At 47.3% G+C, this 121,896-nt stretch overlaps 3 protein-coding genes across 7 annotated transcripts in view; 1 reads left to right on the forward strand and 2 right to left on the reverse strand.

Moving 5' to 3' along the window:
• Window positions 1–48,205, reverse strand: part of PPP1R16B (protein phosphatase 1 regulatory subunit 16B) — a 48,859-nt gene extending 654 nt beyond the window's left edge. Inside the window, exons 1-12 of one of the 2 annotated variants that reach the window (XM_042834527.1) lie at window positions 48,154–48,203; window positions 36,785–36,843; window positions 33,054–33,454; window positions 13,632–13,702; window positions 11,336–11,481; window positions 10,255–10,358; window positions 9,837–9,961; window positions 8,179–8,304; window positions 7,765–7,840; window positions 6,579–6,708; window positions 5,868–6,036; window positions 1–4,927 (exon numbers count right to left, since the gene is read on the reverse strand). The exon at window positions 1–4,927 is cut by the window's left edge and continues 654 nt beyond it. In XM_042834527.1, the coding sequence (XP_042690461.1) occupies window positions 4,406–4,927; window positions 5,868–6,036; window positions 6,579–6,708; window positions 7,765–7,840; window positions 8,179–8,304; window positions 9,837–9,961; window positions 10,255–10,358; window positions 11,336–11,481; window positions 13,632–13,702; window positions 33,054–33,300 (1,716 nt within the window). In that variant the 5' untranslated portion in view covers window positions 33,301–33,454; window positions 36,785–36,843; window positions 48,154–48,203 and the 3' untranslated portion in view covers window positions 1–4,405. Of the gene's footprint in view, window positions 4,928–5,867; window positions 6,037–6,578; window positions 6,709–7,764; window positions 7,841–8,178; window positions 8,305–9,836; window positions 9,962–10,254; window positions 10,359–11,335; window positions 11,482–13,631; window positions 13,703–33,053; window positions 33,455–36,784; window positions 36,844–48,153 lie in introns of both variants that reach the window. The other variant, XM_042834528.1, reaches the window with a different exon arrangement.
• Window positions 48,206–58,632: 10,427 nt separating this feature from the next.
• ACTR5 (actin related protein 5) lies at window positions 58,633–76,516 on the reverse strand. Its single transcript, XM_042834523.1, has 9 exons — window positions 76,136–76,516; window positions 75,292–75,521; window positions 74,292–74,461; window positions 73,237–73,454; window positions 72,723–72,905; window positions 70,136–70,258; window positions 69,482–69,621; window positions 67,995–68,127; window positions 58,633–66,973 (listed from the first exon to the last, which is right to left on the reverse strand). The coding sequence occupies exons 1-9, from the start codon at window positions 76,514–76,516 to the stop codon at window positions 66,716–66,718; spliced, it is 1,836 nt and encodes a 611-aa protein (XP_042690457.1). The 3' UTR covers window positions 58,633–66,715.
• Window positions 76,517–81,960: 5,444 nt separating this feature from the next.
• Window positions 81,961–121,054, forward strand: ARHGAP40 (Rho GTPase activating protein 40). Of its 4 annotated transcripts, none has more exons than XM_042834547.1 (15): window positions 81,961–82,007; window positions 104,543–104,736; window positions 108,502–108,719; window positions 110,024–110,099; window positions 110,756–110,907; window positions 111,366–111,531; window positions 111,882–111,973; window positions 112,103–112,180; window positions 112,419–112,578; window positions 113,305–113,387; window positions 114,557–114,763; window positions 115,032–115,172; window positions 116,580–116,740; window positions 117,702–117,757; window positions 118,542–121,054. In XM_042834547.1, exons 2-15 carry the CDS (start codon window positions 104,565–104,567, stop codon window positions 118,646–118,648), a joined length of 1,869 nt encoding a protein of 622 aa, XP_042690481.1. In that variant the 5' UTR covers window positions 81,961–82,007; window positions 104,543–104,564; the 3' UTR covers window positions 118,649–121,054. The 4 variants fall into 4 exon arrangements, with proteins under 4 accessions (XP_042690481.1, XP_042690479.1, XP_042690482.1 ...); XM_042834545.1 differs by lacking the exon at window positions 81,961–82,007 and adding an exon at window positions 82,248–82,320; XM_042834548.1 differs by lacking the exon at window positions 81,961–82,007 and adding an exon at window positions 91,173–91,253.
• The last annotated feature ends 842 nt before the right edge of the window (window positions 121,055–121,896 follow it).

Below are 121,896 nucleotides of genomic sequence, written 5' to 3' on the forward strand. Positions count from 1 at the left end.
GCCTCGGGAGAGCTGCTATACCAAAAGAGGTCAAAAAGATTTGTTAAATTATCCTGATCATTTTCATTCTGGGTAACATGAAGGGAAACAGTGATCGTGGGAGAAACAAACAAAAGCTTCGATGTCTGGCTCTGAACTGCTTTCCCTTGCAATAGCAAACAGCACTGCACAGCACTGCAAGCACTCCAGAGACCAACAACAGAGTAATTTTAGCAAATATAAGGCACAGAAGTACCCAGACACAGGGAGGACACCTTCCAGCAGATGCACAACAGTTAGTCCACGGCTCACCACAGACCAGTACTGTTGCTTTCTCAGTTAAGTTATTCTTATTTCAGGATACTGCCAGCTGTATTTCAGTGTGCAAGATTTGGGTGACCAGAGGTCCAAGATTAAACCAAAAGCACACCGAATAAAACTTGTAAAGCCAGCTGGGAGATCATAAGTGCTTTCATCTGCAACCCCATGAAATAAGACCTTGCTGAGTGCACCAGAGAATTCAGTGCCTCTGCCATGGACTGCACCGATTCCTTATTGCCACTGCCCTGCCATGCTCTGCTCCTTCCCTACCAGGAGTTCCTCAGTCTCTGGTGCCCAACCACACCTGCTACAGCATCCCGCCAGCTGGAGTCCTTCCTTGGCTGAACAGAGGGTTGTAGGATTCCAGAGCATCACAGAAGTGACACTGAGCTAAAATCACATCACTGGGTATGCCAAGCACAGATCCAGGCCTGAAGTCACACAGATCCCAGCAATAGTGCTCGAGCCCTTATCTGACGTTTCATTGCTGGGACTTCCTCTGTTGAGCTTAGTAAAACAGAGATGCTATTTTGAGAGACACTTCTTTTTGCAGTTAAGTCAAGTCTTTTGACGTAGAAAGCAAGGAAGATTCTGCAAGCAGGGAGGTCATTCCCACATGCAGCTCCACCTACAGCAGGCCAGCACTGCACTCCCCACGTCTTTGCATAGCCTTCATGAACCACCACAACCTTAGGCTACTGCTGATGCAAGTGTGACCCTGATCTGACCTTGAATCTGTATTTAGAGTATTATTGAACCTAGAGTCACTGGTTATAGTGTAAAACCCCTATATCTTTCTCTCATAAGCCAAGTGCTTGACATGCCAATCAACACAATTCACAGCGTCCACGGCTGTTTAGCAAAACGAAGATCAAGTGAATTAGCCAAAGCACCTCCTGCTTTGTACTTCAGACCACTCCACTAGGATAGCCTTTACTCAAACACAGATACAGAAAGCACTACTGTTACAACACTGCTAAGTTTTACAATTAAGAGCCCTGCTCCTAGAGATGAGCTCCTACAATGCACATATAAGAATTTCTGCACGTTTTTTAATCCCCCCCAAAGTCAGCCTCTCCAAAACACGCCGCCAGAAGCAGGCTGAACACCCGTTTTACACAATCACTCATCCCAGACCTACAACCAGCAGCTCTGCAGGCAGAACTGTCAGCCTTCCCTGAGCTTATTTGGCAGTGCTCCGCAGGCACTGACCATTACATCCAGAATGTCAGTGACACAAAGGTGCTTATCTACCTTAGGTCACTGTTCCACAGTCCTCCCAAATCCTACCCTGATGCAACTTCTGCCCAAAGCCAGAGGAAAATAAAGACTTGGCTAAGAAACAAATCCTGGAGCTTTTCTCGATTACTGACTGTGCCATCCAAAAGAGAATTGATTCCATCCAACCAGACAGCACCAGACTGCAGTGAGCATGTTACCTTGCAGTGGTAATGCTGGAAGAGTCTATTATGGCCAATTTTACAATTGCAACACAAAGACCAATTAAGTGGATGATGAATAATCTAGAACCTATAGCATCTTTCTCCTGACAGTAAATCAATTGCTGGTTTGCTCTAGATCACAGTTAGATTTAAGAACTCCCGCAGTTTCACAGATAAAACAGAGTGAAATAGCAATTAACTAAAATCCATTGGTCTAAAATGGACTGGCTTCCTACAGCTTTAATCTATCAGCAGCTCTCAGAGAAAGCAAACCTCAAACTACTTTGCACTGTTGCATTCAAGCGCCTCGTTTTCATTTGCATGGAGTTACGGAGGATTCAATACACTCGATGGTACCAAACTGCTCTGAGGAGACTGGCCCAACAACGAAGGAAGGCATCAGCTGGGCTGAATTTGCACCATGTATTTTGCACCTAGTGAGTAGCAGCACCAAAAATTTGTACACTGAGTCCAGAATTCTCAGAGGGATGGATGTGAGGAGACGACCCCCAGCACCATGCGAGAGCAGAGGCACCTGAAGGATCATCTTCCCCCACACAGTGACACGCAGCTACACTTGATACCATCTCAGATGGATTTTCTCTAGCTGATCAGAGACCCACCTTTAACGAAACACAGATGCTGAAAAGTCTGCCCAGTTACCAAATTACCCTCTTTCTACCAGAGAGCGGCTTTTAATTTCCCTTGAAGATAAGCACAAGAAGTATTTTCTGGTCTTATATTGATGTGTTCCAGTCACAGAGGAGCTCAGCAGTGCAAGCTGACTGGTGCTGTGTTAGGAAAAGCCCAACTTCTCTGTTTCAAACATACAAAGAACCCCTTTGCCTTTAACTGAATGGAAGTTCAAAAAAAAAAAAAAAGAAAAGAAAGAAAAAGAAAAAAAGATGTCAGACCAACTGCTGCAATTTTCCAGTTTGCTCCTAAAGCTGTGGAGGGGAGGAACGTTACACTGATGTCTAACAACTGCAGCTAAAAGGCTGATGGGTGGAAGCCGCATTTTCTGTTGCTTGGCTGAAGCACAACAGCATCTCTGCAAGCAGGATTCAGTCCACTGCTGGCTTACAGAGACCCAGACAGGCTGTGCTCAACCTGGGATTTCAGCTGCCCAAGGCAACTCATACTCAGGCAGGCAAACACTGATGTGTGCAATAGCTCCTCTGTGCAGAAAGAGGGTTGAACGTTTACAAACAACTGCTCCTGCGGATGGAACTCATTAGCTCAACTGTGGCCATTTTTCCTTCACCCCCACAAGATATGCCGAAACTTCCACTTGCTGGAAAAGCCAATACCAAAACTGCACATTATACCACACAGGAGTTTCTCATGTGTGTCTGAATTAACATGAACTGCATGTTGGTGTGCCCACCTGCCTGCAGCAGAGGCTTCGCTCAGTGCTGCACGCTGACTCCCTGACACGCAGAGGCACTCAAGCCTTGTTCTGATGGATGCTGATGACTTCAGCATGGAAGCTAGAAATAAAGGCAAAAAAGTTTCCTGTCCCACTGCAATGTTCAACTACCAAAGCAATGATTTAAGTTACTCATCAGCCAAAGACTTCAGGTTAACGCAAGGTAACACCTACAGAGATTAGAAATGCTTTCAGGCTTTTCTGGACTAGTGTAGGCAAGCCCTTCCTCTTCGGCCCTCCCAAGCCCTGTGGTTCTGGAAATCCAGAAAAGTCAGAACATAAAGCACACCGCCCCAAGTATCTGTGCTGAGCATAGAGAGTAAACAAACAATCAATAGGAAAGTGAGATCAGCAAAAGTCCTTTCAGTTTTAAACAAATTGAAGTCTAAATAGTACAAATAAGTGTTTTAAATTACTTATCCCAATATAGACCTTTGTCAGTATTTTATTGCAGTAAAATTCTATTGCCAGGGCCCCTTATTGCAACGTCAGTTGTAAAGCCTGCTGAGTGGCGCCTGCTCCAGGAAGAGTTCTGCTTTAAACCTGATGCAGTCTGCAGCGTGAGTTTCGATGAGCAGAACAGGACCCAGCCAGCGCGTAGTTTCTGATGGTGAGCTGTCACTGCAAGGAGACACCTTGCAAACTTCCTACAGCAAGTATAGTATCTACATGTAGTATCTACACTTGCTTGTTGCTCAGCCCCTGTAGACGCAGGATCCAGATGCACGGAAATCAGCTCTGTCCACTTGCAAACCTCCCGTAGGGCTGACCTCCCCCCTGCAGGAAACGTGCATCACTTAAGAGTGAAAATTCAGGTCTGAACTGTTACCCTCAGGAAGCTCGGTTGCTTGCAGCAGCAAGAGGCTCAGATGCAAAGATTTTAATTCAGATCGCTTCTTCTTTCCAAGCCATCCCATGACTTCCAAGGATGGGGAGACAGTGCACCACACCTTCTTACCCAGGGAGAAAGACGTAGGCATCTTTATTTTTTGTTTTTGTATCATACTGATGCGTATCCCTTTCTCTCCTGAGAGCCTTGCTCCACCTGCATTACTCATTTGACTTCAATGGAAGTAACTAGCAGGGTAAAGTACAATTCAAGATGAAGGAGACTGCTTCAGTCAGGATGTCCATAACCAGAGTCTCCCCTTGGAATGCAAACAACCTGGCCGTGGCGATAGATCCTACCAGCCCACTCCCTTCTCGTTTCCTCCGAGGCGAGTAACAGGTGGAACTAGGAAATCCTGCAGCACCCATGCACCTTCTCTTCCATTTCCTCCATGGGAGCTTTGAATTTCAAGAGGGGCGGCTCCCCACTGGACACTGTGTAATACACTGAGGTCCCATTGGAGCTGTAGGGAGAAGTCCTGGATGCAATTAGGTGCGACTTGGCCTCGCCCCCGTTCTCGGCGACTCCCCCCGCAGCACTGCCAAAGTGAGTGCTGAGGAAGGGGTGGTTGAGGAGCTTGGCTGCAGCCCGCTGCCGCTTCAGTTCAGAGAGCGTCTGGTGGCCCTGCTCCTTGTAGGCACCCCAAAACTGCTGCGCGTCGGGGAGCGCGGGGCTGCCGTAGGGCAGCACGTGGCCTGGGTTACCATCAGGGTCGGCGTGCATGCCCCACACATCCCCGTTGGAGAAGGTGTATGGGTAAGTGCTGGCAGAGGCCATGAGTCCATTCTGGAGGGGGATTTCAGAGTCACACTGGGTGCTTTTGTTTGCTAACTCCGGAAAGAGGGAAGAGCTCTCCAGCAGTGAATTCTGCAACAAGAACACATCAAAAAAGAACATCTGTCCCCTGTTCTCCATCATACAGGTCATCCCTGTGACAACTTCCTAAGCCAGCTCACACTCACTCTTTCATCCAGAGGTAGTGCAGCAAAACCACTGAATTCACCCACCAACTCTAAACTGCCAGGAGCCCCAGGCAGGAACACGGAAATGAAAAGGCAGCTCTGGAGAGACCTGATCCTGGCTTTTCAGTATCTAAGTGGGGCTGTAAGAAAGGGGACAGACTCATTAGCAGGGTCTGCTATGATAGGATAAGGAAAAGTGCTTTCAAATTTAAAGAAGGGAGATCTAGACAGGTCGTAAGGAAAAGTTTCTTACAACGAGGGCAGTGAGCACAGGTTGCCCAGAGAGATGGTGGGTTCCCTGTCCCTGGAGACACCCAAGGCCAAGGGATGTGGCTGTGAGCACTGATGGAGATGTGGGTATTCCTGTTCACTGCAGGGAGCTGGACTGGATGGCCTTTAAATGTGCCTTCCAACTGAAACAATTCTATGATTCTAATTCTATGTCTGCATGGAAGGACTCCAAAAAAAAAATATGGGCTGAGAGATACACATGTTAATATAACACAATAAAAACTGAACTAAAACCAAATAACTGCAAAGCAAGATAGCGGTTTTTCTGTGATTACCAGTTTGTTAGCTCTAAGGAGAAATGCGTGTGTCACAATAGACTTCTGTTTCTTCTGGACACTGTGGTTCACTGGGGCCATATTTCAAACTTCTCTATGCCACTGTAAATCCAGAGCAGCCTTCCCACTGGAGTGGGATATCCCACTTTAAACTAAAATTTGGTCTTTTGCTCAAATCTGACACATGAGGCTTAGGATTTCTTTTCAGCCTCCTCCCATCCCAGGAGCAGCGTTACCCGCCCTCTGCTGTGACTCCGTAAGACAGAAGAGATTCCTTACGGGGTCTGTGTTCTCCTGGTCAGACCGAGTCTCCCCAATTTCGCCAATGAGACCCGAGTTCCTTCCTTCTTCTGCTGCCCCCAGCTGCTGCCACACGATGGCCTCTTTCTCGCACTCCTTCCTGTAGAGGTTTGTCCGGTCGGAGAGGCTGGCCCTCCTCACCACCTTCCTGTTGGGCAGGGGAAGGAGCACAGAGCTGTGAGCAGGGCATGCAAGATCTCCTCACCCTGTAGCTCTTCTCAGCCTCTCCTCGTGCTTCCTAGCATCTCCCACTGGAATGTAACGTGAATTTAGTTTCCTGGTACCCACACAAAGCAGACAAAGGCACTTGTGTGGATATTAACGGTGGGAGGAATTTTAAAGAGTTTTAAAGTCACACTGCAAAGGTGGGTGATTTTCAAGAAAAGAAAAAGCGAGAGGTTTTCAAGAACCACAGAGATGTGGCACTGAGGAACATGGTTAGTGTGCATGGCGGGATGGGTTGGGGTTGCACTTGGTGATCCCAGTGGTCTTCTCCAACGTTAATGATTCTGTGATCTCACACAGCTCATCTAATGGATCTGCTCCACAACCAGTGGAGTAAATACAGAGGGCAAAGGCCCAGGGTCTGTTTAGAGAGCTCTGTGGTCAGCAGGACTGCTTTGATGTCTAGAGAACACCTTATAAAGACATTTGCAAGCAGTGTCTGAAGATAACATCTTGGCCACTCACCCCCGGCTGCCAGTGCTGGAGGTTCTTCGGCTCAGGGAGGATTTATGCCTCATCTGAGATTTCATTATCACATCGTGCTTGTGTTTCAACTCCAGAAGTAATACTTTGAACTCCTCTTCCTCACACAGATCTAAGGGACACGTAAACCAAGGCACTAGTTAGAGCATTCAAATGCGGTGCCGTTAACAACATGTTAAAGATTATGCCTTCCTAGTAAATAAAACTCCAAATGCTCAGAGGAAGGAGGGAAATTTAAGCAAAATATGCTTAGGCACATTTGTCTCCAAACAAACGGTGGTAGGGACGACTAAGTGGAATCAGAAAGCAAGAGCTCTGTGGCTCAGCTTTGCAACAGTCCAGCTATTCAGCCAGGCTTCATCGTAACTCCGGTAGCAGGCTGTGCCTTCTCCTGTGAATGGGTGAAAGAGATATCAAGCAGTGTCTCAAAGCTTCAAGTGGAAGGAAAATACATTTCCCTAACTATCAGCCCGTACCTCCCCTGAGTGCAGCTTTTTTTAATTTCTCCAAAATTAAGGAGAATAGACGAAAGCAGAGCAGTCGTGGTAGGAGACAAGAACTTCTATCCTTCAAAATGAGAACACGTGGATTTTTCAGTTAAGACTCAGAAAACCTTTTGGCAAAAGAAAACACGGCATAAGATTGTAATACTCTTGGCCAGGTGCTAGCACTTTGGCACTTCTACTTCCACTCTGTTCCAGGAACTGTGTGTGTTTTTCTTCTCCAGCCCCAACAGGTTCCCACACTTCATTGCATCAAGGCAGAGCTGGAGACATCTAAGTCTTAGGGCTGCACTCAACAGTTTCAGAAGTGGTACTGCAAACCCTGCTGCTTGGGGCACATCCAAGACCACAATGAAGGAGCGGGTAGACTCCAAAGCACAGGAATTGTGGGATGACATGAGCGCAAAAAAGATAAAAACTCAGAGCTCAAGAAATGAATTTTTCTTTTTTTTTCTTTTTTTAAATGAGTAGGAGGAACTATTTTTAGAAATAATGAATCAGGCTCTTTAAAACTTCAGTCCCCCAGCTTTGATTCTAGACATCTGAAAAATGAAAAGCTAATGCTTCTGAAAGCTCCATCTGAAGACCCAGTAACCTTAAAGCAAAGAGCTTCTGAACGCCTTTCTTAGTAACTTTGATCTGCTTTTTAATGTTAGTAAGCTCACCTATTGGCATCTCATCCAAAGATGTCCTGGCACTCAGGCTAGCCCCATGGGACACGAGTAACTCAGCCATCTGCATCTAAAGGAAGGGAAAGAAAGCCAATTGACAGAAGTATTTGAGGCAAACCTTTTCTGCCTCAAAACTGAGAAGAGGCAATGGCATGCATACTCAACTCGCCTCAAATTATTCTGGTATGTACACAATGTTAAACACAGTTCCCACCATTCACCACACAGACATACTCTCCCAACCTTTCTCAGCAAAAGGTTCTTTCTGGAGCTCCAGGGCTATCATCTGCCACCGTGCAGCAAGCTCAGTCCTAGCACAGATTGCTCCCATTGGCAGAGTGCTCCACGGTCTGTCCAGGCAGAAAGCAATGTCACCCTCGCAGCTGACATTTGCATCAAAATCCTCACCTGTCCCCAGAAAGCTGCAGCATGAAGAGGTTCCCAGCCGTCCCAGTCCTTCACATCCAGGCTTGCCCCCTGATCAAGAAGGACTTCAGCTGCGTGCAGATACCCATTGGCTGCGGCTATGTGCAGCTAGGAGACAAGGAAGAGAGCATGAGCCACCTGCAAGGATCATGAATGGGCATTTTTTACAGCAAATTTCAGTGGAATTTTTGTATAGCATCTGAGTCTAAATTTACACGGGCAGCACATTCCAAATTTTGCAGATACATTTCAGGTCAAAAGCATCTTGTTTCCATGACTGAAACTTAGTGCAACCTGCATGTAATTCTGTTTGGAAAGGCAAGTGCTTAAGATCACTTATGTACATGGGTTAAAAGCATACTGTTTTCTATTTTAAATCAAGGTCTCCTAAGTACTTCCCAGTCTGTAAGCAAATAGCACCATCAAAGTGCAAACCTGCAATGGGGAACATCTCCTGCCGTGAACTCTGCACTCTCCATGCCAGCAAACATCTCTTCTTCCCCACCAAGGGCTGGAGATGTGATTTGCTGACCAACTGCCCAGCCTGCTTTAGTCAGCGCTCCCTTTGTGTGAGCACACTTCCAATCTCTTCTGATTGCTTTCACCATTTGAAAATCAGAAACATTTACATCTGTGGCTACTTTAAGTTAAAGGAATCTGACTTTTTCAGATCCCAGCCTCCAGCTACACCCGTCGCTCTGAAGACATCAATAATAGACTCCCATTCTCCACCACATTTTGTGCCTCTGAAGGTTTTCACAACTGCTGCCTGCTGCTGCCTTTCTGAGCACAGCACTGACCTGGGCACTGTTCTGAAGGCACCAACTCCACTCAGAGCTCATTCTTTTTCAGCTGTGCTGACAAGAAGCACAAAAGCTTCTTTTCAAGGTTTTCCCACATGGATTCCACCACAGGAAGCTATACACTCATCTGGAAAAAAATTCTAATGCTTTCTGACCGTGAACGGTTGATTTTTACATGAATTTTATGGCGCTGGGTCCTACTCTCTAGAGGTCACGTGGCTTAACAAGGAGTCAGTTACCACTCAGAAGCAGTCAGACAAGCAAATGGGGGCTTGAATCATAGAATCATAGAATGGGCTGGGTTGAAAAGGACCACAATGCTCATCCAGTTCCAACCCCCTGCTATTGGTGATTGGTGTTGCCAACCAGCAGCCCAGGCTGCCCAGAGCCACATCCAGCCTGGCCTTGAATGCCTCCAGGGATGGGGCATCCACAACCTCTTTGGGCAACCTGTTCCAGTGCATCACCACCCTCCGAATGAAAAACTTCCTCCTAATATCCAACCTAAACCTCCCTTGTCTCAGTTTAAAACCATTCCCCCTTGTCCCATCAGTATCCACCCTCATAAACAGCCATTCTCTCTCCTGTTTATAGCTAATGATAGATAACTTGTTCCAAAAAGGGCAGGGATAGGCAGTAAGCTGTGCTGGCTTTGCTCATGAGCTGTACTCATTTATCCTACATGTCAAGACCAAAACAGAGAGAACAATCCAAACAGCTTCCTTGCTCTTCTCAGCAACCTGTCTGTGTTGCTGCTGTACCACTGCCTGCCACAGGGCAGGTTTCATCGCCCGCAGGCTGCAGGAAGGTGAGATGAAGCCATGCAGTTTCACTCACCAGCGTGGCACCTTGGGCATCAGTCCTGTTCAGGTCCTGGCCAGTCGCAAGTATGTCATGAATGTCGCAGATCATGACCTGCTCCGGGGCAGCCCGCATCTCATTGATTTTTTCCTGTGTAATTCCTGTTAAAATTCCAGTTAAAGAGTTGGGAAGGGTCTTTGTCTCCAGTGGTTGAGTAAAACTGTATTCATGACTCCTGGCTGGTTGGTACGGCCTCAACGTCCTTTTCAGAGGTGAAGGGACTTCACCATCATCATTGTTTAGGAATCAGAGAAACTAAACAGAGGCAAGTGCCAGAAATCTATGGCAGGCACAGCTCTCTGCTTTTCTTGAGGGGCCAAACAAGAGCTGAGAAGGTAATTTTTAGTGCTACATGGACCCGCTTCTGTCTTTTGCACGTTCTCAATCTCCTTACCCTGATAGGCCATGCACGTCTCAATGACATCCAGGGTTGGCTCATCCTCACAGAGGTCGTAGGGCATGTTGCCATCCGCGTTCACCGCCAGCAGGTCTGCTCCGCTGCGAGGGGAAAGAGGCGTTAACAGAAACGACCCGGGACATCCGAGAGCTGGCAGTCCAACACTGAGATAAACACTTACTAAACCCTGGCTGGTTTTTGCTAGCTGCACAAATGGCCCCAGCCTTTATGTCAGTGAAGAAAGATTTAAAACAGCCAAAGAGCTACAGATGGGGAAGACAAATTCCAAACGTGGATGAAAGGCAGCACCTCCTTCATGGGCTGGGGGTGCGTGAGGCACTGAGCTGCTCCTGGTCCTCACTCTCCTCCTGGCACCAAACACTCCATCAGCTTCTCAGTGACAGAAATCATTCATTTGCTGAGTTTCTGCATAAGCATGCCAAGCAATTACCAGGTGCTCGTTACCTGGGCATCTGGCAGTCCTTGAAAGAAAAGTTCACAAGGAACAGAGAAGCTGTAAAAGACAAGGGCTGAATGGCAGAGGGAGCCTTCTGTCTAACCAAAGGACCATTGGCAAAAACAAAAAAAATATAGAAAAATCACCCAGTGCCAGGTTTATTTTTCTGGTTTTCCAAAAGCAATTCTCTAAGCCTCCATATCAACTCTACCCCACAGGGTAGAAAACTTCCAGCACCCTCTGAACCACATCATTTTAATTATCTATTAAGTGGTCCTTAGTTGACCTCTGCTATTTGGACAGTTACCAGCACTGGAAGGACAGTATCCACCTGCATTTACATTCCAGGTCCTTTTTCTTTTTTACCCCAAATTTGGCCAATTTCAGTTCAGTCCCAAAAGCTTCATAAAACTGAGTCAAGCCTACTGGGGTTTTACCACGTTTCCTCGGCCCTCCTGCTCTTCCTCCTCCTCTTCCCCAATGCAGGAAGGGTTCTTATCAACAGCCTGGGAGCAGGCAATTACCATCTCCAAGAGGTCCCAAACAGTCCCAGATTCCACCAACAGAAGCTGTGGGTGAAATCAGACTTGCCAAAAGGGACAGACATAACAAGCCACCTACTGCTGGATGAGGATCTTCACCAGGTTGATGTGACCACACGTGGCTGCTGCATGCAGGGGAGTCCACAGCTCGTTGTCCTTGGCATTGACATTGGCCCCATGGCTGAGGAGGAGCTTAACAATCTCTTCATAGTTGTCTATGCAGCACTGTTGAGGGAGAGATGGAAACAGATTGGTTTGGTTTTTTTACTTTGGGAAGAAGAGGGCTCATATCTGCTCAGTTGCACCTGGACACAAGGACCTACTCTATGCTGCAGTGCTTGGCAACAAGCATCTCCAACATCACATTCAGCACACCCAGGTCAGAAAGACACTGTGCAGAACACCTATGATGGATGGACTGAAGGTCACTGATGTTCTACAGGACCTTGTTTGGGGCTGAAGCAGTGGGGGAACAACAGCACATATATATATAGCTGCTCCTCAGGGTCTTCTTCAAGAGCAAACACAGCAGAAATTCAAGGTAACCAGTATGGCCACATACCAAGGGATGAGCTGACAAGCCAACATTCCCTCTTCTTAGGGAAAATCCCCCACAGTGGCATATGATGAGCAGCTCATAAGCAGCTCATGCTTCCCACCAATGTCATCTGAAGAGACACAAGCTGGATTCCCAGAACTATGAAGGACTCCATGGGACATCTTTCCTGGAAGACTTGATGCATTCACACCATAGCCCAGAGGCAACCTGCAAGGGCCCTGGCCATCTTCCTCTGGGAAAGGTGGAATTTGCTTTGATCCACCTCATGCTCACTCTGTGACTTGAATGCACCCATGAGACACCAGAACAAGATTTGTCCTTGTGCAGAAAGCCTGCTCGTTGGCTGTGTGTTGCTGCAGACCCACGCACTGCAGCACAAGGCTGCCAGGGGCTGATCTACTCCCACAGCAAGCATCTCGGCAGCGACAAGCACCCTGTGTGTATTTCTATTTCTGTTCACTATTTATATGGGAAAGTGAGACTAAAATCATGCCTGTCAAGCAGCCAAGTTATCACAGAAGCATACACTGCATCCTTTCCTGGAAGCCACTGGTAATGGGCATTTGTGATCATTTGGCAGCTTCTCCCTGCTCAGGGATTCAATTAATTCTTGTGAAGGCAAAGCTCCACCTTGATCACCAAATGAACCTTTACCAAAACTGATCCTTTAGTAGACAAAGCACTTCAGGGCTTCAGCAGCCAGCGGTGGGACACCTCTGGGTGCCCTCCAGGAGCCAGCTAGCCTTTTCAGGCCAACATCCATCCAGCTCTGAGAACAAAAGCAACGTGCAGAAAAGATGAAAATCCCAAGTGAGTAGGATTGTCTAAATGGAGAAAAGTCACATTCCAGAGCTACACCATTGCTTTGAGAGGAGGTGGTGGCTTCCAGGCACAGCCTGGGGACTGTCCCAATGATGGCTCCAGAGCTAATTAACATTTTTGTCTGGCTGAGGTATTCTGCTCAAGGTTGCAGCTCTGCTTTAAGTTCCAGATGTCCCGCTTACTTAGAAAAAAAACAATCTTCCTGAGATGGAATGATTCTCTTCAAAGATCCAAGATTGCCATGAATAGGAAACAAGGACAGACATCCTTGAAATGAGGCACAAGTCCAAAACAGCAACAAACCAGAAGGGACTGGGTGTCCTTGTACCCAAACATGGATAAAGTGAGGAGTGGGACACCTCCCCAAACAACCAAAGACCCCCACATAAGTGCAGAACGCTCAAATATGTTATGTACCCTTGCATTTACATAATGCTATGAATATGCAGTAGGTAGGTGTGACTTAGGTAGGTGTGCACTGAAAACCTTTTGGACTAGAAATAGAAGCCAGTGCAGAAATTCTGCACATCTGATTTGTGCACCCTACGCAGAACAAATCAATGTCTCCTCTCTAAAGACTTGGCTTTTTGAACGTGTTTGGAGAGATTTAAAATTGATGACACTGAGGCTCTGGTTCTGTGCCCCACGATTCACAGAATGGGGATGGGGCTATAGGAAGAATAACAAACCCTCATGGCAGGAAGGCTGCGAGGAAGGATGCAGACTTGCAGCAGGATGACAGCCCTGTGCTTTAATGCCATCAGCTGTGGCCCTCACACAAACCAGCCCATGTCCTTGAGCCAACAGAGAGCTGTGGGGGCTCCTCTGACCCCTTCTCCATCATTTATTTAAACCCATTCCAAAGCAACAGTCAGTAGTCTACCAATGTGAGTTAACATGCTGGATCTCAGCCCACAGACCAGAGCAGCGTGGCAAAGTGACCCAGCTCTGAGCAAGCAACAACGCCTGGGAACACTCCATCCTGCAGCCTCACCTGGTGCAGTGCGGTCAGTCCGTCCTCGTTGCACAGGTCAGGACTGATGTTGCTCTTCAGCAGGTAGCACACTGCAAAGAGGAAGAGGAGAGCAAGGTCAGAGCAGGCACCCACTCCCTCAGCAGCCCTGGGCATCCTGCTGGCTCCATCCAGCAGAGAGCAGCAGCACACAGCTTTCTGCCCAGCCTCCATCCAAAGGAGGCTTTATGACAGCTCCCATTTCCATGTGGGTGTGCAGAACAATTCACGTTTTCATCTTTTGCTTTGTGACCTCTGCGTGCTGCAAGGGCTCTGAGGTGGTCAGAGAGCCCAAGGGTCTGGGTTTCAACCATGAGAGAGAATTCACTGTGGGAGGATGAGGTATTGCCTCCAGAAGCCATCAGCCTGGTTAGTACAAGGCACCCAATGCACTCAGGGGCCCTGGCACATTAAAACACACCAGGGTTGCTCTGGACCCCTAGCATGAGTGGTTGGGTATTTGAGGAAAGCATGCCAGAGGCTTAACTTTTTGATTGCTGCTTTGGGGGGTAAGGATAAGATTTATTCCATTAAAATGCAAATTTTGGAAGCACATAAAAAGCCATTAGCCCTTAGGTAAAAGACAAAGTTTGCTTTGAGGTGCAGCTCCTCCATGGGGGTAATAGCAATAAGGCAGAGGAAGCAATCTGACAGCAACAGCAGGAACTCTTCAAATTCAACTCCACTGACAGGTCGGGATGATCCACACCCATCTTCTGTTTGCTTTCTCACTCCTTGCTTTTTCTCCAGAGATTTCACTACCTAGTGCTTTTCCCACCCCAGATGTCAGTGCCAGCACAGGCAGAGCAAGAGCTCGTAGCTGCTCCCCTCGGGACCAACACAGCAGCAGATGCTGCAACCCCACCTGATCTGCTGGCAAGGAGACTGAGCAAAACCAGAGCTGCAAAGTAAGGAGCAGTAAAAGGGCAGTGAACTTCAGTGCTGGCAATGATAACCAAGAGCAAAGGCAGTGAGCTCTGCAGCCCCACGCAGCTCTGTGCTGCAGCCACGAGCAGTAGTGATGAACAAAGCTCTGTTCAGCTGAAGGCACACTTACAAGACAGTCAAATCGAAACCCAAGTGAAATTCTGTGTGGATGCCACCAGTCTGAGGCATGTTTCCACTTGCTGGAAACAATACGAAGGCATTCAGATGTGCAAGAGAAAACCAATACCAAATAAAAGAGAAGACAGCAAAGAACAAAACTCACCCCATGCAACTGCAAAGCCCGAATCCTGGCTGTTTTTTCCAGCTCGGAGGCAGTGCAGGAAGCCCACATCCATACCCACGCACCCAGCTGCAATAAAAGCCCTGACCCCACACATCCATGCAGTGAGGGCTGACGATGGGCAGCTTCCCCACAGCTCTGCTCAGCTGTTACTTACTGTGGATGCTCTGCCATTCAGGCTTTAACTCAATCTGAGCCATTGTGGAGGCCCTGCGTACTAATGACACACAGCCCCATAATCACGTTTCCTGATTACGGAGATTTGGACAAGTAGATGCTGGCAGATCAACCTGCAAGTGCTGCCCCTCCATGGGGAGGATGTGGTGGCATAAATCCCAGTTGGCTATGGAGTAGCTTTGTGTGACTCAGTCCCTTCCCTCCCAGCTCCCGGCCCATGCCAGGCCACACAGGCAGGAAACCCACATTCCAGCTACAGGGACATGGATAACCTGACAGCAGCTGCCGGCTGCTGGGTGGGGAAAACCTCAGCACACTGCAGGTGTGAACTCCTCAACCTCAACACTTCCGATTAACTTCTTGCAGGGAGCTCTGTGCTGAAATGCTGAGCTCCTTCAAACCTGTCCTTCGTGTGGGTGGGGAGAAGGGGCCGCGTGCGGGGATTTGCTTCAGTACAGGTTGTGGGAAGAGCTTTCAAAAGCACAGCAAATGAAGGCCTGAAAATGATCACAATGAGAGTGGGATGAACAAATTGTTGTGAATAATTCATTGCAAATTACACTACCCGAACCATCACTCAAATGCATTTTCCATTATTCTGCCTGCTCTGCCTCTAATTGAGCCTCTCAACACCAAGGTGGAGTGCATCAATCTTCAATTTATATTTGATCATTCACATCTGTGCTGAGCTGCATGGAAACCGCTCCCACAGCAGCCGTGAAAATACACCCGGAGTGGATCAGGCTGTAAGCTCCTTTGTCACACGTCCTGGGACAGCCTGGGCAGCCCCCTGCACACAGCCAACTGCTTCTCACAGCCTCACTTCATGCCACAAGCCCATCCACCAGAGGGAAAGCAAAAAGCCACTGCAAAGCCCCCCCCCAGGGCAACGGGCTCTCACCTTCCGAGCTATCACAGCACCATCGCTGGTCATTCTGTGAATTCCTGCAGAAATAGCTGTTCCAGAAAAGTTCCTCAAGTAGACAGAGGCTTTCCCATGGAGAAAAATGCCTCCGTGAGCACAGATTCCCCTACACGAGTGAGCTGCACCACCCAGCTCTGGGTGCGCTCCCTTCTGTACCTGTTGCCTGCATACCTCAGGTATTACTGGCTCATAAAATAAAAAGGCAACTGCTGCTGTGGAGGGAGGGAAACAAACAATCACACAACACCAAAATACACATCTTTTGATGAGATTCCTCTCAAAAATGCACAGTGGCAAACCATCCAGCTTAGGACCAACCTGTGTGCTCCATGCACGCAGCTCTCCACTCTTACAGATCCAGGCTTACATTGGTCCTTTGCACTCAGTGACTTCTTTGTGAAAGTGATGCTGAAACTCCTCTATTTCACCTTCCCCGCTCCTAAAGGTCACTGTTAGAAACTGCTGCGCTGAGATTTCGAAGGCAGTGGAGAGATTCTCAGACGTTCATGCCTGCTTTTACAGAGTAAATGCTGAGCTGTTTCACCTGCATTGCTGCGAGCTTCTACACTCCCACCCAAACACGGCTCCAACCACTAACACTGCTCAGAACTGCTCCCTACACCGTGTGGGCAAAGGTCCCAACCCTGAGCCTGGCTGAGATGTTTGCTGTGCAGGGGAACCTTTGCCAGAAAGACAGCACTGAGGCAGTGAGCGCTGTGCCAACAAAGCACCCAGCTTCTAACACAGCACGCTGTGACACTCCTGTTTATGAGCACTGCTAAATGCAGAGCAGCTACTGGATGAGCTACAGGAGCATCACCCTCCTCTCCTGTAACACACACTGGGAGCCCACCCCAGGTCGGGGACAAACCCCGCAGCTCCCTGAGGCTTTCTGAACCATCAAATGACAGTTTGCACACCTAAAAATAAACACGGCCCATTTTGTCTGCTGAGCTGAGACATCCATTGCAGCTCAGCCTTTTCAGGAAGGTTCCCAGCCTGCACAGACACCTCCCACCTGGTTTACAGCCGGGCACACGCATTCCTTCCAACACCCCCACAGAAGCAGGGAGGTTTGGGAGGAGGCCAGCAGAGCCCTGCATGCCTCGTGCCACATTCACAGAGCAGTGAGGCAGCCACCTCCTGTGCAAATGCACCACGGTCTCTTCCCAGCCAGCCTTCATTCACACCAAGCGAGAGCTGCTGACAACTTACACGTTTGTTTAATGCATGCAGTCCAATACTTTCTCCCCCTCGTAGTGTCTACTTCAACCATTTCTGCACCACGTTTGGACTCCTATCCATCATCACAGTACCGTGCACCGAGGATAACACAGTGCAGGGACTACTGCCCAAAGAGATAAAGCACTGTGACCATTGGGCCACTGGCCAGGCCCTGCTGCAGACCACATTTCTCTTGTTCTGTGTCTTCAAGACTTCAGGCTCACAAAATCCATTCAGCGCTAGTGATGCTGAAGCATCTTTCTTTTATGGCTGCCATCCACCTGGGATTATTCAGATGAGTAACGCTATGCAAGCTACCCATCTGCAGCCAGCACTGCACTGAGGATACAGCAGAAACAAAGCCAAATTCATTCCAATAGAGAAAATAAAAATTACAGGATGCTGCTGCCTGACAAGCCCTCCTAAGGATGCGGCATCACATGAAAAAGCATCCCCTCCTCCCATTCTGCTCACCCTAACCGTGACATTGGTCCATGCTGGACATACTAAACACATAAAGGGAAGCTGAATTTATTTGCCTGGTTCCCATTCCTCATCTGTTATCGGAAGAATAAATAAATCATTTTGGTATGGTTTTTAAACAGATGATGAGCTTGAAGGGATGAGTGTTTTATATAACCCTCAGGCTCAGCTGCCTTCAGCAGGATTGCTGCGGGCAGGCAGCCAGGAAAGCAGATTCCCCAATATCATTGTGACAGTGACACCTGGGCTGCCCACGAGCCTCTTCTCTCTCTAAGAGGCATTTTGGAGTATTTTCTAAGAACTGCAACTACCTGAAGAGACCTTAATAAAAACCTTTAAGTCAGATTTATAGAGCTACGGGTCAAGGAGACCAAGGTGAAGTTCCCCATTAGTAACTCAGAAGCTGCAGCGATGAGCTGAGCAGTGCAGGGCTTTGGGGTGCTGCGATGCTCAGCGCGAGGCACTGCACAGTGTGCAGGTGGGACTGGCCCTCTTCAGGTTGGATATTAGGATAAATGTCTTCTCAGAAAGAGAAGATGCAGTGGCACAGCTGCCCAGGAGTGGTGGGGTCACTGTCACTGGAGGTGTTTAAGAACCGTGGAGATGTGGCACAGAGGGATGCAGTCAGTGGGCATGGTGAGATGGACTGAGGTTGGACTGGGTGATCCTGATGTTCTTTTTCAACCTATGATTCTCTTTGGAGGGTCTTTGGAGCCAAGTGAGACAGCAGTGTCCATATGGAGCTCCACAGGAAGCTGCAACCCACCTGCAGCTGGCTCCTTATACATTGGGTTCAGTGTGCAGACCCCTCTGCTTCAGGCAGAATTAGCTGAAAGACCTACAGAAGCAATAAATGCTTCACCAGAACTTTCTCCTCTCCCACTGCTCTGGGCTCTTCCAGCTTTCTTCCCCCCCAAAGCCATGATGCCAGCACAAATCCATCCAGACAACACAACATTAAAGACTTTCATCTGAACAGAGGATCCCACTTAAATACCTGTTCAAAGGCTACTTCTGATGTAAGGGACCAAAACCTATCTACTGAGATTGCAGCAGGCATTGCCTGTGAAGTCCATACCAAGCTTATTAGAAAATAAATCTTCCAGGGCACAAACAAAAGGCGGTAAAAAAATTAATTGGCTTTAATAGCAATTACAGCTTAGGAAGTGTTTCAATAAAAGGGAGCAGAGGTGTCAGGAGGTACATTTCTGCAGCTGTCCCAGAACACGAGGAGCTCTCCATTCCATTATCACAATAGGCAACAGGCAACAGGGCCAAGGGCAGAACTGCACAACCACCCCATGCTCTGCACACAAGCAGCCTGCAGGACTTGCAACAGGATACTGCAACCTGCTCTGTACAGCAGGAAATAGTTCCTATTGCTGTTTTACAGCGTTATTAGGTTCCAGAGTCAACAGCCCATTCCCCAGCTCGTGTTTCAGGCATTTATGGGCTCAGCTCAGCAGCTGTACGCTGACCTGAGCAACAGGAATGCCTTCAAGAGGCTCAATTATAAAACAGGAAACATTCTATTTGGAGTAACAGAAAAGAGGTTGTGCTGGAGGGGAAGCATCCCTGTGCTTTTCAAGCTGTTCTGCATTAGCACAGAGCAATTCCCCACAGGGAAAGCTGCTCCCCAAGCACAGAGTATGTCCTGCCTTCCTCTGCCTCTGGCTTTTTTTGCACCTTCTTCACCCTTCCCAGCACCCGCAATAACCTTGATTAGCACTTCTGGGTTTTTTTCTTCCTTCAAAGTTGCCTCCACGTACTACAGGATACCCGGAATGAAGATCTTGAAGACACTCAAGATCAAACCCCACACTCATAACACAGTCGCTGCAGTGCCTGCCCTGTGCAGTGTGCTGGGATGTGCAGTGCCACAGAGCCCTCTGACCCAGCCCTGTGCCATGCAGCCACAGCAGGAGCTGCAGCAGCCCCGTCCCCCTGCCCCAGTGCCACCCACTGCCGCCTGCACAGGGACTGGGGACACAGCAGGAGTTACAACCTGCTGCATCATCACCCCACCTGACAGCATGGCTTCTTACTGGAAACGCTACACTGCCGGAAAGGAAACGGCTCAGTAGAAAGTCCTTTCTTAAAAAAAAATAAGAAAAAAGATTGTAGTTTCCTTTTAAGAAGCAAGCACTACAGAAAGAACACTTTCACACGAGTTAAGCAGTGCCCTGAACCGCACCAGGGAAATACCGGCTGCTCCTCTGCAGCCCTCCTGGAGCAGCCTGCAATTATTCAGCAGCGGATTTAAGTGACGCATAGATTTGAATTTCAGCAGAACTCTCATCCAGAGAGCCAGCAGCAAGGAGCTCCAGGCCCTCTCCTGGGATTTTACCACCAATGTTTGCCTTGTTTCACAGATGTGACACCTCAGCCTATGTTAGAGCAAAGGCTCCAGAGGTTCGGCTTTCTCTACCAAGGTCACAGTGACAGCCCGTGGCACGGCTGTGACAGCACCATGAGCCCCAGCTCCAAGCATGGCAGTGCTCCTGCTGTCCTCTGCTGTCCTCTCCATCAGTCAGCCCTGAGAACCGAGTGAAGGAACTGAATTTGTTGTGCTCACAGCAACACAGCAGCCTCACTCTAGCACAGGCAGCTGCCCCAGCCACCAAGCAGCTGCAAAGCCCCAGCCACCCGAGCAGGACCTGGCCTGCAGGCACAGCATAGCTTTGTACCGCTGTGCACCCAGCAAGCCTAACTCCAGGAAATATCTGCACAGCCTGCCTCTTCATGCTGCAGGCTTGTTTTCAGTGCAACCAAACCCACTACTAACTCAGCACATCAGCACGCCACTGTTGGAGGCTATGGAAAAAGGAAACAGTGGGAGAGCTACAGGGCCTCCTCTCTGAGCCTTTGGCAACCACAAACCACTGTCAGAGCAGTCAGAGATTATCCCTGAAGAACATCGACAGAGGTAATCAGTGCTGCATGGAAACTGGTTCACATGTTTAAGAGTTGAATCAGAAATTAATACCCACGCTTGGCAGAAACGCAGCCCTTCTGCAGCCATTGGAGGATTTGCAGTGAATGAGACAGACCTGGCAGAAGGCTCACAGAGAAACCTGGCTGCTGCACACAGGGGACACAGGTAACCCAAGTGCAGGGCTGAAGCTGGAGACCACTCGCCTTATGGACCCCAAACCTGACCCTGCTGAGGATGCTCTGCTCAATGAAGACCACAGTGTGAACCTGCTGCAGGTTGCTAGCCCTGCAATCCACCTCTAAGCTCCGTTATTTTGAGTATCAATAGGAGAAAAACTTCATTTCCTTAGCATTTCCTAATTTCTTTGCAGAAGGTTTGAACTCCCCTTACATGAGCCCTCAGAAACAAAGACAACAAATCTTCAGGTTGTCCCAAAACCAGCAGGCCACCAGCTGGGCTGGTCTCTAATTGACACACAGAGCTCTGCATCCAGACCAGCTCACCTCATCTTTGTGCCACCTGCGCACAGAACTGAGGACCCTCTTGAACTCCTCCTCTCACAAGTTTTACCTGAGTTCTGCTCCCTACAAAGTTAATAAGCATAACATGAGTGCTCCCAGCAGGGCTGACACATTACAGCTCCGTGGCCTCCAGGAAGTGAGGCCATGGGGAAGCAGCCTCAAGTCAACTGCCTTCTATTCCCTCTTCAGCAAAGAGTAAGCTCAGAGGAATGATCATTTTCCTTTCTGCAACAGTGGAGGAAAGCTTCAGTTAGCCAAAGTATGCTGTGTTTCCCAAGAAGACACAATTTTCAAAATAATTAAGTCATTAAAATTCCCCATCAGCTTTTGCCATTAGCAACAGCAAGACCATTCTCCTCTTCACACTGGTGGAAGAACTTTACTAACTGCTCTATTAAAACCAGCTTTGTTAATGAACCATTTTATTCTGCTCCTGTTTGCGTATAAGAAAGTTCCTTCACCAACGGATTCCCCACGTCAGGGAGTTCTTCATTACGTGTTTAATGCTGCAATAACCCAGGAGCAACAGCCCCAGCTGTGTGCCTTTCAGCTGTGGCAATACAAGAATGTGACAACAAACAGCAGAAGGCCCTGTGCGCTCCCTGCACCTCTCACACCTGTCTGGAACAAACGCTTCTGAGATGCTTCCCATGTTCTACAAAGACTGAAGGAAGTCCCACTCTATGCCTCCATTCCCATCCCAGCCGGTGCTGCAGTACAGAAGTCTGTTTCCTCCTGTGCACCTCATCACAAAGCGCTGCTCCAGGGAAAAGCAGCCAACCAGACCAGGGCACCCAGCAAGGCTGCTTGTCACGCCAGCAGCTGAAAGCCGTACAGTTGTGTAACGGAAACCTGATCTACAAATTCTAGTTATTCCCCTCTGAAAAGAGGATGCATGCAGCTGGAGCTGCCCCACACGCTTCTGCTGCTGCTGGTCATCGGAGCTGCAAACACTGCACAGCTCCAAGCCCCACCAGCACATCACCTCTCTTCTAAAAGCGCAGGGGACACTTGAGAAGAAGCAGATTGCCAGCAAAGAGTGAGCGAAACTGGGCCCTGACTGCACAAGGGAAATGCATGCAAGCTACTGGCAGTGGATGGAGCACCTTGTGCTGGCAGGATAGGCACACATTGCCGTGTTCTTTTGGTAAGGGCACAAGGAGAGCAGGCAGCTGCAGTGCTCCCTTCCATAGTTTGGATTAGGGAGCACTGGAGCAAGGGCTGATGTCCCAGCAAAAAGCGCACGGTCCTCATTGACAGGCTCTGGGACAGAACAACTGCAGGGCTAAAAGCAGCGAGATGACAATCAGGCTTGGCATGAGCCACATGGTTGGGACAGCCCACGTTAACCTCTCTACTGCTGGAGACTCGCAACCCCACAGAGCTGCTCTTCATGAGGGACATTTCTTGAAGCTGACCCCAAGAAATCCAACTGGCTGAGCTGCAGCAGTCACTGTGGGGAAGACAAGGGACAGGGCGAGAGACAGGGCCACCTCCTTTGCCAGCACCAGGCTGCTCCTCCACCAGCTGCACCTTGCTGCTTTGTGCCAACAGCAGCAGGAGGAGGGTCTCGATGGAACTGCAGAAGATGCAGAAGCCTTGATAAATCACAGAATCATAGAATGGCTTGGGGCAGGTGGAAACTTAAAAGATCATCCTGTTCCAACCCCTGCCATGGGCTGCCAGCCCCTCATCAGATCAGGCTGCTCAGGCCCCATCCACAGCCTTGGGCACCTGCAGGGATGGAGCATCCATTTCTCACTGGACATCAGGAGGCGTCTGGTGCTGCTGAAGCACATCCCCAGAATGAAGAGCAGGGAGGAGGGCAGGCCCATTGTGCAGAGCCACCAACTGCTCCCACCCACTGCTGCACCACACAGAGCAATGAATGCACCAACACTTCCCCTCTGTGAGTTTGATAAAAACTGCTGACTGCTGCTCACAAGAGCAAAACAAAACGACCAGGCAGCAGGAAGCGGCTGTTTGAGGCTCTCTGGAAGATGCCCTCTCTGCCATCTGTGTCACAAACACCAGGAGCACAGCGAGATGGGTTCGAGATACCACACGTGGCTGCAGCCAAGGATAGCTCATCAGAAACCTGATTTATTTAACAAATACATGAGCAGCTTTTCTAAGCCCAGGGACACACAGGGAAGTGGTGCTGCTCTGAGTGACGGGAAGCGCGGTTTGTAGCCGAGCCCCATGGGAGGCACCGCAGCTGCATTTCCCCCAACTGCTCTTATCTTGTCTCACAGGAACAGGAGGCTTGTTCTGAAACTCAGCCCTGTGCAAAGCAAACAAACAGCCCACCGCATTCACCAAACCCTGCTGCGTTCAGGAAAGCACAGCAAATCAGTGCACATCGGCACTGACTTCACAGCGCATCAGCACAGACGCTTTGGTGCTCCTAAAGCCAGGTGATTTAAATTCTGGGCTGTCACATGTTTTAACCCCGAGCTGGGTTTTTTTTCTCTTTTAAGCACAAAGATAAGTCCCCATCATCAAGAGAGCAGAACTCATAGGAATCAGACTTCCCAAAGACAGAGGATGAGAAAACTGTTTTCTATGGTAAATCAGTTCAAGAGAGGCTCAGTAAAACATGATGGATAATTAGTGTTTTCCTTCTGACAGCTAGGAACAATTGTCATCTCTTTAAATCTAGTGCACCTCACCAACATAAAACTAAACTGTCTGAAAATGAAACAAAACACCCAGCAAAAAAATAATCCCAGTGAATACTAGCTAAGATGTACAAAGTCATACAGCAGACTGTCACCTGCGTGAGACAGCTCAGCAGTACTGCAGGTAAAGCCAAGATGGAAAGAGCCATCAGCTGAATGAGCGTGGATGGAAATAGAGCCCCACCAGGCTGGGTTTCTCCTAATAGAGTAGAGCAAAAGAAAACTAACCTGATTAGGAAGGGGAGGGAGACTGATCCAGATTCATCTGGCAAAGCACTCAGCTATAAAGTGACATTTATTTGTCCAGGAGCATAATATACGTGCAGCAGCAGCACTGTGTCTGCCCTCAGCAGGGAGGCAGATCCCAGCACCAGCACTGAGAGCCACTGCCTCCTCCAGCCAACCTGCACAGCCCCAGGTGAGCTCCCCACTACTCACAGCCAACACTTTTTCCCAGGGGCTGATTTGGGTTAAGTGTAACCTCAGTAAGTTGCTGGGAGTCTGGAGTCCTGCTCCACTGCCCCATCATTAACACTAATCACAGAACAGCTGTGGTGCTGCCCATTAACACAAGAAGGATTAATGTGAGAAGCACCAAGGTTGAACAGTCCCTGCCCCCAAACCAACAGCTCCCTCCCCACTGTCAGTCAGACAGTGGTCTCAGAGGATGCTGCTCTGCCCATGTCACACTCATCCCTGCCTGTTCTGCTGCTTTCTGTAGCCATGCCCATTCCACAGGATGCACAAGTGTCCATGGCACTAGGTTTGCAACTTAGAACTGGGGAATGGCACAAGAAACCCACAGCTGGAAAGCTGCACCGAGGAAAAGGAACTGCAGTGATGGTCCAAACCCTGAATCCATGCCGCAGCTCCAATACTGACCAGTGCTGGAGTGAGAGCTCTCTTCATTCCGAGGAGCAATGGAAGACTGTCACAGATGAGTATAATTTGTGGCAGAAGGGAGAGCAGCAGCTTATCCATGACATTTCACAGTAATGTGATTGAAGTTACTGGAGATTGGATTTGCCATGAAAGCACACAGGGAATCCCTTCCAGTTGCCCTTTTACATAAAGCTCTACAAGCACTGGCCCATCTCACAGGAGCAGGATGGACTGTGAGCACCTGCAGCCCGCCCTTCCTAAAGGCTGCTATTTCAGGCTACCAAGCCAAGATTTGAACAAAATGAAGAGTCCCATTTAGTTTCTGAGGAGTCCTGCTCTGCCCTGATAGCTTGCTAATTAAAGATGCTCTATCTGAAATGAAAGAAAATAAACCAGGTCAGAAAAGTTCGAAAGCTACAGAAAGCAAAGTAGGTTGAAGCCAGCTGTGTGCAGAAGGCCGTGTGCCTGGCCTCACCCGGTCCCTGCACAGCTCACAGCCCCAGGGCTCGGCTGCAGCCCCCAGTTGGATCTCTCCTCTCCCCATTGACAGTGGAGACGCCTTGGCACAGGAAAACTGCTGTATGAATGTTTTCATTCAAGAATATTTTCTTGGTACAATTTTGCTCTTTTGAAACAGACAGTTTTGACAGTGAAGCTGTGGGTGCCCCATCCCTGGGGGTGTTCAAGGCCAGGCTGGATGGGGCCCTGGGCAACCTGGACTGGTGCAACTGGACCAGTTGCAATTAGCAACTGGCTGTCCAAGCCAGCCCACAGTCAGGGTTGGAAGTGGATGATCTCTGAGGGCTCTTCCAACTCAACCATTCTATGGAAAGCTGGGCAGCCAAGGCCCACCATTAAACAGGGAGCCGAGGTCAAAGCTTGAAAAATGTGGCTGCAAGGATGGATGCTGGTACAAAGCGCACATTGAGCATAAGAAACACTGACTTTAGCCCGTTTCCTACATGAATAACACTTACAGCCACTCTGCCTCATACCATCTAGGGGTGCAGAGGCCAAACTCAGCAATAAGCAGTTGCAAATTGCAGTGGCCTCAGTGGAAACTGCATCTGCTTGCTAGGAGCTGCACATGGGCTCTTGTTCCCCGAATTAAAAGGAGTGCAGGGTGCTTGATTGCATCTCAGCTCTTGATTACAAAGGCATCAGCAGACAGAATTAAACAGCATCTTCCTGGCCTATTTAGCATCCTTTGGGCGATGGGTTTGAGAGCAGCAATGCTTAGGATATTTTTAATGGTTGTGCCAGAATCTGATTTCCTTTCGTTTTGTCAAGGCATTTGCAGTGGGTGATAAGGTTTCCCAAAAATCTGGCCAGGCTCCAGAGGAAGAACCAAGCAGTGGGAGTGTATGCAAAAGCCGTTCTGCACTGGGTCGTAAGGCACTGCCTGCACCAGCTGCCATAGCAACTGCTGAGAGAGAAAGAATTAGAGCATTCTTCACGGAAGTAGGAAAACTCACAGTCAATACACATAAGGATGGGATGCAAAGCAAAATAAAGAGGATAAATAAGAGCAAGTGAGGAGAATACACAGAGCTGAGCGAGAAGCAACAGTGCATGCACAGGTATATGCACTCTGGTGTTGTGCAGGTACCTATAAATACACTAAGATACCTAACCCCAGCCTCATTAGCAAGCATTTTAGATACAGTTGATCCTGCCTAGGGGCACGAGGTGGATTACATGACCTCCCAGGGCCCGCTCAACCTCTATTTTCCATGATTCTAGGAGGAAGAAACCTACACCAGCTGAGCAGCGCTGGCCTCAATCCAGCAAGCCAGGAATTTAAATCTGGAAAAAAAATAGATTTAATCCACTTTTAAAGTTCTCCTTGACCAGGAGAGGAGGCAGAAAGCAGAGCCTGCAGCCACGCATAGCCACAGCTTGTAGCAAAGGCCCTCCTGCCCATGCATGTTATCCACATACCATGTTCTCAAGTGCAGCAGGATAAAGCAAGCATCAATAGTGAATGGCTTGGTCCTGCAAGAGGGCTTCACCTCCAAAAATATTCATTTCCCCACCAACATTCATTTGCAAAAAAGAGCTGGCCATGGAACTGTGCCTTAGCCCAGACCCACTGACAAACACAGTGATGCTGCAAAACTCCAGGTACCAGCGAGGGATCGCGCTGACGCCTCGCATGCTTCCGACAGAATTGGATTAGATATCAGCACAGCTCTGCAGAGCCTTGGCTGGGGAGGTCACAGCCAACGTGGGCAGAGAGCCGGCATTTCAATCCAGGTTGCTGCTGCTTATTACACAGAAAATAGCAGAGGTCTCTGACTGAGCTGTTATCCACGCTCTCTTATTTCTTGTTACTGGAGGGGGACAAAACACACAGTTATCTGAGCATAGGAAACGGCACACACCTGGAAGGCAGCCAGGCAGGTGATAAATGCATCAACTGCAAGATACCCCACGTCACAGCACCGGAGAGCTGGGAGCTGAAGCAGCAGCCCCTCAGCCTCACCCTGTGGAAGTCAGACGTGCTGTGTGGCACGACCCATTCCAGCAGCCATACCCTCAGCAAGTCAGCAGGCAGCAATTCTTCCAGGGAAATCACAAGGACAAACAGGCTGGGAAGTCACCGTCTCAGAACAAGAGCAATAGATCAGCAAATATTAATGGGCTCAGATACAGAAGTTCAGGCTTTGACATTTGGCAGTCCACAGATAACAGCCACAGCGCAGCCACCCAAGGCTGCCCTGCCACAATCAGAAGCAGAGCAGCCAGGAGAGAGAACAGAAAGGTTAAACACAGGAGAATTGGAGCTCTGCTGTGTGCACGAGCACCCCGAGCCCCGCACAGGCAGCCCCAATTTGGCTTAGCAAGGCTGGAGGGCAGATTGCGATCCAACATGGCAGACCTGCTGCACCATGCATGTGCCAAGAGCCCCAGCTGCTCCCCACCACCCGGACCTCCTTCAGAGCACTCCCTCCTTGCAGGTGCACGAAGAAGCAATACCAGCAATAGCATCAGCAGCACCAAAGAGCTGTGCCAGATTTAAACACCTGGCCTATGCAGCCTGGTCTGGCTAAGAGCCATTCACTGCCAGGAAACTGCCTTTTTTAGCGTGTTTTCGTAAATAAGAGGGGCCTACAAGCAGACAGCCTATAAGTGAAACCAAAGAGATGGTTCTGACTTTCACCTCCAGATCACACCACAGCCAAATTTTAGAAGCGGATTAAATGATTTAAACTACGTTCAGGAAGAAACAATTCATCAGCCAATCCCACCTGGATTCAAAACACCTTGAATCCAAACAGAACCCTAGAGAGACAAGTAGTTCTGATCCAATGCTGGGTGTTCATCTTGTAAGATCGTTGCAGGATATATAAAAGAAAGACTTCCAGTGGCATCAGAAATGGTAGAAATGCTGAAGTGTAAAAGCCAGGAACTGAAGCAACATGTAAAAATCACCCATTTCCCTGTGCTGACACAGCGTGAAGGGGCAGATGCACCCCAGGAGGTGAGAGGGCAGGCAGCACGCACACATCTGGGGGTTTCATTTTGGACAAAAATAAAAATAATAACAAAAATCCCAGCGAGGCTTCCTATATCACTGTACCCTAGCATCTCCTAGCAAGGACAGCCAGGATGCGTTATTACAGAGTACTTTTGCAGTTGTGTTTTCACCAGGAAATACCACGTGCTACTGATACTCTACAACTATAGAGCAAAAACCAACAACAGATAACGCGTGCATTTCTGCTCATGTCTTAAACCTTCTGGATGAAAGGGATTTCAAACAAAACATTTCTGTTGACTCTGAAGTTGGGGAGGCGGAACCACCCCAGGAAACCCAGAGATGGGCTTTTAAGCACCAGAAAAAAACCTTTGGAATTCCTAGCTCTTATGGAAATACTTCTCCTGCTTTGTTGAAATTCCAGAAAGTCATGAGGAAAAAAATAAATAAATATAGAGCAGCCATTTGTTGTGACAACAGAGAAAGGCACATACTCAATATTGCCTGTGCCCCCGGATGCCATCTCGTCGGCTGCCATATGTGAGCCGCCCCGCCTTGGCATCAGGTTGGGAGTGTGTGAAAAAAGCCCAGTTAAATGCGGCCAACTATGTGAATCTGCTTTTGGAAGACACAGCAGCCGCCATTAACAGAATTAACAAAATCCCTGACTGCCAGGAGCTCCCACGCAGAGCTCCTCGAAAGAAAGGGGTTTCATTTCCACACCAATGGAGTTTAAAGACTCAAGAAACACTCTGTTATTGTGCAGAAGCTCTACATTTCTGACTCTAATCATTCCCCAAGCACACAGGTATACACTCAGACTGCTGGCAATAAAAGGCACTTTCTTTCAATGCTCTTCAAAGGGCACAAAACCCAGGAGAAAAATCTTCCAAGACAGATAAATGCACTTGCTCATACACTTGGACACAGGAACTCCATGTAAAAAGCTTCAGGAGACTAATAATGTGGGTGGAAAATTAAGGCACCTCATAAAAGGTTTTTAGTAACAAGGGAACAGATCGCATCAGCTAGGAAAGGTTAACGAAAGCAATTTATAGACACTAATTAGGGCCTCTCTTTAAAGTGCCTTTGCAATGACAAGGTTGGTTTTATTCCAAAAAGGTGGAAAGGAGCTGCCTGGGGAGGGCTGTGCTTCTCGCACACAGGGCTTGTCACCCTCGGTATTACTGAGCACTGAGGAGATTTAAGGGTCATTATGAAGGGAAACATGGGGGATGTGCCTGCACAAATAAGCTGTGCAATACTTATACCCTCCCAGGGAAAATCTTCTCAATGAGATGAAAGCCAACCTCAGCCTGCCCTGCACAGCTCCAAACTGCCAAGCAGTGGGGTGAGGGAGGACCCAGCAAACCACAAACTGCAAATGGAAACCACTCTGCTGGACGCCAGGACCAACACTGAGCTTCTGGGGCATCAATCATGAGCATCTGCAGGATTAAATTCCTCCAGAAGCGCTGTTTGACATAACTCTGCCCCGACTGAGTACTGCTTGCAGGAGGTGGGAGCTGAAGGACTCTGATGCTGCCCGAGCTGTGCCCATGGGAACAAGGGCCCATGTTGATGGTGGCAGGAGAAACCAGGGCACTTTCAGCACTGCAGGAAGGTGAGGCTGTCCTCTGGGTGCTTTATTTTTCAGTTGATTCCCTGAAAGGAGCACAGCCTGCCCTCAGCTAGGGCGAACCTTCCAGTCTCCGCCGTTGGGGTAGAAGCTCCCTCTGCATACGGGCTGTGTGTGGAAAAGCACTTCTAGGCAGCAAATGCCACACATTCCCCTAGGCAGCCTCTGGGAGCTCCATCTTCCATTTACAGATCACCAGCCCCTCTCCTGCTCCCCAGGACCACTCCTGCAGCAGTTCAGTGATGCAGAAAGCCTGACACGACAGCCTGGCAGCAGCCACCAACTACCATGGGACTAGCCTCCATCCGTCACCTTGCAGACTTCAGAAGCCCTTGCGATTTCTTGGCAATTAGAACAGTGGCTTGCAAAGCTTTATTGCATTATAAAGCATTTCTCCATCCTAACTATTATAACAGAAGCTAAGCACAACACTGCTGCAACACATCTAGCCTGTGCTCCTTTCCCCCAGGCTAGCTTTGTCCGTCCCCAGCCATCTCATGTCCCACAGCAGACAGAGATCCTTCCGGATCTCCCATGACCCCCTCACCCATCCAACCCATCTACGTCATCATCCTGCAGACACATCAGGCTGTGCCTCGGGCTGGGCTTGGGGCTTCAGTGTACTGTCAGTTAGAATGGCTATGGACCGTGCTGCTCCTCAGAGAATGGTCTTCCCAGCTCCTCTGTAGGGGAACATGGAGCGGGTCCAGAGATCCCCATTCTCCCCTCAGAGCTGTCCGTAGGTCCTTCAGCTTCAAGCCAAAGGCCCCAGCCGAGGCAGGTAGCAGCCCAGGCCTGGTTCTGTCAACAGATCCCAGCGAGTTGTTCACAGCAGCTTGTTTGCTAAACCAGGGACTTCTTGACAGATCTGTCGCAGGAGATGCTCACGGCTCCTGCCCACACTCCTTGTCAGTGTCACCTCCTTTAGCCCTGTTTCACCACCCTGCTGTTCCAAAATGGGAAGCATGGTGAATTGGTCCTTATCCAAACAGAGCAGAGATGAGGTAGATGACTGCAGGCAAACAGGAACCCACTGCAGTGCCTGCTGTGGGGCTCCCCAAACCCTGTTCCACACAGACCTGCAGGGCTCCTTCTCCAAGAACTGCCCCACACAGCCATGCTGCAGGGGCTATTCCAAAGGGCACGGTTGGGTTTTTCCTTCCCAGTCACCACCCCACAGAGCTCAGTCCTCCAGCAGGAGGCCGTGTCACAGCACAGCGTGCTTTCCTGACAGAACCCTAACTGGCTCCTCAGCTCCACTCATCCCAAATTCACTGCACAGTGCCCATGTCACCACTTTTCCACCTCTAGAGTGAGAAAGTTGGAAAGTTATAAATAGAGAATATGAATAAAGGATGGAAATTGCACGCCCGCTTGGAGGTCGCTCAAGAGATGACGAGCTCTAACGGCACCCCCAGCTCTAAACTTTCCTCACACGAGCTTCTCAACTCTTTAAATCATTTATATTTCTCCTCCCCCTCCTCTTCCCACGTGGAAACAGAAGATGATTCATATGCTGAAATCATCCCCAAGGACCTCCAGAAGGCTAGGAATTCACTCACTTGGCCTCCAGCATTCGGTAAGAAAATATTCCCAGTTTGACATCTAGGTTTGCTGCCATCTCTTCCTTCCCTTTATACCAGCGCTGCAGCACGGAGGGATAGAACCTGCCTGCAGGCTGTTTGGAGTTTAATAAACTCGAGGCATCTGAGAAATCCAGCTGGGCAGGGGAATCACCCATGGTTATGGCCTACAGCCACCACCTGGGCCAGCTGAGGGACTGGCCCTCCGTTTCCAAGCAGCGCTGGGATATAAGGGCAGGTGGTGGTGTGTGAAAGGCCATCTCAGAAACAAGGATGTAACTCTGGGGAGATTCCTCACAAGGCCCAGTTCTTGCTGTCCTTCTGTATATTCTGCTTCTTGCAGAAGATGGCAGAATCCAGAGCAACGTTCCCTAGCAAAGACACAACACAACTGTAGGTTCCCAAGGCATCACCCTTTGTCTCTGCAACACCAGTGGATCTAGAAGATCACATCAATTTCAGTACCTGGCAGCAATCCCAAAGACTGCTCCAGGACTTCCCTGAGAAATATTTTTACCTCACTGTGGAGCATTTGCCCTCAGTTCCCAGTAGGAAGCCCACTGTTTTGACGTGGACTTTATGACACACGGTACACAGTGACTTGGCTGTTAGGAAAGCAGGCAAGGACAGTGCTAATACCCAAGATACAGAGGAAGAGGTGAGGCAGACAAATCCCTCTCTTAAAGGTACCTTTACCTTTAGCAAAGCAGGTGGTTGGCCACTGTGTGTAACCAGTGACTCAAGCTCTCCTCCCAGGGAAGATTCCTTGTTAAAATAGTTACTGTGTTGGAAGTATTTTGGAAGTTGAAAGTTCTCTATTCCATTTATTAAAATCACAGGAGAATTGCAGTGGCCACTATAGGAACAAAGACCCAATTCTCTCATTTGGGAGAGTAAGAGGCCTCTTTTGCTGTCCCTCCAAACCCAGCAGTACTGCTGGTGGCATCAGCAGAGCTCAGCTCAGCTGCTCCACTTCCAGACAACTGCCAGAGCCCTGGTTTCCCAGAGCTCACAGGTTTTCCCCCATGCAGTGCTGAGGTTAACTGGAATTGGCTTTTAGGCATCTTTTTCTTCCCTTCATTTTAAACAAAAACAAAACAGAAACAGTGCCACTAAACCAATTCCTGAAAAATTTGGAACTTTCTCTTCCACGGGAAGCGTTAAGCAAAGAAATGATTTTCATTATGTTAAATAGGGAAAAAATCTATACACCCATGTAGCTCTCAATCAATCTCCCAAGCAGGGAAGCTGAAAAGATTTACACTGACATGTAAATCCCCGTGACAGACTTCTGAAAAGCCTCTAAAATAGACACATCCAGAAGGCAAAGAAGCGTTTCTCACCTTCTGTACAAGGAAAGCGTGAAAAGGAAAGAGATGAAAGCCGCCTTCCTTTTCCCAGATCTCGGTCATAACTCCTGCCCCATCCTGTCACTTTGCGCCCACTCTTGGTGTCATTCTAGGTAACACTGGTATCTCACATTGCTTTCAATGCCCCAGCCCATAGCTATGCCAGAGATAGCAACACTCTAGAGACCAGTCCATGCCAAGGGCAGTCCGTGGATGTCAACACAGATTCACACTGAGGAGCTACATGGATGTCACAGGTAGCCAAACAAATGAACTGCCAGATGTAAGCTCCCTACCTTCCTCCAAGTCATTCCTCAGAGAAGCCTCCAGCAGAGCAACACTGGCTTCGAAAGACACTTTCTTCCGGTTAACAGCGTTTCTCTTCTTTTCATGCTTCCGCTTCTTGTGCTGCATCTCCTTCTCGTACTGTGCCCATTTTTTCAGCTGCTGAGCCCTCCGCTTCTGGGCCGCCCGCAGCCTCTCCAGCGTGGGCACCTTGTCCAGCAGCTGCAGCTCTGTCAGGAGGTCCACGTGGGCATCCATCGCTTCTGCTGGCAAAGAGGGGCCAGAGGACGTCCCAGCTGGAAATGGTGTCCTACCACAGGTCCTCGGGATCGTGGCTGCCTGGTGCTATACCAGCATCCTGGGGCCAAGCTGGGAAGGGCCCATCGCAGTCTAATGAGAAGTTGGTGGAAGCCTGAAATGAGAGGTAAGTATGAGGGATCAATTCTCACTGCCCCACACAGACAAATGATTATGATCAGGCCACTGGAAAACTCAACAGGCAACACCTACCATCTCAAAAGAAGGTTCATTTAATTGCACTTTCAGCACTCGCTTCTTCTCTCTGACCTTTGTGATTCCACCTCCTACCCACTTCAAATACCCAAGCAAAACCCTCTTGACTAAGTAGCAATTCTAACATGCAATACACTCACGACTGAAGTTCAAGGTAGCCCTCCTTTATGAGCAGAACAAAGCTTAAGTAAACTAACAAGAAGTTCTTCCATAGCGTTTCACAGACATCACTCCCTAGACAACTCTGGAGAGACACGTCCCCAGGCAGGTTTCTATCTGCCACAAGCATTGCTTGTACCCCATTGGCCCTTCTTACTCCAGTCTTAGCCAAGGGCAGACAGATAGGATGTGGCTCCCACGTAGGCATTACCAACACTTTAACCATCTCAGCTACTTAAAAACACAGGGTTTGGTGTGCATTTTTTTCCCAGACATTTTCTCCATGACGCTGTAGACCATTGTAGTTCTGTTGTACAGCCTCCATGCTCACAGCAGTAAGTACAGTGATAGTGCAGACCCAGACTCGTGGTGCAACCACAACACCAGACATCACTGAGCAGCAGCACCACAGAGCTGCGAGCTGGGAGGCCCACAGACAGCCACCATCATCTGCTGCAAAGCAGAAGGAAGCGTGCCCCAGATTTATGGGTCAACCCAACAGGGAAAGATGCACAGGAAATAAAGTCAGTGCCACAAGTGAACTGAACAAGTCCATTCCAAATAGACCCACTGAACGTGTACCACGCCAAATCGAAGCAAGCTACAAATAGTCACATACAATATCAGAGCTCCAAGGAGCTGCTGGGAGATGTCCAAACCGTGCAGTACATCCGCTGCATCTCAGTGAATTGCACAAGGCACAGACATCCAGTCCTTTCAAATACTGCCACACTTTCCACCGGGGTCTGACCTCACCTATAAATACCTCGGTTCTGACAGCGAGGCACGCCACTTCCTCCATGAGATAATTGGTTTGAAAACTGAAAACAAACAAACTCAGCCAGAGAACACAGGCAGCTTGCTTCATCCAGCCAAGAAGGCCAAGGGCAGCTTCAGTAGCCCCCACAAACCTTATTTTGAGAATTTTAGAATAGACGTGAACAAAAATAAAACTGTTTACGTCCTACGAGAACTCAAGATTGCAAAACTAAATTAATAATAATAATAGTAATAATAATGTTTCAGTTCCACGCAGGTACAAACCCAAAACCTTGCTAAGTTTTTCCTTAGAGATCCCACCAAGCAATCCAAGGACTTGCCCAAAACGCCCTCCAGAAGCAGCTCCACAGAGTGGGCATCAACGCAGCCCTCTTCCCAAAACGCCTTTATTTGGAGACCCAACACCCTTCCCAAGCACAGCATTTTGCTGGGAAGCTCTTCCCACCTCCCGTGAGCCCAGCTCTGGCCCACGCAGGCGTTCCTGCAGGTATCTTTTCTGGCGATCTGCACTGCAGTAACACGGGCTGCAGATCTGAAGCCCGCTGACAATACTTCGAGTGGCAGAGATAAGGGCAGGAAATGCCTCTCAGCGTAGCGCATCGGCACTCCCACCCAGCTCCTTTCCCAGCCCGCTTCCACCATTGTTTGCTGAAAGATGAATAAATACACCCCAAGAGACACCTGAAGTAGAAATGATGGCCTAATTCTGGAGGTTTTTGGAAGCATGTAAACTATGCCTGCGTTTCTCTGACTGCCTAAGACAAGTTGGAAGCTTTCCTTGTGGACCAAATGTGAGAGATGCAGCAGGTCACCAAGTTACAAGGCAAGGAGAAGCGTGCCTTGCTCTGCTTACCCATGTTTCAGCTTTCCTGCTTTCACAACAGGAAAAACGGGGAGAGATGAGCTGCCCCACAGAGGGGAATGAACGAAATGGCAAAAGGGGGATGAACACCAGGAGGTATCTGCTGCTCCCATCAAGGCCACTTCAGCACCAAGAACCAGCCGGTCCTCCAACCACCCAGCCAACCTCTAAAGGAGCAGAGAGCTCCCCAGGGAGGGATATACAGCTTGGCTCCCAGACTTCGGCACAGGGCATTGAGCATCTTCCTCAGACAGAATCACAGAATCGTTAGAGTTGGAAGGAATTTTAAAGCTCATTGGGTCTAACTCTCCTGCACTGAACAGGGACATCCGCAGCTAGGAAGGTTGCTCAGAGCCTGGTCCATCCTGGTCTTGGGTGTCTGCAGGGATGGGGTATCCACCACCTGCCAGGCAACCTGTGCCAGTGCCTCACTACCTTCACCATAGAAGACATTTTCCTTATATCCCTAAACCTAAACCTCCCCCCTTTAAATTTGAAAGATCCCCAAAAAGCCCCACAAACACCTCAGCCCCATCACTGGTTTCCATTGACCTGGTTCCCTTGCTGTACCAAAAAAGTGGTGTGCTGACATCTCGTCACACATGCAACACAGTCCAATTACAGCAAACTTACAGGCCAAGCATTTGTTTACCTGCAAAGAGACACAGAAGCTGGCTGTGTGGGTGGCTGCGGTTGTCGAGGCAGTGCATTTTGGTTTCTGTTTTATTTAAAGAAAAGGGGGAAAAAAGAAAAAAAAAAAAAAAAAGACAGCACTTTGTTGCATGCTGTTTCCGTGAGCTCAGCAGCTCGGAGCCGAGCACATCCTGTGAGATGTGGGGCAGCAAGAGTGGCCGTGCCAGGGCCAGGAGCAGGGTGAGACACACACTGTTATATTGCAGCCACAGGAAGGACCTGCTCCAGCAGTGTCAGGCAGTGGTGCCTGCAATAGCATGCAAACACAGGCAAACACAGCCTATAAAAAAAAGTTTGTGCTTCCTGTATAGTGTGGCTCACTTGCATCCAAGATGCATCTCACTAAGTTCAGGAGGATTATTTTAGGCATTGGTCTCACTTGCACTACAGAAGACGCTGATTCTCCCTTGAAGAGAGCTTGTAAGGAGGAAGGGGACTGGTGTTTTACATGGACAGACTGTGGAAGGACAAGGGGAATGGCTTTAACCCAGAAGTGGGGAGATTTGGGTTAGACATTAGGAAGAAATTCTTCACTCAGAGGGTGGTGAGGCCTCAGCACTGCTGCCCAGAGCTGCAGGTGCCCCATCCCTGGAGGTGCCCAAGGCCATGGCTGGGCAAACCAGCAACCACAGGGAGTGGGACTGGATGACTTAAGGTCCCTTCTAGCCCAACCATTCTATGATTTTATCACTCTGACTTCAGCTGCCAACCCTGTGCACTGCACCCCCAACTTACCTTCACCTCCTGCATACAAACATTTTCCCACATCAGATACAGTGGCTGCTGTTCACACCCTGGAAAGAGATAAACAGAGCACACTTGCTTTCCTGTTCCAGGGCCGTCCCCAGTCCATCCTACCAAGCATTCAATGCGCAGACATGTGGCTGCAGTGCTGCTGAGGATGAGGCTGGGTCCATGAAAGCAGTCTGTCACCAGCAGCGGGGCAAGGCAGAGCTAAGACCTACAAATCCCCTGCCACATCTCCTCAAGGAGCTGCTTAAAGCACAGCATGACACCAGCAGAGTGCACACACTTGCAAGAGCCCTTCATGTAAATGTCATCAAGCAATTTAATTTTTATTCCACTTTATTTTTTTTATTTTTATTTTTTTAAGAAAAAGATAAATATAAACACACAAACTCTGGCAGAGCAAACAGACCACAAGGCAGTAGTTTGACAGCCAAAGAATTCCTTTAAGTTGAGCACCTTTCAAGCGAAGGCAGAATGTACAAGAGCAGCCTCTGCTGATGTGGAAATGATCGTTCCCATTCACTGGACTATTTGAGGGAAGACACCTGCAGGACTGGGCCCAGGACTGGATGAAACATCTGCATTCACAGCATAAAGACAAGTCAGAGGCGTGAAAAGCAACAGAAATAGCCCTCTTCTCCCCACCTCAAGTTAATCTTCTCTCAGCTGGAATTGGAAACCAAGCACGAAAGCCTATAGCAGGGACCAGAGCACATAAGCAGCCTGCAGCAGAGGCAGCAACCCAATTATTTACTCTGTGTGCATCAACTCTTGCAAGGAGCAGAATTCCCCCTTCACCTTCCCAGCAGGACTTAGGCTCAGCTGTGCTGTTATAGTGACCAGCCCATCACAACCTCCAGCATCCAGCAATGAGCACCAGTGAAGAACTCACAGGCTCCTTTTCCATGCATCACCCCCAGCACTGTCCCTGCTCATCAATACAAGGTGTATTCTGCATCACAGCTTAGGTGACCAGTGAGGTTGTCCACACAGCTGGAGAAAGCAGAGCTGTTCTTCATCACTAGCAAACAGCATGCAGAGACAACCAGAGAGATGCCAGAAAGCCACCAAGAGCGCAGGGTGATGGACTGAAGGACCAAGGATCAAAAGTTTTTGTTTGCTGTTTTTTTTAAATAAGCACAGAATACATCAAGACAAGAGGGTTTCGTTAGGATGACCAGAGCCCAGAACTGAGGGTTTCTTGCTTTCTTAGAGCACTGCATGCCTCACCACCCATGTTTGGGGCAAATGGTTCATCAGAGCATTGCCAATAAGGATCCGTGCCAAGAAATACTGCCCAAACCACTGCAATCTCACATACCTGTACAGCGAACTCAGCTGCTGGGTCTGCCTGATGACAGAGGACAGACGACCTGACATCAGAAGCCAGGCACTGGACTGCGAGTTCAAATCGCCCACAGCTAGCACAGAGATGCAAGGCACCTCCAAGGAATCCCAGCCCCAAATGCTTTCTTCCCCGTGCAATGCCACAAGAAAGTCATATTTCCTACAAACCACAGGGGAGAAGGATGCCAGAAAGCCTGTGGTGAAAGGCTGCAATGCAGCTTCCAAGCCTCACAAGGGTTTGCTATTTGCAACTGAAATGTGCAATTCTCTAACAGCACACCTCGCCGGGCAGGCTGCACCCTGACCCTGGCTGGATCTGCACGCAGTGACTCAGGTGGAAAGGCAGTGGCAGAGAAGTTTTGGATGCTGCATCCCTGGAGGTGCTCAAGGCCAGGCAGATCAGGGCTTTGATCAACTCAATCTGGTTATGGCTTCTGATGGCTAGCTCTTCTCACAAGCACCACGCAACTCCTGCGAGCCCCACAGCACCTGCAGGGTAATCTACATGGAAGCACTGCTACATGACTTCATTTCTCTGCTACCTCAGAAGCAAACTGCTCCCTTCCTCACTCAGCATCTACAGCGTTTTAAGCAGCACATATCTAGCGTGAGCAAACGAAAGGAAAATCAAAGCAGTGAGAAATGCTATTTGAGAAACATAAAAAGATTCCACCAAGAGTCCTCAGGGGACACAGCTCCTCCAGGCTGCTCCAAAGCCCCAGCAAGGAACAGAGGGAACACGTTCTTTGGCGAGAGATCTGATCAGAAATCGGGAGTTTCAGGAGAGATCCTTGGCTTTCCCACAAGCTCCTTGTATGCAAAGTGAGTAACTTAATCTGTGCCCCAATTACCTTCTTGAAGCTCAGAGACTATTCTACCTGTTTGCAACAAGGGAAGTTTGGCAGTGAAGGTGAATCAATGTAAGCTGTAATTCCTCACTGAACAGGAAGCTCGAAACGTAAAACTCAATTCTTCCTTGGAGAATTAAAAATGTTTGGCTTTGGGCGCTTTATTGCTGGTTCCAGATAATCTCTCCCTCCTCAGCACGTTCCTTGCGAGCAGAGGGAATGAAATCCGAGTAAGGAGGAAAACAGAGAAACAGCAAGTCCAAAGATCTCCTTTGGAGCTGATGCTGGTAACTGAAAAATGTAAGCACCTCATTCTCTTCTCCTCCCAACTGTTCCACCCTTAATAACGCTGGCGCTTGTTTGAGGAAAGTCCCCTCAATATTTTCACCACATAATTCCCTTGAACACCCAACCCAGCATAATATACATTCTTTTTTCCCAGCAGTATTTCCATGCGGGCTTATTTTCTGTGCTTCCTTCAGAAAGGCCCCCTGTGCCGAGCAGCGCTCCCATGCCCGAGGCTGCATGGGGACACACTGCTCCTCAGCAGCAAGTGAAACAAGCTGCCCCGGTCCCCAAACGTACACGTGGTGGCCACTGAGCTCCTACAGGAAGCCAGAGCTGCTCTGCAGAGCTTCTCCCTCTGCTCCATGCAGTGCTCCCAAGGCTGCAGCTGGAGCAGCCCCCGCTGGCCCTGCAGTTTGAAATGCCAGTTGTGCCTTTTGCTCTCAGGTCACTCCAGGCTTCAGCCACCAGCTTGGAGCAGGGTCGGGGACACATCAACCAGCTGGAACATGGAGAATTGAGCCAGGAGTTGGAAACCAGCTCAAATGAGAACTAAGTCCAAGGGCTTGGTTTCAAAGCACACACTGAACAAGCCTTGTGTAATAGAGAAAACTGTTCAATAGCCTGCAAATCTTCAGGGACCACGCACTAATTGCATCGATTTGTCTTCTCCGATTAGAGCTGCGTGCTCTGAGCCACGAGCAAAGCCCCTCTGCCTGCAGCCGAGCCAGGGCAGCAGTCACAGCCCCAGAGGACACAACGCTCAGAGACAACTAAATTGTATTCCTTCAGGAATTCATTACACACACCGCTCCCCTTTGCTCTCCCAAAGAAGAGTATCTGCTAACAAAATTTATCTCCAGCATCAGAGGAGCAGCGGGATCCCTGCCCCCAGGCACAGAAAAGAAGATCAGAGCGGGACTTCTGTGTGCGAGCACAAACCCAATCCCAGCTGCCCTCGCACCAGGCAGACCCAGCCCTGAGCCAGGCAGCTGGCAGGGAAGGAAAAGCACGCAGCAGCACTGATCACATGGAACAGGAATTAATTGGGGGCATAAGTCTCCCATTCGGCTCTCCATTTATTTTTCCACAGCTCATGATATGCATGCGGGTGGAAATGTGGGGAGCAGCCCGGCCCACCTGTGGCAGCGGTATCACTGCCTCCCATTTGTCTTCCTGGGAAAGCTTCCGCTCCGTACCAGCCCTGCAACTGGAGGATGCACGCAGACCTGCACATCCAGATCCTCCTTGCTGACATCACATGCTACCAACTTGGATTACTTCGAGCCTGAAAGCAGCAAGTGCCCACAAATCAGGCTTCAGAGTAAAATCTGGATTAAAAAAAAAAATAAGGCTAATTTCCATCAGGACCTCAAAAGCGCCACTGCAGAATCCCACACCCTTCCTGTAAGATACGGAGTGCTGTTTGCCTGCATGCTGCACTTTTTGACCAAAGTCCTTTTATTGTTTAAAGCCACTTGCACACATTTTTGCACATGGGGAAAAAAAAAACACACAAAACAAAACAAAAAAAAAAAAAAAACAGAGGGAACTGCCCTTCTGGGGCATAGCACTGGGTCAGATAAGGGAATGGATTTTCCATTTGCGGCTCCTCTCTGCCCGCAGCCACACGGCCCTGGGAGCTTTCAGAAAGAGGCAAATGTTCCCTGCACATCAGCATCCCCAGCTGCAGCATGGATGGCACCCCGTGCACAGGCAGTGACAGCAGCACCCCGTGGGATCAAAGCAGTGCTGGGGTGACGCAGTGCTTGCAGCTGCTCTGTGACTAGCATGGATGTGACTGCTGGGAACTGAAGGTGCCTGTTACACACCTGCCAGGAGGACTATCGATTCTGTGGGAGATGTAGGAGAAGATGCTCTTCCCCACAATCTGATTCGTTCCTTTTAAAGAGCAGTAGCATTTAATTACTATTAACCAAATGCCTTCAGCTCTAATGCTGACTGACATTATTGAGCTCATCTATAACCGTTACGATGACCCTCAAGAGATCTCAACCACACAACACCGAGGAGCCCATCCATCTCCTGTTTGTTGGGGCAGGGGGGTTGCCCATCCACCTGGAGCCCGCAGGCTCTGCCAGGAAAGAGATTTGGGGAAAAACAACCTATTCACACTACAGTGCACAAAGTGTTGCTCCATACAGTTCACGCATCTGAGTTGGTGGCCTACGGCACTGCCCTTATGCCCTAGTGAACTCCACGACCTATTTGTTCCATTACTAAGCCACGTGCCCACTGTTCCTCCATGCCAAAAATTTCAGGCCCTTGTCCACCTCTACAACCCAACACCCACAGCACAGTCAGGTTTCACTGCAGTAATGTGCAGCAGCTACAGGTATCAACCCGTGCACAACAATGGCAGTGAGGATCAGTACCAGCTGATACTGTCACCACTGGGCAACTGTCCTCTTGAAGCCCACAGGAGTATTTCAGTGCATCTCTCAGAAAGCTGCCCCATAACACTTCCAGGGGACGAGGGCTCCTTGGCATGCAGACCAGCATCAGCCCTGCACGAGAAGCAGGACGCTGCTGGCCTTGGCCAAGGGAAAGCATCTCCACCAACAACCCCACCACTGCTTCCCACCTCAGCTCATGCCCAGCTCGTTTTGTCTCATCTCAGATGCAAACCATCAGATTTAAACAACACACAGCCTTCTGCAGCGCCAGCATCACCAGCTTCAGTCCTCAATCAAACACCCGCCTTGCTTGCCACTGCCTTGCTTGCGAGGCAGATTTTATGTTTCTAAAGTACCTTATTTTTAGGCGCAGTTATCAACCCGTACGTCACCATACATGCCCTACTTTTCATGTTTCTGCATCTACTCATAGCCACAATCAGAGATGGTACATTGGCTTGACCTGTTGCACTCACAATATGGTTGTTCTTACACAAATTTTCATCAAATGTTTATCATTTATTACTCTGCAAACATGACTTGGGATATTTTTCATGCACTGAGTTGACTGCCATCACTGTACCAGAACTGCCTCATCCTCGATGGTGTTGCTGTTACTTTGCTTCTGCCACTTCTGTTGTTACAAATATTAGGGCTCCCTGCTCACAGGTCCCTCTCCTCGTCCATCCATGAGCACAAGGCTCAATCACTAAATATTCCAAGTTGAAAGGGACCCAGAAGGATCATCGAGTCCAACTGCTGGCTCCACAGAGGGCCACCCAAAACCTCAGGCTACACGTCTAAGAGTGTTGTCCAGATGCTTCCTGAACTCCAGCAAGCTCAGTGCCATGACTGTGTTCCTGGAGAGCCTTCTCACGTGCTCAATACATGGCTATGCCCTTATGTGCAAACAGACTTCGTAAGGAGAGGAAGACTTCCCCAGAATATTGAGATGGAAGGGCCAGAACCTCTGCTGGGAAGGACTGCTGCTCAAGGGAGATTTTCTGCAGTTTCCCAGATACCCACCCTGCCATTTCATCCCTACCTCAGCTGAACGCTTTGCTCTTTGAAGCTGTTTTATTTGGATGGCAGAAAAATCCAATAGGGGAAGCCAAATTCAGGCACAGGATTGTTCTAAAGACTGCAATCTGATCCTGCAGATGGTGGACATGGTCCTTCTGTATCCCACAGACATCTACAGCACGGCTCCCACCAGCAGCCTCAGTGAATTGGAAAAGTCAACTAGCAAAGCCCATGGGGTACAAAGCCCCTCTTATTTCCATGTACCAGACGAACATTTGCTCAAGACCTCAGTAACAAAAAGCCAAGCCCTGTACAAATCTTAGCTTAGTAGTAGATAGAGAAAACAGTGGTGGCTTTTCAGGCACTATGGGGCACACATCGTCCTTCGTGCTTCTCCTCTGACAGTTATTTGACCTCTGAACTACTCAGCCAGGACTTCACACCTGTGTGATGCTGCCAGCATCCCCTATTGCTATGTGGAACTGCTGCAAAGCAATGCCTCATCCTGGGGGTTTCCCCATACAGACCATTAGAGCTGCCATCACTACACCACAGTGTCATACATGCCATCTGTGACAAAGGGAAGGCAGCTAGCATGGATGAGCAGAGCTGTGCACCTCCAGCCTCCCGTCCTGGCTGACCTCTCTCTCCTCTCCAGAAAGGATGGACTTTCCAGCTCAAGGGCAAAGTGATGCTGAGCAGCCCCTCACCTGCAGCACGGCGCTGAGAGCTAACGAGCGAACTCTCAAGGGAGATCTCTTGGCAACACAGGGTGAGAGAAAAGGAGGGGAAAATTGCTGCCAGCTTGTTTGTGTGCACTTAGGGTGGCATTTCCAACCCTATAATTGTTGCATAATGAATTTAGCAATGGAGTTCAAGAGCTATGATTCATCCAGGCCAAAAAAACATGAGTCAGCCCCCAAAGAATCATGAGATGTTAAAATTATATACATTTAACTTGAGCTTGACAAATCCAAAGGAGCAGCGTAACAGCAGAGCGTCTCAGCGCAACTCAAAACACCATGCAAAGATCTCCACTCCTCCCAGCCAACACGAGCTGAGCACAGCAAGCAGGTCTGGCATTGCTAATAATTTACACCCAGCCCCAGCGTGCAGCTCAGGTTATCAGCTGGATATGGGCACCTGATGCTGCGTGAGCTGTGCTGCAGAGAAGGAGCGCAGATCTCTGCAGGGGGCAGCAAGAAAGAGGGCAGATTTACTAGGGAAAAGGATGCCTATGTTAGAGAGCAAGCAGCCAGGAGGCAATGAAGGGAAGACCTCAAGAACAATAAGATATTTTCCACTGGTTGCTTAAAGCATGCCCTCTATTATGTGCTTACAGAGCCTTCATATTTATGGAAAGAAAAGTCTTTCTGAAATGAGAAAGGGTGCAAAGTCAAAGCAGAACAACTATTCTGGGTTACCTCCCCAGGTGACTCCTTACTCTAGAGTGACACTGCCTTTTTCTAGTTTAACTCACTTTAAAAATAGATTAGGCCAATGGTTCCGATCTGCAAGGCCATGGTAGCCAGCCCACCGCTTTTAGAGCATCCTTAATTAGAGCCTGGATATGGGGACAAGCAGGTGTCCGGGTGCAGATCTGATGACCCAAATTTGGGAACATTAACCTAGAGCAGAAAAGAAAGCAGGAGGGTCTGCCCAGAGACAGGAGCTGCTGTACAACGGCCGCCCCTATAGCGGCCATACGGACATCCTTCAGCTTCTCCTCCCGCTGTACAACAGAACAGCCCATGCTACACGCTGCCAGCTCCCAGCCAAACAGCGCTGCAAGAAACCCACAATCTGTGCTTTGCATGCAGCAAAGCCACCTTATAAAGCCATTTCTGTTTCAGGTTCATTGGAGTTTACCACTTATCAAAGTTCTGTTTAGCCTCATTAATCAAAGCCTATCAAGCTCTTTCAAATGCAAACAGAAAAGAGTACCCAACAAGCACACTTCGTGTTTCAGCCCTCTTCCACTGAATTACAGAAAGGCATGGAGCTGGAATGCCCACCCGCCCGCCTCCTGCTTTGCAACCCCTTCCCAGGAGATTCCATCAGCTGACTATTCTGGAAAAAAAACACATTATCTCTTCCTCTCCAGCTAGCAATATTCCAAGGCAGCACCAGCATGCTGTGTGGGAGGAAGGGCAAGGAAAGGCAGGGGCACCACTGCTGGCTGCAGGATTCAGGGCAGCCTCTGTGAGCAGGGGTGGCCACAGAACCTTTGTCAAAGGCCGTGAACTTGTTACCCAGGCCTCTAGAGCAATCAACCCTGCAGCTCACCTAATCGCATCAACTGATATATGTGTTTGCTTTGTATGGGTATCGAGGCTCAGCGTTCCTGGAGCTATTCGTTCTTCTAGGCGCCTACGTGGCTCTGCCAGCCACTGTATTTACACATTGCTGTGAGATTTGCAAGACAGGAAGGGTGCAGGAAGAAATGCATCACCCCAAGAAGCAGGACATGCCCCAGCAAGGAGGGCTGCCAAGGGCTCCCGATGAGCTCAGGCTGACACTATACCTGACACTGAGCAGCCAAGCAAGACCCAACACAGGAGCAGACATTAGGCTGCTCACCTTCACCCCAGCGATAAAAGCCCCAGCATCGCCTTAAAAATAATACAAAATTGTATCTACAGTTATTTGTATGTACTTATTATCAGGCTTTATTTGTATTTATTTTTATATTTGCTATACCAGTTATATGTCTGCATAGATACATAGATTATATCTACATAGATAGGTATAGAGATAGATACCCAAGTAGATACAGATCTCCCTCTCTATACACACACACACACACACACACATACAGACACACATACAGCAAACACTACGTTGGAGAGCAAGCAGCAGCAGCGTGCAAAGCAGCAAACCCCAAGCAGCAGCAGGGCAGCGAACCAGCATGGATGTGTAGCAGCCGGCAGAAGGGCGCTGTCGAGATGAATGAGATAGGAGCACGTGGAGAGGAGATGAGGAGACCATAGATTAACAGAAGAAGACAGATTTCTAGTAAGATTGCAGTAAGCCTCTTTAAACATCCCTGAAGGAAGAGCCAGCTGGCAGGGCTGCCCACAGAGGTGCTGTAACTCAAGCAGCAGCACACAGCGAGCAGCTGACCCCGCTCGCACATCCCTGCTCACACCTGCAGCTCTTGGGGCAACGCAGCGCTCCTGAACCCTGCCATGCTCAGCACAGGGTCACATCCTCCCACTGCACAACATCACCCGGAGGAGGAGGAGAGGCAGAGGAAGGCACTGGGATTGTAGCACTTCCAGCTCGTACCCTCAGCTACAGCTCACCAGAAGAGCTGACTGTGCTCCATTTTCAGTGCCACAAAAAAAATCAGGGGAATTGAAAGCAGCAAGAGCAGCTGGGCCAGGAGAAGGCTTCTACATGAAGAATGCAGGGAACTGGTTTGATAGCAGGCAAGATCTGCTCCTTAGGGCAATGAGCCGGGATATGACTGCCCACTGCATCGCCTCTGAGCAGTTCCAAGGGAGACTGCCAGCCTTCCCCTCCTGCAGTGGGCCACCCCAAGCACACTGCTGACAGCACAGGATCTGCCACGTGGGAGAGGGCAATTCACTGCCCACAGAAAGGCTGACCTCTCTCCAGCCAAGGAAACGAACCCCATGCAGATGTAGGCCCTCCATCTCCTATCTTCATTTATAACCACTGAACACATGACAGCTTCCAAACTTGAGCCACGGGCAGATAAAAGCAAAGGAGACTCACACCCAGCATCAGGTTAAGGAAGGTCACAGCTAAACTCCCCTTCGCCTCAAGAGGAGAGGAGACATTTTTAAAGATGGGGATAAGAAGGGAAGGACATCTCAGAAACCTTTCAGACAAATTCTGCTCTTTCACTCATTTACATAAGATAAAAACGGGACATCCCTCCATCCACAAAGGCTCCATTATTTGTCAGCCTCAGACTCTGCAACCAGTATTCCACTAAGCACTGATCCACGTTTTTCTTCTTACTGGATGAAATGTGCCTGGAGGCAACAGGCATTTATAAATTATTAAACCCAAGGAAAACGAGGTCCCAACAAAGTAGCTGCAGAAGCGATACGGGGGCACAGGGAGCCGGTACCATTGGTACCAGCACACTCACACAGGGCTGCTTTCCAGCTCAGAGACCCAACAAGACGACATTGTTAGCAGTGGGCAGGCCGGGCACGCGCCCCTGATGTCAGAAAGCAGCAGCAGTATCTCAGGGTTTCATCGCATCCAGCACAGATATCTAAAGTTCAACACTTCAAACCTCGGTTCGGTTATGAAATAATCATATGCGTCTTCCAGGCAGAAGGAATACAGGCTTTTCAACCCCACCAGAGATCTCAGAACACAAAGCAAAACCCATAAAAATAACTGAGGAAAAGGATTTACAGCCTCACACACAGTTTGGGTTCCAACTCTTAGCACAGAGATAAAGCAGGGGCAGCACAAATGCAAAGAAGCTCCTCACACTCAGGTCCAGCACGATGAAAGGGGCATGAGCCCCTTCAGACAGCTCAGTTCGGAGCGAGGGCCCCGTTCTGCTCTGCCTGCAAGGAGCACAGGGCAATGCAGGTCAAGGTGAGCGTGAGGGCAGCTCACCAAGCTGCTGCTCACCGTGCTGCTCTCAGGGAGCACAGGAGGCCCCAACGCAGACTGCTGGTTCCCAGCTTTGTGCTCCCCTCAGCCACACTGTACCTAGAAACATCTTTGTCCTCAAGCAGAATCGCCCTGGTGCAAAAGAGATCTTTCCACAATCACCAAGCAGAGAGCTGAGCGAGAACTCGTTCTCTTGTCAGTCAGAGTCACCCCAAGCACATCACACACGGTGCGGAGGGGCCGACGCTCACAGCTGCCGGAGCCCCGCAGCACTCACACCGACAGCCACAGCCAGCGCCCCGGTGCCGTTCCAGCAATTACGGCTGTTTACAATGCCTCAAGAACATTGCATCCACACCTGAATTATGCCAAAGGGGAGCAAAACCCAATAGCAAACCAAGGCAAGGCGTACCTCCTCAGCCCCTCGGGTTCCGCAAGACGACCCCCCGGTACGAAGGCACATTGAACGGCGAAGCAGGTCCCCCTTGGGAGCAAACTGCCTTAAAGAGGTAACTGCGCCTTCATCATCAGCCGCGTCCAAGATAAGGTCGGACAAATTCACCGAGGAATTACCCAGAGCCCCCGGGGCGAGCGGCACCGCGCCGTTCCGGCGCCCGCTCGGCCAGCCGACTTCCCCCCAACTCCGCGCCGTGATTGCGGCCACCGCTCGCGGAGCCCCGGAGCCGGTGGGACCCCTCGGCCCTGCCCCGCCCGCACCGCCCCGAACGCGCTCCGCAGGGCCAGCCCCTCTCCAGGCGGGGGTGCGAGGGGCACCCGGCACAGAGCGCTCCCAGCACCGCTCCCCAGGATCGCCCCGCTCCGCACTCACCCGCGGCGGCTCCCGAGGCCCAGCGCCGCGCTCCGAGCTCTCCGCTGCTCCGCCGCTCCGGCTCCGCCCCGAGGTGGGGCCGCGCCGCGGGGGCGGGGCGGGGATGGGGGGAGCCGGGGGGAACCGGGGGGAGCGGGGCGAGCAGCGCTGCCCGCCCCTGGGCCGGACCTTCCCGGCAGGTGCGGGGCTGTACCGCTCTTCTTCGCTCCGCCCCGCAGCGTTCCGGAGAGATGCGGTGCGTGGGGCCGGTGGGGGATACATCGCAGTTGCCTTTAAGGGTCTTCGGGTTTTGCTAGGAGAACGCAGCCGTCCCTCCGTCTTCCTGAGGCTGCCGAAAGTGGCTGGAGATAAGGGGAAACCCCGGCTGCTGAAGTTTGAAGGGCCGCGGAGGATATCCGGGTTAGCAGCCGCTTCGCCCCTTTTTGGTCAGCAGAAGCAGCCGAGCGTGGCAGCGGTTCCTGTTTGTCACAGCGATGCAGGAGACAGCGGTATTTTTAAGGAGAAACTCCAGTGCAGCGTTCACGTCGAGCTTGTAAGCACTGAAACTGACTGATGCCGAGCACAAACACCCCTCCTTTCCCAGACAAAGTGAGGCAGGTCAGAGCCTTTGCTGGTGCCCTGGGAGCGCAGCAAGCAAGCACCGTGCTGCCCAGTTCAGCTGCAGGGCTGATGTTTCATGCTTGTGTCAGATCCGGCCCCGGTGCCTTCTGCAGGGCAAAATGGGTTTCGGTAGGCTTGGAGGATTAATCACCATCAGCCCCATTTCCTTCTGGGAAGCAGCCTCTGCACAGCTGCAGGTGACAGAGAGGCAGGAGATGGCTCTGATCGGCGAGCTGTGGGTGCGTTACAAGGCCTAGTGCAACAAACAGCCTCGGATTGGGATTCACTCCTTTGAACTGGACAACGAGGGCTGAGTGCTTACGGGTAGTGAATTGGTGTCTCTGCAGCTATACTGGGGTCTGGAGGAGCATCCAGAGCATGGAAGTGCTTCAAGGTGGGAGTCCCATCTGATGGCATCTCACAACTCCCGTACTACAGCCCAGCAGAGCTGCATTTCACCAGTCACAGAATCATTAGGACTGGAAGGACCCTATGATCCCCAACTCCAACCCCAGCCACCCTGCCATGCCCACTGCCCACATCCCTCAGTGCCACATCTCCATGTTCTTGGACACCTCCAGGGGTGGTGACTCCCACCTCCCTGAGCAGCTGTTCCACTGCATCACTGCTCTTTGGGTGAACACATTTTTCCTAATATCCAACCTGAACTTCCGCTGGTGCAACTTAAAGCCATCACCTCTTGTGTGAGTCACCAGTGACACATGGAGAGGTGCCTTAATCATACAAACTCATCTGATGGATGCATTTATAAATGCAAACATCTGGAAAACAAAGCTAACGAGAAGGAATTACAACTATGTCCTCCTCCTAAGCATCCACAATGGTGCTGCAATGTTCAGGCAGGGTGAAGGTGAGTAGTGGCTCTGGGAGCACCCTGAGATCCCCACCTGCCCCAAGGTTCAGGACTGTGGGATGTTCCAATGCCAGCAGCTGAGCCCCGGGCTTCAGGAGAGCTAGGAGGCTCAGGATCACGCTCTGAAGCCCATAATTCATTTTGTTTATTGAAAATGTGTTGTAAGCACAGCTGCTTTCTGAGGCACGTATGGTAATGATGGGAGAGTCATTATAAATAAACTGGCTCCGGGCCAGCGCAGTGAGTCAGTGAGGAGAGATGAAACACATCTGAACAGTTGACAGGACTGAAAACACAAAGATTCATTTTCTGTTCTGCAGTGGGGTCTGAGCACTGCTATCAGGAGGAGAAGGGCAGCACTGTGTCTGCAGGGCCTCGCAGTGCCCAGAGCTGAGAAGGTGGAGCAGCTGCATGGCTGAGGGAGGATGCTGCTCTGCCCCTACTGCTCGCTGCAGATCAAAGCTCTCTGCTCATTTGCCAACGTGAAGATTTGGAGATAGAATAGAAATGCAGCTGTTTATTTTTTAATGCCATCCAAATTCCCTGGGTCGTGTAATCTAATGTTTGCAACCAAACAAAAAGAAGAAAATTGCAAAGATTTTGGTTCTGCCTTGAGCCCTTGAGTTTCTTTGCTTGGGTAAGTTCATTCTTTGCTGGAAAGGTCTGAGAAGAGGGCTTTCCTCTCGTGCTTTTATGACATGCAGGCTGCTCAGGGAGCAGACCAGGCGCCAGCATCCAACTGAGTCTTTGGGAGAAAAAAAGCTCGGCAGAAAGCTGCAGCGCTGCGGCAGCGGGTGGAGGGCAGCAAGCAGAGCCTGCAGCACACACAGCAGGAGCTGCCAGCCCTGTGCTGAGGTCAGAAGTGTAGAAGTGAGGGCATGGTAAAACCCAGCCCAAGCTCCATGTGCGTGCAGAGCTGGCATGTTTGTTGTCACTGCATCGCTGTATACTCGCACAGGAACAGCTCGTCACAGCAGGGAGCAGCCCCACACCCCGGAACCCACAGTGCACCATCCAAAGGCATTGCCCTGCGTTCCCTCTCCCCTTTATTTTATGTTTCCACGACTACAGGTTTAATTTCCTAGCCAAGTTTTCTTTTCACGACCTTAGGTCTCTTGATGTGTTATTCCAGGTTGTGGGCGCTGTCACCACAACTTGAGGCTGATGCTGAGAGGTCCTGAAAAGGCCTCCAAAGCCCCACGCAGTTGCTGTCTATTCTGAAGCCCACTCCAGCTGAGCACAAACCTCTGCAATGCTATGGGAAGGATCTTGGTGTCTTACACAGAGAGATGTGGAACAGCCAGGGCTTGACTGCAAAAGGAGAATTGGAGGAAGGAAATCAGTAGGAGACAGGAGGCAGGAGAGCACTGAGGAAAACCTGAAAATGACAGCAGAAATACAGACTAAGGCAGAGAGGGGCAGGTTGTCTGCCTGCATCCATCTCTCCTTGTTTCTGCGGGCACAAAGATCAGCTCTCTGTAAGTAAAACACTTTGTACCAGCCCAAGGCAACACTTCTAACATCCAGCATTTCCCCAGAGGAAGGGCTACTGCGGGCACAAAAGCCAGGAAAGGGCCAAGAGTAAACTTCTCCAAAGCAGAGAGCCAGGGCCAGGCTGACCTGTGCATGTGCTGGAAGATTTCACGCCCTGGCAGGAATGAAATAGCAAAGGCCCACAGCCTGCAGGGTCTGAGGAGCAGAGCTGTGTGGGGCAAGCACTGACCTGAGCAGTTCTGGGGAAAGACCAGCTGGACAACACCACCATGATCTCTCTGTTTCCAGCATGGTTCAAGGACTAAAAAGCTTTTGCATTATAACAGCTTTGCATCTTGTTCCTCTCCTCCAATCCTCGGGCTGCAGTTAATGCCTATTACTTACCTTCTGCACAGCAGGGTGGGAAGATTAATTAGGAAGATTGTCTCAAGGTGCAAACTTTGCATCTGGCTGGAAATTTTGAAGGTCAGAAGGAAGCTTGTTTAACCCGGTGTCTGTGTGCCTGGGAGAAAGGCTTTAAGGGTTACATCCAACTTAAAGTCAAGACAAAGGCACGGAACGCTTCTGGTGCTGCACAGCCTCGTGGCACTAAGGTTAGAGGCTGTTAGCAGGGAATTTAAGATGACAGCTCCAAAGTAGCCTCCTGTTGCAAAGGGGCTTTGAATTGGGAGGAGCCTCTGGGCAGCCCAAGGGTCAATGTGTTTTTAGGGAAGAAAGCTCACACTAGTCAAAGCAAGGTGGTGGTTTTACTGAGGGATGGTTCAGCTTTGAGATAAAACAGTTATTTTCAGCTGTGTCCACTCCCTTCTCTCACTGAAGTAAGTCGTTGTCCCCGATAATGGCCTCGAATTTCTTGGGTTTTGTCCTTGAAGAAATCATTCTGCCCACTGTTCCCCTTGTGGAACAGGGGTGCTCAGTATGATTTTGCCCATAGCTTTGCTTTGAGGCTTTCCACCCAACTGACCTCACTAAGAGCCGTCCCTTCTCCTGCCAGACATCTATTGATCAGCAATTTATTAAACTATCTCTGTGTGCAGCACTTGGACCTCATAATTGTTCTCATCCGCGAGCCTTCTCCCCAGTATAAGCAAATACCGTCGATAAGCTGTGTACACAGAGCGCACAGTGTTTAGCCATAAAATCCCCAGTGGCACTCAGATATTTGACAAGGCTGGACGTTTAAGGGCGTGCCCGACATTTGTTTAATATACAATAGTTTAATGAATGCCATCTGAACTTGGCCTCAGAACCTCTGGGAAGAGAAAAAAAAAAAAAGCAAGCAGGTTTCCTGAAGCATAACCTAAGCACTGGCTTTTGGCAGACATGTGCTGCAGACCCTCCGATGGGGCTGCACGGGGTCCCTTCCCTCTGGAGCAGCAGAGCACAGGGAGCAGCCAGGGCTGGAGCCGGGCAGCACGCGTGGCCATCAGGAAACGGAGATCCTGGCGGGCCATGCAACTTTAATGCTGCTGCTCAGCAGAGCGCACATTTGATAGCTGAAGGCATAAAAGCCTCCCCAGGAGCAGGCGTGTCACAAGTCTTTGTCTGTCTTTTAGGGCCAGATCTGGTTTCTGCAGTTAATGAAAGTCGCCCTATTTGTTCTAGCGGGATTTGAATCAGGGCCCGAGCATAGGGAGCTGCAGCTGGGACAAAACAGGGATCGCATCTTCGGGGTTTGAATGCACGTTCCATGTTCAGGTGCTCCTTCTCCCTAAGAATGGGGGCCCAGCTGCTCAGGTGCTCAGGCACAGCAGAGGCGGCAGGAAGCCTGCGTGCACGTGGATGGCTGCTGGAACACACACCTCGCTCCTGCCACCAGCTCAGCGTTTGTTCTGCAGCACCTCAGCCTTCTTGTGCTTTCACTGAGCTTTTAGCAATAGCAGAAAAGCAGAAAGTTACCTCCTTTCCCACTGCAGTCAGCCTGGACGTGGCTCCAGTACTGCGGGCTGAGTTACAGTACCTCTGCTTCCATACCCTGGTTAACTGGGTTTGTTAATGTTACAGAAGAAAGAAAGACCATCTTTCAATCAGATCCTAATGAGTAAGCAAAACCCCCAAACAGCTGTAACAACAAGTGCTAATGACAACATACACTGCGCTGTAGCAGTTGCAATGAGAAAAAAATTGTTTCTAATCAATATTAATGGGAAGTTTCCTGCTCTGAGAGCTTGAGTGCCTGTTAAGCATCTGTCTCCAGCTGGACCAACAAGGTGATAGCAGACACAGCTCTCCTGCAGAGCACCCTTCTGATACATTCAGGCAGAAGGATGGATTTCACAAGGAGGAGAAATACCAGGAGGAAAGGAACAAAGAGCAAGTTCGTGGCTCTGTCACAGGTGGGTTTTGCTCACACACACCTCATTTTGCCAAGACAAACCTATTACTCTAGTTCTCCTTAGAAGATTTGCTGTATGATCTGGAAGGGCTTCGTTCCAAGCGTTCACTGACACACACTGCATCCCCTCTTCCCCGCAGGGAGCAGCTCTGCTGGCAGCAGTGGGGTTTCATCGTGCAGTTACCCAGCTGCCACAGAGGTGACTGCACAGATGAGAATTCACACCGCCAGGGATGAATTTATCCAAACTGAGCCACTTCCACTCACTTTACATAAGCACAGGAGCATCTGTCATTCTGAGGGTGCTGGAGGTGCTGACACGTTAGCAAGGAGATAAGCGGTTACTGAACTGCTCGGCTTCTTGGGAAAACACAAGGGCAGGAGGGAAGCCAGCACTACAGAAACACAAAAAGACTTGGGATCGGTTATTGCAAAGCACATGAGAAGCTTCTGAGTTTTGATAACCGCTTGGCATTCCAGTTCTTTCTTTTAATGCCACCAACAGGCAAAGGGATAAAAGCCCCAGCTGGAGAGCCATGTCACCCCCTGAGCTGCCAGTGCAGGATCCCAGCTGCGTTACTGCTGCAGGCTGGCAGTCCTGAACTGCAGACGTGCAGCACTGAGCACAGCCCCGAGGCAAGTGGTCAGCTGCCAGCCCCTGTGAGCCCAGCCAAACCACACCTTCCCGAAGGGCTTTTAAGAGGGATTATTCTGGAAGAGAATGAAAGAAGGGGGAATTTGCAGCACCTCACCTGGGTGCACTTAATTTCTCAAGGAGTTACAATGTGTTTATATCACCACACTCAAGAGAAATCCCACTCTGCAGCTTCTCTACCTTGAGAGGGCTCAGGAAGGTTTGGGTGTTTCTGCCTCTCCCACCAGCCTGCACAATGATCCCCCCTGTCTGACCAGACGCTCTGCCATCAGCGTTGCGCTGCTCTCCAGGGGCTCTTGCAGGACTTGAAGCAGATGGTGGCCCCCTTGTGCTGAGGGACCCCCACATACAGCCTTGTCATCCTGGACAGATGCTTTCAAAACCTTCCAAAGTATGGAGATCGGGTGACCCAGCTCCTCTGCAGAAGCCTTTGCTCAGCATTTCAGGATTCTCACAGATAATAGAAAATACAACAGCTAAGCTTCTTCGGTGAGGTCTTAAACTGTCGTGGTGACAGGGGCACATGGAGGGGCTGAAAGGTACCAGTGAAGTCAGAAATGCAGATTTATATTCAGTAAGCCTTAAATGATACTCCAAGAAAAAGCAGCAATACCTGGGCTACAGCAGTGTGATGCTGCAACACTGGTGCCAGGGGAGGGCATTCCCAGCCCTGCAATATGGTTCTCCTTGTGAGCACCAGGACCCATGAGGTGTGCTGCTGTCACTTAGGGAGCATAGCAAAGTGTGAAAAAGCTCCTCCTGGTTCTTTTCACCAACCTGAGCAGGCAGCTCTTGGTTTTGAATGAGTTCAAATGAAGACCCTTGAGAGATCCGCACCCCTTGGCTCACAGCCTTTGTGTGCTCTGACCAGTTCAGCCCGATGCCACAGGAAACCTGTTTGCTCTGGATATATAAATAACCCTGAGGACTCCTCTTCAAGGCTACAAGTGCTGGAGTACTGCACAGCAACAATAACCAAGGCTCAGCTGCATTAACCCCTCTGCAAGCCAGGCAGTGCCTCTCCATATCTTCTCTGCCGTGAGAATCTTTCGCTTTCTCCCCTTTCAAAGTCTGAAGTCTCTCTATACCACACTAAGGGCACCAAATCAGATCTGCAACTTAAAGTGCTAACACTCAGTGCCCTGTCACCTCCTCCTGAGATCAGAGCAGGGCACCTCCAGCCTCAAAGCTGCAGCAGGACGTGCTGCTCTCAGCACGACTGCCACCAAAAGTGCCCATAGTCAGACATGTCTGTGTAGGTCAACACAGCATACAGACCACAGCCCATCACCAGCAGAAAAAAATAACTTGAATAGTTCGTTTGTGTCCTCTCCAGCTTCACCCTTCACGTGCATTCATGCAAGACAACAGTTCCTTGCCCTTGGCAGCATCCCCAGGACTGAGGCAGCCACTGCCAGGCTTGGGCTTGGCAGAGCAGTGAAGGGAAGGACTCATCTTTGGGCTGTTAGCATGCCTGAGTGATCCCGCTCAGCCCGCACTGCTTCCCATCTCACAGCTCCCAGAAGGTCCCTGCCTGGCACCCAGCCCCAGCCAAGCTACAGCAGTGCTCACTGCTGTACAGACACTGATTCCTTGCAGGCTGGGGCTGCTGAGACATTTCCCCTCATCGCCTCTCCTGGAAGGCAGAAAACACTGCCTGGGAGTCACTATTAAGTCTTTTGATAAATTCAGTTATTGGTTTGCGTACACTTGCAGCTTTCTCTCCCACAGCTTTCTGTCTGGAAGCGTGTGGTTCTTACCTAAAGTAAGAAAAGCAGAGGGAACCCACAGCCACTGCAGGGTTGCTGCCAGCGGCTCTGCAGGGAGGGGAGAGCCCAGTGACACCCACCTGGCAACCACACCTGGACCCTGCACCCATTGGTCCCACAACACATAACCCACGCTCAAAATCAAACCCTTATGATGTGAAATTCATTACTTAACGTGACCCAACAGCACACGTGCCCTTTTCCCCATCCTAAAGCTCCGCTCCTCACGGCACCACAGCCAGCAGCCTCAGGATTGTCCCCACGCTCAGGGCCTCCACACACAGCTATGTAGAGCTGGGCTCAATCTCTTCTATTCTACAAGAATTAGCAATGCCCCAATCAAGCAGGCCATCTAATTGCTGTAGCAACATTTCAAAGCAAGGCGGAGGGCTGAGCGGCTCATGCTGCCTTGCCCAGTGCTGGGTGGTCAGTTACGTTCTTGGGTGACTTTCTTCCCCTTCTCTTTTTTTCTGTGAAAATTTCAATTTGCCTTAAGGCAGCAGCAGCAGCAGATAGCGACCTAATCCCTCAGCAGCCCGGGCCTGACCTGCTGCAAATGTCTGCGTCTGTCAGTAGTGCACAGCCGCATTCCTCTCCTGAACAATACAAAGGCACAGGGATCCACTTACCTTCAAGCCCTGCTTAAAACCTGTGCTGCAAAGCTCTTTATATAATCACGAACCAAAAGTCAAATCCGTGTGAACCAGCAGGTGAAAATGCATTTTACTTGTTTGGCGAGCCTGGAGGAGCATTGTTAAATATTTTCTATAGTTCTTCCTTTAAAGGCTTACAGTTTTTCCTTCTCCTCCCTTTCCCTGCTAGGTTCTTAAATCCTTCTTGCTCAGCAAACATTAATTTTCCTTTGTCCCAAAGTGCTAAAATTGACATCTCTGTTACTCCCACTTCCTGGTACAGCTCATTGACCATTACTGCTAATAATGCCAGCGGAGCTGGGCGGGATGCTGGGCGCTGAGGGACCACGCGAGCTGCTGCAGGCAAACATGAGTGTTTCTCCATTGGCCCCACAGAACTGGAGCATATTCTCCTCCCCCTGTGTTTCGAAGTTTAAGCAAATAATCTGGAGGTCAAGTTCTCAATCATGTTACGTCAACGCCCTCTCAATGACTCTGTGCTGAGCTGTGTGCTCCCAGGGGTGAGATGTCAATACGGAGCAGCCTTTCTGTGAGGGGCAGGAGTGCATGTGGATGGGGTGATGCAGCATCAAAACTGGGGACTGTAGCTCTGCACTGAAGCAAACCAGAGACCTGTGGGCAGGACGGCAGTGCCCAGCACTGGGGTGAAGACAGAAGCATGCTGGGGTTGCTTCAACATTTCCCTGCTGAAGTCATTAGCGTTGTGTTTCTTCATGAGAAGATAAAGTCCAGGGCCTGGACAGCAGGGGGTGTGCTGCATGGGAGATAAGGGGGTATGTGCGTGGTCTGGGACTTTTGTAGGATCACAGACTGGCCCATGAGGATCACCCAGCTCAGCCCCTGGCTCCACACAGCACCACCCACAGCCTGGGGGCCCACTGCCCTGTGCAGCCTGTCCCACCGCCCTCCAGGGCAGAGCCTTGCCCTGACCCCCACCTGACCCTCCCCTAACACAGCTCTGTGCCATGCCCTCAGGCACTGCTGTGGTCCCCAAGGAGCAGAGCTCAGCGCTGCCCTCTGCTCCCTATGAGGAGCTGTGGCCACCGTGAGGCCTCCCCTCAGCCTCCTCAGCAAACACAGCGACTTCAGCCACTCCTCACACAGCCCTCAAAGCACTCCCCAACTTCATAGCATCATGTCAGAACCCACAGGAGGTATCACGGCAATGTGGCAGCTTCCCCGCGGGGCACAGAAATGCCTGTGGCGCGGTACAGGAGCTGCCATGACACACGAGCACGGATGGCTGCACGATGCTGACGTGCATCGCGGTGTGTGGAAACAGCTCCATGCATGGAGACTTCCGTGTTTCACAAGCACCCTCTGAAATGTGCAGGTGCTCCAGCTGTGGGCTATTCCCCAAACAAGCCTCCATGCTGGGTCAAGGCATGGCAGAGCACGTCAGAATTAGCAGCCAGGTGCTGCAGTCACACCAGGAAGGGCAGAAGGAACCAGCTCCAGCCATCAGGCATCAGCCCCAGGGGCCAGACACAATTGCACAGAGATTCATGTTTCTGTATACGTTTTCTGCTTCCCAAAATAGCTAGTAAAGATAGGTGAAAATGGGAAAAGAAAAAAAAAAAAAGAGGATTTCCTGAGAGCTTTGGCAATCTAAGTCTTTTCTGGGTACTCCATAGAAAGGTGCTGGGAGGAGGAGAAGGGACAGATGTGACACAAACAGTTCTGTTACTCTATCCAGGAACATCACAACTGGGAAAGGGGAGTACGAGGGAGCAGAGAACGGGTCTGCCAGGTTCCACCTCTGCAGCAAAGCATTTTGCATTTCAGGCCCTGCTTCAATCCCATCTTTCAGCTTAAACTCCTTCTTCCAAAACCTAAATTATTACCAAAAGCCTTTCAGTTTTGTCCTTTGAGGAAGTTCTCCTTACGATGGAGAGAGAATTTTGTCTTTATGCTTGGTAGGGAAGGAACTTAAACACCATCATATCCATTATGGCTCTGCATTTAGCATAAAGCTATAATCAAATTACATATATGTTTTAACAGTCGTTGCAGTGGTATTAAGAAATTACGGCATTAAAGGCACGCGCTTACATTCAAAATGCTTAAATTACACAGCTCAGAAGAAGCTGATGCCACACTTAGAGAATTACAAGCTTTTATTTTCAAGCAGGAACACAAATCCCAAGGGGCAGAGCACTTGAAAACGTACACATTTTGACTTATTTGTAGGAAGGTCTTTAGGATGCCTAAGAAACAAAACTATGGTTTGTTCTCAGCCTAGATTTAAGCCTTCTCTGAATAGGAAGGAAGACCCTGGTTGCTCACCCTCTGGCACAGCATGGGAAGAAAAACAGAGCGGGAGCAACCAAACTCACTGCTCTTGGCAGGACTTCACTCACTGGGATTCCACTGGCCTGACAGGGATGTCTGTGCCGGCCCCAGGCTTGAGGAGCGACTTCCTGAGCCAGAAACCTGGAGCCTTTCTGTGCTCATTTCAGGAAAAGACTTCCTTCAATTCAGGAGGTGGGGCGGCTCCAACACCCTTCTGGAAAGGAGACAAATAGAAAGCAGTTGGTGCATCTGTGAGGGTTCTTTCAGTGCAAAATACTGGAGTCAGAGCACTGGCATTCTGAGGTTTTGTTCATTTGTTTCAGGGGGTTGGTTTGTTTGGGCTTGCTTTTATAGCATCCACTTCTTAGAGGTTCAGAGATATTCAGGTTGGACCCAGCTCTGCTTCCATGCTGGAAAGCACCTGCACAAGGCAGAACTCAGCTTGAAGTGGGAACAACATACCAAACCCATCCCACAGAGCCCATGGCCTGAAACAAACCCCTGCCCTGAGCTCCCATCTCTGACTGTAGGGCTACATTTGATACCTGATAAGAGCTCTTCTTCCTGACAGCTGGCTCCTGTGATTGAGTTGTCAACTGCTCATAGAAACAGCACTGAATTTGCAATTAAAAGCATCTCGAGCCTGTGTAAGGCAGACAGCATCAACAGGGCTTACACGTATTCCAGATTCCAGCACATAAAACAACCAGCAGAGAAGGTTGAAGGGTGACACAATATTATAAAGTGCATGTTGAGTTGTGTAAACAAGTTGAGGGTTTTACAGCTTCTGGGAATTGTCCTCTCTGATGCCTAGGGAGCCTGCTGTGCTGTGGAAAAACAAAACTCACCGGGGTTTTTAAAACGTACCCCAGAGAAAAGCAGTCATGAGTGTGAGCCGTCCCTGCGAGGTCTGCCTTGCTGTCTGCAGGCCATCGTGGGTTCACGCCGTGGGCATCTCCCACCTGCAGCAGTGACCCCACACCCTGAGCACAGCACTGCAGCTCTGCAGCCTCCCAGCTCTCCTTCCCTAGGAAATCACACCCACAAGCAGCAGATGCTGAGCACATGAGCACCCCAAGGACAGCCCGTGATGTCACACGGCTCAACTGCCCTCCCCAGGGCACGGGGAGCTCCATCCGAGCTCAGGGGCACCTCCTGCCAGGCCGCAGCATGCAGTGAGCAGCTAGGCTTAGCTCTTCCAGCTCCCCCCCGAGCTGCATATCAAAGCTGCTGTGAACAATATCAGCCAGGGAGCACAAAGCCGGAGGAGAGGTCACAGCCATTCCCACAACAACATGTCCCAGTCACAAAGGATAAAAGCAAAGCAGGAGCCCCCGGCCCTTCCATCCCGAGCACCGTGGTGTCCATCGCTGGGAATCAAAGCTTTCCTCTCCCCCGTTCCTCCTGCAGCAGGACACCCGTGGCCGCCTGCCGCGTGGAGCAGGATGAAAGCAGCCACAGCCCTCACACCCCGCGGGGCTCCAGAACAGAGCTGCACAGCACAGGGCTCATCACAGCAGCGTCCTCACAGACTGCAGCACATTCACAGCACCTCCGTGGCAGAAGCTCATGGCACAGCATGGTGCTGCCACTCCAACATCCACCTACATGCTGAGCTCTGTGATTTGTATTCTTTAATCCATCCTGACACGTGGGACAGGGCAGAGCCCTGTGATGGAGCTGGATCCCACGCAGACAGCTCTGGGCACACTGCATTTCCGTGCCTCACTGCTTACCCAGCATCAGCCAGCTGTCATTATTGGCAGCCTCCCCTTCCTGTTGTACACACACCACTCCTGCTCCATCCCTACAGGGATGCAAGTGCTCCAGGGCAGTCCTGAAACTACTCCAGGCAGCTGGGACCACTGTCACTGCTATGTGTGAACATGTGGAGCCTCCCTGCAGCAGGGACTGAGCATCTCCAGGTGGCTGCAGCACACCAGCCTCAGCAAGGCCACCATCAGCGAGCGCTGTGACAAACACAGTGTGCTCCTGCTGCCATGGGACACCACTGCCCAACACCTCCTGGGTCAGCTGCAGGAAACTGGTCCAATGCAGCTTCATGATCCGTAGAGTAAATTCATGGCCAAGCCTGGAACAAAACTATTTTCATTTGGCAGTGAACATTTTCCACATAGACAAGGCAAAATAAAGCAATAGAGTTTGGGCAGATCGCAGCACCCAGCAGGAAGGCCGAGTGCCAGCAGCAGGAGGTGCCCAGTGCCCTGCCTACACAAACTGATAAGAGCTCAGCCTCCACCCAGCAGCTCGCTCCATCACAGCAATACCTGCACCACAATGATCAAACAAGGAGCTAAAAAACTGCTTGCCACTACCAGCAAAAGCAAGGTTTGCCACGTGAGGCTATCTTCTGGAGAGATTTATATCCTAAATGGAGCTTTTCATGAGAAATCCACTTAGTATTCCTCTAAAATTCCAGGAGGGTGAAATCCCCCACTCCCTCATCTCATTAAGATGAAGGAATGCCAGGTATGTGGCAGGAATCTGGGGTGAGAGGAGGAGTGGGGTATATTTTAACCAAGCTGCAGCACGGAAAATGAAATTATAGTGATCTAAGGGTCAGGGCTGGAAATGCATTCTGCAGTGGTGAAAAACAACACCAGCCAGGAGCATCCTGCTAATGTATGTGTTCAACCCAAGGCACATAAAACTGAGTGTAAAGATGACCAAAAAAAAGCAGCCCTGCCACATTCAGCAATCAGAGCTGCTTTTCCTAATACTCAACAAGCTATGCAAGAAGCTTACTGACTGCTCAAAGCCAGAGCTGGCAGATGGAATCTACCTGGTAACACCCTCTGTGAACCTAAAAAGCCATGGCAGAATCCGTGTTACTGTGGATACAACCTATAAAACAGCTGGGGACATGGAAAAGGTATTTTGCCTCTGGAGTGCTGACAACAGATTATAAAGACAGAGAGCAAACAGAATTATGTCTGGAGCTGTGCAGGGAGCAGCGCGCGTCGCTGCCAGCCCTCAGGGCACCCCCAGGGCTGCTCCTCACCTGATGGGTCAGGCTGCTGCTCAGGCTGCAGAACAAGTGTCAGTGAGTCAGGCTCCATTTCCTGCTTTATTACCATAAATGAAGTTCAGGTATCACATCCTCCAAGCACAGGGAGCTTCGATGTTTTCAAAAGGTCTCTCCTCTGGAATTCACTGGGTCTGAATGAAGCCAAGAGCAGCGCCCCGAGCTTCCTGGTTTAACAGCCTGAGCTGAAAGCACAGAGTCTGATGCCTACAAGGAGCCTCACTGACAACATGAAAGAAGTTTTCCCCACCAGCACATCGCTTCTATTCATTTTACTTCCTGGCAGATAAAGATAAAACACTTTGTTCTTCACCTCACACCTAACATAAATTAACAGGTAAAGAAATCCCGTCCTGCACAAGATCAGGAATTCTGAGAGCATAGAAGTTCTTGAGTCAGACCATAAACCCAGTTTGTTCCATATTCTGACAGTGCTCAGCAGCAATTGTTGAAGAATAAAAGAACACAAGTACAGAGTGATTCCTGCACTACTGCATGCCTCATCCAGCTTCAGGCAGCAAGTGGTTTTGAAGACTCCTACCTGCACCTGGCCCAGTTGACCATGAAGCACACATGGACCTACTCCCCTGGGTTTTATCTGACCTCCCTCCTTCCCTGCAAACCCCTTTTCAGCCTTCCCACCACCCTTACTGTCTTCTGCAGCTGTTACACAGTGTGAACAGCCTCTACCAGCATGACTCTTGGGTTCATTTTGCTGTTATAGATGCCGAGGCACAGGAGCAAGGTCAAAGCTAACAAGCACAAACTAGCTTGTCAGGAGTAAATAGAGATGAAAATGAAGGCAGGCCTCCTGGCTCTCGGTCTAGTACTCTCATAATGGTCTCTACTGCCTTAGGAAATGGAAAGCAAGCCCACTGCTCAAAAAAAGGGAAGATCCCTAAGGATATAGAAGAAACAATGCAATTAAAAAGAAAACAAAAAAACATAAAAACTGATAGCACTTTGATGTCATAAGAGCCAAGGCTGGGCTCAGAAGTGGAGTAAAAGGTGTGCAGCAGCTAACCATGGGAAGCTGAGCATCTGCAAAGAGAGAGTAAAATGCAGCGTGGAGAATTCTTGGCAAACCGCACCGGGAAGCCGCAGTCTGAACCACTTAGACCATCAGACCAGGCAGTTTTGTTGAAGCTCATGTGCAAGGACTGGCAGTGGGAGTGAAAAATGGGACTCTGAGCAGCTGCTCTGTGCCTGACGTGTTGAACCAGGGTGGAAATCCCACCACCTGACTTGGGGGATAACATTAAATCCATTACAGCAGTCTGCCTTCCCCTGCTCATCCCACACAAGCTTCAGAAGTTCTGCTTTATGCCCGGCTGCTACATGATCATTGCAGGCTGTCACTGGAGGGATAATCCTAAATTTTAAGTGACAGTTCACAGGCATCTCCTCTTTCTTCTGAAATGCTGTCTTACCCAGCACATCATTAACTATTTTGGAGATTAATAACTGAAGCAAAGAGTTCCAACCTTGGTGTCCTGGCGGAGATTTAGCAAAGAATGGTTTGTGTTTGAAGTCGTCGTGGCACAGGAAACATAAGAAGCCTTGAAGAGCAGCAGCAAGCCCTGCACACAGCCCAAGCAGAAATCTGGGACGTGGGACACGTGCCCCACGTTTAGTCTCCAGGGCTCCTCACTGACGTGGTGTTCCCACTCCAAACAGATCTTAGGGACCCTGTGAAAGGTGGAACCCAGTTTGAGCTCCGTTTAGATTAAATAGACCAAGCTCACCAAGCCTGACAAATTGCAACTTGTACTTTTGTATTCTTTGACCTGAATTAGGCAGTAACTCGGTTGCATAATAAGGTTGTGGGCTGCTTTAAACCTCAAGTACTGAGGACCAGCTACAGACCACTCCACCAACTCAGGCTGGCAACCTCACTTGTCAGCTTGCAGGACACCTGTGAGGATAAACACACTGCTGACCACAAGGCTGCCTACACAGCAGCTCTGCTCAGCCCACTGAGCACTTGCCAAAGGCTCTCACAGTGACATCACCTGCACTTTCCTGTCCACAGAGCTGTATTTTTTCCCCTCCAGTAACAATTCCTCCTACAGCTCCCCACACAGCCAGACACCCATCAGAAAAAGCCAGGAAGGCATCTTACCGGCCCCCTCCTCCTTTAGGTGGCATAAGCCAAAGCACAGGAGGAAGGTTCCAAGCCCCCTCTGGGTTTGGTGCACCCTACATCAGTGATATGGAAAACTGACACCAAACTCTTCACACGGGCATGAGAAAACCTCGCCACAGAAACATCACCACGGTGGGCATCCAGGAGAACTTCAACTAACAGTACTGCCAAAACCAACACTGCTTCCTCCTGCCCTCAGCACCACACACTCATTCAACCTTTGTGCCACCACCACTCACGCAGCACCTCAGCACAACAAATCAGGAAAGCAAACTTCAGCTAGTAAAATCAATCCTGTTTTCCAACGTCCACCCTTTTAACATTGCTACTCCGAGCAATTAAGTGACACCAGCATATTTTGCACAGCTTGTGACTGCAATTGTATTGCCCAAGTTCATTAGATACTCCAGTTATTACAGGGATAAAGTAGCAAATTAATAGCTAATATTTAGAAGATTATAAAATCATGCTTCCTTGAAGCAGTCAAAGCAGCTGACTTGGCAACTCCTTACTGCATTAGACAGCTCTGCTTTCAATTAATAAGCAGAATGGTTGGAACAGTTTGGCCAAGCATTTAGAGCAGTGTTACTACTCCAGATATCGAACATCATGAGCACTGTGCCTATCACGATAGCTAGAGATGGGTCAGAAAGGGGTCAGACAACAATGGGACACCACCCTGCCCAGCTCACTGACACAAACAAAACCAAAAGAGGCGCTTTGGTGGGGTGTAACATTTCTGCATTTCAGCACAGCATGCTTTTCCACATTCTTTGAACACCTCGAACTGCCTTAATGTTCCTGAAAAGCAGTAGGCCTGGAGGCAGCTAGGGATAGCCTCAAATCTGGATTGCTGGTCCTAGCTAGAGGCAGCAGGTTCCCTTTTCCTCCTCCCTCCCTCCAACCAGTTGAGACCAGAGGGAGAAACCAGTGCCAGGTACCTCAGGAACCAGGCAGCAGAGCAGCTCCATACCACTTCCCCCACTACACTCCCTGAGCAATATATGAACATGTGTAACTTCTGCACACAGCTGCGACCTCAGTGTGCAGGACCTCAGAGCTGGACACTCACCTTCTCTTAAAATCACAGGTCTGGTTGAGATTTTTGCTATCAGATGTGTGTATCACATCCTATGGCAATAAACTCAACACTTCAGCATCAACCCCCATCTCACACCCTTTGTTTTGGCTCAGCAAGATAACTTATCTCAATGCTCTGCAGCTCTCACGGGACTCACTGTAAGCCACCACCTGCTTACCCTCCTGATACCAATTATGGCCCGGATATTTTCCTCATAGTCTTACTTTTTCCAGCCTAACAGTTCAGGGCTCTTGCTAAACTGCTGGTGTCTGCTTAGATTTCAGTCCAGCATTTAGCACTGATTATTCTTTTGGGAAAGCAACAGCAAGTTGTTCAGTGTGAGAAACAGATCTTCAGTTACATTTCATCTGGAGTATGTTGTGCAGGACAGGGGCCTGGCTGAAAAACACAACCACTCAAATACATGCTAATTACTGTACTATTAAAGAGCTCAGATCACTGAAACACATCAGTGATAAAGCAAAAAGTTCGCTTTATTGCTAACAAATCTTTCAGTGACCACCCCCTACTCTGATTTAGTCACACTGCCAGCAGTTCAGAAGCACTTTAAGTCAAAAGGTAAACCTGACCCTCAGAGGCAGCTAACAATCCTGACTACATTCATGTTGGCCCCCTTTCTAGTACTGTGAGACCACATTAGGAGTGGCAAGGGACTTCTGCAAGGGCATGATCTGTCCTCTTTCCCACCACTGTAATAATATGACCAACGCTAATGGTTTCAGGAGAACGTGCTACCAAGAGGCTTCTAATGGAGAAACCACTGCACTGTGTATCATGAAATATAGCTACAGATCAGCTGCAACATGCTCTGTAATATGCAGGTGCTCCCAGCCAGCTTTCAAAGAGCAGTCACACCTGTCGAGAGCTGCCCTGCTCAGCCCTCACTCCTACAAAATCACATACAGACTTCACAGGACTGCATTCCTCCTGGTCTGTGCTTTAAGGAGAGCTCTTTCTTTACAGCTGAGCCATGCTGTGTGAACAGACCTCTACTTTTAACCAAGATGCCAGCAGCTGACAAATTCAGAAAGCGTCTGAAATCTCACTGATCGTGCAGTGGTTTACCAGAAGCACGTAGCAAGATGGACATCAATGAGGCCGAGCCCAGAGGGCCTCAGGAGGAGGCCGAGCAGCCCCTCCAGCACAGCTTTGCAACAGCTCTCTGCAGCGAGCAACGGAGACACCTGCTGGGCTGACTCGTGTAATACAAGCCCAGCTTCTGCACTGTGCAATGAGAGCAGTATACAACCAGTACATTTTAATTAAAAAATATCCACAAACATTTTCAAGTAACCCCGAGTCTTATTATAAAAGTTCATAAGACAGTATTCTCCTCTGGAATGTATTTTTCCTGCGCTCCTCCTTGTTGATTCACATCCCCGTGCTATGCAGCAGCAGCACAACCCATTACAATGGCTCCAGCTCTAGAGCAGTACATCTCTTTCAAGCAACAGATGAGGTGCTTTGCACTCTCAGAGCAGCCAACAAGGCGAGCCCAAGGCCTGTGCTCCACACACAGCTCAGGCTGCAGAGCATTAGCTTTGTTCCTTGCACTGTTACCTCCACGGGAGGGACTGTGACAAAAGCTCATCACTGCTACGCCTGCTCACAAGGATTGCCTGTACCAGCTGCCAGGGCCCTGCTGGGTGCTAATGCCTCTGTAGTCCTCGGGGCCTGCTTTGGAAGGCGAATGGGCACGTAGACATTGGAGGCACAGTGCTCCTTGAGGTATTCTCCCCCTTTTTCTTCATAGTCTTTTCTGGTAATCCAACCTTCCTCACGGGTCATGTGCTCCACTGCCCAATCCCGAGCCCCGTACCAGGCATCTAAAATGGGACTGGAAGCAAGGTGAACCTGGAAGGAAAAGACAACAACATCAAATGCAGGACAATCCCAGCTTAAGATCTGAACACAGGAGAGAAAAGCTCTTTTCACCCCAGTTACAATGCAAATCACATTTTCTAAAGTTTGAGCTGGTAATTCAGTGCTTCTGGAAGCAGTGTTAGGAAAGGGTCTGAAGCATGTTTTCTCCTTCAGATCAATCCTCCACAAAACTGCTGAGTTTCTACAGCTTCCAGAGCACACGCATGCATCACGCTCACAACCAACAGCACTAGCAGCTCATGGTAATGCAAAACAAGCACCAAGTGCTCAGCAACATTTCCTACTTGCCTGAAGTAGCAAGGTAGAATACTGCAGGCCAAGAAATCACACTGTGGGAAAAAGACTACACGTGTGCTTTCCACGTGCTCTTTTTTCTTCTGGAGGAGATTCATGCTCCCATTTAAATTATTCTTATTACTGTAGCATAAAATGCTTCCTGCTGCAGCTATAAGCTGGCTGAACTAGGCACTCTAAGCACCATAAATAATATCTGTGAAATGACACATTTCTGATAGAACCACAGCACAGAACATTTTAATGGAAAGAAAACTCTTATTTTTCATAGGTTTTTAAGACACTTTTCTTGCTATTCCAGATAATCTTTAGATGTAAGTATACCAAGTAACTTCATTTTCAAATGAGCACACTTTTTCCCAGCAATGACTCCTAACAAAGGCTGCTTGTTTCAGAAAGTAACTGCCCCAATTTGCAGACATTCGGCCAAACGTGCTTTCTTGTGAGTGCACAGCCCTTCAGCTGAAGAAACTTTTCCAAGGCAATTCTACTCTTCCTAACGTATTCACAAAGACCAAGTGCATCACTCTTCCACCCTCATGCTCTTAGGTCAAAAGCTGCCATCTGCCTCGCCATAAAACAAGCGTTCTCCATTCCCATGCTCTGAGGACACCCACGCTGTACTTCTCCCAGCCTGAAATATTCTTTAACACAGATGAACAGGATGTTCATGAAAACATTCTATCAGTGTGCATACCTGAAAAGATGACTGGAATGGCCTCATTTCGAGGAGTTCTTTCTGGACTCTGGCCTTTAGTCCAGGGTACATTGCATTTCCACCAGTAAGAAAAACATTCTGCACAAGAACAGCTTGTTGCTCTTTTGAATACCTACAAGGAGGAAAAAACCCACAAATTCTGTCTTTTTTCAGGAACATTACTTCTCTGAACTGAACAGCTACTAGGGAGAAACAGTTTGTCTTCAAGATTCACACTTTGAGAAATTTTCTCCACCTCACTGGCATGAAACCCTGTGTTCATTAGGTTTCTGTAAATTTAGGGGGTGGCAGAAGAAAATCCTCAAAGCACTCTGAACTGTATCCTCATAAACCAACACTTCAGTAGAGCTGGAGTTCTTTCTTTCCAGAAAATGTAATCTCATATACTCCTAGAGTTTGATAACTTACAAACATCACTGACTTTGGTCGTACAGAGACTGATACCTTACGTTGTAAGTGACAGGTATTTACAAGGGTTCTTTGTTTACCCCACAACAATTTGGATCAGAGGTCTTCAAAGCAGGATGTGTGCAGGACAAAGCACTGCTGCATGGGAAGAAAGTCATTTTCACAGAACCATAAGGATCTCTTCCAAGCTCAGTGATTTTACCATTATCAAGTCCAACCATCAACCTAACACTGCCAAGTCCACAACTAAACCATGTCACAGAACCACAGAACGGCCAGGGTTGGAAGAGACCTCAAGGGTCACAAATCTCCAACCCCCGAAGCACCACATCCACACATCTCTGAAGTACCTCCAGGGATGGCAATTTCACCAGTTCACACAGTGCCCCAACGCCTATCCACCTTCCACAAATGAATTCTTCCCAATATCTGATCTAAGCCTCCCTGGCACAACTGCAGGCCATTTCTTTGTGTCCCACCACTTGCTGCAAAACAGACCAACAGCCCCCATGCTGCAGCCTTGTTTCAAGCAGTCACAGAGAGCAATGTCTGCCTTCAGACTCCTCCAGTTAAATTCAGTTCCCTCTGCCATCTCTCATGTCATTTTATAGTTCCTTCACCAGCTTTGCCACTCTTCACTGAATGCATTCCTTCAACTCAGTATCTTTGCTGTAGAGAGGGGCCCAAAACTAGTTTTTGTAACACTGATATTCAACCTTTGTCATATCCTTTTTTAACTTCTATTTTACAATGTATACATGCTAGTTGAGTAGCACATGTATCTAATTTAGAAATAAATACACATATATTGACAATTTAAAATTTTTAATAAATATGAGTGAATGCCTGAAAGAATTTGAAGACCATTGACTCAGATGACCAGAAACTCAGATGTGGTTTTCAGAAAAGGCATCTCTAAACTTCAGTGCTCAAGCCTGACAAAAAAGAGCTACTCAAACATATTTTCTCAGGGCACTGTTAAATAACAAGTATTGCAAAAGCTGGTCTCCAAACAAAGGCTTGTTTGAAGAAGGTGCCCAGTATCTCTGTGAACTCACCTTTCGAGGACATACTGCATCGTTTCTGCTATACCAGTTTGGTCTTCTCCTATCAGGGAGGGCTGGAAGATGATCTCTGGAGCCCTTATTCTTTCAGTGCCAAGAAAAAGTTGGTGGTATTCTGCCAGGTTAAACACGGGCTTTAGAAACAGGAGATTGAAAAGTAGAAAATTACACTAGAGAACAAAGGAAGCAAAGATTCCAGAGAATTCTCTACTAAAAAGATCATGATATTCTCTCATAGAAAATACCATGCTGCAAAAGGTTCCAAAAGGATACAGAAAATTGACTCTTTTTTTTTTTCCCTTATTTGTTGCCACTCCTAAAGCTGATTTGTCACCAGTTCTAAAGCTCAGTTTCACAAACTGAAAGTTTTGTTCACACTGGAATGTGATACAGGCTATGAGTCACACACAAAAGCTTAAGCAGGACTGCTTCCCTAAGAACATGGCACTGCTACAACGTGCAGAGAGCTGACTGGGTGCACTCATGCTCAAACCATCAGTCATGACTGTGAGGACTCCTGCCTTGTGCACAGTTCAGAGGGTTCAGAATCTCTTTTACAAACAGAAACCACTGTTTGTATTTGGAGAAACAGTCAAACAAACAGCAGGCAGTAACCCCTGACATAAGCTGCAGGTATTGAAGTCAAACCTGCACTGCAGCAACAGGCTTCTCAGCTTCAGGTTGTTCCTCAGCAAATAAAGGTTCGAACTCATTAATACTTTCAACATCTTCCAGTGACTGCTCGCTGCCGAGTGGATCCAAGTCAGGGGTCTGGAAACAGAATGTTCAGATCTGTTAGCCCAGATGAGCCAAGCACACACACAAAACCAGTTCTGGTGACACATTCAGAAAACTACCCCTGATTCCTGCACATCCAAACTCTCTACCATGCTTGAAAATAAATGTTGTTCTTCAGCACTGAAGACAAAGATCAGAATGATGACAACACAGAAAACACGAGTGGAAAACTACACTCAAAGAATAAAAACCAAGCACTTTCAGACTTCTTTATTATTTTATCTTGAAGCCAGCTCAGAAATTAAAAGCCTTAGTCAACAGGTTGAATGCCAGGACCCTGTTAGCATAATAACATATTAAAGCTTATTAAAATAGCTTTTAAAAGTTGGCTGAAACTTGGTGCTCTCCCAGCACCTCTAACCATTCTATAATTACCACTTAATTCCCTGCTTTGCTTGTGTGGGACTGGAAAACAAATATTTGCTAGCTAAAAAGCTAGCACGGTTTTTGACAGTTGCCTACTTGTAACTGGTTAGCATTTGCACATATAAAAAAAACTCCTTGCATTTTACACAGACATGAAAGCTGCTCCCAAAGCTCCTTCCTAATGAAAAGCATCACTCCAGATCACAGAACACTGTTGTGAAGGAGCAATTATTTTATTATCTCATTTATTCCTTCATTATAATGAAGTAGATTTTTAATTTCATCACTAAATATCTGGTTTTGCCTTTTAAGGCAAACATTTGTTACATTTAGAAAGCAATAGCAGGATGAGATAAAGCTAGAACATTTAAACCTTCTGAACATCTCATTTATCTCATTTAAAAGACAGGCAACTACTATAAATTGAAGTGTGCGCATTGTGAACACAAACTAAAGAGATTATTTCCAACATTTCTGTCCTCTAAAAAACAAGAAATAACAAAGAACAATAACAGAGAAAAGCAGAATACAGCAGAAGAGCTGGCGCAGACCCCAAGACAACAGAATTAGCTTTTAGCTCCTTCACACAGCCACAAAGATGGTTTATCTTCACAAATGGATTCACTGGTAGCTGTAAGCTTTCTCACAAAGCCCAGACCAAACAAAAAGGGCTTGCCAATTCATTCCAACATTTGAGACTACACCTTGTAAACAAGAGGAGCATCTGATCCAAAACAGACGTGTTGGAACTCAGGCACAGCCACCTGGCAGAGCTACAAGCAGCCCACTGACATTCACCTCTTTCTAGAATGTGGGTGAAATCCACCATAACCCCATTTGGCTCACATGCATTCATTCTGATTCTTACACAAACTTTCCTGATAAGGATAGAACACAGAAGAACCATCTCACTGGCTAGTTCCGGCTGTGTCCCAGGTTCTATATAAAACATGGGAACTGCTCTTTCTGGCATCACTCTCCTCCATGCTTCATTCTTGTGTTTTCTTCTCCACCTCTTCCTGAGCGTAGACAGATAAAACCGAAAATGATCTTCTGTGACTTGCAAGGCAATTAAAAGCAAGTGTAGAAATAGATTTGGACCATCCCTTAGAAGCAGCTGCTATGTGCTGGGCCTGTGTTAGTCTGGCAAAACAGAAAGTAACTTTCTCTTCTCAGAGAAAACTCCAACAACCAAGCCTAGCACTCAACCTTTTATATCTGAGTAAAAAGAACAAAGCGTGCTGCTTGACTGCACCAGAACCATACCCTAAGCAAACCAAAGGGTTGGCTGCTTACCATAAAGTTCTCCGCATCTGAAAGCAAAGAACAGAAAGGCAGACAAATATTTTTTTAAAGCCTAACAGTTCCATACCTTCAATGCTACATTACAAATATTTAAGGATAGTCTGACCTACTACTGCAACAACTGAAAACTCAAGTACTTACAGTCCAATGTCATCAATTTTCTTAAAAAAGCAAAAAGTGGACCTGATGCATCATAGATTATTTCAGCAAAAGTAATGCAAAAGTAAAGACAGGAGTTAGCTTGCAGTACAAACAAGATCAATATGTTACCTGCTGCATTTACAACCCTGTAAGCAAGCCATCTTTCAGCAAGAATGCTGACTTGCATATGCTGCCAGGAATAAGTACAAATGGAAGCAGTTGTACCTTCAGATGATCTTATCTTTTAGGGCTGTTTCCTTTCTTCCCCAGTTGAAGTCTTTGAGGAAGCTTACTGACTTTATATAACTGTGCACTTTAACCAGTGTCAGCAAGCCTAGAGATTATGCTTAGAATTGTAAGAAATCAAACTGTAAGATATATCCCAGAACACAGTGCAAGAAGGGTTACTGATCTTGGGCACACTCTTAAACACTCATAACTCCAAATTTCTGTAACTACATTGGAAGGCCCCAAACAGGAGGAACAGCTGCCAAATCAGCAAGAAGCGTGTTAAAGGGAAACTTTAACCCATCAATAATACAGATACTTACAGATAGAGAACACTTTAAGACAGAAACCTAACTCTCACAGAGACTAGAATCAGATTAACTCGGAGAAAACATACCTCTGGTTTGCTGTCCACAACATCCACTTCGATATTGACTTCTGCCTGTAGGATTTTTTGTTTTGTCTGTTCAATGGCCAGGCTCAACTTGTTGATGTAAGACTGAAGTTCCTCTGCAGAGTCCATGTTCAGCTCCACTAAAGCTTTGTGGAATTGATCCATTTGACCATCTTCCAGAAGTTCCTACAGACAGATCAGAGCATGCTGTGATGGATGATACATGGTAATCAAACACACACTAGCTACATATGTATACCTTGCCCTTGTTATGGCAGACTCCGAATGTGCAGGCTCTGCAGCATTCAAAATACCTCACCAAAAAAGCACTATTCAGAACTTGCAGGTATCTCCTGCATCAATTCTGTTTTATTCTGTGAGTAACCTCAGAGATCTCCTATCAGAAAAGGCAGAGGATGGTTACAGCTTCTTTACAGCGATGCAGGACTTTCTAGAAAAGCTGTGAGGGCAGCCTGCACATCTCCCAGGAGACTTGACAAAAAACTGCCATCATTACCTGTACATAGAGCAGCCTGTCCAGCCTCTCCTGGTCCAGCTGCAGCTTCTCTTCTCTACGACGTGCATTGAGTTCCTGAAGTCTACGTAACTGCTGCTGCCGCCTCTCCTGCTTTTCTTCTGATGTCAGAGTGCTCCCCAGGAGTTTGTTAGAGAAGGGCAGCTGCATCTTATGCACGTTGTTCTCATAGTACTCTGGTGAGCGCCACTTCTGTAGTTCTAAATATTTGAGAAGTAAAAGAACCATTTTGGCAGGTTGAACAGGATGATTCACGCTCTGTACATGCTCCAAGCCACGTTCAGACTTAGGAGAAAGCAGGCAACAATCCAGCCCAGGATTCTGCCCACTTCTTGGCAGTCACTCCAAGAGCTATTTAGCTGCCTCCTCAGAGAACTGCCTTTAAGTCACACTCAGCACAAATGGTTCTTAGCACTCTCTTCTCCAGGACGAAGCAAACAAAGCACTGGGAAGTGGGAAGCATGCAGCCTCTTCTCTCTTTCCAATTTGAGAGCTCTCACATGTTTAAAACCACCGCAGGCTCTTTTGCCTTTGATAAATTGAAGAAAACACTGCTCTGTGGCCACTAGTTGAAAACTGTCATGGAGATTTTAGAACTTCATTAATTCACAAAGAAGTCATGAGAACTCTCCTCAGCAATTTTGGAAACCTTAAAACAGATATGCAAAAACACCCACAGAGGAGAAACGTGGTCAGAAACAATCCCAACCATCTGAGCTTTCTGTTGGAAGCACAGAGTAAAATTACTAATAAAATAAATTCATTCTGACATCTGTAGAAATCTATCACTCACAAAGAAGTCTGAACTAACAAGGAACAGACTTCTAAAATTCAATCTTGTTTCATGAACTGCAGAACTCAAACTGCTAATAAGCTTCTCACACGTAATGGATTACAGAACCCTCATAAGAAAAATAAAACAGCAGTGGAGCGTTTGTACCTGAATCCAAGTAGAACCTGATCAAGGGATAAAGGGGCGCAGAACCAAGGTTCAGTGAGCACTACTGATCAGTACAAGAAGTTACAGCTGGTTCTACCTTCTGTATAGTCCTCCGCAATGTAGCTGTGCTCATGCAGTATTTCCTCCATGCGACTGAGAGTGATGGCAGCAAAGTGCCCGGGGTACTTCAGCTGGAGGAGGCGCTGCAGGTACACAGCTGCCTGACAGCCTCCAAGATTGATACGCTTGCAGTTTTTAGCATCCAACCTGGAAGTCCAAGAGAAACAACCGAAACTGAAGAGCAGTTCACTGTGAAAGAGACCTCCTGTTCTATTCAGCATTACCATTTTAACATGGTCAAGCGGGGAGATACTTATGAGTAAATATTTTAAGAACCTGAAAGTCTTAACACATCTTTTGGTTTTTGCAGACAGCAGCCCTAAGCACTGCATTATTACTTGCAGATGCAATTCTGGAAGGCTCTGTTTTAAAAAGCAAACAAATTAACAAACAAGAAAGCAAATAATTTTAGCTATGGCAACAAAAAGATATTGTTCTACTTTAAGAAGGGAAGCTATGATTCTGGGAAGCTAAAAGTAGCCCCTCTGGCCTATGTATGATTCCCAGTTGGCTAGGTCTGAGCCTTACAATTGGAAGCCTTTGCCAGATGTCATCAAGCCTCTTCCTGCAGTAAGGATTACAAAAAACAAAGCAAAACTAAACAAAACCTGAGCACTGGAGCCAAATAACCAGAATGATGAAAGTCTGGAGGACTGTAGAAATCTCACAGAGTGCTTTTTTTTTTTTCCCAAAGCAACTTTAAAACCTAACACTTTTTTTTTTTTTGTTGCCAGGTCATACTTAGGACAGATATCCTCACCTACTTTTTAAGTATGAAACTAAAAATAAAATATACACCAGGACAGCATTGATTCTTCAATTCAAAATTCAACTGGAGTAGTATATTGCTCTTCAGTATAAATTAGGACCTAGTAAGAATTTGTACTGCAGGAGCTGTAAGGCTGAATGCCAGAGGAATAGGTATTTTTACCACTGACAAAAAGAACCTAGTAGGCATCAGGACACTAAGAACTCACCTCCCTTCTAGGACCGGCAAAATATGCGTACACTGATAGCCTGAAGATATTACCAACCCACTGCAAGGCCAGTTCTGCCTCCTGTTGTGGTAAAAGCTGTACAAGCTATCCACACCATAGGACACTTTAGGAACTTGATAGCATTCAAAGAGGAGCTCTGACATCATTTGCCTTGAATACAAAGGATTGCACACTGCTTCCGTCAAAACTATTGGATGATCAACGCAACCCTGTAAGAGACAAGAGAAAAGGAGGAAAAACAAGGTAAGATGGACAGAAAAATCCAAAGATACCTTTCCTCTTTTTAAAGATCAGCTTCAACTCCTCCAAACAGCAATGAGCACACGCTTTATGTGCAGGCTACTGAGCACTTATGTTACACCCAGTGCTCAACGGGAGAGTACTTGCCTACAGGTGGGTTCCCCCTACTAATTCAACCAAGGTATAAACTCCAAAATGTGAAGAAGAATGGATTTGAAAGGTATACTGAGTAAGTGGAACACGGGAAGCTCCATGCAAACACATGAAAGAACTTCACCATGAGGGAGCAGGGCCACGGTATAGAGCCTGCTTTCCACATGGGTTGGACTCCAGAGGTCCCTTCCAACCCCCACAGTTAAAGACCTAATTAACCAAAATCTATACAAGGTGGAGGCAAAGCATGACTGGAAACTGCATTCAGTCCAGCCCTAGGTAAAGCTTTTGCATTATGTGGCTTCAGCAGGCCACCTAGGCACACAAAACATTTTCAATGGAAAACGAACACATTTCTAGTTAAGGAAACCGCATGAAGTCGTCAAACGTTTAATCTCCGTCTCAGGAGGCGATCCCCGACGGCTGGTACCTGCGAGGAGACCCCCAGGCGCTGGAAGACGTGGTCGAAAAGCAGCTCCTGCAGCTCCAGCTGCACGGGCACGTTGCGGTCGAAGGGCGAACGGAGCAGCCAGCGCAGCGGCTCGGGGCTGCCCAGGTCGTTGCCCACCTGCGTCTCGGCGCCGGCCGCCCCGCGCGCCCCGCGGCTGCGCGCCGCCAGCGAGCGGAACCGCAGCAGGGGCTCGGCGGGGACCGAGGGGTCGGCGGCGGCCCAACCCGCCCGCGTCTGGAAAGAGCCGTTGTCGATCACCAGCGGCACCGGCTGAGGGCTGCGCACGGCCGCGCTCGGCGCCAGCACCGGGTCCGGGGCCCAGCGCGCGTCGCGGAAGGGGAACACCCGCCCCGCCGCCATCTTGGGCGTCCGCACCGCTCCGGGCGGCAACGCGGGCCGCGCTCGGGTTCCGGGCTCTGCTCTTCTCTCAGAGGAGGACCGAGCTGAGCTACAGAGCCCGCAGCCCCCCGCAGAGTGACACAGCAGGACCCCGTAGCGTCGTAGTTTGCAGTAGCGCTAAAAACGAGGTCCCAAAGAAGCAGCGATGTGAGGTGTGGCCATGCAAAGCCCACAGGTGGATGGAACAGCGCTGATCGCTGCTTGCTTGTCCTCACCTGATGATTTGGAGAGCCCTCGAGCTCAGCTTTTGTTCATCACTGTTTATTAAGGAATTTTAGCATCTTCCATCATGTGCAGTTTAATTTGACCCGTAAACCTTCTGCTGCTGCACAGCAGTTAACAGAGCAGCACGTCTCGGTGCTCGGGGAGAAGCGATGAGCAACAAGTTATCAAAGCCACCTGTCTGCTCCTAACTCAGCTCCGGCTGGGCTCCTTTGTGAGGCAATGTATACAGAGATGCGTGTCCTATGAAGCATGCTAGCTTGCCTTTCTTGGAGTGAAGGGAAACAGGAAGGCAATTAATGTTAAAGTATATTTTCCCGATGGATTCGCTAATAGATTGAAATATGCAGAGAAGGTTAAAAATGGGATCTGTGTTAAGGTGGGAAGTGTATGTACTCCATGTCAGACAAGAGCACCTGGGATAAGCATTTTGTAACTAGCTAGTAGTTATGTTCTAAATCTCTGCAAGACTGATTCTGTGTTGCTGATTTCTCAGAAGTTAGCTTCACTACCAGTTTCAAAGAGCAATTGAAGTGCTCGGTTATACCCCTGTATTAGAAGATATAAGAATCCCTTTAACTACCATTTTAACATCAGCCTTGAAGGCTTTCCAATTTATTCTTATCCTGTAATTACCAGCTGAAGCAGTGACAATCAAAGCAGATCTTTTCCCAGGTCTCCTTATCCCGTGCTTAATCCGTTTCACCCCCTCCCTGCCCTTACAGGGCTGTTCCTTTTGCAATCCGTGCTGAGGATACCAGTGGTCCTCTTGTGATTAACACAGTGATGCAATCAGAGTTATAAAAAGGTAGTTAGTAAAGAACAAGCAAGCTGCTCTAAACTTAGATTAACCTGAAGCTAGCAATGAAGTATCCTCCAGTTCCTTTGGTGACTGAGCTGACTTTGCCTGTTTTCTTTTGCCTTTCTTTGCCATATGTACTAACACTGATCATAGCAGTGATCTGGCTACAGCTCTTACTTAATGAAGGTAAGTTCTGCAGCTGATTGGATGCATGCATCTGTAGAAAGGCTTTGTCTCTATTAATTTCATCTGTAAAGCATTCTGTGAGCTACTTTTAGCCTAATGCCTCTCATCACAGAGGGAAAATAAGCGTGGTTTTTGTTTGTTGGTTTTGTACTTTTGGTGGCCTACAGAAAATTAAATGATCACACTTTTCTGTTAAAATGCTTATAAGACTAACTCCTGCTAGCTGCTTCTTTTTTCTTCAGAATTAATTCAATTTAAGAGAGATAAAAGTCAAATAACTTTTGTAGATTTCTATTTAAAAGAAATGGTTCCTAATAATTTGGCATGGTTTCAAACTCCTGCATTATAGTTCATCTCTGCGTATTTTGGGGAGGGAGTGGATTTTATCAGGGGAGTTGTTAAGGGCTTCTCTTATTAACGCTGAGTCTGATTTAAAAAAAAAACAACAACAACAAAAAACAAACAAACAAAAAACCAGTTTCTTAAAGAAGCAGGATGTGCATTTTCATTTAATTACTTTGTATCTCTGCTCTATCACCGTTCTTAATTCTAACATGTCAGTAACTAAGAAGCTTTGGTTTAGGCTAATAATAGGCTTGCTGATGTGCTCCTGGGCATAAAGCTTGGCTGGTTTTGCAAATCCTGGAACATAAGCAATTGCAGCCAAGGAATCAATCACAAGTCGATTCCAATCAGAAGCAGTAATTCTGCCTTTGACGGACAACTGTAGGAAGGAAAATAAGAATGAAAGCTGCCTTCAACAAGTCAGGTTCTTACTTAAAGTTGTGGTAACCAGTTCTATAACAGATCCTACAGGAGACAACCAAATGATTCCTTTGGACCCACAGGCAGCAGTGGAGCAGAAAGCATTCACCACAGCTGAGGCTTCTATTCTAATCACCTTTCCTGCCCTGCCTTTGTGTACCCATGCATTTTCTGACTCTCTGTGCCTATTTTTCAGTTTTAGTGTACAAGTGATGCTCAGAGAAATCTCTGCTTGTTGCTAGCTGTTTCTCCATACATCCAAAGTGCACTCCTGTGGATAAGCAATGACAGTGACTAAAGAGTGTAGGCTCTATGGAGCTATGATCATGGTACAAACTACCTAAGTAGCATAGGCACGGCTCACTTCCAATGTCTGAAAAGCAGAATAAAATGACCATGTGAATTGTGTAGGTAAAGGTTAGCTGTGCCTTGTTCTAACATTGAGTTTGGGTGTCAATTTTTTCCTGGACAGAGTAACTCTGAAATATTTTGATGCCTCTATTGATGTAAATTTTTTTCAGGGTACATGCACTGCATTTACCTTTATAATACCAGGCCCCAGGATGACCGTTGTTTGCATCAGGCTTCCATGATCTCAATTCCCTTTCAATCAGTAAGACGACATATACCACTAAGCTTTGATGTACTCTGTCACTCTCAAGAAACCAAACAGAGCAATGCTCTTTTTAATGTCTTCTTGCCTAATTAAGTCATACCCACTTGTTTTATTCCCTACTCGTTCCTAGTGTAAAGTGGCATAAAATAAGTGCATAACTCAGCTTTGACTTTAATGTAGTTGCTGATTAAAAACTAATTGGTTAAAATCAAACACCTGTATAGGCCTCTTGCTGCCTAGCTGGGATTGAAAATCCTTAATTCCAGGTAAAAGGGATTCAGAAGAATTTTATCCAGCTCTCGGATAGAACTACTAACTGTAATAGATTTCAAAATCTATTTCCAGAAGAGATGCCTCCTGCAGAAGAAACTAAGAAACAATCTCTGATTGCTGATGTGTCTCATTCTGAATCTAAACTTGAAGATGAACCAACAGATGATGAAAGCCAGGATGACACAGCAAGTCCAGAATTTAAAGAGGACAAACAATCCAGTGGCCCTGTGGGACAACCAAGGCCCAAACCTGCTTATCTGAATTCAAAAGCAAACTGCCATCTCAGAGGGCTGGTCTCAGAACCAAAGATAAAACCCTCCCATGTGGGAAGGAGCATTCTCTGTAACATCACGATGGTGAGTGCATGACCAGACTCTCTCTTTGCATATCTGTTGCTTTTGTGCCTCAGCTTGTATTATTTTGTTCCATCTCTGCCTGAGATATCTTCAAGACTGGTTTCTGCTTGGGTAATGAACAACAAGAGGTTTTCTCTCCCTGTCATCCCTATTTGGAATGATTCCTGTTGTATACCAACTGCAGGGAGTACAAAATTGAACAGAGTATGTACAAAATTGAACCATACGTATGTATAAGTGTGTGTGTATTATGAAGGTATGTATACATATTTGCAAAGTCTTTAAGAACTGCATGCAGTTCTTACAAATCCCAAAAGATATGTCCGAAAGAGTGGAAGAGATTAGGGTTGTGTGTGGCTTCTTTCCTTGCTCTTTGTATGCCCTGCTGCAGCAGGGGCTCAGAAGGCAAAGCTAGTTCCTGCCTCCTCTGTCTCTGTTCTGTCCTCTCTACTTACATTGCCTGGAATTTAGAATTGCAGCAACAGTTACATATGTTTACTTCTACCAGCTTGGCTGGCTGCTTTGTTAAACTAGAATTGTCAAGGACTGGTATTGTCTTAAATTGCTGTATCTGTTTGACTAGCACACCCTGAAGCTGACCTTTAGCATGGAACAAGGAATATCTCATGCTAAACGATCTTTGACATCACTAATGCTAACAAGATAGAACAAGGGCAGTGTTGAAAGATTTGTTTTTAATTATTATTTTTCCATTATCGGTACTCAAAAACTAGAAGAAAACATGCTAAGAATGAGCCTGGAATTGCCTAGGTTACCTCTCGGCTCTCCTAGAACTCTTTGCATGTGCAAGCATTCACTTATTCAGAGCAGTCTGAAGAACTGGAGTTTAAACTTGTCCCTTGTAACATAAGACCTGTGACACCAACAGGCTGTGTTGGTTGTGTTGGGTGGACGAGAGAAGGGATAACCGCGTATGGTCTCGCATTATTTATATCCTACTGAAAACTGAACATCTTCCAAAAATGTGATTTCCATGGCAATTCTCTTCCCCTTTTCTTCACCAGCTGCTGTGCTCCATGCTTTGTTCTCTCACCTGGACTTTTCTCAGCCATTTGCTCCAGATCTGTAATGTCCTAAGGATTCAGCTTCTGCCATCCTCTCTGGTTGTCGATGCGGCTCGGCTTTGTGATTTGCTGCGTGGAAATGTTGTGAAAATCCTGGACTCCCCAAGGCTACAAAGCAGAGGGCTGTTAACTTCAATCTTGGGGATGACATACAAGAAAACAGGACAGAGTGCATCTCAGAGGACTGCCTGGAGGTAGAAATGAAGCCGGTAGTCCTATGACTGTTAGCAGCAATCCCGTTCAGCATCGGTGAAAGCTACTCCAGCATGGCAGGGAGAGGTTAATTCCCTAAAAAAGAAATGCAGTCTGGACTAAGCTGATGCACTCAGGTCACAACAGCTAATTTCCAAGTAAACAGTATTGATTGGTTCTGTGTTATTAAATGGACCACAGCAAGTAGTATCTCACGTAGAGCTTGGAAATGTGCTCTGCTACTCTCCTACTGCAAAGTACAAATCACTTTCAGAGTGGCTAAACACCCTTAGCATGTATGGAGCTGTGCATATACACCCTTTTCAGCACATGAGGTTGGATTCCACTGCCAGAGACGGTCACTGCCAGCTCCCTGGGGCCACGAGGGGGCTATGCTGTAGTTCTGTCCCCTACAGGTTCTTGAGGAGCCGTTTGCCAGTTGCTTTGATGCACACGTTGCACAATTCGTCTGAAAAGACAAGTTGAAAATAGGGAGTCACAGCCTGGGAAGCATGCTGCCGTTTGTCCCTATTCCTGAGGTGAAGGAAACTCTCCACAGCCCTGCATGGGGAGACTGTGTAACGGTTCTGCTGCCTGTAATTACGAAGCACGCCTTGTTTGCGTTTGCCTTTCCCACAGCTGTCCACGCGTCCAAATATTTATGCAGGGCAGCATGCTTTTAAATAAAACTTGTTTGCTCGCTGTCTTTATATCCGTGGTCATTTATTTCGAGGAGATATATGCGGATACGCCATTCATCAGCCGTTTGCTGAGCAAATCGCCTTTACGCATCCGCAGAGCTGGGTACCGCACCGAGCAGCGCGGCCGGGCCGCTGGGAGGGGAGCCGGGCGGGGCGGCTCCGAGGGGCGGGACGGAGCGGCGGGTCGCGGCGGGGCTGAGCGCGCAGCTCGGAGGCGGCGGGCGCTGCGGGTGACGATCGGGGGAGCCGCGGCGGTGCGTGAGGGAGGGGCGGGCAGGGAGGGCGGCTGCTGCTGCTTTCGTGCTCTTCTTTCTCCGTCTTTCCTCGCCTTGCCCGCTATTGTTTGCAGAGCGCGTCCGGGCGACTGAGAGAAGAGCGCCGGTTGGTCTCCGTGTTTCTTTCCCCTTTTTCCACGCGGTCGCCGTGCGCGTAAGGGCAGCTGCCGAGCGCGAAGCCGCTGTGTGCAGGAGCTCGGCTCCCGCGGTGGGCTTTGCTCACAAAGGAGCCGCAATGTGCCGAGGCAGCCGCCAGCCCGCGGGGAAGGAGTTGGGAAACTGAGATGGGCAGGTAACCGGTGCCTGAATGTTACTGTTCGCGGTGATGCGTTAAAGCCCGGGAACACCAAAATATGTGTTTCGAGCAGTTTTTAGGCTGTGTAAATACTCTCGGAATAGCATACTCGCGGCCGGGCCGCTGGCGCTCCCGGTGTCCCCGTAATAGCAGCGGGGTCGGTGCCCGAGGAGCTGCCCGGGGAGGCTGGGGGCATTGCGGGAATCACCGCCCGGCTGAACGTGCCGGTGGAACCGTGCGGCTTCGGGGCGTGCAGCCTGCTGAGAGGAACGCAGCCGGTTACTTCTGGGGAGCGGGCTTTATTTTTTTGCACGGGGCGAACGGTGTGTGAGTGTGACACGGAGGTGAGTCTGAGCATAGAGGTGGTTTGAACACTACAGCACAGATGCTGCGGTTCCTCTCTGTTAACGCGGTGTTTCTCCCAGACAGGCTGCAGTGCCTGCCCCTGGGGCTTTGTGCGGTGTATGGAGCTCGCAGTAGACGTGGTGTGATTCCTCAGTTCCCTCATGGGCTGCAAGTACCTGAACGGCATCCATGAATTTGTGCTTTGGTTTCCCTTTGTGTTATGAGCAGAAGCTGCTTTCTGGGCATCAGCAGGAGTGCTAGAGCACACAGAATTTGGGCAGCTGTAGAACTTCTTCCAGTGTTAGCTTGTTGGCAATGATTGCAAATAGAAGCTTCTTTGAAATCAAGGCTCCTCTGTGGGTTTGGGTTCAATTCACCATAAGGACTGTTCACCTGGGGCAGCACACCGTTTTGTATGCACACAGCAGCCTTGGTCCAAGGGCACTCCTGTTTACTCCCAAGTACGTACCTTCCTTCTAACAGAGTTCCCTCTCTCAGCTGTATTTCAGCAGTTTCTTCTGACTGAGGCAAAGCCTCCAGGGAGCCAGAAGCCTGCGCTGCTCTATACCAGGTGTAGGTGTGTTATGACCTTTTGTGCATCACTCAATCTCCCTCTTTTTTTTTTTTTCTTCCTTCCTTCTTATTTGTAAAGCATTTACTTTGCAGGCATGTTGCAGAGGTGGGGTTGGATAAACATTCTTAAAACTCCATCAGGAAGCACTGTGCATTGAAAAAGTTAGCAACCAGTTTTGCTCTCCACTGAGCTTCAAAGTCTGGAAGAAACTGCCGAAAGACCCAGACTCTACTTTCATGTAAACTGAAGTGACATAATGTGTTTTGGTGGATTTACGTGATAAATGTGTCCAGAAAGCAGCATGTCAGAGCACTTAGGGGTAAGGCAGCTGGGTGCTGCACTGCTGCTGGTTGCTGCCTTCTCCTGGAGGGGTCCTGGGGTGATTCAGCTGGGCTGACATCTGCTCTTGGTGCTGAGGAACTGGGGTTTGTGTGTCCAGCTGTGTATTGGAAAACAGTGCTCAGGATTTGGCTCGTGCCCCAAAAAGATGCAGCAGCAGCAGCGCTGTGCTTGGGGTGCTCAGGAATTTGAGGTTGTGTTTTTACCAGAAATGTTGTTTTCCAGTGCTTTATATCAGTTGTCAAGGCATTACAAATTAAAAGAGGTGATGGCCCAGCGTGCCACAAGGAAAGCTATTGCTCCCTGTGAGTACACGGGAGTGCTGAGATGCAGCCTGCACAAGTGGCTCCTTCACATGTCCCAGCTGGCCAAAGCCCTCCAGGTCCTGCTCTCACTTCAGTGCTGACCCTGCTTTAAGCAGGGTGGGGAAGGAGATGGTGACCTGAGGATCCTTGCAGGAGTTGTGATGGTTTGGAAGCTTGCTGTGGCTGCATGAGGAGGGAGGATTCTTTTTTAAATCCTTTAAGACTTGGACATAGTCTTTGTTGCAAGACTCTTGCAACATAAGATTGATATAAGGTTGAAGTTTAGTCTGCGTTTGTACATCTTCTAGGCTCTTTGTTTAGTGAAACTCTAGCTTACTTGGGGAAGTCATGGCCCACATGCTTCTATTTGAGCAGTTGAAGTGCTGCATAAAAATGTCTTGGTCCTGACATAGTGTTTGAGCTTTCCTGTTGTGAATGTAAAATCCATATGGTGTTGCTTCTTAATTGAAACCTGGTGGAGTTATTTTTAATCCTGCAACATGTTATATGAAATAGTCCTCATGCAGCTGACTTGAAAGGATTGCTTGTAATTAGATGTTTCTAATCAGTCGGTATTTCTTTCTGTAATGCTGTTTCTTTCTAACAAAAGTGATTTTGATTTGTTTACTAAAAAGCAGCCTCCAGCTCACCAGTGCCAGGCAGGAGTGCGAGTTCTGCTTATCAGTGAAATATTAAATAAAACAAGAAAATAATAACTGAAAAAACTTCCTATATATCAAATACGGCCTGTATGATTTACTCATTACGTTATGCCCCAGGCTTGAGGTAGAAGTCAGCAGCATGGTTAATCACGTGGATAAGTCCTTCCAGGTCTGTTGTGCATTGAAAAAGCTTGTCTGAACTCAAAACCCATTGCCTGAAAATGTAGGACTCTAACTAGGTTTTAGGTTTGGATGTTTATAATACTTTCTGGTATTTGCTGTTTGGTAAGACCGTTAGGTCAGCTCGCAGGGGAGCGTGTTCTGTGATTGCGAAGAAGTTTGGAGAAAGAAATACAAAAGCTGATGTAGCTTAAAGCATATTCCCCAAAGCAGATTACTCCAGGAGTCTGGAATGTGTTGGTGGGAGGTTATTCAGTTTTAGTGAAATGTTGCTCTGTGCATGCAGGAGTTCTTCCCCTCCTAAATAATTGTTTCCATCTGCATTGCATGTTCCACCGGTGCCTGGGCTGTTGAGCTCTGTGCAAAATCTGAGGCTCTTGTTAAAATGAGTGTCTTTGTCACCAAATCTTCTGTGCTAGCTTTGTACAAGTGAAATGTTGGTATCGCATGGAAAATTAGGAGGGCAGTCCTCGCTGGGGGGCCTCTTAAAGTAAGCCACATTCTGGTCTCTTTTTCATGTCCTCTTAAAATTTAGAGATTGGAGCTCTGGGACCCTCAAATCCTCTTGCATAATGCCTGGCAATACTAATGTTAATTCACTGGTCTGAGTTAATCATTTAGTTTTTAATTAATATGAAATTGTGTCACTTTGTTATAACTGGAGATGTCCCAGACTGCTTGAATACTGTGGCTGCTGATGTGTGAGTGTCCACCTGAACGAACACACTGCCATCCTATGGCAGAGCCCGGACATAGGAGATAATCCTGACTGTTGTATGGCTGGGACCCAGCACTTTTGTAACGGCTTGGCTGAGACCCAAGCACGTTTCTACTGCAGGAATTCCTATTTGTTGATTATTGTAGTACTGAAGTGCTGATCTCTGTGTTCTTTTTTGCCCTTGTGCGGAACATGCCTCCTAGGATGATGGACTGCACCAACATGTTACTGTTAGGCGTACTGTTAGGAAGTATCAAGGAGGTGAGGAACACAAAGGCAGGGTCCTGTCTGACCATCACTCTCTTACTGTTCAGTACTAGCTCAGTGAGCAGCCAGGGCATTGCTGGAGTAGTGACAGCAAGTTCCTGATCAAGTGGTTGTGTGTTGGGTTTTTTGCTTTTGTTCTTTTTTTAACAGTTATCCCTGCCAGGTTACCTAATGCAGCACCAGAGACCATTACAACTAAGAGCCAGTATAATGACATACATTGTGAGTGTTCATCATTCCTTCAGCTGAGAGGCTGTATCACATCTGCACTCTTCTCTCTGGAGCACCTCAGTTGATGGCAATTAGCTGAGGTCCAGTGAGTGCCTGTTTCCTGGAGGAGGTGGCGTGGCAGATGTCTTCATCGTCAGTTCTTGCTGAACCTTCACCGGCCTTCATCTGCCATGGAGAGCACCTGAGAAGTCTGCTTCCTTTGGCTGGCCTGTGGTGTGTGGTCTGTGGGATGGCTGAGCAGTGGTACTGACCTGTTGCCTTGGTTTAAACCCCAAAGGGACTGCTGAAAATAATCCGGGTTTCTTGAGTGTCTGTTAGGCCTTGGGCCTATGGCAAAGAGTAACACTCACAGCTGGGCATTGCCAGTGAGAAGTTGGTTCCCTTGCATTGCTGCATAGGGTGACTTCATAGCACAGAAGAGTGGTTTCCTCGTCGGTGCGGTGGGGAGGGAGGCTGGGTGCGATATCCAACAGAACGTGCAGCTGGCTAAGGTCATATGTCTGAAGCTCGAAATTCTGCTTCATTGCAGGGCTAAAATAATTGAAAATATCCTTTCTCATCCAGGAGGGGAGATGACTGTGTGCATCGTGAAGGTGGTATCTGTTCTTTGTCTGGCTCCTCTGTAGTACAGGAGGAGTTAATGTAAGTTCTTGAGTGAACAGGAGCCTGTAGCTCTTGGTAGGACCATAGCAGGTGGCCAATATATAATGGAACTGGAAGGATATCCTCTTTTGGCAGCAAATAAATACAGCTTTGCTGATGAAAGTTGTTTTTCTCTGTCAAGGTAAAGCTCAGACAATGTTAATGTTTGAAAACAACAGGGCTGACACAGTGGAAGGAAATCCTTTCATGCCTCATAGCGGAAGGTAGGCATGATGCTGCAGTATGTACATCCCTGCAGCTGATATGAGATACAGTTGTTTTGGTCAAATACTCTACAATCCTGGACTGACTCCAGCTTGTGTGTAAGAAAGGTAAAAGTAGATAAAGGTGCCAGCTGTATTTAGATGGAGTATTTCCTTTGATTAACAGGAGAGGAAGAATCTCTCCTGGGAGCATTCATCCTAACACTATCCCTGATCCAAGAGTTCATTCACTCAGCACTTCCTACATTCTCTTGGCCAGTGTAAAGCAGGCATGGAGCTGCCGGATGTTTGCAGGCCAGGAAGAGTTTGGAGCAAGCACAGAGCTGTAAGGTCACTTGGGAGAGCTCAGGGCTTTTTTAAAGACCAGGACGTGGTGGAATTATGTATCAGCTAGGAAAAAATATGAACCAGGATGCAAATGAAGAAGTAGAACCAAAGAGAATTTCTTGTGTAAGGGTTTTCTGTTAACTCTGTGAGGTCTGTACAATTTTGGCTTATGTTGTTAGTGTAAACAAAGCAGATGGCAAAGAGATGCAGTCTTTGTGAAGGCTGAGAAGCTGCCACTTTGTTGCAGGCTGTGAGTCTATGAATGTCACTTAACCCTGTATTATTTCTGACATTAATACTGAGCCAAGCATCATGGTTTGTTTAGACCTCTCCTATACAGGACGACTCACCATACGAATCAAACTTCCATGTCATAAGCTCTTGGGTTGAAAATTAAACAAGGACTCAGCCCCCTTTCAATAGACTGGTTAATTTCCTCATTCACTGTTCCATTAATTCACAAAATCACTTATTTGTGTGCTTATGAGCAGTTGGTTTCCTAGCTGATGGTGGGAGCTCATCCTTGCTCCTCTGTTGTGGTTCAGTGCCCCTACATCAGGTGGGTGTCCTGAGAGCCTCAGCCATAAGGATGCTGCAGCGTCTGCCCTGGGTTTGCTTGAAAGGCTTTTGGGGTAACTTGATGTATTTATACCTTCCAGTGTGGAAGCTGGGGCTCTACCATTCCTGTGAGTTGTTCCAGATAACTGTGAAGAGTTTCTGTGTTGTCAGAAAGTGCCCACCCCCTGCTTCTGCACAGCTGCAAGGGCGGTGTGCCTCATCTCAATGTGCTGAGCATCTGTGGAGTTCTCAATTTAGGTTGGTGGTGCAGCTCTAGCACTGGTCAGGTTGAGCTGTGGTGGCTGTGCACTGTGTGTTGGGCCGCAGCCGGAACTGCGGGAGCAGCCATAGCCAAGAAATGCCTTTGTTAGAGAATGCCTGTTGTACAAAGTTGGGTTGCTTAGACCAGCCTGGTTCCAATGCAAGTCTAGAATGTCAGTTTGGTTGTAACAGTCCATTGGATTTAGTAGAGCTGCAAGGTAATATGTAGTTGCTACAGTTTATCTGCTTGCATATATGTCTTTAGATTTACCTTTATGAAATGTTTTTAGTTTTCAGTTCAACTACGAGTCCAGATTGAATCTGTGATCCTTAATTTGTTGGACTTGACAGTGTTTATTCAGTGGATCACAGAATCACAAGGTTGGAAACAACCTATAAGATCATCCAGTCCAACCGTCTCCTCATCACCATTGCCACCACCAGCACTGAACCACATCACACAGCACGTCATCCAGACACCTCTTGAACACTGCCAGGAACGGTGACTCCACCACCTCCCTGGGCAGCCACTGCAGTGCCTGACCACTCTCTGAGAGAAACAGTTCTTCCTTATGTCCAACCTAAACCTCCTCTGATACAACTTGCGGCCATTGCCCCGTGTCCTGCTTGTTGCCTGGGAGAAGAGGCCAAATCCCTCTTCACCACAGCTTCCCTTCAGGAGGTTGTACAGTGCAGTGAGGTCTCCCCTGAGCCTCCTCTTCTCCAGACTAAACAATCCCAGCTCCCTCAGTCGCTCCTCATAAGGTTTGTGCTCCAGACCCCTCACCAGTTTCGTTGCCCTTCTCTGCACATGCTCCAGGACCTCAACATCTTTCCTGTAGTGAGGGGCCCAAAACTGAACACAGCACTCGAGGTGCAGCCTCACCAGTGCTGAGTAGAGGGGGATGATCACCTCCCTGCTCCTGCTGGCCACGCTATTTCTAATGCAGGCCAGGAAGATGATTTCATGATGTTGACTTTTTGCCTCTGAAATAGCACTGTATTGTTCTGAACTTGTACACTGGGTGTAAACTGAAGAATGAGAGTCCATCTTGCACCAGCACTTGATGTTGATATGAGAGCTCTGATCTCTTCAGCCCTGCAGGCAGAGCAGCGAGTCTTTGTATGACAGTAAGCAGCACATGGGGTTTGTTTGTAGCACTGTTTGGTCTCCCACTGACCTTTGGGACGGTCAGTGCGCAGTTAACCTGCTCAAATCCTGATTACAAAGCTGTCTGCTAAGGTCTGCAGCAAGCTCTTCCATTCCCCTCACTGGCTCTAAAGTCCCAGATCATGTCTGCAGTCTTACGGTTTTCATGAAGACTCGTAATTAAATTTGGTCATGAATATTTTGGAGAAACAAATCCACCCCTAATGAGCTAATGAAATCTTGACTACTAATAGTTCTGAAAGAGCTGCTAGCTGCGTTGTGAAATCAGTTTCAGCATTCCCAACAAGTCCTGCTCCAGCTGCTGCTTCGTTTATAGAAGAAACTAGTACAGACAAGCTCCGTGCTGACTGCAGAGTGAGACTCTGGTGTAGCACAAATGGTAACAGCTGCCATTATTTTTTTTAACTTCTCTGTTTCTAAAGAAGCATGCCTGTTCTGTTTCTGTCCCAGCTCTCTTCTAGAGGACAATCAAGGAGGATGGCCATAAATATAAATCACGGGATGCTTCTGATCTCTCCACGCAGAAAAGTTTGAATTTCTCCTAGGGATCTGTTGAAGGGATGATAAAGTAGAACAGAAGCCTGTTAGGATAAATGATGATGGCACTTCTAAGTACAAACACAACTGTTGCTTATGAGTGGAGTAATCGGCCCTTACTATTGTCTACCAATTAAAAACATCTGCTCCTAGGCTGTATTAAATCTTATTTTGGAGATAACTGAGTAAGAAGGACCAGTAAAAAAGCTGCTCCCTTTGAAAGAGCCGTATTGCTGTGTCCTCACTGCCCTTGGCAGGGCTGGCAGTCGCTTGTTCTGCAAATGCAGGGACCAGCTCTTATGTCTCAGCACTGGGAGAGGTTCCCAAACCAACGGGGAGAAGGTGGATGGCTCAGGGTGGTGCAGGTTTCCAGCCCCACTGCATCTCAGGAGACAGAAACCTGACTGCATCGTTGGCTCTTTGGAGGGAGACCCACAAATGAGCAAAGGGGTGTTTAATTCCCAACAAAATGCTTGGTGTTTCTGTATCCTTCCTGTGGAAGAACCTTTGTGGGGTTCTCTAGATCTTTAGATCTTGAAACAGTTTGGAATACCTAGGTAAGTGGATCTAGTTTTTATTAAAATCATCCAACAAGACAAATTGCAGTAAGACAGGATGGATTCCAATGTAGTATATGAAATAGTTTCAGCTAGCCTCACCTAATGTAAAACATCTGAGCAGATGTAATGTGTTTAAAATACTAAACTAAATACTCTTCCACCCCCTCAAAAAAGTAAGGAGCCAACAAAACCACACACACACACACACACACACACGCACAGAAAAGACATAACTTGCTAAACTTCATTTGTATTTTGTCCAGGCTTGGACCTATAGAGTTTTGCTTTTAGTCTAACCACCGTAGCTGTGTAGCTATGATGGTATCACTCCCATATTATTTCTCCCACTGTCTTGCTGTCCTTGCTGAAACTCTTGCTTATCTGAGCCAAGCTATCAGTAGCTGCTGTTCAGCTGTCTCATAACCTTGGTAGCTCTAAAGCATTTGTGCTGATCATGGAGCCATGTGCATGACTTCTTTTCTAAGAGAGTGGATGCTTGGCATTTTTTGGGCAGTAACTTGTATGGGATGCCCAAAAACACACTGACTCATGGTGAGTTCAGCCCGTGGAGCCCATCCCACTGCCTGTGATTATGGTGAGGAAACAAACAGGGTGACGGCCCAGTGCATCACACCTCTGGACTGGGAACTGGGGCAGCAGCTGCGGATAGGAGGAGTATCAGAAATGAGCTATTTGTAGCTATTGCCCCATCCATTTACCCAAAGGGAAAGGGAAATCCAACTTTCAGAAATCAAAATGAGGTTTGTGAAATGGCTAGGGATGGACACTTTGGAATTTGAGCTCTTCCCTCTTCTTTTTCAGTGAAAATGAAGGAGGTGCAACGTGCTCACAGTGCAGCCTCTGCCAGAGATGACGACGGTGCTGGGTGAGCTCTGCCATGGGAATCCAGTCCCTGAGAGCTGGGCTGACCCAGCTGGGCTGCCATTTGCTGTGGTGATTCATTGCAGCCAGCAAGGTCCCATCTGATCCTCTGCCCCTCCTGCTGCCCTCCATCACACCTTACACATGGTGCGTGGCACTCTGTCAGCTGGTTGCAGTGACTGCAGGTCCCTGTGTTTAGAGGAAGTGAACAAGAGCCAGGTGGTCATTAGTCCAGGACTGTACTGCATGTCACTTTTCTGCCTTCAGCATCCCACAAGAAAGACATGGTTTTGGCAAGACCTGGCACCAGTAAGTGTTCAGGCGTGTGTTTGAATAGGGAGATAAACAAGGTCATCCTCAGAAATCCGCTGTGGTTTCTAATTTTATCCAGTTGAAAATGCCCAGAAGGCAGAAAGATGTTCAATGTATGTCGGTAAGTAGGTCTTGGTTATTCATCAGAGTAAGTGTTTTTTTTCTATTAAGAATAGCTGTTGTGTCTTAGCGCTTCCTTCCATTGTCACAGCTCTTCCTTGAGCAGTGGAAAGGTTTTGGGTGGTTTAAATTACATTTACGGTAGTAATTAGGTTTAAACCACTTTGCAGTTCACTGATCTAAATATACATATGCATAAACAGCACTGAATCTTTTCCTTCTTTCCCCCAAGCCACAGCAGCACCAAGCAGACAACAGGGCACTGCCTTCTGTTTGCCTTTTGCCTTCGTCCAGTGGCCAGGAGCCTCAGGGCAAGGCAGTAAGCTGCATGCAAATAATCATTTGGGTTTTGGTGTTTGCAGTGAGTCTTATTTTTTTTTTGTGCTTCAGTGTTTCAGTTTCTCACAACTAAATTATTATGCACCATTTAAATGTTTTTTTTTTCCTTTGAATTTTTTATTTTTTAACATGAGATTAAAAACCATTTGCGTGCCTACAATCTCTGCTTAGGATTCATCTGTTGGTGCTGTTTGCCCACCACCCAACATCCTAATCCTCTGTTACAACTCCTAGGCACAGTAAAGCAGATTATGTGCTCTGACACAGAGCTCGTGTTCTGTTTTAAGCAGGGTCTGACCTGTATGCTGTCGGGTCTGAGCCATCCTCACCATGCAGGGCAGGGAGGGTCGATGCTGCACGTGGTGCTTTGCCTCCATTCTTGCTGGATTGGTACAGACACACCTGGGGGAGCTGGGGTTTCTTCCCAATAGCGTGACAAATTGAGTCTTGCACTGAAGGACCTGAGAGCTGCTGTTTCTTGCTGGCTGTTGAGCCAGGAGGTGCCAGTTGGGTCTTGCCGGGCAGAGCAGAGAGCCTGTGTGCCTGTTGCATTGTGCTGTGCCCCGGGCCATGGCCTGGGTGCTGCTTCTATGGCAGGCTGGGAGCAAGCTGGGGCCTGGGTAATCTCACTGCCTTGGTGACTCCAGAAGCTGTAATCTGTTAATCTTAATGGCTCCACGTGATGAGTAGGTAATGCTGTTTGAGTATTTTCTTGGTCTGTGATGGAGTGGAGGGGGTGCAAATTACTTTTGAGCTTTTTTAATATTCAGTATTCCTTAGAAATGAACCTTTCTAGAGGAAAAAAAGAGTTGGAATGGAAGGGGGTTTGAGCTACATTCAAATTCTGCACTCTACTCCAGATCGCAATGCCATTCTCTTGCATTTGATTTTCTAGCTAACAAATCACTCTGGGGATGCTTGGCAAATGAAATGCTTCCTCAAGGAGCTGAATGCAGGGCCTGGCCGCTGTGCTCCATCCAACCCACTGCCACCGAGCTCTGCTGGGGCTGTGTGCTGGTGCACTGACAGTCCCTGGGATGGCAGAAGGACCCGGAGCCTTTGGGTCTCCAGACATCGCGTGTTTTGCCCAGCTGAAATTCCTCGCTGTCTAAAAATGTGGGGGGTTATTTTACCCTCTCCTTTTTGGTCCTGAAATAAAATAAATAAATCAGGCTTCCTGAGCAAGTCAAGACACGTAGGTTTGGCAGGATCCATAGATACCTTCAGGAATAACTCATGCGCTAAAGCCGTGGCGTTGGCAGTGCTGGGCTGGTACCAGTGATTCATGAGAACAAAGCGAGTGCTGGGAGTGCTGGCATGCCTCTTTGTCTCTGTATTTGAGTAAGATGAGCTGGTCCCTGTTGGCCTGGCTCATCTCTAGTGACATCAGGAGGTCTCTCCTGGTGAATTGAACCTCAAAACCGGAGTTGGGATATTTATCCTGATTGAGTCCATCCTCAGTTAGAGACTCGCTGTGCCTCTCTGTTCAATTCCTTGTCCTGTCCTCTCAAACCAGGAAATGAACTTGATTATTCCCCTGAAATGTCACAAATAACCAGGCTGGTGTAAATATGCACAAGGCTCCAAGTGGAGAACTGCTGTTGCATGCACCTCATTATCCAATTAGGCCTTGTATTTTCTGTAATGCTTGCTTACTGGCTTATATGAGTAATTAAATGTACTACAAAAAAATTCTGTTTTCATTCTGAATCCTTTAATTTCTGCCTTGCCTTGCAACAAGCCTGGCTGAATTATTGCTGTTGCTTTAGGAACCTATGACTGCAGCTAACTCATCCCTGTGACTGTCTCAGTCTGTCTGAAAACCTAACGAAAAATCAAAGCAACTGGATGGAGTTAGTAAAGGAAATGGGACAAGAAGAAAAATGGCTAAGGGATAAAAGAAAGGCTGGTATGGGCTGTTGTGCCCATCTACATCCAGACATGGCAGCTTTTGTGTAACCAAGAAGGAACAACCTGAAACATAGCTGCTTGTTTTAGGGCTAGGTGTGCTTGGTGTGAAGCCTTCTGGAGCCAAACGTGCTCTCAAATGTTTCTGGCTTTGCTGCTGCTTGATCTCTTGTCTCTCAAAAGCTGGGCCATCTGTGGGGTCATGTGGAATCATGGATTATCTGAGTTGGAAGGGACCCCTGAGGATCATCATCTCCAACTCCTGACTGTATAGAGGGAAATAAATAAATATAAGAGTTAAACCATATATCTGAGAGCATTGTTCAAACGCTTTTCTTCACTCAGAAGACAATGTCCAACAGAATATGTCTGTTTTGATGTATATACAGTGCCTTATGCTTCTGCCAGGTGTGGCTCTACAGCAGCTCTTGTCTCATGTACTTGACTGAAAGCATGAGAACAGCTTTGAAGGCTTTTTGTATGTCAGTAAGGTCTTTAGTGTTGGAGGTGTTCTGATAACATGCTGCCTATGTATATTCAGAGCTACTGTGAAAGCTCATGGATGGGCTTTCTTTGTAAGTGTGGATTTCACAAGCTGAGACTCTTCCAGGCTGATGTATTCAGTTGTTTATCTTGGTTTGGGCTATACATAGGGAAGCTACATGGGTAACCCGGACTGTGAACCTGATCCCTGATGATACTCATTAGGAATGTGAGATAGAATGTAAATGCAAGGACTGTGGAACTGCGGGGGTAGCTCAGCTGTCTGGGATAATCCTCCCCTAAAACGAGTCTGTCTGAAGGGACGGGGTGGATCTGATGGGATTTCGGGCAGTTGGGTTGTGTTACTTGTGGGACGAATAGGGTGCATGCTTGCAAGGTGGGGTTCCACGGCTAAGCTAATGCCGTGGCCGGGAGAAGGGCTGTATTAATGGGTAGGAAGAAACTGAGATTGCTTCTTTGCATGCTTTCATGAGGGATTGTCTCCAAAATAGCTGTTGCTTCCCTTTTAAGCCATCGCAGGCAAAGCAGGCTGACCCATAGATCCAGTCTTACCGGAGCATTGGAAACGAGTGCAGTTATTACCTGTGCCAGAGAAACTTTGCATGCCTTCGTTAAGGAAGATTTAAACAAATGACTTATTTGTAACTTGGACTTCAGGATGGAGAAGAGTAAATGTTAAAGGAAAGGGAATTACAGGAATACTGTGAGAAGAGATTTGGTGGCGAGAATGGGAATAGGAGAGAGAGGATGAGACCTATTAGTTACAGCAGAGAGATGGGGGTGTGCTTGTCTTAACCCTTTGCTTGCTCGCATACTGCTTGTTGATGAGGTGCTAAAGAAGAATCTGGATCTTACCGAATGCTTTCTGTAGGTGTCATGGGTTTATACTGCTCTTTCAATACCAGTGCCTTCCATAAAACTGTCTTACTCAGTGCCAAACGATGGCAGGGTATGCTGGATTTGCTTTTCTAATAAGTGCTCTTTTTTGTGGTTGTTGGTTGCTCAGTGTGTTTTGTTTTGCTTTGCTGCCTCCTTCCCTCCCCATTCCCTGCCAGATGCTTTGGTTTTTCTCCTGTCTCCAGAGAAGTAAGATTTTGAGGAGCAAATACACCAACTCCTCCTCCCCAGCACTGCCTGTGGGAGTTACTTTTTCGCAGAGCTGAGACTCAGTGATTATCGAGCAAGCTTTAGGTTGGGCGCAGGCTTGGAATTGCTTCTTGCTGTTCTGCAGTCGTGCCGAGTGCTGGACGCTGGCCTTGTGCCTCGTCCTTCAGCTGTGTTCCAGGCAGGGAACTCAGCCCTGGCAGGGCTGCCTTGAAGTCCCAGGTGTATTTACGGTGACTCCTGCTCCATTCTGGGGAGGGCGGATGGGGAGGGAGGAGAGGACTTGTGCAGGTACCCAATCAGCTGCACACCTGCCCGGTGACGACGAGCAGCCCTTGGCAGTTGGTTGCGGGCTCCTTGGCTCGGCAGCGGCGCTTGGTGCGGTGCGGATGGGCTGACCGCCTCCCCCTTCCCACCGAACATGGACAAGCTCGGCAAGAGGGGCTCAGGGTTTGCCAGGACCCGCATCCCGCGGCCCCAGGTGGTGCTGCAGCCGATGCCTCCGGCATGCTGCTCCTGCAGGTACGGGCTTTGGGCTGGGGCACGGCTCTGTGCGTGTTCACTGCGTCCAGAAGGCAGGGGGGAGGTAAGGGCAGAGACCTGTGGCAGGGGAGATGGAAAGGAGGTAGATTTCCAGAAGCAATTGGGTTGCGATATTTTCTCTTAAACTGTGCTTCAATTGCCTTAATTGTGAAAATCGAATGTACTGAATTTTCCTGTTTTGTATAAACCTGATAATTTTGTCCATTGGTGCCAGTGCAGCAAAGTGGGGCTGGGAGCTGCAGGAGTGTGTTTGTGTTGGGGGTGGTGATGCAGGGGCTGCAGTGAGCATCGTGTGCATCTTCAGAGGTGGCAGTGAAGGTGCCGTAGCAACATGTGTGCTTTGAAGCCTTTCTGGTGACTTAAAGAGCTGTTGGAAGGTCAGAACTGCTTAATTACAAACAATCTGCGAAACTTGTGTGCTGAGAGGTACAACTGCAAATGGAATGACTTCACTTTACAAACACCCTTCTCTCTGTGCTTACTGGATATCGGCTTTAAGACTGCATCTGAAGTCTGTTTGCATCGGCTTAAAAATTGCGCCAAGTTTCCGAATGTCTCTCTGCTGCACTAATGGACGCGTGTTGGTTTTGTATGAATGCAGCTGCTGCACCCTCCTCTGAGTCCCTCTCTGGCTTCTCACTTTTCCTGGCCTGTTTTGGCTGTGTGTGTAGGAGCAAGAAAGGGAGGCTTGAAAAGATCCTGGGCAAAGTTTGTGATTAAGAAAAATAATAATAAATGTTGAGGGGAATGACATAGCAATAATATAATAAGTTACTTAAATGTATCTACGCGTAAAAGAACTAGGCTTACGCTTGAAGACTATTCCAGGGTTTCTTTCTCCTGTAACAACTTCAGTTTTATGCCAGCCAAGCTGGATTGTTCCAGTGTGTGTGAACTGGTGCCAGAGTACCTCTGCGGTCAGATCTGAGGAGGTGCAACAGTGGAACACCCCGTTTGCTCACTAGATTTGACCAGGACGTTTAACTTCTAACCAGTGGCACTTTGCATCCGTTCATCCAGCACTAACAGCAAGTGAGATACGTCCCAAGCTTAGCCACACTCCTGCAGTGGCACAGATGTGACATATGCCTGCACGACGAGGTGGTTGTGAAATGGTGCACGGAGCATCCTCGTGGTCTGATTAATTGCCTTTAACGACTATTTCGGTAGCAGTCACTGTGGGATGCTCACTGCCTTCCCATTCAGAGAACAGTGTTGTCACATCCCCAAAGATCTCCTGACAAAAGGCAGCTGCTGCCCCAGCATTCCCCATCTGAGTGCTCCTGGTGCTCCAGCATAGCACAGTGTGGGTGCAGGCTTTGCAGGCAGTGCCCAGCTTGCTGCTGCTGTGGGGGGGTTCCCTGCCCTCAGCAGCTGCTGCAGATCCGCTCCCAGCTTGGCTGCTGTTCTTGGCAGGTTTGCTTTCTGCACAGCCAGCGTTTCTTCCTCTCACTACTTGGCCTCCATTTAAGTGCTATTTATAGGTCATCAGCGAGTGGAGCCTTTTCATGGCAGTGTAATAGCCAAGCAGTTCATCGTATGCATTATAACTCCTGTGAGAAATCCAAGTGAGGGCTTTGTATCTGGTTTTCCCAAGTTCCAGCACCCCTAGGTCTCTTATGGACAAAGGGTAGCTCGATTCTCAACCCCCCCTCATTCTGTGCTGGCTAGCATCTTACTCTTGTCTCCTTTTTGTAGTCCCTTACCTGTTTCCAAATATTGGAACAACACACTATCATTGCTTGTTCTTTGCTCTGGTGTAGGCACCGCTGCTTAGGATAGGCTATATCATGAGAAGAAGTTCAACATTAATGCAGTTGTAAGATGTTTAGGTAAATCTGTGCTTTTGTAAAAACTCCTTGTTTGAGTGAGTAATCTCAAAAACAAGTTGAGAATGTCGTTTATAAAGGATCCAGACATGCTCTGAAAGCTACTTGGCCACCATCCTGCTCTTCCCTGAACGTGGGAAGCTGAGGTGTACAGGTTGAGCATCTTGCTTAAAGTCACGGGTGACAGAAGTAAAGGAAGTGCATCTCATCTGATGTAAGGTAGCAGACACGTGTTTTGAAGATGGTTTTGGTAACTGGGAGGCAGTGACTCATTGCAGCCTTGCTGAAGTCCCTGGCACTGCAGGGATGTGACAGACAAATCACCAACGGGCATGAGTAGCCTCTTAGTTAACGAATTTCACATGAATGTACAACAGATCAGTCCAAAATGGCATTGAACACTGCAGTGCTGCTAGCTGTTGTTCTGCCTGTGCCCCTTTCTATCAGCAGGATGTCCATGCAATCAAATCCTTTCCTGTTTGGGGCACCTTGGTGGGGCAGGGAAAGTGAGCAGTGGGCAGGGACCATTATAAGACCTTATGGGGAGACAAAAAACTGAGGGCAGGGCTTGTGGCTTCTGAGGCCAAGGCAAATCTGAACATGATGCAGCAGGCAGCCAGATAATAGACTGAACTAAACGTGGCTTTAGGTATTTTTGATTTGTCTGTATCTGCATGGGCTTATCAATCCCATGTTTGTTCTGCTCTCAGTTTTGGGCTGAGAGACCTCCAGGCAAATCTGTAATTACAGGCAAATTTTGCTCTTCCTTGGCTTGCTTATTTAGACACCTACCCGGGAGAGTGGAGATGAGCCTGTTTCAGATTGAGGGCTGGGGTGTGTGTGTTGAGATGGAGTTTCTTTGTTTTTAAGTGCTTATTTTCAGATAAATTGCAACCTGTGCTTTGTAACTTGCAGTGCTGTGTTGGATGTTATCTCAAGAGCTGAAGCCCAGCACAAGGCGTGCTGAGGATGCTGTGCTAAAGCAGTGCCTTGCACAAAAGGCCCAGACCTGAAGGATGTCAGTTCCTTCACTGCTGGGCAGATAATCATTGTTTTGTCTCTCTGGTATCACTTGGGATGTCCGGACAGGAGCTGGGGAGTGGCTGTGTTGTTGTTGTGGTGGGGGAAAGCTGGACCTGCTCTCAGTGACTCCTCCACGTATGCAGAGCCATCCGGCATGTCCTCGTTATCGCTTGCAGAACAGGCTTCTTCAAAACAACCTTAAGTGACACTGCTCCCAGAACTGCTTGCATAATGGGAGATCTTGATGAACTGATTGCTGTGTTACTGAAAACAAGCTGTAATCTTATTAGTAAATTGTAATAGTGACATCTTAACTATTCTCACTTGCGCTGTAGATACCTTCAAGTATGTCAGCCCTTGGATAGGAAGTCCTTCTAAAAGGCCTTAGTACAAACACAGGTGGGGTTTGGCAGCAGCACAAAGCAGGCTGGGCGCTGTGGCTTTGTGTGGGGGTACCTCTGAGATGGGCTGTGTGTCAGTGACAGCTGTATGAGCAAATCCCCCATGGGCAGAGTTGCACAAAGATACGCCAGCAGTGGCAGTCTACTTTGATTCTGGTTCTTCTAAGCCTTAGCTTAGTTAAGCTAGTGAAAGTAAAGCATGCTGGGTGTTTATTGGGTAACTTTCTGTTCATCTTTGCCACAGTAATTTGATAATTAGTCTGTCTTTACTTTTCTGGTCTGCTCTAAGAAGCTTGAATAGCACTCCATTGTTGCTCTTCCACTCCATGGATGGATGGGGATGGAGCAAGTTGGCAGCTTGTGCTGGAGAACTGCCTACAGAGCCTGGGGGATTGAAAGGATGAGAATCAGTTTTTAGAGTTGGACTTCAAAGATTTGCAACCTTTGTGTGACTTCTGAACTGATTTTCTTCTGTTTGTAGAAAAGTTATGGAGCTTATGCCCACCAGATATCTCTTGTGTTGTATTTGCTAACTGGAAATTGTAATTCTGAATGGCATAGCTAATTGTGCGTGCTTCATCTGAGCTTTTGGCAAATACACTGATATCTTTCAGCCAGGTTCTGCTATCGTATCAATATTTATGTATTTGAAAGAAAGACCGAGATTTAAACTTTCAGTTCTTTAAGTAAGATCTAAGTATACCAGTCTGTAAGACTTGTGGATTTTGTTTTATTTCACGTGCTCCTGTGTGTTGTTTCTTAATGCCTTTATCCTACTGCTTGACTTTAAACAAGAAAATCTGTCACACTGTGAACTGTGATGGTCTGACCTTCCGAGTTCTTCAGCTGGATTTAAACTGCTTGCTCAGCAACTTGCAAGCAAATTAAAGAGGGGCTTTTTCCTGCACGTGCATACTTTCTGGTTTTGTTTTGTTTCCTTCAATCTTGTGATCCTTGATTGTTTTTGACCTTGCAGTAAATTGAGAGCTGGTAAGATGTGCGTGTTTTCTGATGTTAATGTATTTTTGTTCTCCAACTCAGTTTCTTTATCTGTCAAAGTATTGCAACAGTTGATAAAATAATTTCTCACTTTTTTTCCTTTCAGAAGAGTTTGTGTTTGGTGCCAGGGATCTGAAGTGCACTGGTGTGACTTGGTGTGCTGTTTCTGACTTGCTCTTGAGATTAATTCAGACTCCTTCCATCTGTTTCTTTGTTTCATGTGTGTCTTTGTTTGTACTCCAAATCTTTGGAAATGTCCTTAAAACTTGGTGCTTGTGTGCCTTGTATAAACTTAATCCAGTCCACGTTGCCTTTTCTTCACCCAAGCTTTTTCTGGAAACAATATGAAAGGAATTCCGCTTTGTCACCTTCTGTTTTGTGTGAAATACTTAGAAAGAACCTTCTGTATTTGTTCGTCTGCTTGGAGGCATTTCGGTGAGGGAAGGAGGCTGAGCAGTCAGTAAAGTAGCCTAGGCAGCCACAGATCTTAGAAAAGGTCTCTGATGGGCGTGATTCAACACTGGAATGAGCAAATGCATAGCAACAGTGTTTATTTTATTTTGAGATTCAAGAGGTCCAAGAGTTGCATGAGTGTTTACGGTATATTTGCGGTGTGTTGACAGTATCTAGGAACAGATCAAATCCTACTCTGAAATTTCGCACTGTAGTCCAGGACTGGTGAGCTCAGTTGGCCTTTATTAAGGGCTACCGATATTCCGAATGTTACAAATTTGGGTTTGTAGAAGAAATGAGAAAACGTGCCATAAGAGCTCAGTGCCAGTCTAGATTCATGTCCCATAACTGCTGGTAATATTGTTAAATCAGGGGTGGGGTGTTAGGTGAGATGAATGAATTCGGAGCCCCGCTGTGATGAGTGCCTCCAGCAAGAGCAGGGTATTGCACGGGGATGGTCGGTCCTCCCAGAGCTGTTCCTTTATGGGTGCCCTTAGCTGGATCTTTCTACCCAGTTCATTTTTTCCTGGGTTAATTTTTAAAACTTCGTAATGTTAAGCTTTTTTCTTTTTTGCATTTGCAGTGCATCTGAATGAACTTGATTATTCCACTTACTCTTTGCCCAGTTGCAACTGAGTGATTAACCTTTTAAGCCAACAATCTACACTTTAAATCTAAACTGTTGCTATGCTTATACGTCACAGATTGCCCTCCATTGACTTGGGAATGCAATGAGGAAGAACAATCTCTTAGGTGCACTGAATCTCAAATGAACCTTCCTCTTGGCTGGTTACGTTTGTAAAGCAGCATGTTCAGGAAAAAAAAAAAAAACATAGGCCGGAAAATAAGGCATTTTCTAAATTTCAAGGCCTGACTTTATGTTGCTCTTTAAGACTGGAACGATAGTGTTAGCTTAAGGTGTGTAGAGCTGGGTTTTGGATTCTGGTAATGCTGTGTAGAGCTGCTTTGTGAGATCAGCATCCTGCACGTTGGTGAAATAGATTCAGTGCATCACTCCACAGGGATGTTGAGAAAAAAGTTAAGATGGCTTTTGGATTATTCAACCTACAGGTAGTTCAGATATGGCTCTCCTACAAGAGATGCAGCATGTGGTTAGCAGGGGAGCTTGTGTGTGCAGGAACTGCCAGGTGATGTGAATTCCCAGCGGTAGAAGGAAGGAAGTTAACAGTGGATGGTAGAGAAGCACAGGATGGCGAGGACAGGAGTGCTTACAGCAACTCACTGTGGTCTAACAAAACTGTCCTTGGACGAGTATTACATTGTACTGATATGGACAGAAAGTGCTGGCAGATCAGAAATAGCTGGTGGGTGGCAAAAGTATTGCCTGATGATCTGTGCTGTAAGGATGCTGAGACCCTTCTCAGACATACACCATGAATCTGTCCTAATGCTTTACTGTGTGACTCCACTCAGTCAAAGCCTTGGTTAAGCCATGCCCAACATGGCTTACAGTGCTGGTAGATTTTTTTGCTTGTTTTTTTTCCCAGGCAGACCTGTGGCAGGTGCAGGGAAGGCACTGCCATAGCTGTGTGTGCTGCAGGCTTCCTGCTGAGCAGGCACTTGATGTGAGCTGCTGCTTGGTTCTCAGGCAGGTTGTGCCAACCTGGATGTCAGTTCTGCTTTGGCCTGAAACCATGGAGATCTCTGGGATGCTAGATGAGCCTGCTCTAAATGGGCTGAGCGTGGAGGCAAAGCACTAGATGCAGCTACTTAGATCTATAAGATCACACCCACTATGGCGTAGTGCAGCATCTTATGACAGGAAGAGTAGTTATGTGCCTGCTAAATGCTTTTAGCAGAACAATTAGGGCAACCTGTGAGACAGTTCCTTAGCCTGCTCAGTGTTATGCCCTGAGACACTGCTCTTCAGTGCAAATTTGGCTGCCATGGTGCTTCTGGTATTGATGCTGGCCAAAACCAGGTTCCTTGATAAGATCAAAAATCCTTCTCCTAATGTCATGTTGCGAGTGGTGATTTCTCTTGGCTGCCATGTAACAACATTCTAATGGGATATCATGGCAATGTTACATTGAAATGGGCTTTTTGATGGTGGCAAGGTGACTTTGTTTAAACCTGATCCTCTTCAGGGAAGGCTGTCAGCTACGCAAGGAGACACAGGGGAGTATTAAAGATGAAGAGTTAATACAAGCCAAGTGATCTAAAATTTTGATTCCTAATCTTAAGTGTAACATCTCCAAACTCCTTATCCTAATGGATACAATTCACTTATCTTGAAAACTTGAAAGGGAAAATCATTATTTGGGATGGTAGCTGTATTAGAACTGTGAAAAATGGTTGTGAGCTATGAGAGTTAAAAAGAAATAAAAATCTTGGTTGGAATATTGATGTGCACTGCCAGGCTGTGGAGTGGAATCTCAGCTGCAAGGCTGTTATTTGGATACCCAGGAGTGAGAGGGAAAAAAGATGGGGATGGATAATAAGCAGATGGGGCACCTCTGCCATCATCAGAGCTGGGCTGTGTGATGTAAGTGCTCTTTTCAATCTTTAACTTTTGTGTCCCTGTAAAACAAACAGCAGACTTCTTAGTTGTGTTCTCAGTGCTGTTGCTGGCTCCAGATGTTCCTGCAGTGATGGTTATCGCTTTTGGTTTGACCTTTAGAAGAGAAAGGCTGCTTACATGCTTGTAAGAAAAATGTAGGCACAGTATGCAATCACACGTGTAGCCAGAAGCAGAGTATCCTACAGCATGTGCCGTCCAGTTGTCAGGTCTTCAAAGTTAGTATTTTAAGACTTGAAATGCTTCTTATAATTTAGTGGCAGAACTGCTGGTAATGGCTTTCCAGCACAAAGGGAACTTAAACTTTCCAGGTATTTTGTCACCAGTAATTTTCTTGGTCCTTCTTGAGCTGGGAGGGGAAATTGATTTGGGTGGTGGTGTTGTCATCATGGTTTTTCAAGGCATAAGGCTTGATCTGTTCTTCTGCCATGCAATTGGAAAGCAGTTCTGATCTGTTTGGTGGCTGTGGCTGTTCATAGGTACTCCTGGCAACATTTTTCAAACCAGCCAGCATTGCTGTAGTGTGCAGTTTCTTGAACTGTGTATTGTAAGTTGAACCATAGAGGGTTTACATAAGCAGGGTGTGCTTATCCTTTCCTTTTTTTTTTCCCTTGTCTTTTAAAAAGCTGTACAGCAGGATTTAAATGAGTTACAGCTCTTTGAAGAGAATTAAAGTTTGTTTTAGGAGGGGCATTATTTTATTAAATAATGAGAAACTCACAACTTCCTACAGAGAGGCTGAAAGCATGGCTGAGTCCCAGTCTGGGACTTTGGCTGGCCATGAATTAATCAGCAGGACAATAAGAAAATGCTGTACCTTTGTGTTTCTGAGGACTCTTCTACTGCTTTGTAGCTGAAAAATCTGGTCTGGGCAGGAAAAAAGGGCCTCAAACTTCTGAGCTGTTTATTGCATGCGCTGAACTGCAGTGTATGGAGCTGTGTCCACTTTTGCATACGGAGGACGAGCCTCCCGAGGTTGCTGTGCTGAGGCTGGGAGCTGTCAGACTCACCTGATAAGCAGAGCGTGTGTGTGTGAAGCTGGAAGCGCCTTGGCTGTGAGTGCAGAATGTCTGTGCAAGCCTCTAGGGCTCAGAATGACGGGCGGTATCTCGGGCTGCTGGAAGGGCAGCACAGGAAAACTTGTGCTGTCACTGTGTCCTCCTGTGGGATGGGGCAGTAGGTATCTCCCCTCCTCTGGAGGATTTGATCTCAACCTTGTCTGTTATTGCCAAACACTAAAAAAAGAAGTCTAGCACTTACCTCTGTTTGGCTGCAGCCATTTAACAACGAAGATGGATGTATTGTGAATGCCTACCTGAATCACATGTATCTTAATCTCTCTTCCTTATCTCTTCCTCTCAGTACCAGAAATTGTCCTTGCAAAATGAACCAGCTTCCTCAGAAGAGCTCTTTGGCTTCCCCATTGTCAGAGGACATGACTACCAGGGTAGACAACTTGCCAATGGAGAGCTTTTGGCTGGAAGTAGAGAACATTAAACAGAGCACTGAAGCTGAGCAAGAGGAATGCAGCCTTGCAGATGTCAAAACACAAGAGGGTAGGTTGCCAAAAACACTGGGACTGAGGGGAGGAAGGAAGGTATTTGTCTTCAAAAATTCTCTTATGCACCTGAGTGATTGAAAAACCTGTTTGCACACGGTTAGAATGTTACCTGTCAAACCACAGGCATATCTATATACAGATGTGTATTTTTTTCATTGGAAGATGGTTAATTCCCTACAGAAGAGGAGTGCTGGCTTCATCTACTTTCACTTTCCAATAAAAAAAAGAAAGAATAAAAAGCTGACTCTCGCGATTGGTTTTAAATATGTTCCAATCTCCAGACTTTTTCAAGCAGCTGCCACTGAGTGCTGGTGCTCTTCTTGGGAGGTAGCTGTGTGGTGAGCACGCTTTGACAGCCAGCAGCATTTAGGAGGGGTTGTTTGTGTGCGTGGTTCTGAGAATTCACCACAGTGGCTTTTACAGGAGCTGCTGTTGTGGAAAACAGACTTCCTCCTGTGATTCATTGTTCAAAGAACCATAATAAATGTCCAGAATTACTTGGGTACATCCACATATGGTCTTGTTGATTTTTAAAATTTTTTAATTATTATTATTCTTTTAAAGACCACTTCTTGAACATTGGATGTTTCTAATAGGTTTTCTGTAGCATTGATGTGATTCCAGAATCCTGAACTAATTGGAATCTGGACCAATTGCCTTCTGACATAAGAAGTGTATCATCCTGTGGTGCTGTAAGAGCAATGAACTATGAACACCAAGTGGTCCCATGGATTGGGGTCACACATTGCCTGTGTCCATTCTGGGCTGTGACTGCAGCTGTGGTTCTGGCTCGGGGAGGATCCATGTGTGTAATGGAGAAGTGTTTGAGTGGAAGTCCTACTGTGATGCCCTTGGGAAGGACAAACATTTATCCTGGGGTCATAAAGGGGCCCTGGAGAACGGGGCAGGAAGGTTGTCTGTGTTGACCACATTGAGCAAGGCACTGTGAACTTCAAGGCTCACTGCCATTGTCCCTCCATAAAGGATTTAAGGGCTTCAGAACTGAAAGAGATAAAGAAGTGACTCAGAAACTGAGTGCATCGAGGAGGAGGCTCTGGAGAAGCAGCCCCATGCCATTAGATGAAAGGCTGACTAGGATATGCGACATACAAATATCCGAAATATTCATATTCGAAATAAAACAGAGGCAATCTGTTAGCTGCGTGTAAGCAGGGACACAAGGAAAAGTTTCCTTTAATGCTGTGTGTTAATCTCATAGGTAAGAGCTATCTGGTTAATCAGCAGTTGTAACTGGACAGACTCGAAATAATGCTCCGAGTCACGAAGCCTTCCTAGCAGGCTGGGGAAGAAGTGCGGTGTGCTCAGCCTGTGGGCGCCTTCAGGAAGGAGTTCAGTCAAATGTGTGTGGTGCTCAAAGCGTGAGTAGGGAGGGGAACCTTCAGGCTGGTGCAGGGAGCCGGGCTTGGCTGGTGCCTTCTTGCTTTCATGTCTTTGCAGTCTCCGGTCGGAGCGCTGGCAGGTGGCACTGCAGCATGGATGCTCTGAGCCAAAGGCGCTGTGGCTGTTTGCATACCGCCCGAGAAGCCGTGCCGGGGCAGCAGCTAGCAGCTCTGTCTGGAGGTGGTAAAGCTCAGTGTGACAAATCCCTGATTGCAATCAGATAAAGGAGATGGCATGGAGGCTATGTGGAGATAAGGCATTGCAAAAATGCTGACCCAGTTGGAAACGTTGGTCTCCTGCGTGAGCATTGTCAGGGGTGGCACAATGGGAAATTGCCTGTGACCAGTTGTTAGCAGGAGGCAGGAGAACAGCCTGACAGAACTGGGTCAGCAGAAAGGTTTTGGTATTTGCTGCTTCTGGCCTTCCCTACAAGCAAAAAGGAGCCTTTTCCTTTTTCCAAGAGCAGTGTAGTTCTTCCCTACCTGCCTGTTCCAGCTGGCTCCATGGTCTGATGGCACAGCAGATTGATAATGTACACAGTGTGTGTGGTGGTGGCACTGAAATATCTGTTGTTACCCTTGTAATGTGTAGTCGCGTCTGAGAAGTGTCTGTGAAGACTGATTCTCCTCTTCCTTTGAAAAACAAGTGGGAAGTTTCTCTTAATATTTTGTTTGATGTTACATTCGCTTGGCTGTCATTCAGTTTCTCTGAAATGGAACATAATTACTGTTACAAATTCTGGTTTTGGTTAGCTCATGTTTCAAATAAGTTCTTGCAAATGGTGTTCTTTAGTTTTGCATATTTATTCCCAGTCGTGTCTCCCCAAATGTTACTTATCTGGATCTCACAAAGCAAATATTAACAACCTTCCAGGCTTCAATCCGCAGCCAAACTTCTGTGGACTTCTCAGTTCAGGCCCGCTCCACTCTGGCTTTCCTCTTCTCCCCATAAATAACCTATTTTAATTGTTTCCCTTTGTGCTACCGGTAAACATAATCAGGCCAAAAATACTTTAAGTTAAGTGGATAAATTAACATCTGAGGTGCTTTGGCATCAGCTGGGGCATTAGGCTCCAACGGATGTCCGATTTATGGTCTTCTGGTTGGTATTGTGTATTGCATTAGCTTCCTGTTATGACTGGATTTGGATATTCTCAAAACTTGCAAGCAATACACCAACTTCCTGTAGTTCCCAAGGAAAAATAGCTGAGAAGTCTTTTGCACACTGAGCTTCTGTGAAATCACGGAAATAGGACAAAGATTCCTATTCCCTGTTTAGGAATTCTCCTGTACAGGAGTCCAACCCTACACATGTGTGAGGAGCTGCACCCATCCGAGCAGGACCTGTGGGGATGCTGTCAGCTTCTGTAGAACTGGACATGATAAGTAACCAAAGTTTAAGATCACATAGGAAGGTTAGCCAGGTTGCTGCAGGTCCAGCTCTATTTACAGTGCTGTGATGCTGAACAGAGTTCTGCTTTCATGCAACTTGCAAAAAGATGTTGTTACTCTGCTCAACTCTTTTCAGCCTGGATATTTCCAGGTGCTGTGACAGAACATTGGTCTCCCCAGAAAAGTTAAATGATTTAATCTCACAGAAAGACCTATGTGGCTTCATTAGGGATGCAACAATCATGAAATCGTGCCTGAGCAGCTGTGATGGTAGAAGAATGGGAATGAAGTATTCCCTTTCAGTCAGTTCAGTTGTGATTTTTCTTTTTCTCACTATGACCTTGGAGCTGTGCTGGAGCTGCCGGCAGTGAATGAATGTGGTACCTAGAACTGAAAAGAGGCACAGGCCCTCTGGTGTTCACTCTGTAAAAGCTGAAGCCTTTTCCTAAATTGCTGCTTTTATCCCTGGATTTCAAGTAACTGCCTTCTCAGGGCGCTTTCTCACTTGCATAAAAGGCACATCCAATAAGGGAGGCATCCTTCTGTGTTTGAGGCGCAGCTTTATATTGAAGAAAGGAGTGAAGCAAGCTTGTTAGAATAATGCTGCTGTTACTGTCTCCAGGCTTCTCACACTTCACTTTGGAACAGGAATGGTCTTTAATTTTAGTGGTGTTTTGAGTAGATGTGGATATAGAGTGAATGTATGGAGTAAGAATAATACTTCTGCTGTTGTTGAATGACCGTGTGGGTAGCAATGCACTTAAAAGTATAAGACAATAAAGGAGTAGCGAGGTGCATACAAATAAAATGAGATCTTGGAGAACAGCCTTGGCATCCCCCAGAAGCCGTGACTTCCAGTGATGTCTCGCTGCCCCCTGGGGCCAAGCCTTCTGGTTTGCTGATGCTTCAAGCACTCAAATTGCTTTTCTTTCTCTTCTCGCTCCCCCTCCCCATCCGTTGCCTCACAGAGGGAGAGGCTGAAGCAGAGTGGCTCCAGGACGCGGGGCTCTCGGACCTCATTGGGGACCATGCCTCAGAGAACGACAACGCGCTGCTCTCCACCCTGACGAAGACCCAGGCTGCAGCCGTGCAGCGAAGGTTGGATACCTACTCCCGCTCACGGAGGAGGAAGAACAAACCTCCTGTGAGGGATGTCAGAGACATTTTTGGAGTGGTCGGCTCTGGGGTATGTTGGCTGATTGAGTGGAAGCTCCTGAAAGGCTCTGTTGCCCTGTGGTACCTGCCTTGGCTGTCTGGGCCCAGGGCTGCTTTCATTTCCAAGGCTGACAGCTTCATCTTTTATGCTGAAATGGAGCTGAGATTGTGGAATTTCTTCATCTAGGTTCAGCACTGAGAGAGAATTGCTACGAATCGCACAGATTCATATCTTCTTAGAGACCACTGGGAGGCTGCACAGCTCCTCCAGCACCACAGCCTTGTGGAGCACTGATGTCATTTGGAGCCCTCTTGTGTTTCCTTTGTCCCAGTGACATTTTATTCCAGCTGCAAGGCTGTCTTAAGTCCCTCAATTGAAATCTAGTGAGTTTCTAAAGTTGCACGTTAAATAGAAGTCTGTTGTACCAGGTATCATATAGGCAGAGATTTCTGAACCCTTAATCTTATATGCCTGCTTGCTAGGTTGCTAATATTTGCACTTAAAAGTCAGAACAACTAAATCCAACCCAATGTTCTGAAGTGGCTTTTTGATGCAACTCAGCTACAGATGCTAAATGAATTGGGAGTTCTTTCATGGTAAGCTCATCAGCTGTGTGCCTGCTCTAGCCATACAGTGCACCTCCTCTGCAGATCAACTTCTTCTGTCAATTTGTGATGACTTATTGCAGGTTTCTCTTAGCTCTTAGTTGTCAGTCAACAACTTCTCTGTGTTATGAACTGGTTCACAGAAAGAGTTGCTTTGGTAACAATATATTTCCTTGCATTCTGGCCAGCTCCTCCAGTGAAAGCAGGGTTTTTGTTAGTAGAGCTGACTGTCAAATGTCTCCTTAAGCATTTAGAAACATGCTTTAGACCTGAGGAGGTAGGTTACCTTAATGCCTTAATGGCCTTAATGGGAAGCTTTTAGGTGCTGTTGTCTGCTTGTGTGTTCTTTTGCATGAAGGAGATCTTGTGGTCAAAGGCAGAGACCAGCTCCTGTGGAGTTTGGTTGGTACTGTTAGCCTCGCAATGCATTAATAAAAGGAAAGAAATCAGCTGCTGATTATCTGAAATTATAGATTAGTTTAATAGTGTGGGAAGTCATCTAGTCATCTGTTTTCCATCTGCCTTTCAAGTCACCCAATTGCTATTCATTCAGTAATTGTTGATTTCAGAGCAATCTTACAGTCCTGAGTTTGAGCAGCATTTTCTTAAAGGTGTCTTTTTGTGTGTTTTTGTTTTGTTTTTTTTTGTTTTCCTTCCAAAATCAAATGGTTGTCATGATAACTTCTGTCCTACCTTGTTTAGATGAGCATATTGTGGTTTACTTTCCAGGAGACAGTAACAGAAAAAGAGGAGCCCAGCCCAGACCTGCTGTTGCACAATCTACGGACTTCAAATGTTCAGAAACGTAAGAAGGAATTTTTTAGAGTGGAGTAGGATTGAAATGGAGGCAGGATCTGAAGTGGAGCTGCAACTGGAAGAGAAGTTGTACTGTTTGGGCTCTGAACTTGAGCAGCTCTGTTTCTGTTTTTGAAGGCTGTTACCATTAAATAATGTGTACTACTTTATATAATGGTGCTTGCTGTCTTAGATTGCAGAAACATTCTGTTTCTCTTTTAAATGCATGCTTATCCACAGCTGTGGGTTCAGTAAACTTCTCCAGCACCTGGTGTTGTTAGGAATTATCACTCAAGGTGATGCTAAATCATCAGCAAATCAATTAAAAGATGCAAACAAAATGATTCTGGCAAAGAACAAGTGAAATTCTATGAACAGCGTACACAATTGCATAAGGAGAAGTTAATTAAAGGCCATAGGTATGTCCTTTAATTTAAGACAATACTCATATCTTACTGTTGACCTGATGGTTATGTTTATGGCTTTAAATGAATCTTACTTACCTTGTTGATCAGTCACAAGGCTGTGCTATGACAGCACTCTTTATGATCCTTGTTACCAAAAGTGATTATCCCTGAATCTGTTCAGAACTGCTAACTTAACGCATTTGTTTTCTAAGCTTCACCTTTTAGCTTTTTGAACTTCAAGACATTTTCTCCTCTGTAGCAGAAGCCCAGGATTATTCCTGCACAGTTCGAAACCCTGGAAAAGAGGAGATGTTCAACATGGATGTTGCCTACTCAGAACAAGCAGCTGTCCTGCTCAAGGGGTCATTCTTGACCGAATCTAAAAGAATAAAGGATGGAAATGTGCTAACTGTAAGTACAGGAATTGTTTGTGTTAAAGCCTTATTAGGTCGTCTTGCCTAGAATGGTGCAAGGTGTCTGATTCAATTATATATTAGATTTTGGGAACGTCCTCTGTGGTAGTGTTGCAATGGGTCTCTGTTGTCTTACTTGCCAAAGGTTTACCTTCTGCAGATGTACTGGACTGCTTGCAAGGTTCAAGCCAATAGGAATGGATATTGGGCTTTCATTAATTTAGAAGACTGGGATCTGAAATGTGTTTAAAGAGTAATGCTGACAAGAGGATATGTTTCTTGAGCAGTGGGTTGAGTAGCAGTACAAGTCATTCTGGTTATTTGTCTACTGCTGAAAATAGGGGAATGTGCAGGTAGCTGGTTAGTGGTAAGCAATGGTAAGGATGCAACAGAAGCTGATAATTAGAAGGATCAGTAGTGCTGCTTGTACTGAACCTGTTGTGTGTTTTCCTTTAGAAATTTAAGATCCCCAAGGGCAGACTAGGAGTGACCAGGATTGGAGATCTATCTGCTCAGGACATGAAGAAGATCCCCACGCTGGCCCTTATTGAACTAACAGCTCTTTGTGATGTTCTAGGCTTTGAATTGAAGAGAAACAAGGCAGCAAAACTGAAAACAACAGGTCAGTTGAACGTTGTTTTGAATATTTTTTTTTTCCTTCCATTTCGTGCCTTTTTAAACATTGGGGTTGTCTTATAAGTTAGGATTTCAAGTGTTAGAGCAAAGAGGGTGTTTGATAAGAAACCTTGTGACAGTCGTTTTTGCCTTAACCAGTTTCTTCTGGAATTGCTGGGTTGTACTACCAAGACCTACAGCTCCACATTTACCTTTTTCACATCCACTTGTCTATCAAGTGTTCCTCTTTTTCTCCAGTGCTTACAAAATGTGCTATCTTAGTCTGCAGTGCTGGCAGTATCAGTGACACTATTATTAATGGTGGTACAAATTGAAAACATGTTGTTTCTGTTGTAGAAAAAAGGCTCTTTGGAGTTCCACTCAACACTTTGCTGGAAAATGACCAAAAACTGCTCCCCAACACTAAGGTCCCTCTCTTACTCCAGGCAGTAAGTTTTCTTACCGTTTCATTCGCAATTCTGATGCTCAGAGCCAGCAAGCCTTTGAGGCCCTCAATAAGGAGGGGCTGACTTCTCATCCTCTGTACCTAAGAGCTTTCTTTTTTCCTCTTTTAATAGCTGCTGTCCTGTTTAGAGAAGAGAGGACTTGAAACAGAGGGCATTTTGAGAGTTTCTGGGTCCCAGACTAGAATCAAGGTATGGAGCTCTTTACTTATTCTTTGAAAATATTGAAGGTGATGAGGGAGCATGCTGCTGGAGCAAGTCTCCAGCGAGAGCCTAACTCAGACTGCTTGTCTTCCTTCTCTGTACAATTAGAAATGTCCATTGCTGGGAAATCTGGGAGTATCTGCGGTCTTTTGACCTAACAGGTTCAGCTGTAGAATATAGAATGTGTTTTGAGGCATGTAGTACTTCTTTAAATTATTACTTCTAGAGTCTGGAGCAGAAGCTAGAAAGGGATTTCTATAGCGGCCTTTTCCGCTGGGATGAAGTCCACCAGAATGATGTATCTGGGCTGCTGAAAAGATTCATAAGAGAACTGCCTGCCCCACTGCTGACAGCAGAATATCTTCCTGCTTTTGCTGCTGTGCAAAGTAAGTTCCTCTTTGGCTGTTTTATGTTGTTTTTTGGGGAGTTTGTGCTTTTTCTGGCCTTGGGCTCTCCTGTCAGGTGTGCTGTTAGCATGTGGATTTGATGGCAGTACAGGGCAGGATATGCACTGTTACCAAATGAACTCACTTTGTGAGGTGTGACATGTACTATTATGTGTCTACCTCAGAGTCTTTGTTGCTAGTGCTTGGGTATGTACACAGTTTTTGTGCAGGAATACTGTCCTATACAAATTGCTTTGCTTCATTTGAGGCTGCAGTGTTACTGCATAAATTAGGCCAACCTGATAAATAAGGACATGAAGACTCAGCTGTGGCAACTGGCCGGAGTGCATGATCTTGGTCTGTCAGCAGCAGTCTTCTGCAAGAGTCTTATTTTGAGGCTTGTGCCTAAATCCTCAAAGGGATTTAAATGTGCTGAGCCAGCTGAGCGTGCAACTTTTATTTTATATATTTTTTAAATAAAAAGTAGAAGGTGAAGTCTTTTTGATGAGCTGTTGGTCGGTCCTCTAGAACACAGATAATTCACTCCATAAGGGCTGTATGAGCTAAATTAACTTCTAGGATTTGAGGTGCAGTTTTACAGATGAAAAACACTACCATCCGTAATTGCCTTATCCCTGCTCTCAGTCTGTGACTTGGAAACACAGTTCTGTTTTCAGTCAGAGCCCTGTCAGAAACCTGAATCTTGCTGTTGCTTGTCTTTTGTAGATATTCCAGACCTGAAGCAAAGGTTGCAGGCTCTGAACCTCCTGATCCTGATTCTGCCAGAGCCAAACAGAAACACTCTAAAGGTGAGTCTGCTTATTCTTGATTTAACTGGAAAACCCATGTTCTTGTTCCATGTGTTCATTCTCAGATCTCTATCAGCTTTTACAAAAGGGAATATAGATAATGTACATCAAATTATTAGGCTTCATTTTACTGACTTGAAATGGAAAGCCATGATGGGGCAAGGGGGAGCTGGGGGCAGCAGGCAGGTCTCCAGGCTGGGCAGTGAACATAAACTGTAGCACATCTGCCTTCTGGGTGCAAACAGAACAGCAGTGGGAATCCGTGTGGTCTTGGAGGGGTTTTTACACCGTGTTTGGAACTGTACTCCTCAGTGTACTAAAGCTTTTCTGTATGGAGTTGAAGGAGGAAGGCTCTTTTATTGTCTGTCATACACTAAGATATAGGGGAGGAGATTCAGTCTTTGATTCATGCTTTGTGCTGTTGTTTTCCATCAAAGATGCAGTTTCCCTTAAAATCAAAAAATACTGTGTACTTTATAACTTCTTAGCCTTTTTTTTTTTTTAGTCAGGACACACTTCAAACCTGTTTTCCTACTGCTTTTTGGGAGAGTAATTGCTGGTGGATCAGCTTTGCAGGCAGTGCAGGATCTCTTTGGTGCTGCATTGAATAAAAACTGCGTGGCTTCTTTTCACTGCTGCTCTATTTTGCTAAGTAGTTCAACTTCTGGATAACAATGCCAAGGCTGACTTAGCACCCTGCAAAGGTTAGAGAGCTGGAATATGGGATACCATCAAAGACGACCTGATGTCCATCGTAGCTCTGGTGAAGGTGTGGGGCAGAAGAGGTGTAATCCAAGGGGATTCTTTTCCCCCACCTGGGAATTGACTTGGAGGATACTGGAGGAAGAGAGGGTTGTCTTTGGATTCTATAACTTTTACAACTGGAGTCTGTAAATTGCCACTAGTTAAGAAATAAGAATGTATCTGTTTCCCAAACATGCCATCTCTTCTGGTTCATGAGTGCTGGACAAACTATCTCCCTGCTCAGTTTAGCTATTTGTTGTTATCCCAGTATTAGAATTGGCTACTATGCTTCCTGTCTAGAGAATTGGATTTTCTCACAAGTATCTAGAAAAGATGCTGTCTGGATGTTCTCCTCAGCAATTGCAACTCTAATTTCTTGAGTGTTATTAGGAATGAATAACTTGAGTCTCTGCCCTTCTCTTCAGGCTCTACTTGAATTTCTCAGCAAAGTAGTCTCCAGGGAGAACAACAACAAAATGAATCTCTGGAACGTTTCCACAGTCATGGCCCCAAACCTCTTCATGCACAAAGGGCTGCCAAACAAGATTCCTGAAGGGAAGGAGAAACAGCTGGCAGAGGGGGCAGCTGATGTGGTGCGGATGATGATCCATTATCAGGATTTGCTCTGGACAGTGAGTTGCATCAGTGTTTTGCAGTATGATGCAGCAGTGTCTTGTTCTGGCTGGGACTGGGGTAGAGGAAAGGGTAGTATTGGAAATTCCAGAGGAGTTGAATGCTTGCAGACCAAACCTGTCCAAGGCTACCTGTTTTCAAGGTGTGCAGATCTGTTGTCTATTTAAGGAGCTTCATAAAATGATGACTAAGGGTTTTTTTTAATGGCATTCGCATCTCTGGTTGGCTTGTTTTTAATTCCTGTTTTCTCCCTTCTTTGCTGCTCAGGTCTCCTCTTTTCTGGTAGCTCAAGTGAGAAAACTCAATGAGAGCAATAGTAAAAGGTATCAGTTCTGTGACAAAAGGTTAAAAAATCTGCTGCGGAAGATTCATGCTGATAAAGACAAAGTGGAAAAGAATCAAGCAGAGGTGAGATAAGACTTGGAAAAACTGGTTCCTTTCGTAAGTGGCAAATATTTTCTCTTTAAAATCCTTTCATGAGAGCACGGGAAACTTTAAGGAGTGACGCTTTGTAAATAGCAAGAGGGAGAAAAATCTGCAGAACCGTGAGAAGAAGCTTCCAAACTCTTCAGCCTGAGTTGTGCCCACCCAAAACTGATTCAGTATGCCTGTTGTTGGGATACATCTCAGACTGAAAAACACTTCAGGGAGAAGAAGGGGAGATCTTTTGAATTATTTTGTTCCATAATGCTGCTTATCTGTATAGAGGAGTTAGAGAATGTTTCTTCTCTTTTAAGAGAAGTGAAACTGCTGTATTCCACCTCTTGCATTGGTGCCAACTGAGGCTTTTAAATGGGTGCTGCTTCCCGATCTAGTTGAATATCAGTTGTTCTTTTTAATTGGCACTATTACTTGAATTAGAGTCAGTCTGTAACTGCTAGTTTACATTATGCAGTGCTGGATTTTAGGTATCAATAGCAGTGGATGGTGATGATGGAACACCTAAGGATGTGAGAAAGATGAAGCCTGCAAGTAAGAGTAATACGTGGAGGGTTCAAATCTGCAGAGCTGGAGAATTTGTATTCTCACAAGCCAATACATCTGCCACCCTTCTGCACCACTTGGCAGACTGAGAAGTATGCTCCCAATTAGCCTGGTTAAAGGTGCACGTCACTCTTGAAGGTGCTGAGTGAAGGTACAATGTAGGTACGCAGCAGATGACTCTGTGCTTGGAGCTGTGCTAGCAGTGCTTCCTCATTGTTTTGGTGTGCAGTGCTGTTTTTGCAGAAGATTTAGAACTGCAAAATTACCTTGCACCAGACCAGACCCAATTGGAGTGGTTCCATGTTCTGTACAAAAGCTTTGAAAAGGTGGCTCATGGACGAGCTGATGAAAACGGTTTTGACAAAGTGACACACTGTTCAGTGCTTCCCTTCTGAAATTACCTTTGGTTCTAAAGTGGTCTGTAAGACTGTTCTGGTTCCTGAGCTCCTATTCCTGCTTTTAAAATTTACAGAGAAATCTATCAGGCAGTGGGAAACAGGTATTCAAAATAGATTCTGACCGATCTAATTTCATCAAAGCCTGTAAGTGCCAGTACTGTATCTGAACAGCAGAGAGCACCAGAACACACTGATCGAGATCAGTGCTTTGCTCCCCAACCACAGCACTGGTGAACTGGTTCCTTTATAATGCTCACCTTGATGCTTCCATTCTCTGCTGTGTGAAATAAGCAATCAGAAATGCTCTGAAAAGCTGGCTGAGTGCATTTCATTCTTCACGTTCTCCAGTCTGCTTTGAAACTCGATGTTTTTGCCAATAACAAAGCATTTTTTTAAGCGCTTTACTCTCTTTGGTTCTGCCTGCCTTGTTCAGCCTTCCAAGGTTGTGAAAGTCCACGCTTCGCTTCTCCTGAAGGATTCCCTAGAAGTTCATTTGAACAATGCTACCAGAGTTGCTGATGTCCTGAAGCAGTTTCAGAAGAACCTGTGCCAGAATGGCTGGAATATTGTTAACACGGTCAACTTCCTGAAATGGCACGTGGCTTTTTCTCTGCTTATTAAAAATATATAAGAGTCAGGTGATGTAGTGACTGTATTTTCTGCCTTCTAGTAGAGCTAATGTGGTGACACATTGTGCTGTTAGACTGCTCTCTGTTTTATAAATGGTGTACTGGGTAGGGCAGGCAAATATTAGTTCAGCTGAGGGGTTCCATCACTGTGCTCAAGCTGACACCAGGGTGGTGGTCCTGCCTGCTCTGCTGGAAGACAAGTGAGCTGCAGCAGTATGTGAAAAGCTTTGTGGGGAGAAAGAAAAGTGGGATAACATTAACCCTGCAAAAGAAACCCTGTGTAGCTCTCCTGGAGAAAAACATCACCTGGGCACATTACTTGCCTGCAACAGCATTTCCAGCATGCAGGGTTAATGTATGAGTTCCCTAAAGGGAGCTCTACAGTTCCCTCCTGTGCTCCAATGATGAATTGCTGAAATAATCCAACAAGTGAACAAAACAACTTCTCAAGCCATTGGGCATGCAGACAGTGTTCAATAGGTAAAGTGTCAGTGCATCCCCTGACTGTGTCCCTGGGCAGCAGACATCTTGACAAAGAGAGTGCGTGGGGAGTTGGCTGAATATGGGTCAGCTGGTAACTGGGATCTCAGTAAGAAGATGCAACAGCTACTGAAGTCTTCTGTGGAGCTGCCATTGACTCTGAAGGCATGCTGCCAATGAATGTTGGCATTTCTTATCTTGTTGAAAAGCATTTGTATGTAACATGCATCTCATTACCAGCAACATCTGACTGGTTCTGTGCACAACTTTGGGTGATAGCTGCATGCTTCAGGAGGACTGGTTGCTGTATTGCATAGAATTGTAGCTTCCTTGACCATTGCTGACCTCTGCAGTGGGAGCAGTTGCTTTGGAAGAAACATGACTGAACAACCTAACTTGCCTCTCACGGAACTTTGTTAACTTCACTGTGTTTTTTCTTTCTGCAGTAACAACTCCATGGAGTGCACAAACTTGCTCCTATATGAAGTGGGAGGCAATATTGGTGAGTCTGGGTGATAACTGGAAATAACCTCTTTGACACCTGGTTTTTATGTCTAGCCTGTGGTAGGAGAGAGTTCTGGAAAATGATGAGAATTGGAGGGGCCTTTGAAAGTTAGAAGAAAAGGGAACAAATGTGGGTTAGCCTCACCTATGGCAAAGAGCAACTGTCTTCCTTTACAAAGCCAACATGCCTGCCTTTATTGATAAACTTTATTGCAAAAGAACCAGCTTTGGTGGAAGCTTCTCAATGTGAGTAGTTAAACAAGTTGATGATGTTCATTAGACACTGATTTCCTGTGGGAATAGGGTAGCATCATCAAATGGAAAGGAAATTTTAATGTGATTGTAACAGCAGCAGTTTAGGGAGGTCTGAAAGTAGAAGGGAATTCTTATGTCCTGTTATAGCTGATTCCAAAGACTGTCCTCTACTGGAGTGAATTTTCCACCTCCTTGTATTTCTTGTAACAGAATCTGTGAAAGGAAAACTGCGTCATACTGGAAACAGCTTAGTCTCAGCTACTGGATTTGTTCACATGCTGGAGTGATTGGGTATTAGAGTACCTTTCACCAATTTAAGCTTGGACATAGTATAGTTTTAAGAAATGCACATCTATTTCAATATAAAGAACTGGATCTTTGTCAGATTTGTTGAAGCGCTTCTGAATGGTTGTAATATTAAGATGAATGTGGGCAAATACCAGTTTCTAGGGGGGAAAAGTAGTAACAACGGGACTAAGGAGATAAGAAATGCTTTTTTTTTCTTTCTGTATTTCTTGTTCTTATAGGTGAACATTGTCTGGATCCTGACACTTACCTCTTAGACTTGTATCATATCAATCCACATGCTGAGTGGATAATTAAGCAAAACCCATCGTGTCCTCGGATGTTCTAAGGGAAACACAAGCAAAACAGCGTTTGGCTGAAGTTTTTGGAAGGCAAGAGAAAGCCATAAGATGCTCCTGGTACAGTCACAGACCTGGATGATGCTCGTGTTTTTGAAGGCAAAGCCAATTTTATTTCCTAATTCCAGGAACAGCTGGCTGTGAGTGCAAAAGTGCACATGTGAACAGGGGAGTCAATAACAGGCATCAGTTATCATTATGTAGTAGAATTTGTGGGATTATAATTATTCATAAATAAAAAGCTCTCCAAACACCCTGCAAACAAAGCTACAGCTGTTCTACAACAAAGAGGAGCAGCACCTCCTGAAGATGGTAAAACATTTGTTTCTCCTGGATTTGCTCTTTCTTTTGATCACATCTATGTTTTGGAGGAGAAACAATCTGGTGCTGCCATGGTACTAATTGTGCACTTCTGGTGAGATCCGTGACTGGCTGTGGCACGTTACCAGCAGCTGTGATCCTTAGTTTCACTAATAAAACTGTTACGTACTGAAGACTGAAAAAGGATGCTTCCAAAAGTGGGACATAAATCCTGTATTTAATAACTGCAGTTAAACACATCTATGCAACACAAGAAAATGTCTTTCCCTGGAAAATAATATGGGATGGATAGCAGCCTTTCAGCTGTGCAGTTGGATGGGGAGATAGCTGTCCCTTACAGGGCTGGTGGTAATGCAGGAACAAATGTGTAGGTTGCTGTTGATCAGAATAAAACAAGCATTCACTTTGCTGGACAGCCTATATATCAAACAGTTAACCAAGGAAATGTTCTGAAGGATCTGAGGTTAGTAATCTGATCTGGCCACATGAAAAGCTCTTTCTGGAGGCATCTGTGTGAACACGACTGTCATAGCAAAAATTAAGCTGTGTGGTGAAACAGGGGTCTGTGCATGCATCCATCTGGACACTACGGTGGCAGCAGACTGAGCTGTTACCGCTCTGTTTTCAGCCCACACAGTGTGGTCACTGTGGACTGAAGAGAGCCAAAGGGAGAGCAGAGCATTGCACTGTGTCACTGCATAGCTGTTGTGTGACCTGAGCTCCAGTGAGACTGCACTTCTGGGAGACGAGTGCAGGAAGAGTTCTCCTTTGCAGCAATGCTGAAATACCTCACAGGAGGGATCCTGCTGTGCAGTCACAGGGAGCAGAACACGCACCGCTTCTGAGAATCCTGACATCCCTTTTTTATACTGTTTTTAAGCATCGTTGGATATTTATTCATGTGGCAGAAGCAGGGCTGCCCTGCAAGTGTATACTCAAAGTATTTTGTTTGCCAATTCCTAGCTGCACTAGTGACAAGCTCCAGTGTTATTTCTGTTTAACTGAATCCTCTTCCAATTGCAGTCTGAGCTTTTCCACCTGTTTGCGTTTCTCAGGCTGATGTTTAGCTATCCCTGTTCATTATCGTATTCATTATCTCCAAACTTTGATTTTTATTGTCAAAGCACTTCATTTTCTGGCTTGTCTGTCTGTGTGGTTAACTTCTCCTGGCGATAAACATCTGTGAGAAACGGGTGAGCCATAGGTTGTTCCTTCTAACCTGTTGTGAATATGGTGTATGTTGCTGATGTCTTGAAATTATGCATATATTAGAGACAGTCTGCTTGTTTTTTCTGGTTAAGACAGTGCAGATGCACTGCTTAAAGGGGTCATCTTCATAGGGATTTTTTTTTTTTAAGAACCTAATAGTGCATAAAAAAGGAAAAAAAAAAAACGGTCAACCCAGAACCCCGGTGTCAGGACTTCTTGAGATGCTTCTTTTTTCCTTTTATTGTTTTTAAATTGGCCCTAAAAGGCCCTGGTTTGTCATTCTTGAGGTTGGATGCTCCGTGTCTCTTGAAACATGGAGCTGCTTTAACATTGGGCATTAAAAATCAAAGGTACCTTTTCACCTGTTGCTTCTGGAAGTCTTTGTTGCAGTGATGAAGCTCAGTGCAGAGCAAATACCAGAGGTGTTAGGAATTGCCTGCTGTGTCATAGCGTCTTAAGAAAGACAGAAGAACCTGTTCCTGCTCAAAGATGCTTTGCAGGCTAAAATGCAGCCTTCCAAATCCTTGCATTTTTCTACTCTTATCACGTGCTAAATTTCTGAAAAATATTTTCTACCATAACAGATGGAAAACACTGCATTGATGCTTCTGTGAACAGCAGTGTGGGTTTTTTGTGGCTTTACTTTCTTTTTTGTACACTAAACAGTGTGAATCAGTGCTGTGACAAACACGCTTGGAGAACCTCACAAGACAAACATCAGTTCTCAAATATACATGGAAATGTTTAATAAATAAATTAAATAAATAAACCAAACAAAAAAAAAAAACAGTAACAAAAACCATCTCTTGCCATGTGATGGATATCCTTTCTTTTTTTTTTTCCACCCAATTTTGTACCAAAGAGCTGTTGTACAACCTTACAACCTGCTTCTGGACGCTGGCTTTTCATAACTTTTTGGTTGTTTTTTCTTTTTTTTTTTTTTTTTTACAGATTTTCAATTCTGTATTTAAAATTCATTTAATCAGTGGAACAATAAAAATGCAGTCAAACTGCTTGGCTCCAGTTTCATTGGAGGAATAAGTCAGCCCAGTAAATGACAGCAGTCTGTGAAAGCCAGGAGGATTTGCCTCTTGCCTTAGGGGAGATGGACGCACCTGGAGTCCACGTGAGTTTGGCTTCCGTGTTGCAGCTTCAGCTGAAGTTCCTCTTTGGATGGTCTGCGGGGTAGCTGTGCAAGGTAATCCAGGAGGAGGAAGAGGTCAATATTGGGTTCAGAAAGCGCAGAGGAAGTTTGTAGCTGCTCTCTTGACGGTGGGCTGAAGTCCCTTCTGCAAGCGCTACATGTGAGCAACTTCTGAAGGATGAAATTCTATTGTAAGGAGGGACAGGTGCCCACGTGTCCACATCCCATGAGGAGCCTTCCACGTTCCCTCAGGCCTTTCTCTGCTGATCTGTGCTCAGTTGCACACATGCTTGAGGGGCAGGCCGTTTCGGCAGAGAAGAGCAGGAATCTAGCTGAAATAGTGTAGTTAGGTTATAGGTAACATTGAAGTGTTTGATACTCAGTGGTTTCCATCCACTGCTATTTCTTTTAAAACGATAAAAATAGCATTCTGTCCAGTCTTACTGATAGGACAGTAGGACTTGCTGTGCTGTCTCGAGACAAAAGGAATGAGAGGAGGATCCAAGTGGGGTTAGAAAGCTTGCAAAGCAGTTATGTGAGGAAAACAGCTTATCGAGCTCATTT

The sequence above is a fragment of the Centrocercus urophasianus genome, unplaced genomic scaffold (genome assembly GCF_019232065.1).
Source record: "Centrocercus urophasianus isolate 14NV4802_14NV808 unplaced genomic scaffold, USGS_Curo_1.0 seq_47, whole genome shotgun sequence".
NCBI classification, from domain to species: Eukaryota; Metazoa; Chordata; class Aves; order Galliformes; family Phasianidae; genus Centrocercus; species Centrocercus urophasianus.

What these genes read in the sequence shown, in the direction of transcription:
- ACTR5 (XM_042834523.1), bottom strand. Translation starts at nt 76,516, where the DNA reads ATGGCGGCGGGGCGGGTGTTCCCCTTCCGCGACGCGCGCTGGGCCCCG. An exon ending in TGCGGAGGACTATACAGAAG is followed by an intron (nt 73,455 to 74,291) that starts GTAGAACCAGCT and finishes TCAAATATTTAG; the next exon opens with AACTACAGAAGTGGCGCTCA. An exon ending in AGCCTGTTGCTGCAGTGCAG is followed by an intron (nt 69,622 to 70,135) that starts GTTTGACTTCAA and finishes CTGTTTCTAAAG; the next exon opens with CCCGTGTTTAACCTGGCAGA.
- ARHGAP40 (XM_042834544.1), top strand. Translation starts at nt 95,815, where the DNA reads ATGGACAAGCTCGGCAAGAGGGGCTCAGGGTTTGCCAGGACCCGCATC. An exon ending in AGATGTCAAAACACAAGAGG is followed by an intron (nt 104,737 to 108,501) that starts GTAGGTTGCCAA and finishes GTTGCCTCACAG; the next exon opens with AGGGAGAGGCTGAAGCAGAG. An exon ending in AGCAAAACTGAAAACAACAG is followed by an intron (nt 111,532 to 111,881) that starts GTCAGTTGAACG and finishes TTTCTGTTGTAG; the next exon opens with AAAAAAGGCTCTTTGGAGTT.